Consider the following 117,765-nt stretch of genomic DNA (forward strand, 5'->3'; position numbering starts at 1 on the left):
AAAAAAATAATTCTTATCTTCTTATATAATACAGACGTTACTTCAAAAAAGAAGATGATTACGTCCTACGCGTCATGCATTTAGTCATGCATATTAACCAATGACTTAAATTCTGCCAAGTCACTGGTTTTCCTGGCTAGCTCAGGCAACCCATTCCATGCTCTAATAGCACTAGGGAAGAAGGAGTATTTGTACAAATTTGTCCTAGCATATGGGACGAGGAATGTGCCTTTATCTTTGTGTCTTTCAGAGTATTTTATTAAATTTTGTTTTTGTATTTGAAGATTATGGTTCAGTGTTTTATGCATAATTGCTACTTTACTTTTGAGCCTTCTGTCCTGAAGGCTTTCTAAATTTAGTGATTTTACTAAAGGTGTTACTCTAGTCAAATGTGAATATTCGTTTGTTATGAATCTCACTGCTCTATTTTGTGTCTGTTCTAGTTTCTTAATGTTTTCTTGACTTCTTTTTTTTTAAGGTGTTGACTTAGACGTTCGCGCAGGCGTTACTTAAGTTATCTCTAAAAAATGTTTTGTCGGTGGGTAGGGTTGTGAAAACTAACCTAATGCACATGTAGACACTAGGGAATATTTTCAAAAATTAGGCCTAAAGTTCATTATTATAGACGAATATAATAAAATAATAAAATTAAATATTTAATATATATGTGCTTATGTATTTAATTATGTCATGTATTTATGTAAGTGAGACGAACGTATGCCAAAGGCAATCTTTTTTGGTGAGCTAAAAGGTGGTCGACGTAACAGATGCGCCCCACGGAAACGCTTCAAAGACCAGCTCAGGCGTCAACTTTCCTTGTCTGACATAGAAGAGAGCACCTGGTTGCATGCGGCCTCAGAACGAGACAGCTGGAGGTCACTCACGAAGGCCGCGGGGATACACATTTGAGACCAAAAGAAAATCTGCTGCAGAGAATAAACGCAGACGGCGAAAAGAAAATGAGAATCGACCGCCTACAGTCAATGATTATGTTACCTTGGATGTAGCAAAATAAAAAATAAAAATGTATATTCATTAATAAATCGGGTAAACCCACAATTTGATTGTATGATATTAAAATACTAAAAAAAATAACAGAAAAAATATCTAATTAAATAAATAAATAATTTATATGATAAATATATACCGGTATATTTTTAAAAATTACATAATAAAATACAACTTAATTTAAAATGAGAAATAAAATTATAGTTAAAAGAGTGTTCGGTATTTAGTAATCTTAACAACCTCCATATGAAAATTCACAAACATACCTTAACACCATGCAATTGTCCGTAAATAAAGCAGCTATACTTTTTTGTCAGGCAATGCACGCATGCATTTCAACAAGAAAAACTGACATTAGAAATAACACCATACAAGCATAACAACAATATGATCCATACATACAAACTTAGCTCACGTCACTTAAAATTTTCAAAACGGTGCAACATAACATGATTTTTCTCTCTTTCTTTCTTTCTTTCTCTCTCTCTCATTCTTTGTCCCCTCTCTTTTTTTTATTTATGTGGGGGATTTGGCACAGAAGAACTAAATCAAATGACGAAGGCAACTCAGGAGGATACTTTCACTAAAAAAAAAACCTGCAGCCTTGAACAAAACAATGAACTTATGAAGAACACAACAGGATTAAACAAGTGGATGCGGACCAGCGAGTTTCAATGTAGGATGCCAGCAGGAAAAGGATTTCAAATCGGTTGTTTGGCGGTTTCAGGGGCAGAGGTCAACTCGATATTTTGCTGACCGGTGCTTGGTCAAGCTTAGCCGATGTGTATATATTGTTATGACTCTACAATGCACGCTGCCATTAGGTGTGAGACTGCGCACCATGAGGCACAGGACAGAGACATGAAATAAGAGCGAAAGTCAAAGATGGCTGATGTAAACAAGTGTACGCGTTGTTATTACTAAGAAGTGTAGTTATTATTCTAATGCGTAATTGTTATCCATTATTCTATTATTAAATTGCTGTTTTGATCTATCACTTTCGTTGAGGTTCTTTGGGCTCTCTGTCTGGTAAAAAAGATTGTACCCGGTACACTTTATTTCTCCCACACACAATCTCAGTCAGTTCCAATGACTTCTCCCACACACAATCTCAGTCAGTTCCAATGACTTCTCCCACACACAATCTCAAGTCAGTTCCAATGACTTCTCCCACACACAATCTCAAGTCAGTTCCAATGACTTCTCCCACACACAATCTCAGTCAGTTCCAATGACTTCTCCCACACACAATCTCAGTCAGTTCCAATGACTTCTCCCACACACAATTTCAGTCAGTTCCAATGACGTAACACATTATTTCCGAAGCACGGAGGAGGAGCCACGCTACACATGTTGAGACCAAGAACAACACCCTTAGCACACCTGGAGCAGAATCTTTGGAGACACTAGAAATATTATTACAAGAAATTTTGTCAAATACATCAGATACTGTAGAATTCGTTTCAAGTGATTTGCAAAAAAAAAAAAAACAACACTTTTAAAATAACCATCTTTTAGAACAATGACATGTTAAAAAAAATTTCCAACGGTCTTAGGAGATCCCTGAAAAATCGTCACTCGACCCCCCCAAGGGGGTCGCGATCCACAGGTTGAGAACCCCCTGATCTAGATAGATATTGGTTATAACTCTAAGGCAGGCAACTCAACGAAAGGTAGGAGGCAATACTAAACGATAAGCTATCACAGTTACAGACAGCGCTACCATTAACAGCGTCTCCGTTGAGTGACGGATCGCTTACTCTTCTCGACATGGTAGCCTATCTGTTCGTCTGTCTTGTTCAGCAGGCCAGATATCGGCTCATCAGTCTTGCTGTGTATGATACATAACGCCTCATCTTTCTTGTTCATCGATTCATCTGTCTTGCTCGATGGTACACATCAATTCGTCTGTCTTGCTCACAATGGCACCCATCTGTTTGATTTGTGTTCGTATTGTTGTAACTCTTGGGTAGGCACTCAACGTAAAGGCAGGCAACTCAGCACAGTTTAACAGGAAATAAAGACAGGTGTTTATTCACTAGGGTAAACACATAACATCCTTCAGCTTCCTCAGAGTCTTGCTACTTGACCAGTCCTTTAGACAGCAACCCGAATGTGGACCAACGACAGCCTTCCCCGCTTCGCTCCAGGTCCCTTCTACAACCTTCAGGCAGCACAAAAGCTGGCTTCTTAGTTTCCAAACATTCAGACTTTTCACAATCCCTGATGCACTGTTATTTTCTCTATCCTAGTGTCTTCCTGTTTACATTCACTTGTGCGTTAGTACGCACCTCAAGTACTGGTGCAAGGCAGGGTTACAACAGTATCGAGTCATGAAAAGCTCTTAGCAGCTCGCCGATATCTGGATTCACCTCAAAAAAGTATGTTTCCGGATCCTCCCCTTCATCAGCTAGAGCCTGCCCAAACCGTTTCAAGCGCCGCCATTCGAGCTCTACTTTTAGTTCTTTCAACTCCAACTCGTCTAGCCGTTTCATAGATGTCATTATCACATAAAATCCTACCTCCGTTGAGTCGCCCAATCCTACTTCGACACCAATTGTTGAAACTCTAAGGCAGGTTACTCAACGAAAGGTAAAAGATAATAATAAACGATGATTTATTAAAAGCTGTCAACAAATAGTTAGGCCTTGACTTCCACTATCAAGTCACAGGGAGTAATATCTTAAGCTAAGAGTCCTACTTAATACTAGAATAGACCGCCGACACACTTCCCAGTGTCGCTCCAGGTCTCCTAAACAGTTCATTAGTATCACATAGGACAGCACTTAGCCCCAGACTGTTCAGACTCTCATAACTTGCAGATCACTCCAGCAGGATCTACATCAGTCTTTCTTCCTGTATCAACATGTCTTCTCCTAATTGTCTTGAATGGTGCTCTGATGCGCATCATCAGAGTAGCGCGGGAGCGGAGTTACAACAATATCTTACGAAATAAAACACCATTGCTGGCACTTCATGTCCATGATAAATACATGGAACTATACTAGAGGAACACCAGCTTCGAGTTTTTTACAAAGCCAAAGAGAGTCGAAGTGCCGTCGCGCATCATTTTTGCGCATGGTGCAATGTGGAGAAATCCATGATGATGCCAAAGAAGAGATTTACTCCGTCAGTCCCTTGCAATGGGTGTAAAACTTTCGAACGCTCTATTTGATTAGATGTGTAAAAACTTCATCCATTTTCTGACTATCTGATATAATAGATACAATTTTCCCGAATAGGAGATCGTCACAAAAGTTATTTTTTTCGACCACCCTATAAAATGCCACATTTTTTCAAAAAAATAGAATCTAAATTCCGAAAATACAATCTTTCAGTGTTTCTGTGTTTGGTTTATTTACACTAAATCTGGATGAAGACCTGTCTACCGTTCCTCTAAATGCGTATTTGTTACGATATACTAAATTGCACGAAATAAAAATAAAAATAGGAGGCCTAATACAGTTTTGACACTCCAAGCTACGCATTTCTAATCGTTTTTTTTTTTTATCATTATTATCGAAAGGACTAGGATATAGACATACACGTCTCGTGGGAAACAAAGAAAAAGTTCATCTCGGTAATATTGTAGCCTAAATAAAATGACCAAAAAAACAAACAAACAAACTATAGCCTAATCTAAAATGAAATAGATCTAGAGCTAGATTTTTTTGGACGAATGATACAAAATAAGTATACATAATAAGTCATAGTCATATGAATCTGATAGATCTAAAACAAATACTGATAGTCATTCATTAATTAATTATTAGAATTACTTGACTACCAACTGGGTATTTTTATTGCCAAAATACAATGTATTTTATGTGCATTTATTAAAAACAACAACCAAAAATTAAGCGTTCGACGCAACTAGATCTAATATTAATAATATAGATTCTGGTTCTAGATCCAGAAAGCTACTTCTCTAATTCAGTTTACTAGTTTAATTCTAGTTAGATCTAGATGTCTAGACCAGTAGATCTAAATCTAGCCAGGGTTTTTGTTATGGAATAGATCTATAAACCTGCAGCCGCCTACTGATCACGATATGGCAGATACTATTGATGAGATACTCTCTCTACTTCTATATAATATAATATATATAGATCTACATCTAGATCTAGTAGATCACAGTAAAACTCAATGTGTACTTCCGACTTTAGCTCAACAAGTCTACTCCAAAGTATACTAGTAAAGTCACAAAGTGTAAAGGATCATTATATATTCAAATAAAAAAATTATAGGCCTAAATGAATCGAATAATCAGTCACTTATTTGACTAATCTAAATTGTTATTTTTTAAATGGCAAGTGTTATTGATGACTTCTGACTTGTACACGAGTTGCAGAGATTCTAGCTTTTATTTTGATGACATGTTACGATATATCAATGATATTTAGATAAACGCAAGTACCTAGAGGAACAGAGAGAAGGACCATTTAATATAAGGCAAAGAAGTAAGGTGTTTATAATCCATCAAACTCACAGAGGACTTGTGTCGGCATTTCATGCATTTACAGAAGCTACAAACTATGCTACAAAAATGATAGGCTTGTCTTTGATTCCTAAGACTTATGAGGAATGCTATGTTTCCAGAGGCTACTCAGCCCCAGCTGTGACCTACATATTATGCCACACTGAGCACAGGCATAACCATTGTCCACCTGTGGTAGAATCAGTTGTTTTTTTTTTGCCATCTACCCTCAGCAATTAATTTTCATTGGTGTATACCACACCTTTGTAAGTGACCTCCAGCTGTCTCGTTCTGAAGCTGTATGCAACCAGGTGCTCTCTTATTCTATTTCAGTTAAAGTAAGTTGGCGCCTAAGCATTTCTCTGGTACCTCTTTATGTGCATATGACATGTTAGGCAAATAGGTTTAGCCTATCGGAATGCCATTTCGGAAAGTATAGGTGCTTAAAATGAAACTCCAAATATCTGGACTTCCAGTTACCAAGAAAATGAGCTTAGGTTTCAAAGAGACGACACTGGCACTTCAGCTAAGACGATCAGTAAAATTAATAGCAACTTTAATTGCAGTCCACCAAACAAGATAAAAAAAACAACAAGTGTGGCTTCAATAGCATTGATGATATTTAGTTTACTTTTATCTCATTTACTAGTATTACTATTTCATTGACTATGGTTTTACTAGTTCCTGCAATTTGATGAAAAATAATAATTAAATTGTTAGCTTAATTTACTTAATATTTTTAAACTATGATTTTGTGTTCTGACTCTACTCTAAATAAATTATATTTTATTTTAAGAATGCAAAGTTGGAAATTCTGTTCTGATGAAAAAAAAATATTAAACTAAAGTAGATGTTTATGGTTCTTTTGTATTTATTTTTAAATTATTTATTCATTAAAAATTAATTGCTCATTAACATTTACTTGAAGTAAAGATCAAAAACACAAATTCAATACATTATCAGCTCTCAATTCACGCAGATCACAGCCCATCACTTAAATGTATTTACTGTCAATTCTACAGACTATTTATTTCAAAATGTTGCTTTAAATTGTTATATGACACAATCAAAGTACTGGTACCTCACATTGATGTAGAACTAAAGCAGCTGAAATAATGACAAATTTTCATTCACTAGCTTGTACTGTCATTTATTATCAGACGTGTTAAAACTAATGACCTGTATATATAATTGATTAAGCAGGAGCATCAACAAATCTTGAACAATAATTGTCTACAGAAAAACTTTATTCTTATCCAAACGATATACATTTACAATGTATTTTAACAAGTTAATTTATACAAATCTGTATGGCCTAAAGATTATGGTGTATTTTGATCATTGTGTGAATACCAAGTTTCATTATTACATGAAAATAGTGTACTCATTTTTTAAATATTCTGAAGTACAGGCATTATTCTGGGTAATAAAAATTAACAACTAATATGATACAATAAAATTGAAGCATTAGTCAAATAAAAAAAAAAAATTCACTCAAGATCTATGTGAACTCTATGCTTGAAAATAATCATTTTGAAATTAATTTAAAAAAAAAAAATTATGGTTCTTTAGTCAATGGAATGATAGCAGCAATTATTTAACAATTTCATGATTATCCATTAATCTCAATATACTTATGACTGCAAAATAATTCATAAAAGGTTTAGATACAACCATTTGAAATAATGATTATAATTTTTTTCTTAATTTGCTTAATTCAAATCTAATATAAACAAGATTTCCTCTGTCAAGAAACTTATGAGGGAACAACATGCATATTCTTCTCAGTAAGTTTTGCAAAGGGAATTAAGAATATATGATGTTGCTTTTTTTTGCCAACATTTTAAACCTTCGCACCAGGTTTTAGTTTTAAGGAGAATGCACCATATTTTATGTTTACTTTTGATAGATTCTTATTTTAATTTTAAAAAAGTAAAATTTCCCTTACATATCTTGCAATCTATGGGGCAGATGATATAAAGTTTATCAGTTTCTGTGCCCCATGGTTTATGAGGGTGTCATGTACCCAGCACAACAACCAACCACCTTTTGAAAAAAAATCCCATTTCAGACGTCACAATCTATAGGGTCATTTGATTCTTTGGCCAGTGCATCATGTGGCCAGCACAACAACCAACCATCTTTACTTTCCAAAACGAAAGTCAGCTACCCATTAGAGTTATGTGGACTCAGGGGCACCCAAAAATCTAAACAAAATTTTAATCTGAGTCTTCACAGAGATTCAAACCCATGACTTAACCATTCAGCCATGGATCCCCAAACTGCCTTTACTTATTCCTTACTATTGCCATGTATCCCTAGCCTTTTGAATTCTGAAATTGAAAATCCCAGTCTTAATCGAACCCAGGAACCCTCAGTTCAGAAGCCAAGTGCTTTACCACTCATTCACTGCACTCCCTATTGTTTTAATGGGGCTCAGATTAATAGTTTTCAAGTACAATATCAAACAGATTTAAAGAAATACTAAATCCAAACCTGTTGGCTGAATGACAGGATACACATAAATATGTATAGAGCTTACAGTATAATATATATATCTTAAATTAAAATTGGTCCAAGACTTTTATTTTGCAACATGATGGGATTTTCCTTTCTGGTGGTGCTATGCAGGAGTCCAAGAATCTCATCTTTTCTCATAACAGAAAGTTATCTAGTTATAAAAATAAATAAAAGGATTTAAAAAAAATAAAAATATGTGTGACATATGTGTTGACCATGCTAAACGTATACATATGTTATTAAGTATAATTATATAATTTTGCCATTCTAAAAATAGTCTGTACCTAAAAGGAGCTACTGCGTTAATGTGTAGACATGGCCCTGACCTTAATAGTTATGAATTATTACTAAAGGTGAAGGCAGATATTCAGTTAATTTGATGGACATTGCACTCATCTAAAAGCAACTATAACATATATTATGATTTACATTTTCATGGAAAACTAGTTTTTCAAAAATACAAGTACTTCAGCTTATGAGAAAAGTGCATAGGGAAAAATTGCAATGCCTTACCTTTAGAGGTGCAACCAATCATTGACTTGTCAGGAATGCATGCCTTTTTCTTCCATTTCCAAACATAACTGTAATTATACAATTAGGCATATTGGCTAATTTCTTTTGAAAACATTAAAATTAAAAAATAATATTAAATTGAATACATTGTTGTATCAAACATACAAATTATCAGACATAACTTTGCCTAATTTCATCTAACAGTTTATTGTAAAGGAATGGCCTGCACAACAGCCAAGTTATATTAGGCATTCTTGAAAGATGAATTTGCTTAAGAGTGTTATAAAAAAAAAACTAGAGAAAAATGTTAAATTCCATCCCAGATATTTGGATGTTGCTTGACCATGAAAATCACACTTCATAAAATATCTTTTAGATAACTAAAATACAAATTGTATAGTAGTACTTACAATAAATATTGAATGGATGCCAATATTATTAATGTCTGCCCAGAGAGTAGAAATAGTATAAGTATGATCCTTGAGCCATTCTGGTACATCATCAGAACTGGTTGGCATGGTTCTACTTGTTAATAACTGAAACATTACAAACATTTTTTTAAATTTATAATTTATCACAGACTAGAAAAGAAATGTTGCGAGGAAAAATACCAATGGTTAGAATACACCTGATGATACTTTTGTAGCCTTAAAATGCACCAAAACTTCATTCATTAAATCTGATAAGAAACATATATGTATCACACAAGTCAAAGTTGATCAGAGTGTCATAGCAAATAATTAACTAGATATGTGAGTTTTATATTAAAGTCCTAAATTTCAGGGGATAGATCCATAATTGACACCACATCATTTATTATTTCATGAACTCATGGGTCTGGGCATGGCATGGAAACTATTATTTAATGTATGGGGTGTAGGCGAGGCATGGATTATAAATTGTCTTGTATAGATTAAATTGGGTAAAACTTCCCGTCGAAGGTAACTTTTACTGATAGATCTGGATCAATTATAAATTTATGGGATCTAGGCCTGCATAAATTTTATCTTTTATTTATATATTTTATGTACATATATAACTAGTCTAGAATCTATAATTATATCTTAATAATATTTTGTTGTAGATGTCATATAATAGGATGGCTGCCTGGTCGTGCGGTTTGCACACTGGACTGTCGTTCGGACTTATCGATGGTCCCGGGTTCAAACCCTGCCCGCTCCCATCCCCCGCCGTCCTGCGGGAGGTTTGGACTAGGAAGTAATTATCTTCAACTCTGAAGGAACATCCGAAATAAGTAAAACATTTTACAAACAAAACAAACAAACAATATCTAAAATATTAAGTATAGATCAGTAGATTTAGAATTTTAGCTAGTAAATATTTGTATATTCCAAATCTAAACTGGATCTATATATTGTATATCTATCTAGAATTTAGATCTGTAGATTTAGTACTTTAGCTAGTAAAATACTTTTATATTCTAAATCTAAACTGGATCTAGATCTAATTATTCTAGAAGCTTAGATCTAGAAGACTAGTTGTCAAGATTTGACTACACTATGGCTAAGGCTAATGCACTAGCTAAGTAGGCCTACTAGATAGATCAAGAGACAGAGTACTAATAGACACTTGCCTTGTTGGGCCTCTCAAATCAGATACAGACTTTAGAGACAATTTAGGAAGGTGAATTTCAATCCAATTCCAACATCTACAAACTACAAGTTAGAGTCTAGCTAGAGATGCTAGATCTAGTCTAGAAGGCTGATCAATTAAAAATAAAATCAATCATTTCTAAAGTTTGTAAAATTATATTTTATAGATCTAATCTATCTATTTATAATATAGAAATCTATGTCTACTATAATATTTTAATATTTAAAATGATATGGCTGGTGATATTAATTATTTTAATTGAGACATTGACATACAAAGTAACAAAATAATTAGATCTTATACTAACTCATAGCTTATACTGTATTGTATTAAACCTTCCAGTTTACGTTCCACTATCTTGACTTGACTACACTGACTAAAAATGGCACTATCACGGTGACTATGATTATTTATAGATCTAGAATACTAGTCTAGATTATTATCTATGATGATGATGATTATCAACTGGTAGATCTATAAGTATAATCAGTATAAACTATAATCACTGCATTCGTTTCATTCACTGTCTGTATCAATAATAGTGTGATGTGAAAGTGAAGTCTAGATTTAGATCTAGATTAGATAGAATTGATACATTATAAATCTACTTTCTACTATAAAAAAGTATTATTATTATACTATAGATCTACAATCTACATCTACTAATATTAGTACAGGTACTAGCTAGATCTACAGGCCAGGCAATACAGCTATAGACTGGATAGATGATCGATAGATCTAGACGTAGACTAGATCTATAAACATTCATATTGATCTCATGTATGGTTTAGATCTAGAGAAAATAGAGTAAAAATCATGACTTTATTAGATCTATTGAGTTATTTTTTTTAAAATATCTTTAAATAGATCTAGAACCATAGTCTAAGACTGGGTGTTGTAGATCTATATTATTCTAGATATAAGAGATCTATAGATAAGTTCGGTTTTTAAAAAATGCGCATTCGAAATTTAAAATACCCAGATTTAAGTATTAATATACCCATATTGGTAGGTCCGCGTTAATCATTTATTAGATCTATTAAAGCATGTCTATATAAAAGATATTATTATTTAAAAATATATTATTATATAAAAGATATAGTTGTGAATATTTACTAAAAAAAATTAAAATAATGAATTTTTTTACTTTTGCCAATTAACACTCTGGCTGGCAAAAAGGATGACTCCTCAATACTATGAAAAGACAATAACTGCATGAGTTGGTTTGGAATTGTATTTTGTAAGACTAACTTAAAAAAAAATATCCTTCAAGAGAATAAACGAAAAAAGGTTTGTCAGAAGAAAAGCTGGCTTGAATACGCAAATAATGGACCAGCCTCTCTCTCTTGATATCTTGTTAAGAACATTGGTGACCGGGAAAAGTGGAGGATTTGGTTACGCGGGACAGATGATAATGATTTCATGTACATAAAAAAAAATCCAGATTTTGTGTAAAATACCCAAATGTGAAAGTACTGAAAACAGCTATTTTAATGGGGTGGCCTTAAAAAAATAACTTTTGTGACGATCCCTTATTCAGGAAAATTTTATAAATCACAAAACATTGTGAGAAAATGGATGAAGTTTTTAGAGATCTAATAAAATAAAGCGTAGGAAAGTTTTACTCTCATTGAAGGTCAGTCCAAGTGACTGGAGGAGTAAATTTCTTCTTTTGCATCCTCCTGAATTTCTCCATATTGCACCTTGCGCGAAAAAAGATGCGCGACGGCACTCCCCTAGTAAAAACTAGGAGCTGTTGTTCCATTAGTATAGTTCCATGATAAATACACCTGGTTTGATTCTGTCATCTAGTCTGCATATTGTTGTAACCCTGCCTTGCACCAGTGCTTGAGGTGCGCACTAGCGCACTAGTGAACGTAAACAGGAAGACACTAGAATGTAGAGAAGAACAGTGCATCAGGGATCGTGAAGAGACTGAATGTTTGGAAACTAAGAAGCCAGCTTTTGGTGCTGCCTGAAGGTTGTAGAAGGGACCTTGAGCGAAGCGGGGAAGGCTGTCGTTGGTCCACATTCGGGTTGCTGTCTAAAGGACTGGTAAATTAGTAGAAAGACTCTGAGGAAGCTGAAGGATGCTATGTGTTTGTACTAGTGAATAAACACCTGTCTTTATTTCCTGTTACACTGTGTTGTGTTGCCTGCCTTTACGTTCAGTGCCTACCCAAGAGTTACAACAATATGGTGAATAAGCATGGAATTCTGAGTTCTACTTTGTTAGATAGCTAGTTTAGTTAGTTGGGTTGCGCACTTTGTTAGATCGACAGTGAACGTACATTTATTAGTGACGACATAGACTTTGGGTTAGAGATTAGAATAGACTTTTAGAAATCAGTTACTGCTAGACTCTTGAGGGGTAATCATCGCTGTTAGTGACGGACTAGACTGTGGCCCATTCTGTATTAAACGTTATTGAATTTTCATCTTGAGTTAACTTAGTCATTGAGTCTGTGTTCCTGTTTAGTACCTGTTCATTCTTCAGGCGGATGTCATAATAAAGAAACTCGCAGTTGTAATACACTCAACAAGGTACGCACGCACTTAATATTGTAATAACTTAAGTGAGGTAACTCAACGAGGACATAGACGTTTATTTACATAGAGACATGACAAACACAAAGGGGCATCTGCCTTGAGCACAGCATCTCCATATTAGCTCTCTACTTGGGCGGAAATCGTTTGTCCCCTAATGTCAACATCCGACTTGTTTAGTCACAGATAGTGCGCACCTTCTTTCTGCACTATCTTGAATGGCGGTGCGCATGGCAAAGTCATAACAATATGATTTACCATCGTTAGAAATACTTCAACTACATTTGATTTACACATGCATCCGTTACAACTTTTACAGTACTATTATCCACTTTTTTGTTTAGTGCATCTCCTTGACTTATCTTGCTAAATGAGTTATTAAGAAGCTTTAAAAAGGTCATTTAAGTTTTACTTGTGCTCCATGCAGCTGATATACGTGCAAACATTTGTTTACATGTAAACATTCGATCAGCTGATGATTTACATGCAAACATTTCTACAAGATGGTGATATCAATGCAAACATTCTAACAGCTGGTGTTATATATGCAAACATTCAATCAGCTGATGATTTACATGCAAACATTTCTACAAGATGGTGATATCAATGCAAACATTCTACCAGCTGGTGTTATAAATGCAAACATTCAATCAGCTGATGATTTACATGCAAACATTTCTACAAGATGGTGATATCGATGCAAACATTCTACCAGGGCGCCTAGACTAGATCCAATAACATAGCATTACCCCAAATATTCAGTACACACCATAGCAAGAATAATAACTCCTTACTCTAGACATAATAACCGAAAACAATCACCAACACCCTACTCAGGCCAGGTCAGCTATCTTGTTAACTAGGCTGACCACTAGATACTCTATTATCCCCCCTTGAAAACCCTTTGCTAAAACCGTTCACAACTCAACTAATAAAACAAACACACACACGATCTCACATCTTACACACCCCTGCTCTTGACATCTACCAGCTGATGATTTACATGTAAATATTCTTCAAGCTGGTGATATAAATACAAACATTCAATCAGCTGATGATTTACATCCAAACATTCTACCAGCTGATGATTTACATACATACATTCTATCAGCTGATGATTTACATACATACATTCTATCAGCTGATGATTTACATGCAAATATTTGATCAGCTGATGATTTACATACATACATTCGATCAGCTGATGATTTACATGCAAACATTTGATCAGCTGATGATTTACATGCATACATTCTACCAGCTGACGATTTACATGCTAACATTCGATCAGCTGATGATTTACATGCAAACATTCTACCAGCTGATGATTTACATGCAAACATTCTACCAGCTGATGATTTACATGCAAACATTCTACCAGCTGATGATTTACATGCAAACATTCTACCAGCTGATGATTTACATGCAAACATTCTACCAGCTGATGATTTACATGCAAACATTCTACCAGCTGATGATTTACATGCAAACATTCTACCAGCTGATGATTTACATGCAAAAATTCGATCAGCTGATGATTTACATGCAGACATTCGATCAGCTGATGATTTACATGAAAACATTCGATCACTTGATGATTTACATGCGGATGGCTGCCTGGCCGTGCGATTTGCGCGCTGGACTGTCGTTCGGATTTATCGACGGTCGTGGGTTCAAATCCTGCCCGCTCCCATCTCCCGTCGTCCTGCGGGAGGTTTGGACTAGGAAGTGAACTATCTTCAACTCTGAAGGAACATCCGAAACATGTAAAACAAACATTTTACAAAGCTGATGATTTAAATACAAACATTCTACCAGCTGATGATTTACATGCAAACATTCTACCAGCTGATGATTTACATGCAAAAATTCGACCAGCTGATGATTTACATGAAAACATTCGATCACTTGATGATTTACATTCTACCAGCTGATGATTTACATGCAAAAATTCGATCAGCTGATGATTTACATGCAAACATTCTACCAGCTGATGATTTACATGCAAACATTCGATCAGCTGATGATTTACATGCAAACATTCGATCAGCTGATGATTTACATGCAAACGTTTGATCAGCTGAATCAGATGATTTACATGCAAATTATTCTACCAGCTGATTATTGTCAACAACTCTAAAGCTATTATCTTCATTAAAATGTCTGTTGGACATTAGGGCACCATGCAAATTTTATCGACCACCTTTCTCCATTCCTGTCTTTTACCTTGGATAGAGCCCTTTTCAATGGCAGGCCAGTCCATTTCTTTTATATTGCCTTCCCATCGCTTTCTCTGCCTGCCTTTTCTTCCTTCTCCTGGTAGTGTTTCCTGAAGGAGGGTCCTTTGCTAACAAGACCTTGTAATATGACCATAAGTTTTAGTTTGCGTTTTTTTTTTACAATAGTTAGCAGGTCATCGTGGGGTCCAATCGCTGTAGTAACCCTGTCTCTATCTCTTCGTTTGTGATGCGGAATTCTTCTATATAGTATCTCTTTCCAGTTGCTTAAATTGGATGCTCAATTTTACTGATGCTTGTTAAGGTAATTTGATCATGAGGATATAATTTTACTAAATTATTAAATTTTCACTACCTTTACTATTTTAACTGTGAATAGGATTTTTTGCTGCTGCCTCTCAGGTCATAATAAGTTGTTTTTTTATGTTGCTCATACACCTTTATGAGTTTGACATGCCTGATCTACAGTCTAATTCCGGGATTTCTAATTTTACAGTACACTCAAATAATTCTTACATAGGTTGGTACAGTGAGCTGTTTTGATTTTTAAGAGTTTTCATTGCTGGAGAGCTAAGCAAATGTTTACAAAGTAGAAAGTGATAGAATCAATCTAGATCTAGACTAGACATACATACATCTAGATTCTACATAGGCCCAGAGTATAACTAGACTCTGGATCTAGATCTATAGACCTACTAGTCTAGAGAGGCTCTTTTCTGCATCTAAAATCATGGATATTCGAATCTCAGTAACTGAGAATGTATTGACCAATATATTAGTTGTTCTTGAAAGGATTTTTAAGTGTATGAATATTCGACAATTAAACAAATGCTCATTGTAAGTTTAATTTTAATGAATAAGTTTGAATAACTGGAATAACTTGACTTAACTTAAGATCGTTAATCAAAACAAAAGATCTTGTTTCTAGATTAGATCTGGATCTCAATTACATGATTAGATCTACTACTACTACTACTACTAGTTACTAGATCTAGACACTAACTCTAGATCAGCAGTTCGAAGTTTTTATGATTTCCCTTTATGCAGCGACCGACCCCCAACTGTAACTCTAGCTAGTGACTCTACTAACTAAGATTATTTACTTACATAAGCATTATCATAACTGATAAGTAAATGTATGAAATTTTATTATGAAAAAAAATTGTTTCCTTATAATCAGATTATAGATAAGAAATTTTACCATTACAACTTGCAGTAAATCTTTTGTACATTCAACATGTTGCGTGCATATTGTTATAAACCTGATGGTGGCACAGATGGGGGTAGTGGTGTGAGTGTAGTCAGCCGACGCAAATTGCCCCAGGCCAGCGCTAGATGAGCGGTTAACCGTGACGAGTTACGACGGTCGGCCGAGATGAGTGTCAACATGATGGTTCGGGAAGGATCGACGTCATGAACAGAGCTCAGGAGCGTCACGAGAGTTGTAGTCATCTGACCACCTAGAAACATCGAGCAGCGTTCTGTCCGGTTCGAGAAGGCCAGTAGGGACCCTATATAAGAGCGTAGGTGTCGCAGTCAAGACGGTTCAGAAAAGGGGTTCATGACAGAAGGTTCACTACAGCACAGTTCAACGGTGTGGTTCTGTATGGAGCATTACGACGGTTCGTGCGGAATACTGTCAAGTACAGTTGAGACGACTGGCATCTTGATCTTGGTCTGCCATCGAGTCTGACACAACGAGCCTAGTGTGTGAAGTCGGTCCTGAACTGTTGAACCCATTGCAAGCCCGAAACGAGACAGAGAGGCCAGTGCAAGAGTTGATACGGCGGTACGGTGTTATCTGAGAGATATATTTGTACAGTTCACGTTTTGCCAATTGTACAGTATTGGCTGTTATTTATTCAACTATTAAAGTGTTACGTTACTTTGGAGCCCTGAGTTGTCAAGTTCTTTAAGTTGGTTGTGTATGGTGCAGTTTGCAGAGAGCCTGGATAGTGAGATTCGTAACAATATTATATATATATATGTGACAACTTGAAAAGGATTGCGATAATAAACTACATTTCTACAAAAATAATTTGTTCAAACAGTATGAAGTTTGAGCTTGTTTCTGTTTCCCTAAAAGTCATTCTTTGCTAAATCACAACGAATGTCATTTTCTGAATCAAGTCTACTTCTGCAATGATAACTAACAGGCTGGAAAGCCATGATTTTGAAAAAAATATAGATGGAAATGTATTTATAATGGTGCAACACAGACTAAATGAAATAGGATTGCAAACACTTGATACAGAATTGTGTAATTGAAACTTTTCTGTGATGGACTTCTGGCAATGGCGGACGGTGTTGAGTCAGGTAGATTTGGAAAGAACGACAAAATTTAGACCACAAGCATGCACGAATGTTCTTTCACATCATTTTTTATCCATCAGTCAGGTTCAAAGTCATTTTCCTTGTAGACAAAAGATAAGGTTGCAAACATTTATATTCATCCAATTTACTTTGCCAAAGCTGAAGTTACATTTCGAAGGATCAGATTTAAAAATTTTTTTTTACAAATTGAGGCATGTGGCATTTGATCCTTGCAGTGACGTTTTTCATTGCATCTTGCAATTCTTGGGAAGTGCTTTCATTACTTATATTTGTTGATGAATCATACAGTCATTTCTAATTACTTTTAATGGCCTATTTTGTAGCAAACATTATTAGCATATTTAGATGACCATCTGTGCAGGCACTACTTTTTTTTTATACCAAGAGAGAATTTAATCTTATCCAAAAATGAACCAGCTTTCTCATGCCATAGTAGTCGTTTCAACAGGTTTGCAAAAGAGAAACTCGTCAACTGCATAGGCGATTTGGCGTTGAACTGCTTGTAGTAAAACGTGAACCCTTGAAATAAAACATGCTGTAACAGATAATTTCATTTCTTAACTTTCTTTTATTGAGATCCATTTTTATGGGTTGCTACATATTGAAAATGTTACCTTCAATAACATCATGGTCTATAAAACAATGAATGGCGTATTGTTAACTATAAACAACAATGTTTTTTAATGTTGTACTGGCATGCGTAAATCTTTAACATAGAAAAGATATGATTGATTCCATTGCTTTACGTTGCATTGCACAATTATTGACATTAATTTTTTTTAAAATTAAATAATAGAATTTCATTAAGATCCAGATATATCTTTCTGGAATAGCATTGTTGTCAAGTATAAAAAAAACTATGCCGCGATTAAAATTTACACATTTGAATACACCAGGCAACCCCTAGCAAATTGTCATTCGACCCCCAAGGTAGTCACAACTGTCAGGTCTTAAGATTTTCATTAATAAATATTAAATTGTCCAAGTATTAAAAGTAATATTAATTTGCAATGTGCGTGTGTGTTATAATTTATTTATAATTTATTATTACTTTTATAAGTCCCAAGGATAAAAGCCCAACACCCAGTTGTACATAAACTAATAAACAATGTGTATGATGATTGAAATTAACTATAAATGTAATCCAGATGAGATTTATGCAAATGAAATGACATATGATTAATGGTAATGATAAATGAATACAAGTACATATAGCATGATATGGTTCAATTAAATACTTAAATAGTATTTTAAAGAAATAGTAATGACCTCATCAATATTCCATTTCAAGACAAAGATTCTGTAATCAGGTGCAGTGTACTTCATATGCAAATGTTGATGGTAACACAAGTAGATCTATCTTCTAGCCAAGATGAATGTTCACCAACAATGAAGATAACCAGAGTTCAGAGTAGCACCAAAACTCACAATGTAACACCAAGACTGAATGTAGAAATCTGAAATTTAAAATGAAATCTGAGACTCATAACCTGAAACCTCAGTCCTGAGACTTGACACCTGAGACCCTATAGAAAGACAAATTACAGATTCTTCTAATCTAATTACAAAATACGAATACGACAGAATCCATATTGAAATAACTTTACAATGTGAAATAAAACTCACCCTAAACAGGGGTCAAATAATCCTTCAAGAATATATACCAAGGCCAACACTAAGGCTATCCAATAACGAAGACACATGGAGAATTCAAGAACTTGAAAGATACAGCTTGGTTCTACAGAGCAAGATGGAGGGAATTTACCAAACGATGAAGAAGAAAAGTTTTGATGTCATATGAAAAATTATGAGGAAGCGACAAGGGGAGAACACTAATACTGCAAAACAAAATAAAGTAGCCAAAATGATGTCATCACCTATTGTTGAAAGCTGCGCTATTAGAATGTTAACATTTTTACTATACAACTAAAATAAATAAGACGCGACATTCCACCTCCTCAACAAACTGGTAATTTTGAAAAATTCCAATTATCTCAAAAACTGCAAGAAAATTCTCCAGAAAACCAAATAACAACTAAAATAAATAGCCCCAACAATGACCAACAGGTTGAGAACCCCTTGCTCTAGATCTAGGGGCCTATATAAAATACATTACTACGGTTGGAGATATAGTTAATTTAGTCTAGATCTTTAATGTAGAATTCTCCTCAGGCTCTAGCTAGATCTCGATGTAGAGTGTAAATAGATCTAGATCTAGTTAATTCTAGTTGTCAGAGACTAGTCTAGTCTCTTTCAGAGTGGTTGTGAGCTGTGAGAAATTTATATCCTTATCCTTTATATATCCTTATATCCATTGAAGGATGAAAGAGACAAAATAAAAGGGACTTAAAGACTGAACATCAGAATCAAAATGTGTCAGAACCGCTAATGCCTACCAAGACACCAGACCTTCCATACAGCATGGTTGGGTGTGATCTGTTTAACTTTGAGGGTAAAAAGTTTTAGTGAATAAATAAAATGTGAATTGTTTACTTATTGAAACATTGTATTGTCATATTTTTTCAAGGGTCTGTAAGTCGTGGCGTGATCAAGTGCGAAGAGAAAAATGCCGCAGAGAAAAATATTTCCCCAAGTTGAGATGGAATTCTTTTAAACACGAAGGAGATGTGAACAGCATCGAAGAAAGTTGGTGGAACAGCATTAGAGATTTTATAATGGTGAGACATTTCAATGAACATCATTATCTATAGTTTTTTTTCTTGATACAATGAATGTTGGTGGCAGGCACAACATGATTTGATACTACAGAATAAAGATCTCAGTTTCAGGCGTTCAGAGATGAGAACAATCTGATATTCTCTTTACTCAAAGATGGCTGAGAAGTGCAGTCTTGCATTTAAAAAAGTAGCAAAACATCATAAAGCAATTTTATGTTGTTGTTTTAAGCACTAATTATAAATCAAACCATTTTTAAAAAAATTTTTAATAGTAGTTAAGAGCTATGGAAATTCTATCCATGTCAGATTATTGTGTTTCTTGTTCATGTAAATGTTTTTTAAGATACTTGGATTCCCAGATTATCTTTTTGACAGTTAGAGCATATTCAGGAAGCCACCCGATTATCTGCTAAGTCTCATGAAGTGTCAATAACATTCTTAAGCCCTGTCATTTTCATTTGACTGGTACTATTAATGTGGTCTTTAGATATTGTCCTTGCAAGGATGGCTGCCTGGTCATGCGGTTTGCGCGCTGGACTGCCGTTTGGATTTATCGATGGTCCCGGGTTCAAACCCTGCCTGCTCCCATCCCCCATTGTCCTGCGGGAGGTTTGGACTAGGAAGTAAACTATCTTCAACTCTGAAGGAACATCAGAAAAATGTAAAACATTTTACAAACAAACATTTTACAAGTCCTGGTTTTTTGTTTTATACCTTAAAGATGATGGCATTCTAAAAAAATATAAATCATGCTTCAGATAGTGTTTTCATTTCTTTACTTTATCATGTGCACAATATTTTGCTTCTTTTATTGTATAAATGTAATTAAATTATTCTTGTAAGATAAACAATACATACAATATACATACATATTGTTTTGTAAGAAATAGACTTTTAAGAAAAATATATCTTAAAAAATAATCTTTTAACAGTATAAGGGTTAACCTACTTTGCCTGTCATTCTATTAAGGAAGCATAAACTTTTTCACAGCTTCATGCCCTTTGTCTTATTCTGCTGCTGCTGTGTTAACTCTCTCTCCTGATTGACGATACCATTGTTGATTCGACCCCATTCAACTAACTTTAATAATTTGTGTTATATAAAAAGGGCATAATTTACATTTACCAATGATAACATTTTCAGATTAATAGAAAACCATTATTGAAGGTTAACCCTAACAGGGTGCTGAAATATAAATGGGAAAAATTAATAATTCCTTCTGAATGCAGAAAATAATTAAGGAGAGATAGAGTTAAGGCATTCCAGAAAAAGATTAACTCTTGTTTTATGAATACAAATTTTTAGTCTGAGCTGCAGTCTTTTTTTTTTTTTTTTAAGTTTTTATAGTGTAGTTTTTAATTTTTCTTTAAATATAGTTTGATCCATGTATGTTCTATTTGATCGGATGTTAGGATAGTCCTGTGGAGCCAGCTTGCCTATTGATGTTCTGCACAGAGACATTATGGTGTTGTATGAACAGACTTCAGTCCCCTGGACAGAGTCTTCAGAGTCTTCTCAACATTGATCTGCCCTCATCATGCATCTTTCAGCTGGTTGTCACTGATGGAGTTGTAGGTATATAGGTTGATGGAGTTGTAGGTATATAGGTTGGTGGAGTTGTAGGTATATAGGTTGATGGAGTTGTAGGTATATAGGTTGATGGAGTTGTAGGTATATAGGTTGATGGTGTTGTAGGTATATAGGTTGATGGTGTTGTAGGTATTTAGGTTGGTGGAGTTGTAGGTATATAGGTTGGTGGAGTTGTAGGTATATAGGTTGATGGAGTTGTGGGTGTATAAGTTGGTGGAGTTGTAGGTATATAGGTTGGTGGAGTTGTAGGTATATAAGTTGGTGGAGTTGTAAGTATATAAGTTGGTGGAGTTGTAGGTATATAGGTTGATGGAGTTGTTAGGTTGATGGAGTTGTAGGTATATAGGTTGATGGAATTGTATGTATATAGGCTGGTTGAGTTCTAGGTATATAGGTTGATGGAGTTGTAGGTCTATAGGTTGGTGGAGTTGGAGTTATATAGGTTGGTGGAGTTGTAGGTCTATAGGCTGGTGGAGTTGTAGGTATATATGTTGATGGAGTTGTAGGTCTATAGGTTGGTGGAGTTCTAGGTATATAGGTTGATGGAGTTGTAGGTATATAGGTTGATGGAGTTGGAGTTATATAGGTTGATGGAGTTGGAGGTATGTAGGTTGGTGGAGTTGTAGGTATATAGGTTGATAGAGTTGTAGATATGTAGGTTGGTGGAGTTGTAGGTATATAGGCTGATGGAGTTGTAGGTATATAGGTTGATGGAGTTGTAGGTATATATGTTGATGGAGTTGTAGGTATATAGGTTGATGGAGTTGTAGGTATATAGGTTGATGGTGTTGTAGGTATTTAGGTTGGTGGAGTTGTAGGTATATAGGTTGGTGGAGTTGTAGGTATATAGGTTAATGGAGTTGTAGGTATATATGTTGATGGAGTTGTGGGTGTATAGGTTGGTGGAGTTGTAGGTATATAGGTTGATGGAGTTGTAGGTATATAGGTTGATGGAGTTGTAGGTATATAGGTTGGTGGAGTTGTAGGTATATATGTTGATGGAGTTGTAGGTATATAGGTTGATGGAGTTGTAGGTATATAGGTTGATGGTGTTGTAGGTATTTAGGTTGGTGGAGTTGTAGGTATATAGGTTAATGGAGTTGTAGGTATATATGTTGATGGAGTTGTGGGTGTATAGGTTGGTGGAGTTGTAGGTATATAGGTTGATGGAGTTGTAGGTATATAGGTTGATGGAGTTGTAGGTATATAAGTTGGTGGAGTTGTAGGTATATAGGTTGGTGGAGTTGTTAGGTTGATGGAGTTGTAGGTATATAGGTTGGTGGAGTTGTAGGTCTATAGGTTGGTGGAGTTGTAGGTATATAGGTTGATGGAGTTGTAGGTATATAGGTTGGTGGAGTTGTTAGGTTGATGGAGTTGTAGGTATATAGGTTGGTGGAGTTGTAGGTCTATAGGTTGGTGGAGTTGTAGGTATATAGGTTGATGGAGTTGTAGGTATATAGGTTGATGGAGTAGTAGGTATATAGGTTGATGGAGTTGTAGGTATATAGGTTGATGGAGTAGTAGGTATATAGGTTGATGGAGTTGTAGGTATATAGGTTGATGGAGTTGTAGGTATATAGGTTGATGGAGTTGTAGGTATATAGGTTGATGGAGTTGTTGGTATATATGTTGATGGAGTTGTAGGTATATAGGTTGATGGAGTTGTAGGTATATAGGTTGATGGAGTTGTAGGTATATAGGTTGGTGGAGTTGTAGGTTTATAGGTTGATGGAGTTGTAGGTATATAGGCTGATGGAGTTGTAGGTATATAGGTTGGTGTAGTTGTAGGTATATAGGTTGATGGAGTTGGAGGTACTGCTTGGAATGTTGCATCAAGACAGTGTCCAGTTCATTTCATGTTTTTTTTTTTTTGTTTTTTTTTTATTAAAAGAAAGAAGTTTGTTTTGTAAGTTTTAGTTGTTTCCCCATGAATGAAGATTATTACATTTTAACCCAAACCTCCTGTAAAACAGCAGTGGATGAGGGCAGACAGGGATTAAACTTCACACCACTGTCTTGATGGCCTGAAGTGCAAACCACACAGCAAAATAGTCATGATAAATATCATAAAGGAGATAGAAATTATGTTTGGCTAAAGTACTTCAATAATCTAATGAAGTAGTTAATGATTAAAATATGGAAATATAAATGTTACTTAAACCCTGGAAATGTAACCTTACAAGTTTTTACTGTTCCTTTTTACATAGTTCCCCCTGCATTGGCTTATAGTGTTAGTAAGCTTATAAAATACATTTTTATTGATGGCAGATTACGCGTCTGATTTGTTTCATCTTCACCACCACCTTCACCTATCCCTTAGTCTGTTGGGGCACCACACAAGATCTGTTTGACTGTCTTTCTCCATTCCTCTCTGTCTTTATAGCATTTCTTTCAATGGCAGGCCCGTCCATTCTTTTATGTTGTCCTCCCATCTCTTTCTCTGTCTGCCTCAGCTTCTCTTTCCTGGTACGGTTCCCTGAAGGAAGGTCTTTCAGTTTAAATGACAAGCCAAAAGTACTCCTGTATTAACACTACAGCAGTCCGAGCATGAATCCAGTCTTGTAAACTGTTTTTCTCTTTCACTGTAGTGTATTGAGTTTTAAAAATGAAATCTCCTTAAATTTCACAGGAACAGATCAAGACATGAAAACTGAGGAGATGGAAGAATACATATCAGCCATGTCTTTGTTAATGATTAGGAAATCAGCTGGTGCCAAGTTTCTTCAATTCTCTTCTTCACTTACTGATTGTAAACAGTTAGTCAAACATGCTCAAGGGAAACTACCAAGCTTGCCAATCTGTTTCCAAGGGTTAAATCAGAAAGAAGTGCTCCCATTGGTGAGTTACACCAGATGAATCAGTAAATCTTTTTTGATGCCATTTTTTCTTCATAATTGTTACGATGAAAGGCTACTACTCTTTGTTAACATTAACCTAATTATAAGACTGTTGTTGTTTTATTTTGAGTCTTTAAGATTTAAAAAGATTAGTATTAGAAAAGAAGTACAAAACATAATTGGTGAAGGCTTTTTTTAATGAGTGACCTAAGACTATTGATTTAAAAGATCTAAGTTTTCTTCAAAACCTAGAGGTCAATGAACAAAAAGACTGTTATTATGCCAGCTGAACTGCCAACTACCTTCCATTTTAATAAATGTTTATTAGAACTGGCAGGACGTAAGCCAGCACTTATGAGATATGTGAATCCTGCACACGAGTCTAATACAGACAAGTAAAATAAAAAAAAATACTTTTAAAAAAAAACAAGCTTATTACAGGTATTAAGTGTAATTGTATCAATTATTTTGAATCAATAATGTTTAATTAATTCATAATAGATCTAGACAAGCAATAATATATCTGTGCGATTGGAAATATTTTCACCAATATTTTTTGTTTAGCGCAGTTTCATGCTTTTAGCATGCCCAATGCACTATGGACCAATCACTTGTGTCCACCTTTTGTGGGGTATCTGGGAGAAGGTATTTGTGATGGTTTTTTAAAAAGCCATTTATAAAAGAAAAATGGTTTGACTTGAATTGGAACTCAAGGGCTCAAGCCTCTTCAAGCCAACTTACTAGCCACTGAGCCCGTCAAGCACTTATGGAAATAGGATTTTGTGCATATCTATTGTTAGATTCAGATTTTCAGGCAACAACCTAACAAGGCTTATATCCCCTTACCTAGTAGCATTTTTATATACCGGTACACCCCTTGACCCAAGAATGGCAAGAGGGAAAATAAGGTTTACAAGATTTGTACAAGACAGACAGAGCTGATATAAGCTTTTTAATTATTTTTAAGCCAGCATATATCATAGTTTAAGATGTACCTTTAACAAATGTGATGTACTTAACTTTTATGTATTATAGTTTAAATAGTAATATATTGTAAATGTTTTTCTGTAAAAGGTCAAAATGATCAATCTCTATTGCCCAATGAGTGGCATTAATCAAGAGACTAGTAATTCGTTTTACAAGCTGTTTAACAAGCCATTGATAGCTGGTGGATTTGTGAATGAAAAGATTCTTTCAGATCTCTCTGGTGTGCTACAAAGGTCAGTGAAAACTTTTGCATCTAGACTATGTTTTGTTTACTCATTCAATTTTCTACTTTTATTTTTCCTTCTGATATAAATGATCATATAAAGGGACATAAACGCTTGTTTTGTTTTAGATTTTTATTTATTTAAATTCTTTAGAGATGAAAAGGAACAAAAGTATCTGGGGGTTGTTTTGATTTAGTAATGTCTACAAATGAGAGTATGGCAATGACTTTTGTTTTTGGTCATAGCATATTAGAAATCTGTACAAGCTAATCTTTGAATACCTCAATATACATCTATATAACTGTATGCAGCTTAACTCTCTGAGCTTTCCAAAGGTTGTAACAAAGCTTAATATTTGGATGTATAAGTAGAATTTCTAAAAAAATAATATCCCTTATATCTTTAAGAAAAAATAAAGGATACAATCACATTTATTACATCCAACATCAATCCATTGCATTCGGGGTCTGCCTTTGGTTCTCCTGCCTTTTGGTTTTTGCCTGTATACGATTTTCGCTCCTCTGTTATCTGACATTCTTTCAAGGTGACCTGCCCAACGTAGTCTGTTCTTTTATTACAATAAACTGATATTATCAGATCTCAATTCTTTTAATGGCTTCCATCTTCTCTAGCATTGATTGACTTCACATCTAAAATACTTTTGAGTTTCAAAGACAATGGTTCATCTCATAGAAATGAGAAGAACGCCTGCTCGTTATTTTTGGTGGGAACAATGTCATACACACAGCAGTTCCCCCCCCCCCCCTTCCCTTTCTCAGACAGCCAATGTGTCCCAAGAAATGGTGGGTACTCATTACTGTTAGGGATCACTTGTGGTGCAGGTTTTGCCAGGGTGTAAGCTCTGTCTGCTGTAAGCTGCCTAAGTGTCACTGGCTCTTGATTTTTCTTCATTCAGGGTTGACTCCTGAAGCCTTTCCCATGTTTGTATGTAGCTGCAACAAGGCAGAGGTTTGAATTCAGAGCTGACCGGGGAAAGGGTGAAGGCAAGCTACTGGGGGCCATGTTGAATGTGAATGTAATTTGTGTCACATGCATATCATCTTTTTTATATAAGCTGAAATAAATTTGTTCCTTTCAGTACCGGTACCAATTTAAGATTAACACCAAAGCTAGTTTTATCTTTGATTTGTTTTATTCTCATTAGAAGAGCATACATCTCTAAATATGTTAAGTTGGCTCCCAAAGCAAAAGTTTTGTAATTAAGCATTTTTAAAAATTAAGTTCTTTCATTAAAATTAAGAATAGGCATTCTTTGCTTTTTTTCCTCTGTAGTTAATAGTGTGAAGGAAGTAAATTATAGTACAATAACAATAGTGCTGGAGCTGAGATTCATGAAAATAAAGCAGTGATAATTAAAGAGAGTTCTTGTAGCTATCTATTGCAATAATTTCCTTCTGTGACTCATTCCAGATCAGAAGAAGGATGCGCTGTACTGGGTTTTGTAATCTGTGGTGAAAGAGTTAAAGTTGCCTCTGTCCTTATACCGAGTGATGTCCAAGATGAGAAGCAAGTGGATGCCCTAATCAAACAACTTTCCGACTCAAAGTTCCCGCTGGAGAACAGCTTTGGCTTAATGTATGCCTGCGTTGGCCGAGGTGTCCATGTCTATACTGAGCACAACGTGGAGTCTAAAGTATTCAGGAAGTATTTTCCTAAGACCCCACTCTTGGGTATTTTTGGTAATGGTGAAATCGGAATGAGTTATCCACCTAAAGACTTTGATGATACGCCTCCCAAACTTTTGCACGCGTATACTACAATAATGTGCCTGGTGTGTTTAACATAATTAGTTGTTTCGCGTTCTGAAAATTGTTTTCTTAAAATTGTTCACTGATTCCTAATTATTAGGAAACTTTAAATGGATTAATTTAATATTTCAATGTGAGAATTCTGAACAAATGTGAACGTTCCTGAAGAAATAAAAGTAAGATATAAAATAAAACTTGGACCAATTCAAATTTATATTTAACATTATTAAAGGGGCATTTTGAAAGACCATTAGTCATGTGACCACGTGAGATTATAAAATAATTAATGAGGCACTGTGTTGATGACATTTAATTCAAGTGAAGTGTTCAACGCTAGATGATGAGAGCAAGTGATACGAATTATGAGAGATGCATCCATCGAGATAACCAAAGCATTTTTCTTCTTTACCGTTTTTGTTATTTTTGTATTTATGTGTTATAATATTGATGTTTTGTTTTAAATACCTCTTTGTACAACATGATTATAGAGAAGTGATTAGAACAGAAAACAAATATTTTACACTTCATATATTTATATAAAGCTTGAAATAAAAAAAATAAAAAGTAAAAAAAAATATATTGTTTTTGAGTCATAGTAAAGTAAAATTCCCCTTTCAGACCTTGCAATCCATAGGGCAGATGGTGGAAAGGCCATCTGTGACCCATGGTTAACAAGGGTGTTATGTGGACAGCACCCTGTAAAACCACTATTGCTACAGAAACGGCAAACTCGACACATAATGAGAACTATACATGCGGCGAGGGCGGCCAAACCAGTGACAGATCATTATGGAGACAGCTTGCCGCCCAATGCGCCGAACGGCGCGGGAGGACCTAAGTCTAAGTAAGTAAGTAAGTCACCATGAAGCCAAGTGCTTCACCACTTAGCCTTCTTTTGAGTCATAGGGCAAAGAAAAATAAACTGCGGAAAAGTACATTTTCTTTTCTTTTTTTTTTTCAACCAATTAACCATTCTTTGCTAGTATTTTTGTGTACAAATATTAATTGACTTAATCATCCAGACAAACCAATCACAAAGTAACGTTTAAATAAGATGCACTACATCGATGCATGGTTATCTCTAAAAGTTAATAATCTTCTTTGAAGTTGTCATTACACAAATGACTCAAACATGAAAGTAGGCCTATACAAGCGCTCAGTATCTGTAATAATGATTTCTAAATATTATAATTTAGTACATTTAGATATGGAACACTATTCAGATTCATAACAGAGAATACAAAGCAAGACAATTTTTCTTTGTTAACACTGTGATGGTCCCAGGTTCAAACCCTGCCCGCTGCCATTCCCCGTCATTCTGCTGGAGGTTTGGACTAGGAAGAAAACATCCAAAACATGTAAAATATTTTACAAAAGAAAACATTTTACAACATGGACATTATTATATTCACACATACTACAGGGTGGGGCATAAAGCTCTCCCACATTTGGATGGGGCACTCTATGGGGTGTAGCGGCAGTAGAGAGGTGGAATAGGTTTCATTCGTTAACCTACACTCTACCATTTTCAATCATTATAACATTTTTTCTTTCTTTTTCACGAGCCATCATGCAGTGGACAGGTGAAGATCGCGACTTTGTTTGAACCATATAATGAAGACAACCGATCTGTAATAGCGACGCTTTGCACTCAGTCGAAATGTAGTTGTACCAGACGAGTAAACAATTTTGAAAACCCATTAAATATGATTAAAACAAAACCTGTTTCTTTTTTTTTTTTAAGCTTTTCAAAAATATAAGCATTAATTTCTATGTAGCTGGGTTCTTTTGATAGGTTCGTTTGAAATGAGTGAGGACTTTATGCCCCACCATGCATAAGATAAATGTTCAAGTGGCTAGATAAAGAAAATATTTCTTTAGAAGTATGAAATAATCCATCAACATTTATTTATCGTCAACATAATTACATTGTTACACTGAAAACATTTTTACATTCCAATGACATCCCATACTTTAGTTACATCTTTTTTTTTTACTTCACACACATTTTCTAATTTCAAATAAAACCTAGAAAAACACAGGTCTTAATAAGTCAAGTCTAGCTTTCTGCACATTCTAACTATCACTTAATATCAGATTGCGGACAGTCTAGGATAGAATACTCCAACAAAACAGCTATGGTGATGAAAGCGGCATACAAGAGAAGCATAGAGATCCCTAAGAATCTACACATCTTCCAGCCTGACAACGCGATGCACATGACCACGGCAATCAACATGGCGAACAGCAGAAATATTGAGCAGATCAGACCTTTGCTGCTAACTTTATAGGGGGCGCCTTTGTTTACTGCACTGTAAAGTAACCACGGTACAGGAAGGCTGGATTTGGAAAAATCAAGATGTAGATTAAGGTTGAGAATCGCCTTAAGTTTAAACATTAGTTTTAATCCAGATCAATTGAAACAACCTATCCCGTTATATTTTACACATATAAATGTCTAAATAATTTTGCGTACATTACCTAAACCAGTGTAATGTATTAACCACACAAAGTAACCCTTTCTAGTGTTATGGGGTACAATAAAAGTGATCAGGCAGATGATGTAAAGGTCATCTGTTTCTGTGGCCCAAGGTTATTGAGCGTGTCGTGTGGTCAGGGTCAGCATAACCTCCAAATAATGTCAGGTACCCATTACAGCTGGGTGGACTCAGGGGTGCCCCAATCAGATGCCCGCGATTTAAAAATCACAATCTTCACCAGGATTCAAACCCGGCACTATCTAGTTTTGGAAGCGCCTGTGTTACGGTACAGTGACTTCCTATTAATATGTTATAGTCGGTTTCTGTTGACCCAAAGTGAAACTTACCCAATCCGGGAAGTGGGGCTATCTACGAAGATCTGATTTATGAATTTGTGAACATGCACTATTTACATTAGATTTTTACCAAATATTTAAATTTTTACTACCTTTACTATTTTAACTGTGAATAGACCTTGATTTTTAATGATATGACTGTATAGAATCTGGCCCTTGTTGTTTAGAGAGAGAGAGGGATCCTTAGGGGACTGCAGGCACGACATGGCCTAAATTGTGCCGATGTGCCTCAAATCAAAAATCAAATCAAAACTTACCCAACTGTTATATCGAAAAGATTGCTGCCCACTGAACTAGACAAGGCCATGTCACCAAAACCTTTTCTGGCCACAATGACGCTTGTGATGAGATCAGGAACACTGGTGCCAGCAGCCAGGACAGTCAGACCCATCACCTGGATACAGATAAAACTTATTAAGTTAAAAACAATGGTGCCAAAAAAATGTCTGTTTAGTGTAACCAGACCTAAGCTTGAAGTCGGAGATACAATTTATTGAATGTAATATTCCATGACAAGATTTCACATGGAATGAATGAAAGTGAGTGAGCAATATTAGAAGGTCTGAGAACAGTGGCGGAGCTAGGGATTAGGGGCTCGGGGGGAATTGACCTCTTTAGGGGCCCCCGCATTCTGGCATTCGACATCATGACAGAAGATAATGGCGTAATATTTAATGTAAAAACACATTTCGGACACTCATTTGGGGACCCGGGGGATTTTCATATTTGAACCTAGCTGCGCCACTGTCTGAGAGTTACAAGTCCCAGAAAGTGTCATAGAGTCGATAGGAAGTCAGCCGTGAAACGGATGAAGAAGTTAATAACTCTTAGTCAGAATTGTATTAGGCTAAATATCAAAGTTTGTCGCTGATGTGATTTGAAGTTTATAGTATCTTAACCTACAGTTAGAATTATTTATCAAGTCAGAATTGTATTAAATATCAAAGTTGGTCGCTGATGTGATTTGAAGTTTATAGTATCTTAACTTAGAATTATTTATCAAGTCAGAATTGTTTTAAATATCAAAGTTGGTCGCTGCTGTGATTTGAAGTTTATAGTATCTTAACCAACAGTTAGAATTATTTATCAAGTCAGAATTGTTTTAAATATCAAAGTTGGTTGCTGATGTGATTTGAAGTTTATAGTATCTTAACCTACAGTTAGAATTATTTATCAAGTCAGAATTGTTTTAAATATCAAAGTTGGTCTCTGATGTGATTTCAAGTTAATGTTATAGTTGTATGTATCTTAATCTACTGTTAATTTGTATTTGACATGATGTTGATTTTACGTTGGATATACACATGTATTCCTCATAATTGTGGACTATATCAAGCTGTTCTTATAATTATATGATTTATTTGTTCTTATGTTAGCTAATAGTTTTTGAATCCCATTTTTGTGTATACCGGTGTCTACATTTCGGAGAAAGCTGATGCAAAGAATTGTTTAATGTACACATATTACTAATATACCGTAAGTACACCACAAAGGAGAGAAATCGGTAAATTAAATATAGCGAACATAGGAACTGTCCTGACCAGGGTACGAACCATAAACCCTCCGATTCAGCAACTAACAACACAATACCAAGTGAATTCGACCATCCAGTTTCATCGGCTGCACTTGCCACCCCGAGGTCAATGCCATGGTCACATGACTCACACAGTCCCGACCCCAGCTCGCCCCCCTCCTTTATTTCGTTACGCAGTATTTAATTTATCCTTTTATCTCATAAAAATTTGGTCACTAGTGCTACCATTATATAGATAATATGTTACTGGCTTCCTTCATCTCGTAAAGCACTTTTGCATGAGAATGTGGAGCCTTAGTCTCGAGAGACATTCCCGTCCACATGTAACATTGTTTCATCACTTAGTTTCACACTTCTATATATTTTAAAGTACAGCATAGTATCGTATTGACTTTAAAATACCTTACATACAAATAAAGTCACCAATTCAATCATGGCTCAATCCTCCACAAGGGGACTAATTTAACGTATACCACCACATCTGTCAAGTAAGATTTCTTTCCTTTGTTCAATACCAAACCAAATAATTAATTGCCAATAGTTATTTAGTTAATTGGTTAGTTTTTTATATTGATATTTGTTTTGTCAGGTCCAAGAAATAATTGTCCAAAATTTCAACTCGATCCGAGATTGGGTGTGAAAGAAATAAGGTGAACAAACTTTTTACAAGACAGAGCTGAGCTAATATACGTTTTGTCAACTCACCTCATCTGGTATACCTATGGTAGCCCCAGACACGGTTGCCCACCACACCATGTTGTAAGAATAGAAAGCAATCCATACGATGCTGCCCGTGAATGTCCACACGAAGTAGATGCGCCTTTCCTGGGGGGAACAACGTTTGCGTTAGAAGTTCTATAAGTTATTCTGATTCAACAAGACCAAATCTTTGTCAGAAATTGTATTCTTTAAATTAAAAGTAGCTTAATCCTTTAGCTAACACAAGCCATAGTATTTCTTCTTCGTTCTCATTTTTATGTTGGAGTGTTCATATGACTAGACCAATGGCAATACATGAGATGAACTGCGCAGTGGTTTCCAAATCAGGGAGCTCTCCATATAGTTTTCTTTCTATTGGGGTGTTTTGGGGCCTGTGTCTTATACGGGCTTCTTGGTAAAGAGAGCAGTTTTGGAGGACATGGTCGGCATTCTCTGGCGACACTCCACATGGGCAGACCTCACTGGTTCCAAATTTGAGCTTCCGGTACATGTGCTGTCGCATTCTGTTGTGTCCGGTCCTAAGTCGAAATATTTAGCGTTAATGTTGTCGGGATAGCTTATAGTAAACGTCATCTTTCTTGTGATAACAATGTAACAAAACTCTGGTTTCGTAATAAGGAGAAACAACATACTGCTGACAGACCTACAAAAATGTGACGTGAAATCGGCTTAGTATTTTTTATTTATTTCTTACTAGCACAACCAATGCCTTAAAGCAGGGGTTCTCAACCTGTGGATCGCGACCCATTTAGAGGTCGATTGACGATTTGCCAGGGGTCGCCTAAGACCATCGAAAATATGGATTGTTTTTGTCTATTCTTCTACTGCTGTGTGGATGGGGGTCGCCGCAGAGTGGGGATTGTAAAAAGGGGTCGCCGAGCTTAAAAGGTTGAGAACCGCTGCGGCTTAAAGTATCTCCGAGGAAAAAAAAACTCATTTGGAACGTATTCAAAATTTTGTGACTTGTACGTTGCAAACGTTTTGTCTGGGTGTTACAGTTGTATAAATGATCTTATTATAAGAAGCATATATTACGGAATGGAGAACAACTGAAGCCACAACAAAAAAAAAAAATACAGACCTTCATCAACAGATGCCTGAGATCCTAAAAATACACTGGTATGACAAAGTAGAAAACACCAAACTGTGGGAGATGTGTGGACAGAAAAATATAGAGGCGCAGATCTTAGAGAGGAAGTGGAGATGGATTGGTCACACTCTTAGAAAAGATACCAGAAACAGAGCTAGGCAGGCCTTAGAGTGAAACCCCCAGGAAACAAGACGCAGAGGAAGACCAAAAAGAACATGGCGACGCAGTGTACTTGAAGAAGCAGAGAGGACCGGGAAGAGCTGGGACACCATCAAAAAGCTAGCAAGAGACCGTGGAGAGTGGCGTGTTTTTGTCGAGGCCCTATGTTCCGTGAGGAACTCAAAGGAGTGATGATGATATATTACAGAAGATTATTACGTGCTAAGTATATCCATGTGTTGGTACAGCTAGTCGTGTGTTATAGTGCCTCTATTTTTTTGTGTCTGGGTATTTTATTAGATAAAGTCTCAGTTGTATTTGTAATTTATCGTTTAATAATATCAAATATACAATGTCATGTTTCAACATTTCCTATGTTGCACGATCAAACAGTTAAATAGCCTACACCAGTGATGCCCAAAATACGGCCCGCGGGCCACATTCGGCCCGCGAAGTTGTTTCACCCGGCCCGCCGAAACGTCGGCATAAAGTGTAGAAAATCCCCTCCACCATTTCCAAAAAAAAAAAAAAAAAAAAATTGGGCCCTCATTTTTTTATCGAATGTACCATGACCTTTAATATTTCTGAATTGAGAAAAGTGACAGGATCTTTATTTATAGAACATTATGATAAGCCAACATGTTGGTTTATAAATAAATAAAATAAATTATAGCGCTACTTTCATGCTTATAGCATGCATAGATTTGTGGACCAGTTGGGGGGGGGGTATCTGGGAGAAGGTTTTTCCGTGCTGCCTTGAGTCTCTCAGTAAACACAACTCTGCCCGAGTCGGGTGTCGAACCTCGAGCCCCCTTCATAGGTGGCCAAAGCTAAGCTCACTTAGCCTCTCGACCACGCTTTCATGTTTAAAAAGAAAGTAAAGCTGTTTAAAAAACAACAACATATAAACGGCATTACGAAACAAATATGGCGGCATTCTTGATTTGAGCGGCGAATAAAAGATTGTTAAACTACGGGGACTAGATCCACGGATTACGAATCAAATAGTTTCAAGTTAATTTCATTTCGTTTTTTGTATCTTTTCGTTGATGTGGCCCGCGACACGAGTGTTGGAAATGAAAATGGCCCGCACGACGATTAAGGCATCACTGGCCTACACACAATGAGAACTGTAAATGCTATAAAGCATATTCTGTTTATTAGAAACTGTTGTATCATACTTACTGGTCGTCTGACGTCTGGTAAGCTGAGGGCCAAAGGGAAGACGATTGGCGCAAAAAAGAGATACATCAACCTCTTACTCAGAGTCGGTGGCCAGCTCAAGTCCAGTGGTACTTTCTCTTCAAATTCTTCCAACTAGAACAGGGGTCGTGGACATGCAAATGAAATAGAGTTCAGGAATAAATTACTGACAGACAATGAAGTTTGAGTGGGAGTGAGTGGCAGCTATGTTCAAGTCCACACAATTGAATTTTTTTTTTTTTTTTTTTTTTTTTTTAGACTTAAAAGGGTTTTAACTGATGGAATAAATGTAATAGGCTCTGTCAGTGCTTTTTATAAAAAAAAGTGCCGGTACTCAGTGACGGATTGCCTACCTTTTAACTACTAATAAATTAATAATTATAAAATACAAAAAAAAAGTAATATTTTTCTTCACATTGAAAAAGGTGTCGGTACGCGATACCGGGGGGGGGGGGGTACCGTCACAAAGAAAAGGACTGGGCTTTGTCTTGTAGTTGTATGACGGTTGTCTGTTTTCAACAAATTACTCAGAAATCTCTTGTACGGGCGTATTTAGCGGCGTTTAAAAACTACTAAGAACAAAACATAGCACAATAACAAGACTAAGGTCTAATGCATGAAGGCCACAGTCGAGTCCGTAATACGATGTTGTCACCTTGACGTTCTAACACCATCTGAATAATATTAACACCAACATGCTAAAACCCCACCATCCGTGACGTCATGAAATGCTACGTTCAAAGTCAGTCCACTATGGTGCGTCTCTATACTAAGTGACTAAGTGCCTAACATAAAGAGGTGGGTGTGAGGAGTCTTCATTGTATAAAGGGAGGCTCCTCTCAGACTGTTCTACGGGAGGAGACAAAAAAGAAACGATGTTTTACACTTCAAGTTTAAAGCTGCAACTAACTGGCCAAAGAAGAGTGTGCCTGTAAAGGGAGAGCACTAAATTGTGGAGTGGGGTATCATTTTCGAACGGTTCCATGGAGAAAATGAAGCAAAGCTGCTTTTTTTTCCTGAAGGGTTTCTATAATTCACGGGCCAGTGTGTGTGTGTGTGTGTGTTTGGGTATAAGCATTATAATGCAAGCCATTCCATTGGTCGATGGCAAAAAAAAAAAGGTTGTTAGTTAGGTTGTTATCTGCCTCATTTGTAGAACGACTATATTTCATTGCATCACTTTTTAATGGTGACTGTACAACCTTTTTCTGGCGAGGCATTGTTATCCATGTAGGCCTACAAGTAGCCTAAATGTGACATTTTCTTTGGTGGTAGAGAAACCAGCTTTCTTTGTCCCCATCTCTTTCCACATACTGTAGTGCGGTCCAGGGCTATCTTAAAACTTGTAGAAGTTACTTCAACAGAAAAGATAGACCTAATTACGCATTTCATGTATCATGCTTCTTAATCAGTAATCTAAAACTCTGCTATATCGTTGGTTTTTCTGGCTGATTCAGGCAACCCACTCCATGCTCTAATATGGAAAAAAGGAGCACGAATTTGTTCTAGTATATGAAATGTGCTGTTTTCTTTGTGTCTTTCGGAGTAGCCAAATGAAATGGAGTAAAATATACAGAGAATTGAAGCTGTTTTGTTTGTAAATGTTTTCTATGTTTCGGATGTTCCTTCAGAGTTGAAGATAATTTACTTCCTAGTCCAAACCTCCCCGCAGGACGACGGGGGATCGGATCGGGCAGGGTTTGAACCCGGGATCATCGATAATTCCGAACGATAGTCTAGCACGCAAACCGCACAACCAGGTGTGCAATATAATGTTAATTAATTGATTTAAAAGCTAGACTTTAAAATGAAACAAATCTGAAACATCGAACTGTGCTATAGATTAGACAATAAAATACAATTGGGAAATGAATATAACTCAATAAAATAACTGGATGATGGCTTTGTGTGTAGCCTAATAGTGTGGACAGGGGAGGTAATCTCGTATGGTGGCGGGATAACAAAGGGGCCAAAAAAAAATATTAAAAAATTGTAAAGGCATCCATACATTCTTTGTGACATTCATTATAACGCTAGACTTTGCGACATTCATTTTAAAGCTAGATTTTGCAACCAATAACAGTGAACAGAAATAGTGAAAGTAAGTTGTGGCTGTTAATTGTCCATTTAACAATTATTACACATAAATATGAAAGTTGCATGCCCCGCACAATTAATTACAGAGCATCCATACTTGTGTAATAAAGCTATACTACCAAATAATAATATGATAATTGATATATAAACTATAAAAAAAAATCTTTTTCATAGACTAAAAATAGACATAAAGAATTGCAGAAATGCAAGGATAGATTTTATCAGTGACAAATTATAAATAGCTCGCCTTTTTGGTGTATCCGGTACAGAAAATATAGGTGTTGATAGGTGTCTCAAGTCTTAAAGAAAGAAAGACAGTGTGTCTCAAGTCTTAAAGAAAGAAAGACAGTGTGTCTCAAGTCTTAAAGAAAGAAAGACAGTGTGTCTCAAGTCTTAAAGAAAGAAAGACAGTGTGTCTCAAGTCTTAAAGAAAGAAAGACAGTGTGTCTCAAGTCTTAAAGAAAGAAAGACAGTGTGTCTCAAGTCTTAAAGAAAGAAAGACAGTGTGTCTCAAGTCTTAAAGAAAGAAAGACAGTGTGCCTTAAGTCTTCAAGAAAGACAATTTGTCTTAAGCATTCAAGAAAGACAATTTGTTTTAAGTCTTCAAGAAAGACAGTGTGCCTTAAGTCTTCAAGAAAGACAATTTGTCTTAAGCATTCAAGAAAGACAATTTGTTTTAAGTCTTCAAGAAAGACAGTGTGCCTTAAGTCTTCAAGAAAGACAATTTGTCATAAGTCTTCAAGAAAGACAGTGTGCCTTAAGTCTTCAAGAAAGACAGTGTGCCTTAAGTCTTCAAGAAAGACAAATTGTCTTAAGTCTTCAAGAAAGACAGTGTGTCTTAAGTCTTCAAGAAAGACAGTGTGTCTTAAGTCTTCAAGAAAGACAGTGTGTCTTAAGTCGTCAAGAAAGACAGTGTGCCTTAAGTCTTCACAACTCTGCTCGTGTCTAATCACAATTAAAAATTCCTGGCTAACATCGAGGTTCGAGCGCAAGCCGTTAGTAGATATCAAATCTAGTCAAGCCACTCAGCCACACGTTATAAAAATTTGCAATTAATAATCATGCGATGGCACAAGATATCAAATATTGCAATAATCATGCGATGGAACACTTTAAATAATTTTGCAATTATCATGCGATGGAACATGCTATAAACTATTGCAATAATCATGCGATGGAACATCACATCAAACATTTCAATAACCATGCGAGGGGATATAATTTTTTTTTTAAATCAAGCAATTCTAGCAATAATCATAAGTCAGTTATACAAATTAACATACTGCGAATACAAGCTAATTTTACAATAGCTATTGTTCTAAAACAGCGGTTCTCAACCTTTTAAGCTCGGCGACCCCTTTTTACAATCCCTCACTCTGCCGCGACCCCCCCCCCTCACACACACACATACAGCAATATTTTCGATGGTCATAGGCGACCCCTGGCAAATCTTCACTCGACCCCCAAAGGGGTCGCGATCCACAGGTTGAGAACCCCTGTTCTAAAAGAACTGAACAACCGCACCCTATCACCGATATCCTGATACTCACGTCTGCAGCCTTTGTTTCTTCATTCGAGCCGTTATCGCCTGCTGCCTCAACAGTGTTGACTCGTTGCCGTGTGCACAGTCCTAGACACGCCTTGCACCTTTCCTCCAGACACACGTTCCATTTCATGAAGAGCCCGTAGCAGATGTAGCAGACAAAGAGCACCAGCGACTCCCACCACTGGATCTTCTCGTCCTTGAAGAACACGATCAGGATGATCAAGCACGTGGTATAGAAGGTCACGTCGCGGAACAGGGGCCACCAGGTCAAGGTCAGGAGCGTCTTGCTGCAAAGCGCGCACATGCCAATGACGAATAAGATGTTGAACACCGCGGAGCCGACGATGGTCCCGATGCCGACGTCGCTCTGAGATATGAACACGCCGATGAGGCTGGTGAAGAGCTCAGGGGCGGAGCCGCCTGCCGCCATAAAAGTGGCACCTGCCACATCCTCGGAGACCCCTAGTTTTTCAGTGATGACATCCAGGGAAGGAACAAAGAACTCGTCACACACAACGGCCAGGGCAACGAACATGTAGATCATGCCAAATATATGGAAGACAACCGCGCCCTGCTTGCGTTGCTCGTCCGTGAAAAGATCTGTTGGGTAGGAAGAGGAGCTACCGTTCTCACTCAAAAGTCGCCTCCCTGACCAAGAGGAGATGTGGACACCTCTCCGCCCAGCATCTACATGCTTAATGTAACTGTCAGAAGACATGGGAGAGGCGGTGAACTGTAGTAACTTGAAGCCGAAAACATAGAAGTAGCCAACGGAGAAGACGCCGAGAACGAAAACAAGTCTGCGGCCACGTGACCTGGGCGACAGGTACTTCGTTAGTTGAAAGCTCATAATTCATTTGCTGGTACTTTTGTCATTCTTATTTGATCCGTGACGTCAGATTTGGGCAAAAGTAATTAAATTGCCGTAAGAGATCTGATAACATAAACGCAAGTTTTAGCAACAATAAATTAAACAGATCTTTGATGATAACTTATACATTTAAAATGAAAAGTATTTAGACTACTAATAAAAGAGATATTGCTTTATTGTACTTAGCTCGAGCAGCCTTCCATCAGCTGAAGAACACCAGAGGGATCTAGGGAAAAAAGCACCACCACCAAGATCAGGCTCTTTAACACTATTGTTAAACCAATACTACTTTATGGAGCAGAGACCTGGAGAACCACAATGAAAAAAAATCCAGTTATTCATCAATACCTGCCTGAGGAGGATACTTATGATCCAGACAAGATCTCGAATGAGGAACTGTGGCAAAGAACAAAGCAGCAGCCCATTGAAGTAGATATCCTTCCGATACGCTGGAAATGGATAGATCACACCCTTCGCAAGCCTGCATCCAACATAACAAGGCAAGCCAAGCAGATGGGCCAGACATGGGGACAGTTTCTTTAAAAAAAAAAAAGATCAACTTGTAATGGGAAGTGGGCTAATAATGGGTGAAGGAATATGACCAGACAGACAGACAGACGGAGAGACTTGAAATAAACTATTAGTGAGAACGCGCTTAAAACTCAGCAAAAGCGGGGTAGGGGTAGGGTAATATAACTGGATGACAGAAAGCCGGAAAGGGAGAGAACTCTAATGAAAACTAGAAAGTAACATAATATATTATTCATGGTCCTTTTATATATCAATTTTTTTATTTCATAGTACACTCCCCATGATTTGTAAAATTAAAAAAAGATGATTACATCATCAAATCGAATGGGCCTCATTAAACAAACAACATTTAAACTGTCGCGTGCTATAGCCATTGTGTATTACGTAATTTGTATAGAAGAGATAGAGAATCACGTGGCTAAATGTTGTCAGTTTACGATTGGTGAATGGGGTCCATTGACGCTGTGTATCAATATAATAACTCAAACTATTGGCCATATACGGATTCGAATCTCTAGATAAAAACGCTTATTCAAATCAATGAATCTAAGCATTAATTTAAATCCTTAAATCAAAACACTGATTTAGATCACTAGATTCAAACGCTAATTCAAATCACTGAATAAAAATACTGATTCAAATGACTGGATCAAGACAAAAAAGCACAGATTCAAAATCACTGAATGGAAACGCTGATTCAAATCACTAGAAAATAAAAGATTTCACATTTCATTGAATTAAATAAATTTTCTTATCTTATATCTTATATAATACAGACGTTACTTCAAAAAAGAAGATGATTATATACTTCCTACGCGTCATGCATTCTTGTAATGTATGCTACCGTCCCTAAGAAAAATTAATTGAGCTTAGATTTTTTCATGTATTTTTAATTATTTGAATCAACGTCTTCAAATGGTTAACAAAAAATTAATTTAAAGAATACATTTATAGGGTGCTAGAAATAAACTCGTTTTTTAATCTAAAAAAAACCCAAACAAAACGTAATAGAATACGAGCCACAGGCTGGGTCTCACAAAAGTTCCAACAAGTCAGAAAAAAACAATATTTGTAAGTTTAATTCACAGACTGATTCTTGGTTAAAATCTTGAATCATTGGAAGGGCTACAACCGGGTCCCAAGTAGGACAGGGGATGATGAATAATTCTAAGGCATAATTTACTAATTGTGTGCCGTGCGTCGGAAGGGGTAATCCATTAAGAAAGTGCCAATTTATTGTGTCCGTATAGTGATTGGATTACTTCTGGCAGCTAAAGGTCAAAAGTCAATGGACGATCTCACTGTACTCTGCTGCGATCGTCTGATGATACACTGAGAAAGATCTATTGGTACCCGGGGGGGGGGGGGATGCAGTGTAGGGGCTTTGATTTCTGTAGTCCATAAAAGATTTTGTTGTTACCCAGCGCTTTGTTATGAAATAGAAAAGTATCACTATAATCTTGTAATGTGGATAGTACAAGATGTTGCAAACGTTTGAATGGTCATTAGAAGTTGACTCATTTAGATAGGCCTACCTAGGGTCAAGCATAACAAAACATGGAGGATCAATAAAAAGAGATAAAAACCCGTTTAATCTTAGCATCTTCTGCCTTATCTTATCTTATCTTATCTTATATAATACAGACGTTGCTTCAAAAAAAGAAGATGATTACGTCCTACGCGTCATGCATCCAGTCATGCATATTAACCAATGACTTAAATTCTGCCAAGTCACTGCCAAAAGCAAACTGGTCCACAAAATGAGATTTGACCATTACTAATTATAGTAATTTAATAAAACAACCCATTAAAAACTTGTCTACGAGTGGTCATTGAACAATGAAGTAACATCTTGTAAGACTTCAAAAAAAAATAATAAAAGTGCGTTGCCTTCAGAGATTTAAACAAATTTGGTAAAATTTGATTCATGCTGGTCTTCAGCTTATATTTAATTTAATTTAAAAAAGAATATAGGATATAACGAATTTCCAAGACCAAATAGAAGTGTTAGTTTTTATTTATGAAATTACAATGTATAGTTTTACTGAAAACGTTTGTCCTCAGTATGAAGCCCCCCACCACTTGATGCCCCGTGCGGCCCGCACCACCCTCACATTGCTAGCTACGCCACTGGATCATCATTCCAGTAATACATATTAATTGTTTTCTTTAATTGGGTATAAAATTACATTATTTTTTATTCTTCAACTCACTACAGTTAGCAATCAGTTTAAAAACAAAATGTTGATGAATTTGCAAAAAATGCATTACAAGTTAAGCATGGGGTCTACCGAAAACCAAAACCAGAAAACCTGGCAAGGGGTCTACAAGACAAAAAAAAGTTTGAGAACCACTGCTCTAGATCTAATAATAATAATAATAATAATCTTTATTATCCGTATGGAAATTTGTCTTACAATTTGTGCATTACACCAAACAAAAAACATTATAACTATAAGAAACCAAAGTGTACATTCACACCAGACTCACTCATAGTTTACATGTGACAAAGTCTATACCAGATTGTTCTTATTTAATCATATACTAATTAAATTTTGAACGTAAAAAACTAGGCCTACTTGTATCTTAAGACAAAATTGTAATGATGACTGAACATTACAGTAGGCTTACTAATTATAAAAATTGTATATAGATCTAGCACTGTTAACAAAGATATCGGTGATATGAGAACATTACATTTTTTTAAAATGCAAATAATAATAAACATTTTATTTATTATAAAGCGCGGGAAACAAAGTAAAGATTTTTTTTTTTAAATTATAGAAACTAAAAAAAAAAATAAGCTGGCTTGGCAGTGCGAGACAGTCACAGCTCTGCCGTGACCAGGATTCGAACCTGGGTTGTCGCGGCCACAACGCGAAGTACTAACCACTATACGATCACGGCCAGCGCGCCAGCTGTCGTATGAGTCGGCTGTAAACAAGATATTTCTAAGCCCCATTGAAAAAAAACAACAATAAAAATGTTTTTGATTTTATGTTTCTATTATAGATCTGTTTACTTAAATTTAACTGTAAAAATATAAGTAAAAACTTTTGTTTTTTTTTTAACCTATATAGGCCAAAAAAAAAAAAGATTGATCTAGGCATCTACCCTTGCCCTTTGTTTGGATTGGGGAAATTTTAAAAGCTATTTATAACTAACTCAGATCCCATTGATCTGTCTATGACTATGGATATAGATCAAGAAAGGGCCTAAAAAAAACTCAATATCTAGATGTATCGCCAATGTTGTTTGGGATATTGGGTGGGTGATTTAAAGAAAACTAAATATTATTTTATGCCCAAATATTTTGATATATTTATTCAAATGCTGAAATAGATCTAAACCCGTCAACTTTTTTTTTTTTTTTGTAAGTCAGCTAGACCTAGATTTAGTTTCGATTATATGTGAAGAAGGAAAAAAAACACCACATAGCTCTTCAGTAAAAAAAAACAAAAATAAGCCCAGACTCTAAAGCTATATTTGCTTTCTACAGAACCGTGGCACTGTGACACATTTCAAAACAAACACACACAGTCACAGAAGACTGAGAAGGTCATGTGCTTGTGTATAAATTGTAAAAATAAATAGGAGTCTGGAGCATAGCGTTTATAGATCTACAAATACAAATCTTTCTGCATCAGCTTGTTTGGACTATTCTAGGTATAGAGTCTTAGACTTAGTACTCTTAAATTCAAAAAATTGACTTGATCTACAATCTAGTATCTTAGAGTATCTACTGCAAATGAATGTTCGGATTTGATTAAAATTAAATAACACATGACATTAGCAGATACTGAGATACTCAGATAGCAAAAGCACTAAACTTAGTCTTAGACTTAGAGTTTAGAGACACTTCACTGTCTTCAGGACAGAAGAATAACAATAACATGTAATGTATGCTATGAGTATGACTATACAGTATAATATGACTAGATTGACACATGAAATGTGAACCCTTAATTTTGAAGTAACATCTGTATTATATTATATAAAATAAGAAGATGTAGATCTAGATTCTAGATCTAATTTTTCTAGACATTCAAGTGCTTTTTATGTAGATTGTAGATTTATAATATAGAGTCTAGGCTAGATCTAGATGTAGTAATACTAGTAAAGTAATAGTCAAGATCAAGATGTAGTTAGTCAAATCTAGTGCATTGTGTCCCAAACTGGCCAAACTGTGTTCTGTGGAACCCTAGTATTTGCATGGGCTGAATAGGTGTTCCATGAACTACTGGAATTATAATTAAGTAGGCCACCACGTGAATATCCTCTCTAAAATTGAGCAAAGTGTTCCACTAAATACTCAGAATGTGGCGAAGTTTTCCATTCACAAAAAGTTTGGGAAACACTGGCCTAGTGGCATTATTATAGTACCATACATCTAGTGAAAATTAATTATTGGCCTGGCATAAATTAGGCATAATTGATAGTAAACTGTGGCTTAGCCTTATCATGCCTTATGGGAGTTTTTGGCTAGGATGTAGATCTTGAATCTAGTAATTTGCAACATTCAGATCCACTAAAAGAATCTAGATCTAAATATTGCAAATTAAGCAAGGCAGTGATGGATAGGCAAATTTGTTTGTAGCCTTGGGTAGTTTAGCACATTAAGAGACACTCATAATGCAATCTCTTCTGGAATTCCATAGTGCCCTCAAACCGTGTGTAAATGTTTTATTTCTAGAAAAAGATTGTCATAAATAATAAGTTTTGCAGTAACACCATCACTGGCCTCCTCAATCTGCTGTCACTGGTTAGATCTTTGCATGAGATGTAGAGCAAACCGGAAATGCCTCTTTTGTTTGTTTTGTTTTTACATGTTTCAGCTGTGCCTTCAGAGTTGAGGGATAATCTACTTCCTAGTCTAAACCTCCCGCAGGACGATAGGGATGGCAGTGGGCATGGTGTGAACTCGGGAGATGACCAAAGATAAAGACAGTCCAGCATGCATACTGCATGACCTGGCAGCCATTTTTCTCTTAAAATCAAACCATTCAAATCTTTTTGTAGTTGTCATACCTTTAAAATTGTGCATTTCCAGTAGATCAATGTGCTGGTTTTGTGGAATTGCTTTATACTCCAGTGTTGTTTGACATCTATTTTGATTTTAATCTCTATTATATTTTGTCAGTCCATTCAACTAAGAAGTATTCTTAGATAAAAACTATATAAATGTATTTAAACTTTTTTAACTTAGAGAGAGGTGAAATTAGCTTCTACCGTAATATATGTGTGTGCTTTGATTTCTCGTTATTGTCGATCTCTCATTTGGATTCAAATCTTCCATTTATTTCGTGATGCTCTCTACATTTCATCCCCTGCAACTATGAAGTTATCTCTTATTGTCCTGCGGTAGTTATGGGTTAATTAGTTAATAGAAAATAATTTTCTTTCACCTTTCTAGAAAGACAAAATATGACTACGATAATAAAAAAGAAAATGTTTTCTGTTCAGTTGTCATTAAAGCATAAATAACTCATTAAATGTTAACAAAACTGAATTTTAAAACAATTTTTTTTTTTTAAAGGTGAGTAAAAAAAAATGTCAAAAGCCCAACTGAAAGTTAACATTGAAGAGCCTCGTTATGATCAGTCGACTTACTCTGGACGAGCCAAACATTTTTTCATCACAACAAACCCTCTGAATTTATTTGTTTCTGGGCAAGCTCTTGATGATGCAAAAGATATAGTTGAGCGCTACAGGTATTAAGATATAAGCTAGTTGATTTGAATTTGACTGAAGTAAAACTGTTGACAAATGTTATTGAAATGCAAGAAATTATACTGTTTAGCAGATATTAACTAAGAAACACAGAAGGAAAAAATGAGAACAATTATCTAATTTATATTTAGGTGAATAACAAGATTATCTTAAGTGATAAAATATCAAAATTTAATTTTCTCTTCTTCGCTAAGTGTGTGTTTTAAAGCTTTATTATTGCATCGAATTTCATCTTTAACAAATGTAAAAATTAAACTAATTTGCTTGCAGGAAAGGTGAACTTGTACCTGGTCTGACTGAAGATAAATTATGGCAGGCCAAGCATCTTTACGACTCAGCATTTCACCCAGACACCAAAGAAAAGATGATACTCATTGGGAGAATGTCAGCACAAGTCCCTATGAATATGACCATTACTGGTTGCATGATGACCTTTTATAAGTAAGTAAGGGCTTCAACTCACACGCTGTGTGTAGATACCATCTTCCGCTGGGAAGGAATTATTACAAAGATTTAAAATAATAGTTTCCTTTTTTTTTTTTTTTAAATGCAACTGAAATCATGAATAATGTCTTTGAAAATGTACACTTTACTGACTTAGCTAATTTTAATTGATTTGTTAGAAAAAAATATTAAAAAATAAACACGATTATTCTTGTCAAAACCCAACAATGCCATATAAATACACTCAATATTGGTTTAACTATTGAGGCATTCAATTTTGAGCTAAAATTGATTGATACATATCACATGGAGGTGTACCATATTGAAATAACTACCAAAATATATCATTTTGACTTAAAATTTGGACCTAATAAAGTGGCTCAGGGTTGTAAAATATATATTTCCAATTATCTATATAGATTTGATGTCTTTATTAAATTTTTTATTCTTCTTAAAAATATAGTAATAATTGAACATGCTTTCTTATTAAACCAGTCATGCGTAGAAAAAATATTTATTTTGTATCACACTTATGCTTAATGGCAAAAAGTTAAACCTTAGCAATTCAGAGTTAAAAAAATAAATCTAAGTATTCTATTTCAGGTCTACACCAGCTGTCATTTTCTGGCAGTGGTTTAACCAAACATTTAATGCAGTTGTGAATTATACAAATCGTAGCGGGGACTCTCCAATCTCTCCACAGTAAGATTTTGTTTTCACCTCTAGTTTTCTTTATAGCAAAATGTTTCATCAGTCGATTCAACCGAACAATTTTGATAACAATGGTACACCATAGATATCTTTCATTTTGTGTATTTCTCTGTTTAGGCGATTGGGCGTGTCCTATGTAATGGCCACGGGTGGCGCTATCACCACGGCGATGACACTCAACAACATGGTCCAAGTAAGGATTTCCATTTTTTTCTAAAAATCTTTGCCTTGCAAGACAACCAGGCATTCTGCATTGTAGGTCATGAAAAAAAAAAGCACGGTGAAAAATAATTCTTACACTCATAAATCTAAAAAAAAAAGTTTCCCTCAATACTAGTCAGCCACTACAAGAGGAAGTGAGCAATATTAAAGGAGTCATTTCAATGTGTTTCCTCATCATGTGTTTTGACCAATTTTTATTTCCCTACTTTCTTTTGTCGTACCTAAACAATACCGATTCTAAACAATCTTCACTTATATTGTTACATGATTTGTACATAAACGTGATTGTATTTAGAGTGAAATAATTGATTAGCTTGTTAATTGTTATTGATGAGATTTATATAATGTGATGTTTTTATGTTTTTTTTAGAAATTCCCTCCAATAATTGGTCGTTTCGTGCCATTTGCTGCAGTGGCAGCTGCTAACTGCATTAATATACCTTGCATGAGGAGCAGGTGAGTGTTTCCAAGTTAAGTTAGGTTAATTAGGACACAAGTTTAATTATTGACATACACATTTAAATCATTGAGTTCCTTTGCTATAATGTACAGTCTGTTTCCATTCAATTAAATTGATCAATTCAAATAGAATGATGTGCAGAGTAGTGTAATTGTGTCCTTTGTAATAACTAAGTTAAACACATACGCATTTAAATCATTTAGTTCCTTTGCTATTATGTACAGTCTGTTTCCATTCATTTAAATTGATCAATTCAAATAGAATGAGGTGCAGTGTAGTTGTGTCCTTTGTAATAACTAAGTTAAACAGAAAGCCCCAAGAATATAATTACATTATAAGATCTGCACAATAAGAATGGTGCTCCAGGCCTCACAAGTTATCCTCCCATCTGTCAAATCATTGATACTTCATTATCTGTCCTTTATCTGTTGTACCATTGGGGTACCAATTATTATCTGTTGACTATCTTTCTCTATTCCCTTCTGATGTTTGCCAAGATTAGTTTTTGATAGAAAGACCTATTCATTCCTCAGTGATGACCTTCCATTGCTTCTTTCCTCATCCTCCCTCTTCCATTTCCCTCAGAAAGGTCTTTGTGAGCCCTGAGGACCTCATAACATGGCCATACAGCCTTACCTTACAGTCGTCAGAAGGTCCTCATGTGGCCCATGCGGCCTCTAATACTGCACTTCACTATTCAAACATGGGAATTATTCTATGGAACTCATACATTGCAGCGCAAACAAAAGCATACTTTAATCCCATTCACAACATTTAGCACATTTAATATTTAAAAATGAAATTATCAGTTACTTTCTCCTACACAATGTTGTAATCTAAAAAATACAAATGAAATTAAATATTGTAGTAGTTGTTTTGAAAAGACATTCCGTAAAAGATGAACAGAATAGAGTGTTCCATTCAGTGGGGTAATGGACTGGAGTAAAGTATTAGTGATAAAATAAAGTACTATTTAGATGCAGAACATATACCTGTGTTGTATGTGCTTTCTCCAAAGGGAAATTACTCATGGGATACCTATTATGGATGAAAATGGCAACAGGCTTGGTGAATCAACCCGTGCTGCAACCAGTGCCATAACTCAAGTAGTTATATCAAGAGTCTTCATGGCCATGCCTGGAATGTGTAAGTCAAACATGAAGGTGAATTCACTCTGGAACGCTCCAGTAATTTTATAATCCAGCCTTCAGGGTTTTATGGCAGAATGACCTTGATATTGTTGACAAGATCCCTTGTCTGTATTGTTCATGCGTCACTAAATGTTGACCCAGTTTCTGAATTTATCTGTGTACTGTTGGTACTAACTTATCAGTGGCTAGTGAAGTAATCTAAAAATAGAGCAGTAATGATGCACTCCCCTCTCCTTGTGTCTGACCACTTCATCTGATGTAAATGTCTGCCATATAGTTTGATTTCATTGTGCCCCCAAACACATATGGCGGAAATTTTATAGCCAAGCTGTTTAATTATCTCACTCCTTAATTCTTGGAATCGAAGACATTGCCATTATTTGAAATTTATTTTTTAGCTCTTTGAAGTGACACACAGATTCATCTGACACACACATGCACTAGTCTGTTTTTGTTTAATGGATAAAACAAAATGGAATACATCTCAGACACATGCGTCTGTAACAGTAACACATTATTATTTTTAAAGAATTTTAGTCTATATAAAGGTGCTCTTAAAAAATGGGATTTGGGGGGAATTTATAATTTCTGTTTTGAAAATGAAGATTGAGATGGAATAAAGTAGAGATATTCAGAGATAGCCCAAACTTTGAGTAGAGATATTCAAATACAACAGAGATAGCCCGAACTTTGAGTAGAGATATTCAAATACAACAGAGATAGCCCAAACTTTGAGTAGAGATATTCAAATACAACAGAGATAGCCCAAACTTTGAGTAGAGATATTTAAATACAACAGAGATAGCCCAAACTTTGAGTAGAGATATTCAAATACAACAGAGATAGCCCAAACTTTGAGTAGAGATATTCAAATACAACAGAGATAGCCCAAACTTTGAGTAGAGATATTCAAATACAACAGAGATAGTCCAAACTTTTTGAGTAGAGATATTCAAATACAACAGAGATAGTCCAAACTTTTTGAGTAGAGATATTCAAATACAACAGAGATAGCCCAAACTTTTTTAGTAGAGATAATTTGAAAAGTTTGCATTTGGATTTGATATTCCAGGGTAAACACAGTTAAAATATCACAGTTGATATGTCACTAGAAACAAGTTTGTAATAATTGTTTGTGTCCCATTGTAACAAACATGTGTTAGCCAATCAAGTGGAACATTGGTCTGATTAATATAATTGCTCTGATTTCAGTAATACCTCCATTTATCATGAACAGCCTTGAAAAGAAATCATTCATGCAGAGAATGCCCTGGTTGAATGCCCCCATTCAAGTGACAATTATTGGTGCAATGTAAGTTTTACCTGCTTGAAGGACAAAGAACTAGATCTAGGTTAAAAAAACAAGGGTTCTCAGTACACATATATGTTGTGTACTCCATACATGACCACTACCAACAGAAAACTCTTACTTCTTGAAATATGCACTTAAATCTCTTACTCCTAAAAATAAAATTGTGCACTTAAATCTCTTACTCCAAGAAATATATTTGTGCACTTAAATCTCTTACTCCAAGAAATATTTTTGTGCACTTAAATCTCTTACTCCTAGAAATATATTTGTGCACTTAAATCTCTTACTCCTAGAAATATAATTGTGCACTTAAATCTCTTACTCGAAGAAATTTGTGCACTTAAATCTCTTACTCCAAGAAATATATTTGTGCACTTAAATCTCTTACTCCAAGAAATATATTTGTGCACTTAAATCTCTTACCCCTAGAAATACATTTGTGCATTTAAATCTCTTACTCCTAGAAATTTGTGAACTTTTTTTAAAAATCCTTTAACTGTAACTAAAATACAATTAAAAAAATTTTCAGTGGGGATATCCTAATGAGATGTTTAGCATAGCATTCTTGTCAACACTTGCATTGTTTCTCTGTTCCAGGCTTGTGTTTGCCACCCCCCTGTGCTGTGCTTTGTTTCCACAGAAAAGGTAGGTCAGTCTGACCTAGTTCTGTACACTGAACTGGTGCAGTGATATGTTACTTACTCTTGTTTATTATGTTTTCTGTGAGATTAGGGTCACATCTTTCCTTTTTTTGTTTCCTAAGATGAACATACTTTGTACTGATTTTATTTTATAGTTAAAGCTTAAGATACAATCAATCGTAAAGTTTGTATTTGCTAGGTCATCTTGTTATGTCCTTGGCTCTTTCTTCCGTTATTCTTTTCCAACTCTGAAATTTTGTTTTGTAATGTGATGCCCTGATTCGATGTTTTTGTATTCTTCAGCTCAATAGCAGTTGCCAACTTGGAACCTGAAGTTAGAAAGAAAATTGAAGCCTTGCCCAACCCTCCTTCTGTAGTTTATTTCAACAAGGGACTTTAAGTAGTCAGACATTTAGATGACAGATTAATTAGTTAGATTGATAGTTTAAAAGAGACACTTTACAACCCAGTGTCCAGTAGGACAGATCGAAATGTTTGTGTTGGATATTTTGTTTTAGAGCGACGCTTTTATCAACTAGTGTCCAGTAGGACTAGATAGAAAAAATTTGTGTTAATTACATTCCTACGACCTTTTTTGTTGTCGAGAGGAGCTTGTTGTCATCCCACCTCATGATGTTTTGAGTCGGCAGAGTTTTCATTAAGAAAACTCTGCAAGTCTAACAGCATTATATATGTCTGTGAAGGATTGTTTCTTGTCATGTTTGAGTTGTTGATTTTAAGACTTTGTATTTGTCATACATTTAGTTTGTTTTATATGTAAAAAAATATGTCAAATACAATTTACATCTCTATGTATTAAAAATGTTATGACAATATTCGTATATTAACATTTATTCAAAATGCGATAATAAATAGTCAAATTATGTCTTTTTGCTAACATATTTTTCTACCGGTTGTTTCTGAATAATTGGATGTATAAAAAGAATTTCGGATGAAATTTAATAATGATGAAACCTTCACTTATACAATGTGTAAGCTCTTGGTGTGTAACACTGATTTTAGTGTTGTAATTTTTAGGAGTTGTGTTCTAGACAACACAAACATGATCTGAAAATAGTTTTATTCAAATGATGTCTTTAAATGAAACTGCTATCTTATTAAGCAGTGTTTGTACAATAGCTTGTCTTGTTTGATGGACTTTTCTATTTATATAATCTGATTTACATACACAGTTTATTCAGTATTTTTTTTTTTTTTTTTTAAAACCAGGGTAGATAAAAAAAAAATCTGGAAATTTTTGTTTAGATCTGGGCTAATTGTTTTAGTCTTAACACATGAGACTAAAGGATGTTGAATTGTAAACTATTTTCATTTTGCACATATAAAATGCAAAACTCTCTGGATTATTACTATGTTAATTGCTTACTAATTAATTATTAATGTTTTAGGGTTGTAAGGTTGGTTTGTTAAATTTATGTGAATCTTTTTCATTTATTTTGTAGATTTTACTTTCAAACAATTCATAGCAAAAAAAAAAAAAATGATATTTAGGTAATACATTGAAGGTTGTTTTTTTTTTGAATGTATAACCATCGTGTTCTTGTAACAATGTAACTTGTTGATTTGTTTTTGTGTGTATGTATAACCATCATGTTCTTGTAACAATGTATTTTGTTGATTTGTTTTTGAGCAATCATGTGACACTGTCTTTCTTTAAGGCAATTCTTTATTAACATATGATGTGTGCAAAGATATTCAATTTTCGTGTGTGTGTGTGTGGATTGCTCAGGAATTTCCAGTTTCTGTGTTAAACTTAGTGATTCATTATGAATCTTGCTCATTGCCAGTAGGCTAGACATGAAGACAGTAAACTTTAATCTGATACTAACACATGAACTTTTTGATACATTTTACAGTGACTGGAGTTTAATCATAAGTTCAGATTTACTTGTTACAAATCCTTAGAGTCTGTGGGCAATGTTAAAAATACAAACACGATCTATTTGTTCGGACTGCTACAACATTGTATACAACTAATACATGATTTTATTTTTACTTCCTGTGGCCAATGTTTGTGTATACAACTAATATATGATTATTATTTTTATTTTGCTGTGGCCAATGTTTGTTGAATGAAAGCATCTATTTGATCATGTCTTATCAAATGACCGATGTTATGACCTGAGATTAATTGTTTTATTATCTTCAGAGATTTGGTTTCTACTTTTTAAAAACTGTATTCTGTTTTCCTAATCCTATATTTACATGTTGTTGAATTGTTTAAATTGGTTGAAGGAATGCCATGTGTTATTCATAGCTCTATTCAGAATGTAAAAGAGTCATCACTAATAAAGTATCATTTAAATTACTTATTTTATCTTTTTTTTTTTTTTTTTTTTTTACTATATATTTGTTGAGCAGGATCTCCAGAATTATTATTTTTTAATAGGCCTCCTTCTGTCATAGAACAACTATGGTTCATCTCGAACACTTTTTTATGTGTCTATGTATCCCTATTTCGGAGGGACACTCCCATCCACATATATAGCAGGTTAAGGTGTCTTTCACTTTGGTGGTAGAGGAGCCGGCCATTTTTCCAGAAATTAGAGCAGACAGATATTGTGATCTCCAGTAGTGAAGTTTATTTTACATGTTTGGGATGTTTGAAGACTATTAGGTCTTCTCCAAAACCTTGTGTAAGGCAGCAGGCAGGGTTTAACCTGGGACCATCAAGACACATATTCAGACATTTTTTACAGCTAAAACAAAAAAGTCATTACTGTAGCAATCTAGTTTTAAAAAGTAGTAAAAAAAACAACAACTAGACTCTTAGTTTTTAGTTTCAGAATCCTTGTTGTAAAGCCAATGTTAATAACTTCAGACTCAACCAGAAAAAATAAACAACAGATAAGAAAAACTTTATTACTTGTGTTCTAATTTAGGTTAAGTACAAATATCAAAGTCATGTGCTGATGGAGCTCTCATCTAATAAAGATAATTATCTTTACAGTAAGCTCCAATAGTGTGGACGGATCACATACAAGATAAATAAATAAATGTAATGATACAAAAAACAATAGTAAATATATTATACATGGTAATAATGTCAATACTATTTTGAAATAATCCAAGATGCAAGTAGCTTTCAATGTAAACAAGGTCTATTTCCAATGTCTGTCGAAGCTTTACAATCTAAAATTTTTGTCTAAGCTTTAAATAGTAAAATTTGTGTAACTTTTTCCCCTGTCAATCTTTGAGTCTATAGAAAAGCTTTAAAAAAATAAATAGGCCCAAGGACATTCATTTTATTTCTACTTAGCCCAGTTGGTAAAAAATAAAAAAACTGAAATTATATTAAGTAAGAAAAATGAATGGAACAAATGCAAGATATTGCATAAGACTTTTGAATCAATGCATCTAAAAGTGCACAATAAAAACACAGAAATGAGCCACCATAAATATTATAAATAACCTAACGAAGGAACCCTTAATTACTTCAGCAATATTGATTGTATCAATAACATAATGAGAGAGGACAAAATTAAAAAGATTAAAAAAAAATAATAATAATTTTATAATTTTGTAAATAAAACAAAACTCTAGAACTACTGTATTATTTGTGGATACAAATTTTAGCATATTAATCAGGCTTGTATACATTCGTCTTCATCAGGAAACTTGTTTTTGACTTCCGTGGCCAGGGCTCCACTGTCGCCATCACTGGTGTAATCTTTGACTGTATTTGGCTCTGGAATCTCTTTGAACTTTCTAAAGTCAAATAAAATTTTTTACAAATATAAAGTTAGTAGATCAACACAGAATGAAGCAAATCTACAAGTGAAGAGCTTACTGAATGAATCAATTGAAACCAGTATGGTTTAAAGCTTACTGAATAAACCAAGGCTACAAAATAAAAAACCTAGCTCAACAAACCCTGTTGAAAAGTTTCAGTCTGAGTCTATTAGTCTTCATCTCTTCGCTGCGTTTACTGTTGGCTTGTTTCTCCAAGACTTCAGGAAGTTTCTTGTACCGTCTGAGAGGAAACGAAGTCATTAGAGATAAAGTCAAGAAACAGCAGACTTGCAAAAAAAAAAAAAACTGAACACAGAGGTTAGCATGAATACTTTGTGAATAACAAGAACAATGTGGGTCGAACCATCAGATCACAATCACTTGTCTGTAACTACTTCATATTTAGTGTCATTCAATGAATTCTCAAAGCATTACATATAATTCATGAAAACTAAAATAAATATAATGTTTGACTTTGGTACTTGTTTCTTAATTCTAGTGGGCACAGCTGTTTTCAGTTAGTTGCTTTAGTAAAGTAAAAAGTAAAGTACCCACCCCCTTTCAGATCTATGGGGCAGTTGATGTAAAGGTCATCTGTTTCTTTGGCCAATTGTTAAGGAGCATGGTGTCATGTGGTGGCACATCGACCAACCATCTATACTTTCCCCAACTTAATTCAGGTACCCATTAGAGTTGGGTGGACACAGGGGTGTCCTTAAAATCCCGAATTAAAAAATCCCAGTGTTCACCAATATTTGAACCCGATACCTCTCAGTTCGGAAGCCAAGCGATTTACCACTCAGCCACCAAGATCCCTTGTTGCTATATTTTTTTTCAAATAATGTCTGCAATACCTCATGGATAGTAAGTTAAGTAAAGTTCCCCTTTCAGGCCTTGTGATTTATGGGGCAGCGGATGTAAAGGTCATCTGTTTCTGTGGCCTATGGTTAACGAGGGTGTCCTGTGGCCAGCACAACAACCAACCACCTTTACTCTTCCTCAACTAATGGAAGGTACCCATTAGAGCTGGGTGGACTCAGAGGCGCTCAAAGATCCCAAAATTAAAAAATCCCAGTCTTTACCAGGAAGCCAAGCGCTTTACCACTCAGCCACCACCCCTCCTCATGGACAGAAGATGAGGCTTTGATCTGTTCTAAAATATTTGATAATGATAATATATATTTTTACAAATGACAATCAATGTTTTATTTAGATTTTTCTTTTTTTAATTTAATTATTTTCTTTACTTTAACCTTGATTTTAAAAAATGTACAAAATTACTAAGCATTTTTTTTACAAAAGTGAAACTCCCTTTGCATAAAACTAAATTTCAAAACTGAAAATTGGATGTTATAAGTTTAACCCTTTTCAAGAAAAAGAACATATTCAGGGGAGAGAATACTATTCTTTAATCTAAACGAACAAAAGACAGATTGAAGCGATGAAACGCCATACTAAATAAAAATAAATTATATTGAAGAAAACTAAGAAACTGTCTCTTTTCTATCACAACACATCTCATGTTTATTTATTTCTCCTGTACATCATTTTGTTTTAAAGTAAAAAGAAAGCATAGTAATGCCTCTTCCTGAATGGAGTTTAAAAAAAGCTTAAAGAAAAAGTAACAAAAACTTGGATGGATCAATCATGAAACAAATCAAAAAAAGGGTGATATTTAGGCAAAAAGTTCTGACAAAAAATAAACTTACTTAGATGTCAATTCCTTCATCTCTTGTTTTGTCAATACTCTTCGCTTAGGTTGGAACAGATTATCTACAAGAGAGTCAGATGTTTTTGAAATTAGTACATTTAGGCACATAATTAGTAATATGTAAAATCAAAGGAACAATGTTTAACAAAATGAAATGATCCCAAGTGTAAGAGTACTTTATTGAACTACAGATTAACCTACCAATGTAAGGATGATCCCACGTGTGAGAGTACTTTTGTTTAACTAAGGATTAACCTACCACTGTAAGAATGATCCCATGTGTGAGAGTACTTTTGTTTAACTAAGGATTAACCTACCACTGTAAGAATGATCCCACGTGTGAGAGTACTTTTTGTTTAATAAGGATTAACCTACCACTGTAAGGATGATCCCATGTGTGAGAGTACTTTTTGTTTAATAAGGATTAACCTACCACTGTAAGGATGAGCAAATAGATTGGATGGTGCTCCTCGGTCTTGTTCTCCAAACAGTGCCTCTCTTTCCAGCCGCAAACATTCCTGGAAGTGTCTGTTTTCACGCGCCAGTGCTATACGCTTTTGTCTCTCTCGACATTTGGAAATAAAACTTTGCTTCTTGGACAAGAAACAATCCTAAGGAGATTTGAGAAATAGGAAATGTAAATAATTTAGTTCAAAGGTCAAATAGAAAGCCAGCCGTTCTAAATATTATTGATTCCATTAGGTTGATGTTTTACAAGAAAAAATCATCTCACAGAACAGCAATACATTTGTTTATGAATCTCAAAGTACAGGAAGCCTTTTATTTTTGTCAGCTCTCAGCTCACTTAGTAAGTCGAAGTCAGCTCACTTAAGCATAATCACATATTTGTTTAGGCCTCTGTTGGACACTTAATAATTCGCTACAGCCTAATTGGTCATGGTGGCTGAGTGGTTAAGTGCTTAGCTTCCGAACATGGGGTCCTAAGTTCAAATCTTGGTGAAAACTGGGATTTTTAGGGCACCCGTGAGTCCACCCAACTCTAATGGGTAGATGACCTTAGTTAGGGAAAATAAAGGCCGTTGGTTGTTTTGCTGGCCACATGACATGCTGCTCATTAACCGTTGGCCAAAGAAACAGATAACCATAACATCTGCCCTATAGATCGCAAGGTCTGAAAGGGGAACTTTACTTACAGCCTAATCACATACTTGTTAAAACCTCTGTTCGACATTTGTTTAAGTTAGTATCAAACTAGTTTTTAAGAGAATTATTTTATAATTAATTGTTTGTAGTTCTAATCTAATGTTGAGCTGATTATTGAGTTTGAAAAATCAAGTGCTAAAACAGAATTAAAGTGATATGTTGGGATGGCTTACCTGCAGTGATAAGACCTGTCCAGTTTTGTCAGAAGATGCTTGCATATCTTCCCCTATCTGTCTGTCCAGTATGTACTGCACTTTGTCTTTCAGTGGGTCAACCTCCCAATGGTTGATTTTACTGGCTAGTGGGTCATGTTGGACAACCTACAGACCATACAGGCAAGACCAAAAACAGAAGTGTCATAAAAAAATATCTGTATATAAAAAGATGTACACAAATATTGCAAAACAGGCTTTGGACTGGAACCCACAGGGGAAGGGAAAGGCTTGGAAACTAAAGCAAACAATGAAAAGATTAGTATGTAGAACAAGAGTTTGAAGCAAAGATGGCAGGATGGACATAGAGTGGAATGCCCAAAACAGAGTCGGGTGGTAATGACTGTTGACCTCGACGTTACAGGTGCATCCTTACAAATGCTTGTGATCAGAAAGATCTTTTTTTTTTCATATTTAAAAATATACATTTAAAACAGTGCCATTGTTTGTCCTATATATGTCTAAAAGCTATTTGTGTGTCAGTTCTATTTAGATTGTTGGTGGAGGTTGGGGTGGAGCATGTGATTCTTGGTGGTAAGTGCATGCTTTCAAATCTGGATGGTCTAGTGGTTTAATCACATGGCACTGTGTTGCTGCTACGCAGATTTGTTTAATTAGAAGATCCTTTGTTTGTACTATAGTCAGTTGCTGTCCCTTATTTCCCTACATTTTCTTCTAATTAAAAATTTGGTCCCCAGTAGCCGTTTAGAATAATTACTAGTTTTAATAGTTCTGCACTAGATTCTCACAATGACAATTATTGGTTCAATTTCTCTTGGAATTCAACCACAGCAGCTTCAGAACCATAACTTCTAATTAACATTACAATTAGAAATGAAATGTAACTTTAAAAAAAAATTCACCTAATTTAAATGCAGCCCAAAAATATCATTTTAATAGTAATTTCTTATTAGCGATTTTTCAAACAAAAAAAATCCAAGTCAAAATGGTGGGCTCTTCTAGTTAATGTGTACCCCAATAAATCAATGCCAAGTATAAACAAAATTTTTACCGCATTAGTTTGAAGCTTTTGTGAACATTGCTCTTTGGGGTCACAAATCCAAAATGTATAGGCTTAAGAAAAATTATTGTTTTGTCTTTTATTATTTAATACATTTGAACATTATTATTGAAAAAAATAATAATTGGATGATGATAACAATTTTATTCTCTCAATTTCTATATAAAAAAAAATATTTGAGAAGGAGTTTTCCTTGAATAATTAATTATTTAAACTTATCATTTTACATAAAAAAAAAGAGCTTAACATATAAGTCAGAGCTCACCTTTTCCCACAGCTTTCGGGGAATTCCCTCAGGATGATCTTTTGTCTCCCAAATAGAGATTTCACTTCTGGGTTTACCCACTAGTAAGTCTGGGTGGGGCTTGAGAGCTTGTGGGTTGTTAAAACCTGGTCTTTCCTTAAGAGGCTGAACCTTGGATTGGTACACAGGATGTTTAGATTTTGTTTCTTGTTGAGCTTCTTTACTCACAGGTATCTGCCATGCTATTCCTTTCTTAGGTAGAAACTCTGCAATGTACATAATTCTATATTATTTGTTTTACCCTGTTTAATGGATGACAATAACTTACAATAAATGGGTCACAAACGAGGAAATCCTAGGCTGAATTGGGTGTCGACCTCTCAGTGAGGTTGTGACAGAGCATCACAAGAGTTGCAAAGACATAGAAGCCAGTATGAGGAAAAGGCAAAAAGAGCGTCCTCGTAAAACTTGGCGCCACGCTTTCTTGGAGGACCTCAGAGCAGTGGACGCCAGGTGGGAGGAGGCTTCAGACATTGCCAGATCTTTGTGGAGACAGCTTGCGGCCCAATGCGTCGGATGGCGCAGGAGGATCTAAATCTAAGTAAGTAAGTAAATGGACGTTCCAAGATGGCTGGCTTTTCTAATAATAATAATAATAATAATAATAATAATAATTCAGCCACCATTCAGAGGGCGGTACTGCTGCAGACCTGCCACATCACCAGAAAATTCCTCAGTGGAAACTGTTAAAGGGACTACGATGAATTTTGTTTCTCTTTAGCGAAACTCGACCCTGGCAGCGCCAGAGAATGACTACTCGTTCATTTCTAACATAATAATAATAATAATCTTTATTGTCAGTAACTCTACTTACGTGGAGGTTCATTCTCTGACGCACTTTGACCTTGTTTCTTTCTCCTAGCATCTTGTTTGTTTATTCTGTGCGAGCCTCGAAGGTCCTGCCTGAAGGACTGTTTTGCTGGTGGATACTTATGGGAGTTAGGCTGGAAAGAAAACTCCTGCAAACTGTCAGAAGTCTCACATGACTGCCTGTCATCGTGGATAGAGCTGACATCATCAGAGAGTATTGTTCTGCTGCTTTCTTCGTCTGGAGACTCAAAAGATTTTTCACGAGGGAATGGTTTTGAAGATTTGGACTGAATATAATTTCTGGAATGTATGGCTGCTGCTACCTCAGCAGTGCTGCTTGAAGGCTGATGTTTTTTACTCTGTAGCTTCAGATCAACACGAGGAGAAAGTTTCAGCCTCGGAACAGGATGTTGTTGATACATCTTTAATAATGAAAACATATATATTAGTGCTTAAAATAAATCTTTTTCAAAGATTTATAATAATAATAATCTCTATTATCCATACCGGTAATGAATTTTGTCTTACAATTAGTACATGAGACCACAAAAAAAATCTCTATATAATTCTCTTCGTGGCCCAAACAAGCGGGGCACCACGATGAAAAAGTCATGGAAAGATAACTCTTTTATTTCTGCAAGTCGGACTAGAGTTACCCCATGTAACTTTCACAGTGACAGAGAGCGAGGCTCAGAAAAAAAGCCGCTCGTCGGTTCGTAATATATACTATATATAATAATTATAACTATAGAAAACAAAATATACATTCACACCAGATTCATTCTAAGGTTGCATGTGAAATGTTTATATCAGATAGTTGAGTTGTATTTAATGATTTGATTGACAGAGGAACAAAGGTTTAAATATATAATTATATTCCAAACATATACAAGATATATATGAACTTAGTACATTCATACCTGTTTGTGATTCCTCGTATATGGGGAGTAGAGTTGATGTGGCTTAGAGCTGTTGTAACTTTTGTCATTATTACATCCCTTTGAACTTTCACTTCCCAGATCAACATTGCTGTGGTTTCTCTGAAAGCACAGTTCATATGCTTCGTCCGGTGTCAAGTAGCCATCGCTGACAAGTTGAAACAACTTTCGCTGGTCATAATGAGCATGACGTCCTTTGTCTTTCCCCATTTCTTTTTGCTGAGCTTTAGATTTCTTGGGTTTGTCTGATTGTAGTCTTTTCATCTTTTCAGCATTCCAGCTCAACATATCAGTGCTGCTGTCCTTCACTGTGGTGCTTTCATTGGACAGCGGTGTAGTGTCCCCACTGTCCTTCCATTTTGGATTGGCTGATGGAATCTTTGAATCTGCGTTGTAGCTCAGGCTTGAATCTGATTTATCGGAGCTGGACAAAGAAATGTCTTCCAAGTGTCTGTCAAAAGTGTGGTTGCTTATCTTCCCTTGTTTTTTGGCTATCAACAAATGCTCAAGCTTTTTCAGCTTCTCCAGCTTCTGCTGCTTTCTCTGAGCCTCTTTTTCAGCATTTCTGCGCTGATTGGTGATGCGGTCTCTTAGTTTCATCATGTCTGGATCAATAAGATGCTGCTGTCTCGGCACTTTCTGCTTTAGCGATGATTCAGTTTTGCCGGGGGATTGCTCAAAACTGGCATCTTCAATAATTGAGAACAACCTTTCAGACACCCCATCTCCATTTTGTATATTTCCGTCTTTTTGGTTAGCTAATGAGGCTTTTTTGACTGAAGTTTTGGAGACAGGTTTGCTTTTAGAGCGGCCATGTCCAAGTTTTTCTAGTTCTTTTCTCTTCTTTTCCATTTCCATTTCACTTCTCTCTAGCCTCTGGATGCGATACTCTTCTCTCTCTCTCATGTATTTAGAGATCAGATGCCTGGCAGGATTCCTTAGGAGGTCAGCCACATCCTCTACTCTAGCGCTGTCTAATGTGCTGTCCACTGACTGATTAGCAGCCAGAAACTTCTCCCAAAGCCTGTCAATATCCTGGGGCATATGAAACTCTGTGTCTTGGGCCAATGCATGGGTCAACAGCTTAGCTCTTTGGCTGACTGGCTCATGGTCTAGCTCTGTATCCTGGCTATCTGTACTCATTCCATCCAGAGTTAATTCAACACCCCTACATATGAAACAGTGAATTCAATTAACATTGGTTTAAACAGAATCAGTACTTTACGACAAACTAAAGATTATTTTTGCATCTTTTTACATCATATTTCTACAGTAAACCTGTAAACTAGGAGACTATTGTAAATGTTTTTTTTTTGTTGAAGAGGTTTGATAAGTTTATAAGTTTCTGATGCGTCTTCAGAATTCAGAAACAAAGAATATTACATGCTAGCCCAAGCCTTCTGCAAGAAGGCATAGGGTCGAAGCAGGCAGAAATTTGAACTTTGAACAATCCTGATGACAGTCCCAATGACATGACCAGGCAGCAATCCTGATCTTACATTACCTTAGGTCCAAGTTAATTTGAATAGCCATCATTTTACTGGAAAAATTTCTTGAATGTTTATGTTTTAAATGTTTTTGGTGTTCCTTCAGAATTGAAGATTATTACATCCTAGCCCAAAGCTCCAGCAGGACAGTGATGGATGGCGGTGGGCAGGGTTCAAACCTGAGACCATCAAGGCCACAGTACAGGGGTGCATACCACATAACCAGGCATCCACCCAAAGTCTGCGAGAATTAAACTCTTTACAGGTCAAATAGAACCATCAAAACCTTTGGATTACTTGCATTGCAAATCCTACTCTGACAATTATCACTAAGAACCATTCGGTAGCTTGTTCAAATAATTATGTAAACATTAGACTTCAGAACTAATGGCTGGTATATTCTGTTTTACATTTTCTTTTTACATTAGACTCGGGAATAAATAGCTGGTCCATTTCTTTTTACATAGACTTTTAAAGGACTCAAAAAAACAGCATAGCTCTAATTAAAGGTTTTAATTTAGTTCTGTTTAAGGTAATAAGACAGCTGCATAAAACTAACATTAAAAAAGCTAAGAGTTTCAGTAGTCAAATACTTTACCTTCCAACAAATGCCTTTCCGCTCTCTTTCAGTCTTGATTGAAATTCACCTATTTCAGCGTGCTTTCTTGGTTGCGGTTCTTGGGATGTGCCCAAGGGTGAGGAGGATTTTGCCTCTCGGGCCCAGTTATCGGAGCTGACCGGTCCATGCCCGTGTTCTTGATGGTCATTTGGTGCCTCAACTGAAAGGTCTCTGTCATCCCAGGCTTGTCTCCTTCCCTGCCCTTGGATGAATGGCTTCTCTTTATCTTCCTTTGAAATGTAGCGTCTGCTTTCGGCAAGCTCCTCATCTCTCCGTGACCTTTCACGACTTTTGTCCCTGGCTAAAAAGGTTGGAGGCACAGGGATACTTCTGGTCGTTGGTCTGCTGTTCTGGGTCGAAAACGTATCATGGCTTGGTCTGCTTAACGCTGGAGGCTGAGCTAAAGATCCCTCTATTGTGCTGCCTAGGAGAGGAGAACGGCGTCCAATAGATTGTAAAAGTTCCGGAGATAGAGCCCGATGAAAGGCTTCAGAAATGCAAGGATCTCTGATTGATGAACTATTGACCTTTGAGGTTGAATCAGCTTGAGATCCATCTTGGGAGAACCTGCTCCTGTAAGACACATGTCTAGATTGGCCGCTGTTAAGTTCAAAGTCAAAATGTCTGCTTCTGTTTTTTCTCCTTTTTTCATCCAGTACTTCCGGCCTTTCCAACAGCAGACGTCTGCCAAGAGTTTCCCCAGTTCTGGCTTTAGAAGTATCCGTTTTATCAAATGTTGGACCCTGACCTCCCCTTATTATTTGGGGTTGACCTTGTCTGATGACAAATTCCTCTGGTGCTTGCAGCTGTTCAGTGTCCAGTTTTCTTGACCCAACAGCTCCAGAAACAGAGTTCTTCTCTTCAGCACCACTTGCTGCCTTTTGCTGCGTCTGCCTGTCACTTTGATTGGACACAGATCTGGTAAAGGAGGCTGCATCTGATTGGCTGCTTGCTCCTCTCTTGCCTTCAGACTCCTGCTCATCCTGTAAGTAAACGAAAGAAGTTGGTAGGAGGTGACAGCCAATAGTAATGAGCCATAAGAACTGCTCTCTAAAACATCTAGACATCTCAAAGAAATATTGGAATGAAAAAAAAATGAAAGTGGTTGTTCATTTATCATCATAATTCTCAAATCAGTTTTAAAAAGGATCTCATTTCAGACCTTGCAATTCATTGGGCATATTATTTAAAGGCCACCCTGTTTCTAGGACTGATTGTTAACAAGAGAAGACACCACGTAGCTAGCACAACAACCAACTGCCTTTACTTTTCCCTAACCAATGTCAGGTGGCAAAGGAGTTGAGTAGACCCAGGGAGGTCTTAAAATTGAAAAATTCAAAATCCCAGTCTTCACCCAGATTTGAATCCATCAGTTATAAAGCCAATCACTTTACCACCCAGCATTATGCACTCCATTAAAAAGGTAATAGAAAATATTTTGTGAAACAGTTTTTTAAAAAAGTATCTTTAATCCATTTTCCTGTTATTTGGCATCAAAGGGAAAAATCAGCTTTTGACTAATTCTGCTAGATTTCAAAAGCCTACACAAAATATAAGCAATCAAAAGAAAGAGATCTTACAGAGTTTGCCTTTTCTGGTATAGAAGCTAGAGTCTGAGTGGGCTGTGTAGTATCGTTAGATTTCCTGGTGCTGTATATACCAGCAGTCGTGGGAGGATCTGCTCTGCTCCCTAAGACTGATGCAGGAAGAAATGGTCCTTTAGCATCATCTGAACCTACATGAAAAACAATACATATAATTGATAAATCTTAAGATATAAAAACAACTAGAGAAAAAAAAACACATATATATATAATTATAGAATTTTAAAAAAAGATGATGTCAGGGGGGGAGGTATGGCGAGAGTGAATATGTTACGTTGATATATTGGTATGATAGTTATATACCCTTGTTTATGTACTCCCAGGTTTGAATGTGAATAGTCTTGCACGTGTTATGAACTGAATGATTTAGTCGTCCTTGAATGTGCGAGAGAGTGTGTTAGTCAGCGAGGTTCTGTCCCCTGGTCCAGGAAGGTTGCTTCCTGGACTGGTGGTTGTTTATTAACATGTATTATTTGTGCTCTAGTGGATATTAAAGTATTATTTGTTATTCATGGATCTGAAGTTAAAGTCTCACGGACGAACATATAGAATTCTAGATTCAGGGCTCTAACTCGGCATCTCATCTATGCATCCGGGTATTTAAAAGCTAGTTAAGGATAAACTTTCATGAATCAAGCGTGGTCGAGAGGCTAAGTGCGCTTGAACTTGGCTACCTAGAAGGGGGCTCGAGGTTCGACACCCGACTCGGGCAGAGTTGCGTTTACTGAGCGCCTAAAGGCAGCACGGAAAACCAACTCCTAGATACCCCATCCCCCCCACTGGTCCACAAATGAGATTGGACCAAAGCGCTCTGAGCATGCTATAAGCATGAAAGTAGCGCTATATAAAAGCTATAATAATAATATTTAGCATTAATTGTTCTTGATTGTAATTATTAAGTAAACCCCTAATGAGCCAAGTCAAGCAATAAAAAGGAACCCGACAGATGAGTATGAACAAATTAATAGTGATTGAGAATAAGGCTATATATAATTTTAATGAGAGGCTATTGGGGTGAGTCATTACATATTGTAACTTTTTAACTATAACTATCAGGCGTTTGCTTTGATTTTCAACTAGATACTGGACATATAAAAAAAATTGCTTTAACAGTACATTTTTAAATATCCTATTTTATAGAATGGTCAACAAAGGTGAAAGTGAAAAATGTGAACATTTTTTTTTAATTGATTTGTGATATTTAATGATTAAATCTTTCAGCATGTTTTTTTTTTATTTATTCCTTCATACTCTGTTTCAACCTAATACAAAATTTCTTTCAGTTTAAAATTTCTTTTCATGATTATTTAATTTGATCTATGAAATAATAGTTCACTACTCATTCACCCTTTAAATAAAGTCATATTTTTATATATATATGTTAAAAATTAGAAACTTGAAAATTTTGGTTTCTCCTGGAAAAGTTTTTTTTTTTTTTTCTGAAAACTGTGCATGGAAAGAATTAACGAAACAATGAATTTTGTATTGTATATAATGAAGTACAAACAACATGAAATAGATCACTAAACAATCCACTACATTTCCATGACACAGACTGCAAAACATTCTTCAGCTCAACTACAAAAAAAAAAGTTTGCAATACAAAGAAGAACTAAACCAAATGAACATGAATAAAAATGTGCTCATAGTCTATAAAATAAAAGTAAAAGTGTACCAAAGTGGCTGCTTTCAACTGTAGTGACACTATCAGCTACTGATACAGCATCACTTTCAGTGTAGTAGACTTGTTTGGACCCTGGAGGCCTAAATAAATATAAAAATATACTCTATAGTACCACTGGTTTAGTCGTAATACTAAAAAACATTGTTTACTAACTAATAAGAAACAACTGATAGGTTGGTTCCAACAACTTATTTAATAATTATAAAACTGGGAGACAGAGGAACGGTTTTTATGTAAAAATAGAAAGATGTTCCATAAACCATAATTACACAGCTTATTATCAACTCACTCTGTCTGTCTGGTAAAAGGTTTGAACACATTATTTCTCCCACACCCATTCACGGATCAAGTTGAAACTTTGCACAATTATCGTTTGGCGTAGACCATACTTAGATCAATAAAAAAAAATTAACCAATAAGTCATTTAATTACTGGTTATTAATTATGCTGTTCATAGTTGATACAAACAAAGGAAATAAATTCTTCAGTATTCACAGATAAGGTTAAATGTGTTGGGTTTTGTCCCCTTAAATAATTGTAGGCCTGCACATTATTTTTTCCACGCTCATTCTTAGATCAAGTTGAATTATTAATTGCACCTAACAAAACATGAATCTGTTTTAAAAAATTAACCAATTACTCAATTAATTATTGGTAGTTCATTATTTTGATTGATATTGAAAAGGGGAAAATAAACTTCTACATTCTTGAGAGAAAAATTGTAAGTGCGGAGTTCTTCCCCTTAGATAAGCTTTGTTTTTTTTTTAAAGAGTTAATATTTTGTTTGTTTTTTTGGTTTGGGATTCAAGTTTGAAAATCTTGTTTTTTAACTTTTGTGTAAACTTAGATTTACTTCCCTCTTCCTCTTAAAGTCTTATAAAGAAGAACATCACAGGACACAAACTAAAGAATTGAATGTAATGCTATTCTTAATCAGCTAAAATAATAAAATGGTTTAAGTCTAGTCTAGATGAATTTATGAATACAGGCTGATTAGGGTTTTTTAATAATGAAATCAACTAAGCAGGGCTTTTCCCTCAACAAGATTCTCAAAGCAAGAAGAAAATCCTGACATTTCAATTCAGCTTTTTTTTTTTTTTTTCAATGCTTCAATATAGCACATCTATAAGGCTTATAGCATACTCGGTGCGTTATAATCTCTTGTGGACCAAAAGGGGGGGACCGGGTATCTGGGAGGTTTCCATGCTGCATTTAGGCGCTCAGCAAACATAACCCTGCTTGCTCGAGTTGGGATTCAAACTTGAGCCCCTTTGTTAGGTCAAGCCATAGCCAAACAGTTTAGGTAGCTTTCTCTACTTCGACTGCCTGTTCTACATGATCAACATATCTTGAATATATAAAGAAGGACTCTTAAAAACCTGTATAAAACAATACTAGAAACAGACTTACTTATAAGGTCTGTATTTATCTTTCCATCTGCTTGAATTGCAGTCCGAGTCACTTGACACAGGGCTATTGTCTTGAGACTGATTGTTGTTCTTTTGTTGGCTCAGTAAGACTAGACAAGAAGCAAACATTATCAGAGTTAATTTATTTTGTTCCAATATAGTATGTACAGATTTGAAGCATTAATTTTTTTGTTCCATTATAGTATCTACAGATTTGAAGAGTTAAATTTTTTGTTCCATTATAGTATCTACAGATTTGAAAGATCTTGGCAGCTAATTAGACAAATTATTTTTTAAAAAAGACAAACTGTAATTACTAATGTATAACAAATATTTCTTTAAAAAGAAAAAAAATATATAGATATAACATTTTTATGTACTATTTCCACATAACCTTGATACATTTGAATTAAATTTGTATGTTTCACATCCGTAACACTGTGTAAAAAGGTTTCTAGATCTTGATAAAAAAACAAACTTTGCTGTCTTAAAGGCAAACTCTGATGGTTTTGACAATTTTTGATATAATATGTGTTTTGTTTTACAGATAATGAATATATTATTATTTTGTTAAAGTTAAAGTAATTTTCCTTTCGTTAGTATTCCTAAGGGTTCATGAGTTGACCAGTTTATTGTATGCATTTTATATTTCACTCTAGTAAACATTTATTACTCTTGTTACCCTGTTTTTTCAATCGATAGTGCATTTGTTTATTTGAAACTTTCCAGTGCCAAAAGCCATATTTTTAGCACTAAATAATAAATAGACTTCAAGTCTCCATAATAAGCAAGCACTCTCCCTGTCTACCTAACAATAAACTGCAACCAGAGACGAACCTGGGTGTGCTTCGGCGCCATCACTTCCTTCTCCAGCGCTGGGTCTACAAGTAAAATACAAAATGAAGTTAAATAACTCTGAACTATGTTTTAACATTCAGATAATAATGCAGAGCAGATATTACTATTGCAATACTTACAATGGCATAGAATTCTCATTGCTTTTCACATCAGCGGTATGTGCAGATACTCCGTGAGTACTATCCCCTCTATCTGGTTGACTGAGATGACATAGCAAGAGATAAAAGAATCATCTATAACAAAATATTTTAAGACCTTAAATCAGCGATAAATGAAGAAAAAGCATAGCTAAACTTACCAAGCACTGTTAGTTTGCAACTTTGAACCAGCATCTTCAAGGTTGAGGTTAGGATTGTGATCACCCAAGACTGGGTAGCACTGAATCACTTGCCGAGGAAGTCTAATATCACGACTTTCAAGAAAAGACTTCTCACATGCTGCTAACATTTGTTTGGAGGCAAACTGAGTCATATCATCCACACCAGACATTTTGGATGTAGGCTCACCAACAGAGACTTTACTTGAGCTCATGTCAGACAATTCCAGTTTTTTGCGAATCGCGCCCAATTCAAACATGCCTGCGTCATCGACATCGTTAGAAAATGAATAGCTGTTTTGTAAACTGAACGAATATTTGGATTTTAAATCTTTTGACGTCGCATCAGACAGGATGCCAGTCACATGATGATCGAGGTCTTCCTGGGACAGTATCCGCAAAACTTTTTCTGCTAGAGCTAAACTGTCTGGAGACTTGAGAGGAGGTCTGCACGAGGTCGTCTGCTTGCTTAGGTCTGTTGATATAAGGCTTGTATCTCTTCCATTAGCTACGTTTTGATTTGAGCGATAGAAGTCTATCCCGTTGTTCTCGGAATGGTCCTCCATTTTGTCACTGCTTCCTGAGGTATGAGCCTCATCACCATCAGAACTGTAGCCGTAGGGCTTCTGTCTTGGGGGCAATCCAGACACAGTCCTACTCTTAAATAGCACACTGGAAGGAACTATATCCCATAGTGGTTGGGGCTTCTCTGGAGTGGCAGTGGTGCTGGGGATGATTTCACAGTCTGACGATCTAGTGCTGTCTGCATCTGTTGGCAGGTGTTGTGGTCTTTGTTTAGATTCAGGGCCAAGTGTTCGCTGGAGACTGTCTTGTATTTCCTGTAAGTCACGTTGTAGCAAGTCATAATCAACAGCCATGGTGGCATGATTCTTAGAAACTTTGGAGTTAACTCCCTTTTCTAAATATTGACTTTGATTATCTTCTCCTGGTACATGAAGTCTACTATTTTGTTGTTTAATGCTATCTGTTTTAGCATAGAGCTCTTCCTTTCTAAAAGTTTTATTGAGGTCCTCTGATCCATATGCAGAGCCCTGTTTGTCTTTAACGAGGGGGTCAGTGGCTTCGGAAGTTACAGAGGAATCTAACGATGCATATGATTTAAGAGTGTACTGTGTGTTGCTTTCTGCGGTTTCAGAGATGTCACTCATGTCCCATAACAAATCAAGGGCAGGGACAGATTTGACTACAGCGGTACTGCTCATCTGTGGACTAAAGGACAGAGGAAACGATCCTCTCAAGCTCATTGGTTTGACGATACCATCATTGTTACTAGCAACACGTGGTGTAATATTTGAGTCAGACTCGGTACCGTATGGATTCCAATCATTGTCTGAAAGCCCAGCCGTGGACTCTGGATACTTGGCGTAGGAACCTTTGCTGATGGGAATAGTCTTGATTCCAGAGTCTGAGGATGTCTGGGAGTCATCACTGTCATCCAGTCGTCGCAGGGTTATAGCAGCACGACTTCCTGAGAGAAAGTCTAGAGACACTTCAGTGATGACATTACTGACCAGGTCATTGTTCTGACCTCCAGCTACATCAGTGTGGTTGTTATCAAAGTAATCAGCTGGAACTTCACTTAGTGTGGTCCCTATAAAAAAAAATTGTAAGATTCTGTTGTGAGCATGTAGGTACCACATACTTTCAAAATTACATTAGTATAAGTTGATCTAATAGACTTCACAACAATCATAAAGTAAAAGTTCCCCCTTTCAGACCTTGCGATCTATAGGGCAGATGATGTAAAGGTAATCTGTTTCTATGATCAATGGTTAATGAGGGTGTCATGTAGCCAGGACAACGGCCAACCCTCTTTAATTTCCCTAATTATTGTCAGGTACACATTTGAGTTAGGTGGACTCAGGGGTGTCCTAAAATCCTGAAATTAAAAATCCAAGTCTTCACTGAGATTTGAACCTGAGATCCCTTCAGTTTCCTAAGTGTTTTAACCCTCAGACACCATGCCCCATTAACAAACATTACAACACACATACACAAACTATTTGATGCTCTAGTGTGTTGTTGCCAACTAAAAGAATTAGCGCCATTAATTAAGTAAAAATTAGATTCTCAGGGCTAGCCTCTAGCATAGTTTTTGTCTGCTTTAACTATCAGAAATTAGTTTTAACTTCAACTTTGAATGAAATGTTGAGTGGCTTACATCTTCTTTAAAAAGTCCTGGGTGCAAATGTGCATCAATATTTTCAGACTAGTCAAGAGCAAATGTCTTTGTGACGGCGACAGGTGATTACATATGTCCAGCCTGTGACCGCAGGTGTGTATCAAAGATTGGCCTCTTTAGTCACACAAGAAGTTGCAAAGGGAAAAGATCTTCTCTCAAGATGTAAAATGCCACAGAGTCAAGAGCAAGTGGCTCTGACACATTGTTGAATCAGTTTTTGGTAAGTCTCTGACAAGAGCTTTTAATCTAAATGCAATACAGATTGCATTTCACTGAGCAAAAGAACATGTGCTTCCATCAAGTGCCTCTCAAAGAGTTAATGGCTGTCACAGCCTCACCAATCACCAAGGCTTCTGCATCTAGGCTGCAGATGTTACAAGACAGACTGAGGAGATTGACTGAGTCAGAGTTGGAAAATATTTAATATAGACTCTGTAGTCTTCTGATGCCAGCTTATCAGTTAAGGCAGGGGTTCTCAACCTGTGGGTCATGACCCACTTGGGGGTCGATTGACCATTTGCCAGGGGTCGCTTAAGACCATCGAAAAATGTGGATTGTTATTGCCTAATCTTCTATTGCTGTATGTGTGTGTCAAAGGGGGGGGTCGCGGCAGAGTGGGTGGTTGTAAAAAGGGGTCGCCGAGCTTAAAAGGTTGAGAACTGCTGAGTTAAGGTATAAAAAACAAAGGACTATGTAGGAAAGCATCATTGATCAATGCAATGTGTTGCAAATTTGTAGATGGCTATTAGAAATTGAATAACTTGCAAAACTGTTGCGAGTTCTTATTAAATTTTAACATCTTTAAGGAAGTTAAACATAAAGTTACTTAACCATCTGAGTCCTCAGATCTCCAGGCATCATCATAAAGTTGGGAATAAAAATCTGGCTCTCCCTGATCATCAGCACTAGTTGCCTTCAAGTTAATAAATGAAATGAAAGCTTATCATAAATAAAACAAAGGCATAGTAATTAGTTTGATACTAATTAGAATCTAGTTGTCATGCTGGTAGGGTTTGAGGTTGTATAGTAAAAGTAGTCCTAGTTCAAGTGATTCACACAATGATGTGAGTCCATATGAATGGAATTCAAAGATAAGATTAAAAATGGAAATTTGATTATTCTTAGTTAAACAGATTCTATTCAAATAACGAGCATTCATAAAAAATTATTTAAATATAATAATACAATGTACAGTAACGTGGAATCAATAAATCCACACTGAGAATACTTAAATAGAATTTACAACTGACTGCCTCGTTCTTTCCATCATGTCCTTTTATATCTTTCCTCTTTTCAGAGCTATAAAGACAATGGGTAGCTAAGGAAAGCTGGTATCTTATTTAATTCCAATGGAGTTATATGAGCTTTTTTTTTCTTAAAACAAAAATGGATTTCCAGATGATAATGTCACAGACCTACTGTTGTTATTAACACATGTAGGTCCTAGTTCATGACACTAGTAAATGTGTTTATCATTTTGAGCCATTAAATCTGAAAGCAGCTAAAACAAAATAAAACTATGTTATGCAATTCAAAGAGTCAGTTATCATGTGAATATACAGCAATTAGTCTTGAGAGTAAAATGTTTCAGCTTAGGATTTAGGACACTGATATTTCCTGTCTATGGCTCTACAGTTGTGCAACACAGAATCTCTTGCTAGACAATGCACTAGGGTTACTATGTAGAGTAAAGGAAAGATTTGCTACCATCAACTATCCATTATCAAATTGAAAGTGGTTAGAGCTAAAGAGAGAGATAGAGATCAAGAGAGATGTGGAGAGAAAGAGAAATAGAGAGAGATAGAGATAAAGAGAGGGATAGAGATAAAGAGAGAGACAGATAAAAAGAACAGCCAAAGCAATTAGGCACACACAGTATAATCCAAATTTAAAAAAAAATATATAATATAAATAAGCAACTTGTTGTAGTCAAAACTTACTTTATTGATATGAGACTTTTCCATATTGTCAATTAAAGATAATTAGACCATAGCCTGTCAATGCTTCTTTAATTAGTTTAATGATGCACTAAAATCAAAAGAAAACAAAAAAGTTATTATCTTATCTTATATAATACAGACGTTACTTCAAAAAAGAAGATGATTACATCCTATGCGTCATGCATTTAGTCATGCATATTAATGAATGACTTAAATTCTACCAAGTCACTGGCTTTCCTGGCTAGCTCAGGCAACCCATTCCATGCTCTAATAGCACTAGGGAAGAAGGAATATTTGTACAAATTTGTCCTAGCACATGGGATGAGGAATGTGCCTTTATCTTTGTGTCTTTCAGAGTATTTTATTAAATTTTGTTTTTGTATTTGAAGATTATGGTTCAGTGTTTTATGTATAATTGCTACTTTACTTTTGTGTCTTCTGTCCTGAAGGCTTTCTAAATTTAGTGATTTTACTAAAGGTGTTACTCTAGTCAAATGTGAATATTCAAATAGTCAAAAGTTCTTTTAGACGTACAAGATTTCTAGTCAAAGTTCAACCAAGTATAAAAAAAAGTCAGGCTAGCAATTATGCCTTTTTTTTTTTTAAATGAATGCAAAATTTCTTTTACATTTCATAGAAACATGATGTAATATCACATTTTTAGGGGCAGAATTTGTCTCCATATAGGTGCCCCCCCCCACCCCCCAGCATTTTTTTGACCTTGTTCTAGTGTGCTTATTAAAGCTGGCATTGTCAGTGCTTTAAAATATTTTTTTTCTCGTTTATAGACTATATAGATGTTTTTAATTTTTTAAAAAACTTTATCTACAATACTTCCCCTTTGCTAAACATCTGGAATTTCTTTCTTTCAACGTGTTTTTACTGAGAAAGATGTTTTTAAAGGGTGGGGGATTACAAAAAGATTCTAATTTATTTAGCCTGATGTTCCAGATGGTAATAATATAGAATTTTATAATGAGCTCATGACAATCATTTTATGGGTTTTAAATGTGTTATATGAAAAGTTTTGTGAAAATGTGAATAAATATATATGTTTTTTTACTTTGCCAAAGTCTTTGGATCATACTAGATCTAGAATCTAGATCTATCTAGTAGATCTAGATTCTAGAAATCTAGATCTAGAGTCTATATTATAATTATATATTTAGCTTTAGTGTAGAGCTATTGACTTGTGTCCACAGTAAATCACTTTTCATTTTCTGATCTATATAAATATAGGTATAGATGTCTATACTCTATACTATAGTAGAATATAGAAGAATTATAGATCTAGATTTGGTTTGTAAATTAAATTGTAATAGATCTAATAAATATTAAATAAATAATATTTAATTATTTTAATAATTATGATTTAAATATAATAATAGATCTACTTCTACTAATCTTAGATCTAGATGATAGATCTAGTCTCTAATATTAATAGACACTAAGACTAATACTAGATATATATTATTGTATTATTATAATACTCACTGATAAGTCATAAGTCATGATAATTTAAATAAAACATAACTTGTTTGAACTTGTTACTTGATCAAGACAGTTTCAAGTTTGATCAGTTTGAGTTTGTTGGAGTCAGAATTCATTCAGATTAACTTCAACTGATCAAATGTTTTAATTAATTAATCTAGATTTAGATTAGATCTACTACAAGGTTACCTTTGGTAGATATAGATCTATATGATTTCTAGATCTAGTTTCTGCATAATTCCTCTCTCACCCTAGAATATCTAGACTGGACACTGGACTACAAATTCAAAATAAACAAACATTTTTTTCTATAAATAGAGTAGAACCGGAAACGTCTTTTGTACTTTTCATATTTCATTGAATCGGTTAAAAAATATCGAATTTTAATAAAATAATTTAAAAACTAGAATATGCCCTAATGGTGGGCTATTGGAATGCCTAGGATGTAAGCCTAATAAATCTTAGTCTAAACTAAAGTTAAAGCATATTGAAAGTAAAACTCATTGTCCAATCCACATATCTATTCCTCACGCTCTGTTGGTGGTAGACTATAGGAAAATAAAGAATCAAACTGCTTTACAATGTTTGATCGTCTTTATGGTACATGACCAGTAAAAACATTTTTTTTTTTACTATTCATCCTTCACCTTCATATATTGCTTAGTCTGCTTAACCGTTGGGGCATCACACGTGATATGTCGACCTCCTTTTTCCTTGAATGATAGGCCCCCGTCCATTCTTTAATGTTATCTTCCAATCGCTTTCTCGGTCTGCCTCTTCTTCCTTTACCTGTTAATGTTCATTGTTCTTTGAGAGCCCCCGAGGACCTTGTGATAAGACCAAACAGTTTAAACTTGCGATTTTTAAAAAGTGGTCAGCATAAGGTCATCGTGGGGGTCCAATACCCACTGTGATCCTGTAACGAGTGTAACGTCAATCTCCTCATTTGTAATGCGGTATTTGTAGGTTATACTTAGTAATTCTATTCTATTCAGTTAGTTAGCGTCCGAGATTCGCAAGAATATACAAGAATGTGGACATGACCAAGAAGCACGTCAGTCTGATTTTAATGCCGAGAGCTACGATTTTGCCTTTCCAGAGACAAAACATCAGCGTAACTACTGTACTATAAAAGTATAGATAAAAATTCACACACGAGACACATACACACTCACAACCAGCGCTTTATGAATTTGACTTCAATGTATTCCTCGATGACGACAGCTGATCTTGTAACACTCAGACCGAAAGTGGGATAAACGAGTTTTTAAATCTTTCTGTTTTAGTCCTATTCTAATATACATGCCTAACGGCTGTCTGGAAACGCTTCAAAGACCAGCTTAGGCGTCAACTTTCCTTGGCTGACATAGAAGAGAGCACCTGGCTGCAGGCGGCCTCAGAACGAGACAGCTGGTTACGGGATACACATTTGAGACCAAAAGAAAATCCGCTACCGAGGACAAACGCAGACGGCGAAAAGAAAATATAATCGACCACCTGCGGACAATGTTGATATAAGCCATAGACTTAGATCTTATATATTATACTATAAGTCTATGTTATAAGCTTTCTAAAAAAAAACAACTGCAGACTCTAGATCAGTGGTTCCCAAACTTTTTTATCTCGTAGACCCCTTGCCATGTTTTCTGCTTTTCGGTAGACCCCCTGCCAGTGGCGTAGCAAGGTACCCGTGGGTCCGGGTTAAAGAACATCTTGGTGGGCTCGGGTTCAAGAACATCTTGGTGGGTCCCCCTCCAGCCAATAAGGCAAATTTAGTGTGTGACAAAAATGAGTAATTTAAATACAAAGACATTCTAATGTAAAGATCGTACCTTTTTTTAAAAAAAATAAGTTATTTGAATGGATGGTTTTGAGGTCATACGATGAGAATGTATGGGCATTGGCATCATATTGGTTTCAAAATCAACCACCGCAAGAAAACAAAGAAACAAACTTCGAATGGATGGTTTTGAGGTCATACGATGAGAATGTATGGGCATTGGCATCGTACTGGTTTCAAAATCAACCACCGCTGGAATCCGCTATCGGAATAATTTAATTAGGCACTCGCTGAACCTCCAAGAAAACATTTAACATGTATATTTCATTTAGTATGGTGATTCAACCCAGGACTTGTGTGACAGGCGCGAGCTTAATGGGAGATGGCATAAACACGGCTTGGTGTTGGACCGAATTGATGTTGGAAATCAAGTGCCAGTGCTTCTTGTGACTGAATTAGAGACAGTATTATAAGTGCACATTCTTAAAAGCACGGGATAAAACGATATTATTAATTAATATCTATTCGTTTTAAGACACATTAGGAAGTAATATGTAAGCGTGTAGTTTAAATATTGGACTATTAGTGTTAAGTTAAATTTTAATTTAGGTGATGGCCAGATGTATACGACGTAACCACTGCTTGCTACACAAGTAAATATCACACCAGTACTGCGAGAACTATAGGACGTAACCACTGCTTGCTACACAAGTAAATATCACACCAGTACTGCGAGAACTATAGGACGTAACCACTGCCTTCTACACAAGTAAATATCACTCCAGTACTGCGAGGACTATAGGACGTAACCACTGCCTGCTACACAAGCAAATATCACACCAGTACTGCTAGGACTATAGGACATAACCACTGCCTGCTACACAAGTAAATATCACACTAGTGCTCCGGGTTTAAGAACATCTTGATGGGCTCCTCTCCAGCCAATAAGACAAATTTAGTGTGTGACAAAAAATGAGTAAACTAAATGTAAAGACATTCCAATGTAAAGATCGTACCTTTTTCTTAAAAAAAGTAATTATGTCATAACGTTTGATTCAGTTAGGACTGCATATAAGTAATAGTGTCTTAACAGAGTTAAACTACTCAAAAGTGTTTTTACTGGAATCACCAAAACACACTGGAAATGTTGTCTTTTTTGCACGTCTATTATCCGTTGCTATGGATATTATGTTTTATGTAGGAATTTGTTGTTCTATGATGTAATCATCAAACATTAAAAATTAATTAATCAATTAATTAATTTGCCTTATGTATCATTGTAAACGTTTTCGCAAAGCGCAGTTTCTCGTGTATTTCTTGATCTTTCACTTGTGGCTCAAATATTGGATATACAGAACTGTTTTCACTAACAGGAGAAGGGGCGAAGGTGAGTTACTGGCAACTAAGCCAGTAACTTTGAGCAGGAAGGGCTCATTAGCCTTGACTTGCTGCCCACCTAGCAGAAGGAAAACTGAATTCAAACCTCTGCTGCGTGCAACTTTACCCAAACACTGGAAACATTTCTTGGGTCAACCCTGTTAAAAATAAGGAGCCGGCGACCCTTAAGCATTTTGAAGCACACAGCACTACATTCTGTCAGAGCCTGTGACACCGCTGATCCAAAACACTGAATGTATGTCGTTTACAAAGAATTACAAAAGAAGCCTTTAATTTTATAACTCATACCACCAATGTGCCATTGATTTGTATTGTTGCTTAAAGAAATTGTTTTAATATCAGATGTAGGTTTGTGTAAAACAGTTTTTACAACTACAACGGCTGATAAAATCAATGTGTTTTCCGGTTTTTGCTATAAGTAAAGAGATATTGTAAGTCGCCTACAAACCATCATCTTCTCTATATGATGTCGAAGAGGGATTTTGTGGGTCTATTCTGAACTTTATCTTTGAGTTTTTGAAAGTTTTTCAAACCTTTATCTATTTTGTCAGGGTGGCATCGTCTCAAACGATCCTCCAGCGTAATTGGTTTCATATCGTCATAAAACCGCTTATTTGACAAGGAAAGAATGAATCCCAATTTTAAACAATCAACGCTGTACAGTCTTTCTTTTTGTTAAACATTAGTTACATGTAGACAAAATTAAGCTAGTGAAATAAGTATTGAAATTAAATGCTATAATTTTTAGTTTGAATAGCATGATACATATTTAAAGGATTAACTAAGGTACAAATCATAGAATAGTTTAGTAAATAATTACATTAGCGGGATGTGAAAATTAAAGTCGCAACATGATTAAATGAAATTTATTATCGTAGACCCCCGTAGACATCTCATAGACCCCCAATTTATTTTTTCACTTTCGTAGACCCCTTGGAAGTCTTCGTAGACCCCTGGGGGTCTATATAGACCACTTTGGGAATCACTGCTCTAGATCTTGAATTCTAGATCTATATAAATGTGGGTATTTTTGAAACGCGTAATCTAGATATAATAAAGAAACAGAAATGAGCGGAACCAATATGGCTGCGTCCTTATGTCATCATATGTTCAACAAGACTTGATTAGAAATACTAGAATCTAGATTTAGAAAATAATTTAGATTCTGATAGCAGATAGACTGTCTAGATCTAGTCTAGTCAGGGTCTAGATCTTAAGTCTAAATCTTAGACCTATCTAGACAGGTAGATCTATACTATATTTAGAGCTAGAGTAATTTATAATTTTATTTATTCTGGACATGTCCGATGTCGTGTCAGAGTAGTCAGTAGAGTAAGAGTAGTGACTAGTGTGTTTTAATTTAGTGTTGTGAGAGAGAGACACAGCCTCCTGTTTAGTAACACTAACAGTTTTCTCTACTCAACTCTACTGGCTGTTAACTTAGTGTTATTATATGAAATGATGAATCTGTACAACTACAACTGAACTCTCGCTGTTTTTCAAACTCAAAGTAGTCAAAGTTTTTGTGTTTATAAATTACGACTTTATTTTTATATTTAATATGAATTATGATGTGTGTGTTCGTTTTCCAATGATTCTGACCCAATTTCCTTCCATTTACTATCATTTAGCTGTCTTTTTATGTAAGAAAAAAGAATTTCAAATTTGTAAGTCATGTTTTTTCCTTGTTACCTGGATGACTTTACCGTTAGTGGCGTTAGGCTTACTACCTCTTCCTAGTCCTCGACATACGGCTACGGCCTCGGGTTAAGACTTTACTAGATCTATTCTATATTTTTTGGTTGGCTAAGTCTATTCTAACTAATGAGCCTGCAAACATGGTGATTGTGTATTCTTCTGTTTTTGGAGCTTATTTATTTGATTCATAAGCCAAGTTGTTTGATTCCATACAAAAAAAACAACTAATAGGGACAATATAGGGTGTTAATTAAATTACGATTTTCTTACCAAAATTCCAAACAACCAGTTTTGGACATCAATATTTATGATCTTATATATAGATCTATATATATTATATAATATAATTTAATATATAATATTATATTTGTTTTTTTGTTGTAGTTGTATTATAAATTATAGAGAATAAAAGTGGGCTTGATACATTGAATGAAGTTAAATGCCTAGATCTAGACCCACTAGTGGCTCTAGATAGATCTACTGATCTAGATTTATATAGAGAGAATATAGAGGATTAAGCTATTTAAAAGCAAGAATGGCCATCCTAGCCTGTACTAAACTATACTACAAGAGATCATCTGTATTAGAAATTTATTTAATGAATAAACAAAAAAAACACAAACGTTTAACACACATCTAATCATTCAAACATAAAATAAGTCTAGAAGTCACTATCCCAGACAAATGGCCTCTTTGACCTTAAATATAATAACAGATATAGGTTAGGGGTACAAAGATAAGTAGCTAGCAGCTAGAGTCTTGTACAAGTAGTAAGTAGATAAATATTAAGCTAGGATAGGGACTAGATCTAGATTCTAGACTAGACTTGGCTTTTTAAAGACAAGTTAATCATACTTATATTGACTAGATCTAGAGAGTAAAAGAGATCTTTCTAATGACAACCCTTTCTTCATTCTCCCCCCACTGTACCTTGAAGGATGACTTTTGACAGTGAGTCATTTCCTACAATATGACCTGCCTCTCTTGATAGGCAAAAGAACTGATTCACTTACTTTCTTCACAACTAAAGTAACTTATGAAGCACATGAATACAAGATAAACATTATGTTCCAACATTATGGTCTAGGAAATGAAGCTTTTCTGGTCCAGTACATCAGTGGATCTAGGATTTTATAATAAATACACAGTGAATCAATAAATCGTTTAGAATCAGTGTTTCCCAAACTGGGTTTCGTGGAACCCTTGCGTTCCGCGAGGCCTCTTTAGGTGTTCCACAAACTACTGGAATTATGAACTAGTAGGTCACTGCAGGAATTAATCTCTCTTAAAAAAAAAATAAGCTTAGAAGTGCTCTCCTTAATACTCAGAATGTGTGAAGTGTTTAGTTAAGGAATAAGTTTTGGAATAACTGGTTTAGAATAGTAAGTCTCCCACAATTATTCTTTTTTTTTTTTAACTCTGAGGTTCCTCAATGAAATCTTTTATTTTTAATATGCATTATGATATCATTCATAAGATCATTAGCACTTCTTCCATGCAGGCATAACTATTTGATTGATAGAAAACTAATGCATTTTATCACTACATTTTATGCTCCTTTTGCTCATTAAAAAATATCTTCATATTACTAAACTTGCATGTGCAGTCTGAGATGACCTGCAGAGGCTCTGTCAAGTTCCTCCAGCTGTGGTCAAGAGTTGCCAGTGCTAGACTGTCTTCCCACTACTATGTCTCAGGAACATTGCACAGCGCCCACCCTCTAGTATGCTGCAGATATAAATCAAAGAAGTCGAGTGACTCGCTCTCCTCAGTTATTCAGCCAATAGCTGTTCAACCCGCAGCTAAGAATGCAGACGACATTGATATTGGAGAAGAATTGACTGGAGCCATTAGGAAGGGTTAGGAATTATGCCTTTCTTAAAGTGGTTAAATTTTTTATTTTTGTTTTAGTAAATATTAAATATAAGTTTGTTTCTTAATTCATATTTGTTGAGAATGCACACACCTTTTTTAAGTAGTTACCAGAATCTAGGTGTCTATGTCACAACTGTGGTACTCACACATATTATGCAATATATGTCATAAACTTAACAAAATAAAGAGTTGTGGTTGAGGGATCAAGCTGCTTTATTGACTTGTTGCGTATCAGATGTTTCTTCAGGAAGAAATAATATTTTGTCCTGTTGAGATTTGTAATTCAGCTTTATGAGTCCATTCACTGCTAATAGATAGAAACAATGAAACTAATATTTAGCCACAGAAACTGTTCTAAAGTTCATTTTTATAATCACCTGCTAAATTTTACATGGAATTCTATTTTACTTGTACTAATAAGAAAAATCTATCAGAGATTTAAAAAAAAGATATAAGGAGGTGAATATTTCAAATTTTTAAATATATTTTACAGAGAATATGTTAAAACTGTTGATGCAGTTTCACAGTCGAGAGGAAGTAAAAAAGTTAGCACAAAGTTATGGATTGGATCGTGAGTATTTTAAAATGAGTTAGCGGAAAATCAGACAAGGGCGTTCAGCCTGATAATATTGATCTATTTTTAAGTTCAACACTTAATAACACTTTAAAATATTTATTCATCTGATAAAAAAAAAAAGAATGCTAGTACAGTGTGACCCACAGAAAAGTATCAGACCTTTGTTATGTTGGATATACAATCTCATGTTTTGTTAATTCAAGTAGATTTGTAACTTAATATAAGACACTATGCTAGAAAAAAAAAAAGTAAGCTACTTTTCGATTGGTCATTTAGTCCCCATAATATTGTGGACATTTTGAATTACTTAATTGTTTTATATTTGTTTCTGCAGACAGTTTGTTCCATAAAGCTTTCTTAAGTTTTAGAAACTTTTGTATCAAATCCGAACAGTTACCTGTTGACCTTCACATTGTGTTCAGTGATATACTCCAGGGCTCGGGTAAGTCTCGGGAATATACTTCAAAGTAAGGTCAGGCTGTCCTACTTTAAGACAAGTGACGGGGCCTTTATGTTAAATAAACAACATCTTTATTATGGGAAGCACCTCTATACAATTAAAAAAAGATTTTAGATATATTGTAGAATTTTAGGTTTATTAGGTGTTATCGTTTGTTTACTGTTGCTTTGCATTCAACACCAAGCATGTTGATCCTTGGTTTTTTTTTTTTAGACATGAACTCTTCCATCTCCTGTAATGCTGATAAGATCTAAAACTAGATATTTATAAAATGGATTTTGAAGCCCTGTCATTACAAAATTATTTCAATGGTAAACGACAGGACACTTTTGAATCTATTTTTCTGCCTTACAAAAATAAAAGTTTCAGGACATATGCTCATTACACTAATATAGTTTACTGCTCTGGCAAAATCAATATATACAATGACTCATCTACTGGACTGGTCCCATGCTCAGGCTTGTGAATATTCATATTGTACCAGGATTATGTGCTATATACTTTGTACATTTAATTTTTTTCTTCTACGGTTAGGGCTGGATTGATCATTTTATTTCATTGATTCTAATTGTTGATTACTATTGCAGCTCTTCCATGCTAAAGTTAATTTTATTACCTATAGGTCACGTCGATGACATCTTCCCATACTTCCTCAAACACAGTTATGAAGTATTTCCTCACTTAGAATCAATGGAAGACCTAAAGAAAATCAGTGATCTTCGTTATCCTGCCAATTGGTAATACTAAGATAATTCTGTGCCCATTTGCTTACTGTATGTCTAGGAAACTTTATATATATATATATATTACAGCTCTTTTTTCAAAAAGCTTGTTAAAAGTCTTTGTATATGTCAGGTATCCTGAAGCACGTTCTATACAGAGAAAGTTTATCTTTCATGCTGGTCCAACCAACAGCGGGAAAACTTACCATGCCTTAGAGAGATTCATCAAGGCTGAGTCTGGTGTCTACTGCGGCCCGCTCAAACTTTTGGCCTCGGAAGTATTCTACAAATGTAACGAGGCTGTGAGTATTAGGTTCATATGTTGACAAGAGCTCTTTTTTGAGTCGTGATCTTATATCCAGTGGCGTAGCTAGGAATTCGCCATCGTTAGGGGGCATGGGGGGGGGTCTTGACCTCTTTTGGGGTCCCTGCATTTTGCGGGATATTTAATGAAAAAAAACACTCATTTGGGGGCACTCCTCAAGTGGGGGCCTGGGGAAATTTTCAAATTCTCCCCCACCCAAGCTACGCCTCTTTTTTTAGCTTTGGTTAATTCTCAAGTGCTTATATCTAGATAATATTGCTGTATCTCTTAGTGGATCTAGTCTACTTTTAAGTCTTTTTGTTTCTTAGTATCAGTACGTTATTTTCTTGTTTTTAAAACCCTTTACTAGGTTAGCCCATTAAACATTTTAACATTAAATGTATTTGAAGACTCTTACATTTTTATATATTTTATTCATATCACTTGCTCTTGATCTATCAGGGAACGCCTTGCGATTTGGTGACAGGGGAAGAAAGAAGATATGCTCATGAAGACCAGACATCATCAGCCCATGTGGCATGCACCGTGGAAATGGCCAGTTTAGCCACACCTTGTAGGTTGAAAATAGTTTCATAGTAGCAGATGAGACTTTGGCTATGCCATTATTGTTGATTGTTTAAGGAACTAAATATATGTTGTTGTGTTTTGTCCAGATGATGTAGCCGTTATAGATGAGATTCAAATGATCAAAGACCAGCAGAGAGGGTGGGCCTGGACTAGGGCAGTCCTTGGTTTATATGCCAAAGAGATTCACGTGTGTGGTGAAGCTTCAACTATAGATCTAATCAAAGAATTGGCTTTGTCAACAGGGGAGGAAGTGGAGGTACGATAGGTAGCACTCACACCTCTTCTTAACTCACATGCCTCCTTTTTTGACTTGTATATTCTGTAGTATTACCAACAGAAAGACTATTGACTATCTTATGTTTCTAGGTGCGTAAATACAAAAGACTGACAAATTTAACATTCCTGGATTATTCAGTTGGTGAGTAAAAAAATTTTTTTATTATTTTTTTTTAGTTATGTATGAAAATCAAGCCACCGTTGTCCTGGTCTGCCTTTGAGGTGCCTGCCTTTTGTTTTTAACTGCATTCAACTTTTAAGTCTGAGCTTACATTTCCTTCTTCTTCATTCTAGGAAAATTTGAAAACATCCGGCCTGGTGATTGCGTAGTCTGCTTTAGTAAGAATGACATCTACTATGTGACCCGACAGCTGGAGCTACTCAACAAAGAATGTGCAGTAATTTATGGCTCTCTCCCACCATGTAAGTTTCTCATCCAATCCTTCTTGGCACTACCAAGTGGAGATAACAAGTTTTATGGGATATTTGCAGAGATGTTCATATTTATGATATATTGTAATTCAAACTTTCGAAAAGATTTTTCCATGCTTCTTTTTCTCCAGATGTTGAACCAAACTTTCTTTAAAATGTTAAATTCTTTAAATTATTTTTTTTTACATTTGGGAAGTTATACTAAAAGAGAAAAGACCAAAGATAACTTAATAACTAAACTTCAATCTTTAAAAATAGGCTAGTGCCAACATTTGTTTATTGAATTGCACTATGTAAATATAATTATTATGTTTTACATTAAAAGAGTTTAATCATTGAATTTCGCAAAATTGACTTTTGTATATACCCATTATTCAATGTGTCAGGCTACTATAGTTCTTGTCTACAGCTTTGTATGCTGATGTAGACTACATTACACTCCAGTCTGACATTTTTATCTACTATCCCCTAGCAACTTACATGCTCTTTATGTGTTGTATATTTCCAGCCACAAAATTAGCTCAGTCTTCCAAATTTAATGACGTCAATAGCTCCTGTAAAGTAATGGTGGCCACTGACGCTATAGGCATGGGTTTAAACCTGTAAGTATATTACTAAAATATGCTTTTCACATTGTATACTGTTTCCCTGCTGGATAAGGGACATAACTGACACATGTAGACTGTCAACAGATTGTATGGAATGTAGTTAGGGTTCTTGGTGTGTACTGTGTCAATGTTGGATTAAATTCTAAATTACAAATTATTGCTTCAGTACTAGACATTTGTTAGAAATTGCTTTCAACTTTGTTTCTTTATTTCTTGAAAAAAAAACCCAGTAATTTCATTTGCATATTGTTTTAAATTAGTAGACTGTTCCCATTGAAAACTCCAAGCCCAAAGTTTCTTTTCTATAAGACTATGTCCAGCTCTATATGTGAGTTTTGTATTTATTCCTCTAGCTGACATAAAAAAAGAAAGAAAAATTGTGTTAAATCATTCCCCTTTACATTAAGAGACATTTTTGGATGATGGTGGTGTATTATGACACTTTATATTATTAGAATAAATAGCCGATGGAAGTATTTAAGTAAGCTATCAAAGGCAGGTTCATCTATGGAACAACCAGATAGACCTGTTAACTACCTCACCCTAAGGTCAATGTTAGTCAACAATCACAAAGAGGAGTGGCTCAACCAATGGGCATCAGGAAACACAGGCAGAGCCATGTACAAAGAAATGACTACGCCTAACAAACTGGACAGTATTAACTTCCTCCCCCGCAAAGAACAATCTACAATCTTCCAACTAAGAACAGGACACACACCACTATTAAATTACCACCTGAACAAAATAAACTCCACACAACTACCCCTTTGCAGACATTGCGCCCACCCCTTTGAAACCGTAAACCATATCCTCTTTGAATGCCCCTCCCTAATCCATCTTAGGCAGACCCTACTACCACTCCAGCCAAACATAACCAACACCCTGTACGGCAGCGCTGAACAACTGAAGAAAACAGCACACTTTTTTTTCCTTGGCACAGTTTGCAAAAGAGCTCACAGCTCAGCAGCAATAAAGCTGGCTAGAAGAAGAAGAAGAAGTATTTAAGTAAGAAGTAATGTATTCACAATTTTAAAAAAAGTAATTGTGTGCATTATGACGTGTTTGATATAAAATGAGCATGACCCATACATTTTATTGGTTGTATGTTTAAGAAAGGTTAGAGGGTGAACAATGTATAATAAATTTATAAAAAATATTTATGTTGTAAAATGTTCAACTTTGTAGCAGCCTATAAAATAAGACTAAAAAAAAAAGCTTTAAAATTTCGAAATAATTTGTAGCTAATCTTTAACATTAGAAATTAAAAGCATATATTTGTCAGAATGGATCCTAAATCCCATTTTGTATACTGAGAACCTTCAAAGGTCTTATTTGTGGTTAGTGGGCCTCATGCGCCACTTTCACAAACTAGTGGTTGAAGGTCTCCTGTGGCCTACCCCAACAACAGTCCGTACTTATAATGTCCCTTGTTTGTTCAACAGAGCCATCAAACGTATTGTCTTCTATTCTGTAATGAAGCCCATGCTGAATGAGAAGGGGGAGAAGGAGATGGATCTCATCTCAACATCCCAAGCTCTACAAATAGCTGGTAGGGCTGGACGCTACAACACCGCTTACGAGAATGGAGAGGTCACCACGTTTTACACCAAGGATTTGAAAATATTGAAAGATATAGTCAACCAACCTATCGAGTCCATTAAAGTGAGTAGCAGGTTTGGGTAAATGGTTTTGTCTTTGGGTGAAGTCTAGGTAAAAGGCTATATCTTTTGGTGCATTGTGCACTATATCTGTGCACGTTAACTTAATTTGAAGAATAGTTTTAGTTTACCTACTGGTGTTAAATATTTTGTGAAATAAAAGATTTAAAGGCAGAAAAATTGTCACATCAAATCTGTTTTTGATAAAAAAAATTGTTATATTTATGCTACTCTTTATGTTCCAGCAAGGTGGCTTACACCCAACAGCTGATCAGATTGAACTGTTTGCATTTCATCTTCCTAAAGCAACATTATCTAATCTCATCGTAAGTAACACTAGTTTTGCTTGTTATAGCCACATTAGCTTGGTAAATAATACTTTCATATATATTGTATCTACAACCTCTTTGCAAACATCATCACAACCTCTTTGAAAGTAATACTTGTCATTTGTTATTCTCTGAGTTAATTACAGTGGATTTGTGTTGTTTTTTTTGTGCTAACTTGTTTTCAAGAGACAAAATGATAAATTAAAATAAATTGTCCATTCGTATTTGAGAATAAGGGCTGTCTAGTCCAATCGATTGACAAAACAGTAATAGAAAATGATTTGATATCTGTGGGCCAGTAACAACACATGTAGACTGAAGAGTTATTCTTTTTATATTGTATGTGTTTTAAAAATAGACAATAAATGTTTCTTTGCAGGAAATCTTTGAGCAAATCTGTGCACTAGACAGTACCACCTACTTTATGTGCAAAATGGAGGACTTCAAGTTTCTCGCAGATATGATAGAGCACGTCCCGTTGCCTCTGCGTGTCCGCTACGTGTTTTGTTGTGCTCCCATCTCGGTCAAGCAGCCATTTTCTTGCACCATGTTTTTACAGGTCAGTGATGCTTCTAAGTATTATAAATAACTTTGACCCATTTGTCTCTGTATTACCTTTTCTTATTATTCACAGTACAGGCATTCCTTCAAAAGAGAAGATATTACAATATTGCTAGTGTGTTTAATACAACTTATTGTATTATTATATTACTAGTGTGTTTATAGAACTTGTTGTATTATTATATTATTAGTGATATTAATAGAAATTATTTTATTATTATATTACTAGTGTGTTTATTAGAACTAATTGTAAAATCTATTGATTCAAGTTAAATAAATAGCTAATTGTAAAAGACTTTCATGTTTTCAACTTTTGGTAAGCCAAGAAATAGTTAAATGAAAAAATGCACAAAGCTTGAACATCATGCAGAAGATATTTATCAGAAGAAATTTATCTTCTTTTTTAAAAAAAATATATAGAATGAAATAACAAACAGAAATTAAAAAATATTTTTACAAACCCTGTCTTTTATTAAGTATTGAATTTTAAGGCCATTGCTTGTAATGCTATTGTTTTTTATTACTAATAGTATTGTAATAGCATACTTGAATAATATCACATGACTATTTTAGTTTGCCAGGCGTTTCAGTCGCAGTGAGCCCCTGACGCTGGATTGGTTGTGTCAAAGAATTGGCTGGCCAATGAAACCTGCTGGTAACTTGGCAGACTTGATGCATCTTGAGAGCGTCTTTGATGTTTTGGATTTGTATCTGTGGCTTAGGTAGGTCAAGAAAAGTCATGGCTTTAAAAAGGTTTACAGGGCTCTTAGGGCTATTAATAGCTATCCTAGTATCAGGGCCGGTCTCAGGTAATTGGAGGCCTTAGGCAAGGTGAATTTGGTGGCCCCTGAATTATTAAGCAAATAATAATAATAAGCATTAAGAAAATTATAATTACCCATTTCATAACATAAGTAGTCTAACATATATCTAAACATTTGTCAATAAACCTTGAGCTAGCTATAGTAGAGTAGAGCTTAGTTAATAGACGTAGTTCTCTGCTATATTTGAGATTTGATACAAGTTTTGCAATGCTTTTAGTCCAGAGAGGCCCCCACCAATTGGAGGCCCTAGGCCGCTGCCTGGTTTGCCTATGTTTAAGGGCGGCCGCCTTGCTATTATTCAGTTTTTGTGAGCAGCAGAATACTTTATTACTTCGAGAAACAAAATCTTGTTGCCATAATCCTGTTTCTTCTTCTGATTCATCTTCTTAACAAAAACCTTGTATTCTGGTATTTATCTGCTGTCAGCTCCACTTAGGAGCAATTAACACCCCATCTGTTTAGGGTGCACAGCACAAGTCACCTTGTCTATAAAGGGACTGTCTAGTCTCTAGCTAAACAAAGTCTAAGACACTCTGCTAATATTATTATTGATTTATTATTAAAATTTGTCTAACAATTGCGCATTAATCCTGTCATAAGAACACAAAGTTTATATCTGTTTATACTTCAGTTTCACTTAAAGCATGGCTGTTTGTTTTTCTGATCAGTCTCTGGTATCTTTTCTAGGGTGGTAGAATGTTGAAATCAAGTCTACACATCATCTTCACTGTCTATAATATGTCTAGTTTGTTGGTCACTTGTGTTTTTACTTTGCACAGAAAAAATTTTTCTAACATAAATTATGTTGACAGCATACTTGATTCAACAAAGGGGAAGTAATTTGTTTTGTGACATTTTGATACTTTGAGTTTTTCTCCCTGCCAAACTGTTCATGTCATAACATTTCTTTTTCCCCATTTATGACATAGCTAGAGATGTGGAAACAACTTTGTCAATTTGCACATTTTTCTTCATGATTTTTCATTGACTTGCAGCTATAGATTTCAAGACATGTTCCCTGACCCAGTAATGGTGAGAGTTCTCCAGACAGAGCTGGATCAAATCATACAGATTGGAGTCAGAAACATAGTCCAGTTGGTTAAGAACCAGCAGAACGGCAGCCAGGAGATGGTAGACAGTGAGGATAACTTTGTCATGAAGACGAGGAACATGAAGCTGTCACACAAGAGACCATTGGACTATGACTTGCAGAAAGCCAAGGAAATACAAAGTTCAGAGAACAAGGTGATCTATTTTGTATGTAGCTGAGTTTAGAATAAGACAAAATTAAGTACAGAATGATAAATACAGTCTGATATTGGTTAATCCACGATTAATATAGACTGAGTTTAGTCAATACACCATCAATACAGTCTGATATTGGTTAATCCACTATTAATATAGACGTGAGTTTAGTCAATACACCATAAATACAGTCTGATATTGGTTAATCCACGATTAATATAGACGTGAGTTTAGTCAATACACCATAAATACAGACTGATGCTATTCATGTAAGAATTAAAGATAAGCTACACTTGTTTCTGTGGCTAGCAGTATACAAGAGTAATGTGAAGTCAGTCGAGTGACTCTTCTCTCTAACTGAACCAACTGATATCAGTACACAAGTTATCATTTCTTTTGGATTCTTGCACCAAATACACATTTTTAAAAAGAATTTCTTTTTTAAATTTAATTTTGTTTTTTTTTTTTTGTTTTTTTTTAAATCCACCATCACAAAATTTAGAGCACATTTCATTGTTGTAAGAAAGATTTTGCCAAATTTTAAGAAAGACTTTGATTTTTAATTCATATTTAAAAAAAAAAAAAAACTCAATGCTTATAGTGAATAATTTTCTTAGCAAGCTCTAGTCTACTCTGTCTAATAGACAAATGTTTTGATAAAGAGATTGGGCCCGGGGAGGACTAATTTAATGTTTCATTTTTTTTTGTTTTGTTTAGGCTGCTGTGAGGAAATTATCACAAAAACTATTAGACAGCGGTGAATTAAGCTCTGAGACTCTGGAGAAGCTGCGGAAAGAATGGCTGCAGGAAGTGAAACAAAGTGGACAGATGACGGAAGACGATGAGAAATAAAAACAAAACAGTCCCAGCTTACAAAAGAATATTTGATCTAAAAGTGTGTGCACATCAAACCTTCTACACTCAGCTGTTACTGACCTATGAGAACTATGAACAACACTTTGATCTTAGCCAGGGAGTTCTCGTTGTATGATCACTCACTAGCCAGGGAGCTCTCATTGTATGATCACTCACTACCCTGGGTAATAATGAGGTTGATGTTATGTTTAAAATGACCTTTAAACAATTTCACCTTTAATGTTTCACAATGGACACTTCGTTGCCTTTTTGTCAGAGAAAGTAGGTATGTATATAGAAAAACAACCTTGTAGTCAAGAGACTGAAGTCTTAGCGCTTCAATATGGAGAGAGAATCTCAAACTGGAATGTTGGTACCATTTCATTTGAAGTTTGATAGTACCTGGAGCTTTAGTCTAACAACATGTACTGCATGGGGAAGGTCATTGTATGGAGCAGTCCTTTCTCCTTTTGACTCCCAGTGGAGCATAGGGGCACATCATTCTGGGCCATTCCTCTCACTTGGGTCCATCCATCCTGCCATCTTTGTTTCTTGGTCTACCAAATCTCCTTCATGTTTGTTTTTGTCTTCTGGTTATTCTGTTCCGATGTGGGTTCCTCTCACTTGGGTCCATCCGTCCTGCCATCTTTGTTTCTTGGTCTACCAAATCTCCTTCATGTTTGTTTTTGTCTTCTGGTTATTCTGTTCCGATGTGGGTTCCTCTCACTTGGGTCCATCCATCCTGCCATCTTTGTTTCTTGGTCTACCAAATCTCTTCCATGTTTGTTTCTATCTTCTGGTCATTCTGTTCCCGTGTGGGTTCCTCTCACTTGGGTCCATCCATCATGCCATCTTTGTTTCTTGGTCTAGCAAATCTCCTCCATGTTTGTTTTTGTCTTCTGGTCATTCTGTTCCCGTGTGGGTTCCTCTCACTTGGGTCCATCCATCATGCCATCTTTGTTTCTTGGTCTAGCAAATCTCCTCCATGTTTGTTTTTGTCTTCTGGTCATTCTGTTCCCGTGTGGGTTCCTCTCACTTGGGTCCATCCATCCTGCCATATTTGCTTCTTGGTCTACCAATGTCCTCCCTACCAATGTCCTCCCTACCAATGTCCTCCCTACCAATGTCCTCCATGTTTGTTTCGGTCTTCCGGTCATTCTCTTCTTGTGTGGGTTCCTCTCCAGACCTAATACGACAGTAACAATACTGTGATCTTGAGCTAAGGTCTTGTGAACTGTATTCATTGACTCTATGCACTGAGGTTGTGTACTGTGTCTGTAGTACTGTACTGCACAACTAAACACAAAACAAAGTGATAATGTATAATAAATGTATGATAAGTAATGTATATACAAATAACATTGAATTAGTATTCAATACAGATTTCTTGTTTTATAAACTTAACTACAATAAAACTTGTCAGAGGTTTTTTTTTTGTTTTTTTTTACATAGCTTATAACAAGCCTGTCTGTCTGGTAAAAAGTTTGTGCTCGTTATTTCTCCCACACCCAATCTCGGATTAAGCTGAAAATTGGCACACAATTTTTTCTTTTATCTGATAGCACAAGAATCAATAAAAAAAAATTGGTTAATACACTATTGGTAATTATTTTTTTTTTATCTCGGGCAAGGGAAAGAAATCCTACTTAAAAGGTGGGGTGATATAAGTTGAATTAGTCCCCTTGAGGACTTCTGAGCCCTGAGTGAACATTTGTATGCATTTAAATACAATCGTGTAAACATTTACCAATATATCTCGACTCATGACACTGATCCCTCCCCCTTTCACAACTGGCCCAGAAGAGTGATAGGATCATATAACATTGAGAAAGCTAAACAAAATCAATTGGTAAAAATATTTCTAATTGCATAGATTTATTATGTCTAGGTCTATCATACATATAATTACATGACTAACTCAAAACTAACTGATACAATTACACTTAATATAATCTTTGTTTTAAAAAAAAAACAGAATAGTACAAAGCATTTTTCTTTATTAAACCTAATGATTCCTTATGGAATGGCAGACAGGAAATCAAACATTTCATGAACAACTCACTTAGCTCAAGGGTGCCTCTTTGTGTTCTATTGGAAGTTACAGTTTGTTCAATGGTATTGTGGTTTGTACAAAATGACAGGATGTCTGTCCACAAGGCTGGATGGCTGACTGGTTGAATGATATGCACTCTGGACTCCGTATGATGGCCATGATGGGTCTCGGTTTCTTCTTCTAGCCGGCTTCATGCTGCTGAGCTGCGAGCTCTTTTGCAGACTGCACCAAGGAAAAAATAGTGTGCTGTTTTCTTCAGGTGTTCAGCACTGCCGTTCAGGGTGTTGGTTATGTTGGGCTGTAGTGGTAGTAAGGTCTGCCTAAAGTGGCTTCATAAGGATGGGCTCAGTGTCTACCTAGGGGGTTAGGTGTATGGGATTTACTTTGTGGTCATTTAAAAGTGTTATATCCTGTTCTTAGTTGAAAGCAAACTGTAGATTGCTCTTTGAGAGGGAGGAAGTTATTACTGTCCAGTTTGTTTGGCATGGTCATTGCTTTGTACACAGCTCAGCATGTCCAAGCTTGAATTGTAAGATAGTTACAGAGAGTGAGGTAATGATTCTCACCAACACAAGAAACAAACTGCATAGAATTTTTTTAAAAAATGTGTATGTCCAGTATCTTAGCACCATCTACGATTACCAACAACACTAGTGACTTATGGTAAATTCCTGACAACAACACTCAGAAGATGTTAGTCTTTAGCCATCCGTGTTTTGTCATAACCCCCGCGCATCTAGCATTTCACAACTTCTATCAACCAATACAGGGGTTCTCAACCTGTGGGTCGCGACCCCCTTGGCGGTCGAATGACGATTTGCCTGGGGTCGCCTAAGACCATCGAAAATTGTCTACTCTTCTATTGCTGTATGTGTGTGTGTGTAGGGGGGGGGGGTCGCGGCAGAGTGGTGGATTGTAAAAAGGGGTCGCCGAGCTTAAAAGGTTGAGAACCGCTGAACTAATACCTGCTCTACAACGTAATACAAAGCAATAAGTCCCTGCTAGAAGAAATACACGAGGTAACTAGCACAGCCACAATGGACCGTGAATGAGGCAACAGAACAGACAACTAACATGGTACTGGAGTCTCAAAGATACAATGCTATCATTTTTTTTTTATTCTACTGTTACTTTTTAATAGGAAACCTAAGAATTTGCGCTATTTAAGTTTAGCTTTATCATCATAGAAATCCTTGGGCCTTAGACCTCTTTTCTTTGCCTCTTTTTTTTTGGGCTTTATATGCCTCTTTTATGGGCCCTCTTGCCTCTTTTGTGGGCTTTTTTTTAAACACACACACACACACATTCTACTGTTACTTACAAACAAGAGTAAAGAGTAGAACGCTTGAAGAAACGTTCAGCCCTCTCCAGTGGGTTACTCCGTCACAGTTTTATAAACAAACGCAATCTACTTAGCCTTGAACGGTCAGCAAACCCTAACCCTAGCTTACATAGCCCACCGGTATAGATTTACATGTATTTCTTCGGAGAGTGTTGCGTCACAAGGACAGACCACTCTATTCCAGTAGTTACTTTCTAGTAACTAATATAGTAAAGTAAAGTTCCCCTTGTGGTCTATAGGGTAGATGATGTAAAGGTCATCTGTTTCGTTGCCTACGGTTACCAAGGGTGTCATGTGGCCAAGCACAACGACCAACCGCCTTTACTTTTCCTCAACTAATGTCAGGTACCTATTAGAGCTGGGTGGACTCAGAGGCGCCCGAAGATCCCGAAATTAAAAATCCCAGGATTCGAACCCCGGTCCCCGGTTCGGAAGCCAAGCGCTTTACCGCTCAGCCACTTCGCCTCATATACGCAGCCGTAAATTCATGCCGTGGTCTTGTTTGTATTGAAGAGGGATCATTTCCTTTTGTGACGTGAAATACAAAAAAAAAATGCGGGCCACTGCCATTGAATCGCACTTTTAAAAAAATGGGTAAAGATATGTATACATACAATGTGCTTTATTAGTTGTTTTAAAATTAAAACAAACGTATTCTATTAAATGTTAGTTGCTGATAGATTAGACGACACAAAAAAATAGTAATAGGCCTACATATTTGTACAACATTAATTTTAATAATGAACAAAACTCTGCTTATAATGGTTACCGAAGAATACACAATAATTATCTTTGTTAATAGATCTAGTCTCCTTTACATTTAGGCCTATACTATACTAATTTTTGTAAGTTCTGAAAAAAAAAAAGGCCTTTATAGTTTATTTTAAAACAAAACGGTTCGATTAAAGAACAATAACCAAACAAAAAGTGGCAGCTGCATCTAAATTTTGTAAGACACTTCTTCTTCTTGAAACTGTCAGGTAGAGTTGAGCCTTCGGCTCTTGGAACTCCAGGCCAGCAAAAGTGAACAAGAGCTCCCTTTCACCGGCCTGAATGGGAACAGTGTACACTGTTCTGTCTGGCGGGGTGTCAGACCCACGGCCATAGACAGCATGCACCGGGACCCCTGCCATTTTCCTTTTCTATACCAGGCTAACCGTGCAGGACACGCCATTTATGTAACGGCCCCTTGAGGAACGGCGCCTGGATTGTGACAAGGATGGCTGCCTGGTCGTGCGGTTTGCTGGACTGTCGTTCAGATTTATCGATGGTCCAGGGTTCAAACCCTGCCCGCTCCCATCCCCCGTCGTCCTGCGGGAGGTTTGGACTAGGAAGTAATTATCTTCAACTCTGAAGGAACATCCGAAACATGTAAAACATTTTACAAACATTTTTACAAGGTTGTGGGAGCTTTTTTACAACTCCGCACAGTGCAATGAGGATGCTCTCGCACTCCTTTGGCACCCCCACGGGAGTCTTGTTTTGCTACCCTTTAGCCTAATCGTTTCCTCTTACGATCGTTTCCACCCGGGCGTCACTATGAGGCAGGGTAGCATCCCCGGGATAAGACACAAAACAGGATGAAACCAGATTGGCAATAACTCTTCAAGTTTAGAGACCTAAACAGACGGACGACACAAAACCAATAGCGGTTTTTCGCCGCTAACAAAATATTTCATTTCACACGAGATAAATATATCGGAATTGTATTAACTTTAGAATGATCTATTTAAACTAAATTACACCATGTTCCATGATTACACTACATACCTGATTAATATGTAAGTTTGATACGTGACAGAACGAAAAAGAATCGCTGAACCTGGTCTTTGTTTACTATCATGACTTAATAATATAACAACACTAGTGTGTTTAAAATATTCTATGTAGGCTTCACTAGCTAATTTAGATTTAACCACTCATTCTAACAAAAACATTTGGCTATCAAATACATTTAAGTAGGCATATTTGGCATTTAAACAAAACAAAAAATGCCAGTTTTTTTGGACACTCAAAGTCAAATATAAAGACATAAATAATAAAACTATTCATAAAATAGATTTTTTTCTGTCCTTTAATTTAGTAAACAGGAGTTTGATACAACAGTTAAAGCAAATTTTGTGTTTGATACGGCGCATAAATATTTCATTGCTGCTGTAACTGAGTTAAACATTGAGCTAAACCTTCAAGTTATCTTATAATTACAGATGTTCTTTTCTTTCAGTGCAGAAGATGATTACATCCCAAGCGTATCAGTTAATGTAAACCCAACTCTGTCTGGGAATAATCGAATTAAAAAAATAAAACAAACAAACAAAGACTCCTCTCGCGCTTTTTAACACTATACCATCAATTTCGACCAATTTGTATTCAAGTTTTTATAAGATGTTAACTTCACTTAGATCTAGCTGAATAAACCGAGACAAAGTATTGACATCTTTCAATTGCGACAAACTTGTTTTCAAATGTAACACGATGGTCTAGTGTGCCTCTTGAACGCGTCAAGTATCATTGAACAGATGGTCTAAGTAACGAAATGAAAAGAAAAGTCAATAGTTGGCTAATACAGCTTTACAAGTGCTATCAACAATAGTATACCTTCTCTCTTGATGAAGTGATGCCAACTTTTGTTGCATTGATGCCAACTTTTGTTGCAGTGATGCCAACTTTTGTTGCAGTGATGCCAACGTGAACGTTTGTAAGAAGGATAATAGTTAATCCAAATTGAAAAGGTCAAGATGTACTGTAGTCACCACTGGATCCGGAAAAATGTCAAGAGGCTTAATTCAATGTTCTATTCTCATTGTATCTAGATTTCAAGTCCACATCTAGATATCAATTTAAAAAATGAAAAGCAATTTTTTTGGGGGGATAAGCTATAAGCCCCCATGTTGACTTATTAAACGAATTACAAAATATACATTGATTTTTTTAAATTGATTTAAAAAACAGTGTTAATAAAAAGACCTTACATTTCAATAAAGTATTCGAATGCCAGTATTTGTCATTGGATCAGACATTTTTCTCTGATTTAATGCAGGATAACACTACCCTATAGCTACTTAACATTGTAGTGCCATAGATGATTTAGACCAACAAATAAAGCTATAATCTATCGATAGATCTAATACTATATTAGAAATCAATCACCCCGATGTCTAACTCCAGTTCAATTAATTCACTCACATGGAGTGCTATCCTGCCAGACGAGTTCATAGTTTATTTTGCTTTTTGGTTCGGTGTCGTGGCCTCCAATTGCTTGACAGCCCTTGGCATGCTGTCCAACCTTATTAACATCACCGTGTTTGTGAAACTAGGGCTGAAAGAGAGGGTCAACTTCAGCCTGTTCTGGCTGTCCACTACGGACCTGGTACTGGCTGTGTTCCACGCAGCAATGACTAGGGGCTTTATCGGAGACGCAGAACTAGGACCGATAAGTGTGGACGGCACAGCATTCATCAATTTTCTCTGGATAATAAAAGCTTTATGTAAAGACCTTTCGTCAGGCCTGACCATGTTTATCTCTATAGAAAGATGCTTATGTGTCATAAGACCAATACATTTTAACTCGTCCTTTATTGCCAGACACGGCAAACTGATCGTTACAGTCATTCTAGTATTTTTTATTACCTATTATTCGCCTCTTGTCTTTTCTTTTAGTTTTGTTAAAGACACCAACTCGACACTATTTTATGAAACCTGGACAGATTTCTACATCGAGTATGACAGGTTTAATTACTACTTCTTGGGTTTTTTCCTGTGCGTGTTCGCGCCCTTTCTTGTTCTCGTCTGCTCGGTATTAATGTTTAGAGGATTGCAACAGTCATCAAGAGTTCGCAGAGCGCTCGCTATTGAAGGCCAAATTGACCATTCTCACTCGGGCAGTGTCATGACTACAAAAGAAAGGCGAGTGGTCAAAATGGTCTTTGTACTTGCTATTTTATACATGATAACTTCTTTCCCACTGATAGCGGCCTTAGTGATATATGATTACTTTGATACATTTTATTCCGAGGCTAATTTGATCGAAACAAGAAATCTGATTTTATTAACGGAGATGGTAACGTTTTACATAGGGACTTCGTATGGCTCCTTCAGTATCTTAGTCTATTATTACTTCAATGCTAATTTCCGAACTCAATTTCACATCATTTTTAGTTTCACACTATTTAAAATGAGACAGGAAAAAAGCTTGTGTACCAGCCGATCGGTCACTTGATTTAATCGAGACCTTTTGCTAAAGAAGGCCTCCATTCTGACTTGCGACGTCGCAACCCGTGGGCAGTGGAGACAATCAACTCGTTGCCACGTCGTACACACCTATGACGTGTCAATAATCTATTGGTCTAGACTGTCCACAGGTTGCAACGTAGCAGGTCCGTGTTCAGGCCCTGTATGACAATTGGTCTCGATCTGACCCATTAAATGAGGTGGCCTAAAAGTTTTCTCACAAGTTTAATTTCAAGTATTTTTTATATGAAAGCTTATTTAATTAAGCAACTTTAAATTTAATTAATAAACTCAAGTATTGGTACTACAGTCTGACTTCGGTATGTTTTTTTTTTTTACTCAAATTTATAGGCAAATTTTAATTAATTTCTTTTTTTTATTCTTTAAGAAATTATAACGGTCAAACTAGAGTTGTCCCCAGTGTGGCCAACGAGCTGATAATTCTTTTTTTCAACGATATACACCAACTGTTACATTTCTAGGAAAATCGTTAGAGCCGATCTTGAGATCAGCGTCCAGGTTTCTCTGCACGCACACACACACCCCAGGAAGTTCTAACTTGAATAGAGATATTGTAAAAACAACTAAGAAAATGCAACATACACAAACTAACCCACAGAGGCAGAGGTACTGTTTATTGCGTCCTACAAGACATTGTCACTTTAAAAAATACAAACAATAGTAGTATTCATTTTTTTGTGTACCTAACTAGAGACAATCTTTTACCCACACATTACCTCCTGTGGTGACTCTAAAATGTTTTCAGACTAGGGTGACATCCTGCTAAAGAGACAAATCCTCGAATGTGAAGTACACAATGAAACGGGATAATGGGATAAGATGGTCTGCCTTTCTCTCGGAAGTTGTCCACTTGCCCTAAATGTAGCATGTTCTTCTTTCTCTTGTGTAATACTGCAACAGTGTGACAGGTTCTCCTTAGACCTGTCCTATATGTGGCACATTCTTTATTTAGTGTACCAATAGCAGTTTCTCTTTATACTTGTCCTAAATGTGCCCATTCCCCCTTTACGTATGTAAATGTAGCAGTTTTCTCTTTAAACTTGCCTAAATGTGCCCATTCCCACCTTTACGTATGTAAATGTAGCAGTTTATCTTTAAACTTGCCTAAATGTGCCCATTCCCACCTTTACGTATGTAAATGTAGCAGTTTTCTCTTTAAACTTGCCTAAATGTGCCCATTCCCACCTTTACGTATGTAAATGTAGCAGTTTCTCTTTAAACTTGCCTAAATGTGCCCATTCCCACCTTTACGTATGTAAATGTAGCAGTTTTCTCTTTATACTTGTCCTAAATGTGCCCATTCCCCCTTTACGTATGTAAATGTAGCAGTTTTCTCTTTAAACTTGTCCTAAATGTGCCCATTCCCCCTTTACGTATGTAAATGTAGCAGTTTCTCTTTAAACTTGCCTTAATGTACACATTCCCCCCATTACGTATGTACATGTAGCAGTTTCTCTTTAAACTTGCCTAAATGTGCCCATTCCCCCCTTTACGTATGTAAATGTAGCAGTTTTCTCTTTAAACTTGTCCTAAATGTGCCCATTCCCCCTTTACGTATGTAAATGTAGCAGTTTCTCTTTATACTTGTCCTAAATGTGCCCATTCCCCCTTTACGTATGTAAATGTAGCAGTTTTCTCTTTAAACTTGTCCTAAATGTGCCCATTCCCCCCCTTTACGTATGTAAATGTAGCAGTTTCTCTTTATACTTGTCCTAAATGTGCCCATTCCCCCTTTACGTATGTAAATGTAGCAGTTTCTCTTTATACTTGTCCTAAATGTGCCCATTCCCCCCTTTACGTATGTAAATGTAGCAGTTTTCTCTTTAAACTTGTCCTAAATGTGCCCATTCCCCCTTTACGTATGTAAATGTAGCAGTTTCTCTTTATACTTGTCCTAAATGTGCCCATTCCCCCCTTTACGTATGTAAATGTAGCAGTTTTTCTCTTTATGCACGCGAGTCATAGAGCTGAGAGCAGATTTGAACAAACTGACAGGTGAAGTAAACGCTAGACCTAGCAATGTGAGTGTGATAGATCATTCTGCACCACTATTGAAACGTAAACGTCTCAAGGCTGATCTACAGGTTACATTTAATTGAAGAAAGAACCAAGCCGATGAACAAAGCAGCAACATAATTAAATTTGTAGTTAACATTTTAAGATTTCAAACACAATAATTTGTATTTGTTCATGTATGTACAATGTGTTGTTTTTAGTGAGAAAGTTTATTCTTAGTTTGATGCCCCCTCACCACTTGATGCCCCATGCGGCCCGCACCACCCGCACATTGCTAGCTACGCCACTGGTCACTTCTATCCAAGAGATATTAGCGCATGGAACGGGGTTGCCCGAATCTCATCTTCTTCTTATATGATACAGACGTTACTTCAAAAAAAGAAGATAATTACGTCCTTGGATCAGTCATGGAAAAGCAATGACTTATCAGATTCTATTACACTGACACTTGATTACGCTTAGGACATCATTACCGTTTGTTATGAAGGAACGTCTTTAATTTATAAGATATGAACTCTATTGTGACCATTTGCGTTGATTGGTTATCATATTTTGTTCTGTTTTATAAATAGCAAAGAAGGGAGATAACTCAGGAAAAAAAATGTCATAAGGAAGACATTATTTGAAGTACATATTTAAGAGTGTATTTCATTCAATTAAAAAAAATAAAATTATATGAACTTTTTCTGTCTGTTTGGTACACATTTTGTACAAGTTATTTCTCCCAATTCCCATTCTTGGATCAAGTTGAAACTTTGTAGAAATATTCATTGTCCAGAGCAACCCACGAATCAACCAAATAATCAGAAGTTATCTTGTCAATTAGTTGTCACAATTCTATAGGTAGATACCAGCCTATGGGACATAAACCTTCTGAAGAATCGTCGCCTAAAAATGTGAAACTAACAATAGATAATTATAAACCTGATTTCATGAGTACATGTCTAGTGCAGTGGCTAGCGTGTCGTCCTTCCATCAAGGAGGCTTGTTCCCTCGAGCTCATATTCAAGTCGAGTAACTTAATCTAGTACGGACCTTCTTTCAAATCTTATCTTATCTCATATAATACAGACGTTTTTTCAAAAAAGAAGATGATTACATCCTACGCGTATTAACCAATGACTTAAATTCTGCCAAGACACTGGTTTTCCTGGCTAGCTCAGGCAACCCATTCCATGCTCTAATAGCACTAGGGAAGAAGGAGCTTTTGTACAAATTTGTCCTAGCATATGGAACGAGGAATGGTCTCCTTCAGTCGTGAAGCGGCTATGGATCATCTCATAGAAATGAGGTGAATGCCTGGGCATTAGCTGTGGTCGGAACGATGTAGTCCACACATCAGTAACCCCCCCTCCTTCCACGCTGCTGATGTATCCAAAGGAACGACAAGTGTCGATACAGTTTGGGATCAGCGGCGTTTCAGGCTCTGCCAGTGTGTAGCTCTGAGTGCAGGTTGCGCCGAACAAAAATAAAAATAGTAAAAATAGTTCCAATCGCACACATTAAGTCTAGATCTATTAAAATATTAATTACAAGTTCGACTCAAAATAATTGAAAAAATTGCACTTAATATAAGTTTTTTTTTTTAAAGTTATTTCTTATATTTGTTCTATCTATAAACATATCAATTGTTGATTGCCTGTATTCTCAGTACAATGCCTGCACAATACCATTAATTAATGTGTATTACATTACTAATTACATCCTAGACACCACACGAGAAGCCAACACCTCACAAAACACCTGAGATGAACTCCTATTAAAAAATCAGAGCAGGATGGACTCAATCCTCCCCTAGTGCTCTGGCAAGAAACAGGGCCGTTCGGCGTAATGCCTCGTTGCTACCATACAAGTCGAGTGACTGCTCAGACACGTCCCCCCTTAGCCCTCGGAGCTGGGGGACACTCGTACAAGACGCGCGACACTGTTTCGACGCTCTCTCCACAGTGACGGCATCGGGAGTCAAAGTTCGGACGGAACAGGGCAAAATATGCCCCAATAGGACAGTGTTCCGTCCTGCACTGCGCAATAATTGTCTGCTCTGACTTCATCATCCGCCACCACGGAGAGTCGCGATCTGGGTGACGCATGTGCTGCCAGACACTACGTGCTCTATCGGATTCCTGCCAGGACTTGAACCACTTCTCATGAATGAGTGCTCGGATTTTTGCCGTTGCACTTGTCACAAGGGCACTACACCCCAAAACAATACCAACACACCAAAGACAGGGCCGGTCTTAGGCCACAGCAACCTATGAGGTTGCAGTGGGCCCCGCACTTTCATAGGCCCCGCGCGATGCGAATTCTAGGTGTAAATTATTAAACTATTTTAACTTATCATGAAAGGGTTCCTGGAATTCTCCTGAAATGATAAAATTTAAGAAAATGAAAATGAAAATCTCCTGAAATTATTAAAATCTTCTGAAAACTCATGCAAATCTTAAAACAAAGTTGTCATTTAAGGGTGTCATTCAATATGGAAAACACCAATCCTACTCGCGATTAAAAGAAATCGGCTTTCATTCTACAAATATGCAGTAATAAGCCGAATTTTAACCAAAACAAGAAGTTCAAATGCTTAATTTGCTTCAATAGTCACTGGCATACAAATATAGTTCTAAATCTATCTAATAGCTACAAAAGTTTTAATGTAAATTGTAAATAAATTAAACACGCGACGAGAATATATAAAATTAACAATATGTTACTATCCAGTGAACGATTTGTCTGTGAACAATTTGTCCGTGCCGTGAACGAATAGTTGCGTGAACGATTTGTCGCGTGAACGATTTGTCGTGAACCAACTGTCGGTGAACAAGTTGTCGGTGAACAAGTTGTCTGTGAGCGAATAGTCCGTGAGCGAATAGTCGCGTGAACGAATTGTCGGGTGAACGAAATGTCTGGTGAACGAATAGTCGCGTGAACGAAAAGTCGTGAACGAATTGTCGTGCCCCCCCCCCCCCCCCCCCCCGCAACCTGTAGGACCGGCCCTGACCACAGACACAATGACACACCAACACAGACACAATAGCAACAGTCAACACATAAACAATGGTAACATAACGTTGCAAAGAAAAAAAAGATCAACCAGTAGGCCTACTAAGAACCACTGCAATGCATAATTTGAGATCTACTGTTTTTTATCAGACAACGTAACATGCTTGGCGAAACACTGTATACTCAGTGTACTTTTTGTATTAGTCTACTTAATTATTTTCTTGACTTTGTCCAGTATGGCATTGATATTTATAAAAGTTCTTCGGTACGTGACGTTTTGGCGCCGCCGTTTTGGCACCGCCGTTTTGGCGACGGGACGTTTCGGCGCGAGCCGTTTTGGCGACGGGACGTTTTGGCGCTAGCCGTTTTGGCGACGGGACGTTTTGGCGCGAGATATCATTTGACGATAATTTAATAATCACGTAGCTTTTATAACAATGTTTATTTCACTCTACCATAATATTGTATGTATAGTATGAATTCTAACACCGTTCAGCGAATTGTTTTTTTTTTTAAATTTTAAAGGTTTTGCTTATTTCATGAATATAGGTCTATAACAAGTCAGATTCCTGAATGGTAATGACATGCTATATGTGAGTTCTGCTAATCGCACTGGATGACATTTTTGGATTTCTTTCCAAAAGATTTTTTTTTATTTGACATTAGTGTAATATACGAACTAGCTAAGTGTCACACTTTAATATAACAAAAACCATGTTAACATCTAAAGCTCTATTACGCTGAATGACGACAATAACTCCACACACATAGTAAAGATCAAGACACGGAATGTGGTCAGTACAAACTCTAACGTGAAAGATATATTTTGAGAAATTGGGTAGGGGTGGTTTGGGTGACACATCTCGCATTGACGCAGGTAGAATTAAACAAATGAAGACAAGACCAGCACCGAGCACTGGTCGTTGGCGTCATGCGTCTGGCGATCATCTCCTTGGGAATGGTCATTACATGTGACACCTATCCCGGCCCCTCTCTTCTGCTCACATTTCACTCCTTGTATATACTCTTTCCTCCACCCCTCCCCTCTCTCACGCGATTTTTGTTTTTAATTTTAAAGTAATATCTTTAAAAACTTTTTTGAAAATAAAAGTGCGCCTCTTAATAAACACACATACATAAGCCAAAATGTTTATTAAAGAAAATGATGTGAAAAACAAACACACATTTATATTAATACGTGAAAAATATGTCTTAACACAAACACTCATGCAAAACATAGATATGAATAATTCTTTTAAAAGAAATAATACAATAAACGTTCATAATGTATTTCGCGCCAAAACGTCCCGTCACCAAAACGGCTCGCGCCAAAACGTCCTGCTTCGAAGTTCTTGTAGCTGGTTTTAATGCGAAAGTTAAATTTTGAAATTATCTGACAACTCTGGGAATAATAGAATACGAAACTAATAATAAGACTTGTCTTCGAGTTGAAAGATTGGTGAGGAATGCAGTATTTCCCAAAACTAAACAACAAAGAATCGCTATAATTGGCAGTCCTCGCTTTTAAACATCAGGCGATCAGGTTTGACCAATCAGAAATCAGCTTTAAATAAGTCTTTAAGTTTGCTTATACTCTATACTCTAAGATAAAATATTGAACTCTTTCAATGGAAATAAACCCACTCTCAGGAGATATAAGATAAGTCTAGTATGTCACGTGATCACAGAAAGCATAGTTCGACAGGTGGCGCTCACTAATTAGAACAGCCTTACAAGTGCTGTTCACATTCGTGGGGCTTCTCTTTTTGGTTGGGGTGATGTCATTGCCAGCGTTTGAATTATTTGTTCGTATGACTCTAACAAGACAGCACATCGAGGACATAGGTCAAGTTGTATTTACCAAAGTAGCTACTGGTTCCAGACAATGTCAAGATTCTTAGATCAATGTGAAGTTCTCATTGTACCGAGTCTACATCTTGATCTCAATTGTTGAAAGCTAGGGATGCCGAAACTGAAAAGCCATTCTATAGGGAATTAGGGGTAGACCCATTGTCGACTTATCAAACGTCGTATTATTATACATTGATTTTTTTTATTGATTTTTAATACGATGTTAAAGAAAGGATTTTGTATTTAAATTACGCCATTATTTGTCAAATTGTCCAAAAAAATTTTTTTTTATCTAATGAGGGTTACTTTACTCTATAGCTATTAAACTCCGTGCTGCTATAGACAAACAGGAGGTTGAACTTACCTGTGGATCTGTAGATTTAAAACCGTAGAGAATAGGAAACTTAAGGCGCCCTATCAAATGTCAAACTCCAGCTCTGTAAATTCCATCGACTGGAGTGATATCTTACCGGACGAGTTCATATTTTATTTTGCTTTTTGGTTCGGTGTCGTGGCCTCCAATTGCTTGACAGCCCTTGGCATGCTGTCCAACCTTATTAACATCACCGTGTTTGTGAAACTAGGGCTGAAAGAGAGGGTCAACTTCACCCTGTTCTGGCTGTCCACTACGGACCTGGTACTGGCTGTCTTTCACGCAGCAATGACTAGGGGCTTTATCGGAGACGCAGAACTAGGACCGATAAGTGTGGACGGCACAGCATTTATCAATTTTCTCTGGATAATAAAAGCTTTATGTAAAGACCTTTCGTCAGGCCTGACCATGTTTATCTCTATAGAAAGATGCTTATGTGTCATTAGACCAATACATTTTCATTCGTCCTTTATCGCCAGACACGGCAAACTGATCGTGACAGTTATTGTTGTAATTTTTGTTGCTTATTATTCGCCTCTTGTCTTTTCTTTTAGTTTTGTTAAAGACACCAACTCGACAATATTTTATGAAACCTGGACAGATTTCTACATCGAGTATGACAGGTTTAATTACTACTTCTTGGGTTTTTTCCTGTGCGTGTTCGCGCCCTTTCTTGTTCTCGTCTGCTCGGTATTAATGTTTAGAGGGCTGCAACAATCATCAAGAGTTCGCAGACAGTTCGCTCTTCTAGACCAAACTGGCAACTCTCGCTCGGGAAGTCTCCTAGCAACTAAAGAAAGGCGAGTGGTCAAAATGGTCTTTGTGCTTACAATTTTATACATGATAACTTCTTTCCCACTGGTAGCGTCCTTAGTGATATATGATTACTTTGATACATTTTATTCCGAAGCTAATATAATCAAAACTAAAAATCTGATTTTATTAACGGAAATGGTAATTTTTTATATAGAAACTTCGTATGGCTCCTTCAGTATATTAGTCTATTATTATTTTAATACCAGTTTCCGAACTCAATTTCATGTTATTTTTAGTTTCATAATATTTAAAATCAGACAGAAATGAAAGGCAGTTACCGCATGCGGCCCATTTCAAGATGCGGACTAAAATCTGATAATTGTAATTTCTTTTATTAGCAAAATGTAATAAAATACTTCTAATATCATCGAAGTTAAAGTTTTTACAAAGCTTATATTAACTAGCCTTGTCTGTCTGTCTGTCTGTCTGGTGAAAAGTTGAAAATGTTTTTCTCTCATTTCCTATTCTCGGATCAAGTTAAAACTTTGCACAATTATTCATTGAACCTTGCAAGACATGAATCAGTCAAAGTGACCCAATTAGTTAATTAATTATTGGTCGTTAATTATTTTGTTTGATATCGAAATAAGAGGAATAAATGCTGCTTGATGAGAGATGTAGATGTATATATGGATTTAATCCCCTTATTACGGCTTGACTTGCTTTTTCTCCCACTTCCCATTCTCGGATCAAGTTGAAATTTTTCATAATTATTCACACTCGATGACAATACACGAATCAATCAAGAAAAAAAAAACCCAATTAGTTAATCATTTTAGTATTAATTAATTAATTTTCTTTTATATAGCAGAAAGCTAAACTGTTGATATGGTGCGCAAAGGTGCACGCGTTCAATATAATAAAGTATCATTCTCCGCCATGACACTAATGGTTGTTGTTTGTTTATTGCTGACTGTGAACCTAGATCATAATTAACATGGTGGCAGCGGTATATTAATGATCAGAGGTAATCATTAATCAGTATATAAAGGTTAATTGTTTGCATTAATAAATAGACAACAATTCAAGGCTACGCCGTGCAATGGCAGCTAGAAATTTCCTTCCTGTACCCGAGCCGCTCGAGGTAGAAGGAAATATGGCCGCTAATTGGCAAAAGTTTCACCGGAGCTGGCGAAACTATGAGTTGGCCATTAAATTGTCGGAAGAATCAGAGGAGGTCAGAGTGGCCACCTTTCTAACAATTATAGGAACAAAAGCGATGGACATATATGATGGTCTTGAAATTGAGAAGGGAAAAGAAAGAAAGATGGAAGAAATAGTGAACAAATTTGAAAGTTTTTGCATTGGAAAAACGAATGAAACTTATGAGCGCTATGTGTTCAATACGCGTGAACAGCAAGAAGGCGAGGACATTGAAAAGTACATAACAAATCTGAGAAGACTTGCAAAAACGTGTAGTTTTGAACGCCTGGAAGATAGCTTGATTAGAGACAGAGTAGTTCTTGGTATTAGACATGAATGCCTCAAAATGAAATTGCTACAAGATAGTAGTCTCACATTGGAAAGGTGCAGAGATATTTGCAGAGCATACGAGACCGCCAACAAACAGTTGAGACAAATACAAGCCGACCCTCCAATCATTGAGAAAGTATCAACACCTTCAAGAACAAACATTCAGAAAGGTAAATGCAGGTATTGTGGAAGGATTCACGAATACATTAAAGAAAAGTGCCCTGCATGGGGTAAAATGTGCCTAGCATGCAAGGGGAGACATCATTTTGCTGTGATGTGCAAAAAGAAAATTCAGCAGGTGTCAGATGATATGTCTAACGATGAAAGACAGCTACAGTCGGACACAAGAGATGATGTCATGATGGTAAAAAATGAATGGGTGATGTCTTTGGAGAACCACAAAACGAAAAGGATGACAGCAGTTATGACAGTAAATGGTCACCGTGTAAGGTTTCAAATGGATAGTGGAGCTGATGTAAATACCATCCAGGAAAAATACGTAAATAAGAATCAGATAGAAAAGGCAACGCAAAGATTACTAATGTGGAATAAGACTGAAATGAGACCCATAGGGAAAGCCACTCTAACGACGAGAAATGAGAAAACTAACGAAACATTTGAGGTGGAATATATAGTTGTACCAAATAATCTAGCATGCCTTCTAGGTCATGAAACTTTAACAAGAATGAAGTTAATCAAAGTCAATAAAGATAGGTTCATAGCATCAGTAGTGAATAACCAAGAAGAAGACTATAGTCCAAAGTTTACTGGTGATTTGGGTGACTTAGGAGAAGTGTCTTTAAAGATTGATAGCAGCATTAAGCCCAAGGTTCTGCCGTGTAGAAAGATCCCTATTGCTTTACAAGAAAGAGTTAAGGAGGAGTTAAAGACCCTAGTGCAGAGAGGAATCATAGAACCAGTGATAGAGCCTACAGATTGGGTGAGTCAGATGGCAATTGTGGAAAAAGCTAATGGAAAAATTAGGATCTGCATAGATCCACAAGCCCTGAATAAAGTTTTACTAAGGGAATTCTATAATCTTGCTACTTTAGATGACATATTGGCAGATTTGAACGATGCCAAAATATTCAGCAAATTGGATGTGCAAGAAGCTTTCTGGCATGTCAGACTAGACACAGCGTCATCTAATTTGACAGCAATGATAACCCCTTTTGGTAGATACAAATGGAAACGATTACCATTTGGACTGAAAGTGAGTTCAGAAATTTTTCAGAGACGATTAAATCTAGCACTAGAAGGACTGAAAGGCTGTTTCAATTACGTTGATGATATTATAGTGGTAGGAAGAGGAAGAACGAAAGAAGAAGCACTCAGAAATCATGATATTAACCTAAGAGAGTTGATGAAGAGATGTCAAGAAAAGAAGATTAAACTGAACCATGAAAAGTCTGTTTTTAGAACAGCTGAGATTAATTTTTTGGGTCATATTATTACAGAAGCAGGAATAAAACCAGACCCGAACAAAGTATCTGCGATTTTGAGTTTGAATGCTCCAAAAGATATTTCATCAGTCCGAAGATTCTGTGGCATGGTTCAATATCTTGCAAGATTTGTTCCAGATTTGTCGACAGATTTACAGCCCATAACAGAGTTGATCAGAAAGAACACACCATTTGTTTGGTCTGATCAATGCACACGAGCTTTCAACAAGATAAAACAGAAAATATCGACTCATGGCACATTGATATATTTTGACCCTAACAAAGAGCTTACATTACAAGCAGATAGTAGCCAAAATGAGTTAGGAGCAGCGTTATTACAAGATGGCAGTCCAATAGCATATGCTTCTAGATCATTAACTGATACTCAGAAAAGATGGGCACAGATTGAAAAAGAATTGTTAGCAGTGGTTGTTGGTTTGGAACGTTTTGACCAGTATACGTATGGCAGGACAGTTATAGTTCAGAATGACCATAAACCACTGGAAAACATCCTTCAAAAACCACTCAGTTCTGCTCCGAGAAGGCTACAAAGTCTAATGATGCGTCTTTATCGTTACGATATCCAGTTTCAATATGTCAAAGGCAAAAATTTGTTCATAGCTGATACTTTGAGTAGAGACCCATCAGAGGAAAAGAGTGATATCCCTGATGTTTGTGTCAATACAGTCGGACTGGCAATACCAGATGCAGTGCTGGAGAAAGTCAGAATCGAGACAGAGAAAGATAGAACAATACAAACACTTATTCAGTATATCCTAAATGGATGGCCAGACAAACATAATAGTTTACCTGAACTCAAACAATATTTTTCACTAAGAGACATGTTAACATACGAAGACGGACTCCTGTTGAAAGGAGAACAAATAATCATACCGATATCACTTCGCAAGGAAATAGAAGAAAAACTCCAAGCATCACATCTGGGAGTAGACTCAATGAAAAGAAGAGCAAAAGAAACAGTTTTCTGGCCTGGATTATCAGCTCGAATACAGGAAATAGCCAATTCATGTTACATTTGTCAGAAAAATAAACCAGCAAACCAGAGAGAAGAATTAATACATCACGAAATAGGTTCTAATCCGTGGGACAAGATTGGAATTGATTTATTTCAAATGTGTGACCAACAATATCTAGCCATAGTGGACTATTATTCCAATTTCATAGAGGTAGAAAACATGCAGTTGACAACAACACACGCAATTATAAAGAAACTGAAAGTTTTATTTGCAACATATGGGGTGCCCAAAGTTTGTATATCTGATAGCGGACCTCAGTTCACATCGGAATATTTTTCCAAATTTATGATGGAATGGGGAGTGACTCATTTGAAATCTTCTCCAGGACACCATCAATCCAATGGAAAAGCTGAGTCAGCAGTTAAAATTTTGAAGAACATAATGAAGAAATCTAGAGAATCAAAGTCAGATGCTTATGAAGCTCTTCTGGAATTTAGAAATACTCCAAGGCAAGACACAAATCTAAGCCCAGTTCAGATGTTTTTTGGTCGGATGACTCGAACACTGATACCAAACAAAAGGAGTAACATTAAGATTTCCACATGTCAAGAGAACATTATGAGAAGGAAAGAAAAACGTCAGATGAGTGTAAAAACATCTTATGATAAGAGGTCAAGAAATTTAAGTCAGCTGAAAACTGGACAGATGGTCTATTTCCAATCTCCTAATGACCCTACATGGAGACGTGGAAGAATCCAGTCTCAAGTCAATCAGAGAGCTTACATTATTCGAGGTGACAATGGTGCAGTGTACCAAAGAAACAGAGTGCATATTAACCCGAACAGAGAAACAGAAGAAGATATATTTCCCGATACTGATAACAACATACAGGACAATAGAACTCAGGATCAACACGTTCGCCACTCATCAACCTATCATTCCCTGCGACCAAGGGATCAGTTGAAGAAACCGACAAGATTCAATGACTATGTGTCTTAATGAACTATTGAATGTTGATTTTTAAATGTGATATGTTTCATATTGATTGAAGCGTATACATGTATGTTACGTTTAGTTGTTTATGTTGTTGTTGTTTTATTTTTTTTCTATGATACTCCCCGAAATGTTTTATTTATTTTTTTTTTTTTAAAGAAAAGGGGATGTTGATATGGTGCGCAAAGGTGCACGCGTTCAATATAATAAAGTATCATTCTCCGCCATGACACTAATGGTTGTTGTTTGTTTATTGCTGACTGTGAACCTAGATCATAATTAACATAAACCCTGTACTTTTCAGTAAATGGCAGTAAGCTTGTTTTTAAAAAGTATATATTTTTTTTCTATTGCTTGTTTTTAATTTTTTTTTATTTCATCACTGAAGAGCTGAAGATCAGACGACGGGAGTGTTCATTGAATTCTTTGAAACGTCTTAAATGTTAAATCCAGTGATTATATAAATCTAAATACATTATCATTTGCATTAATCGTAGACCTAGACTGCTATAGGCCATATAAAAAAAGATTAGTGGTACAAAAGGGAAAGATTGAAGACTATTTTAAACTTCACAACTCACTATCAACTCAAAAATTGATAAGTTAAACAGAAGTCACAGAACGAAAGAAAACTGGCAGACGAGCATGGCCATAGATTTAGAGATACAATAAATATCAAGAACTACGTTATAGTATGGAGTTGTCAACTCTGAAGGAACATCCGAAACATGTCAAACAAACAAAACAGTTCTGCCAGTCAGTACTGTGTACCACGTGACCCACTCCGTCATGGGTCTCGTCTCTGGTGACTAGATATTTCTATCACAATTTAATAAGAAAAACAAACCGTGCACGTAAAGAGACAAAAAGTCAAGCATGTAATAATGTAAAAAACCAAGCATGTAATAATGTAAAAAACCAAGCATGTAATAATGTAAAAAACCAAGCATGTAATAATGTAAAAAACCAAGCATGTAATAATGTAAAAAACCAAGCATGTAATAGTGTAAAAAACCAAGCATGTAATAATGTAAAAAACCAAGCATGTAATAATGTAAAAAAACCAAGCATGTAATAATGTAAAAAAAAACAAGCATGTAATAATGTAAAAAACCAAGCATGTAATAATGTAAAAAACCAAGCATGTAATAATGTAAAAAACCAAGCATGTAATAATGTAAAAAACCAAGCATTAATAAAGTAAAAACCAAGCATTAATAAAGTAATAACCAAGCATTAATAAAGTAAAAACTAAGCATTAATAAAGTAATAACCAAGCATTAATAAAGTAATAACCAAGCATTAATAAAGTAAAAACCAAGCATTAATAAAGTAAAAACTAAGCATTAATAAAGTAAAAACCAAAGCAAATAAAGTAAAAACCAAGCATGTAATGAAGTAAAAACCAAGCATGTAATAAAGTAAAAACCGAGCATGTAATAAAGTAAAAGAAAAGATCATTTTTATTGATCCAATCAAATGGAAATTCAGTTTGACAACAATTGACAACCTCAGCGTAACAACTGTACAATAACAATATAGATGCAAATACGAACAACATTCACACACGAAACACATACACACTCACAACCAGGGCTTTATGAATTAGACTTCTATGAACTTCTCGATGACGACAGATGACCTTGTAACACTGACCGAAAGTGGGATGAAGGAGTTTTTAAATCTTTCTGTTTTAGTCCTAATGGAAAGGAATAAAGTAAGTTTGCAAGTGACACAGAATCTAAAAGCCACTGGAAAAAAAACAACTTTTCTTTCTTCTGAACAAGGCAATATTATATCATATTATATTATAATAAAAGGCGCTGAAAATTTAAATTTATGTCTATAAAAAAAAAGAAACTTTTTTAACAAATCGGGTAAACCCGTTTTCACAGTATTTTATATTTGATATGAATATGTCGGCTAAACGGGTAAACCCATTTCCACATTTTACTTTAATGAAAAAAATCTATTTTAAAAAAATGAGGGGAACATTCGCCATGTTAGACATATTAGTTCCATAGTAGTCTTTGAGAAAGTTAGTAGATTTCAGAGGAGTACCTAGAGTGGGGAGAGTGAGGGGCAGAATTGGAAAATTTTCCTGGCCCCCCACTTGAGGGGTCCCTAAATGAGAATTTTTTTTTTACATTACATAAAAATATTTCGCAAAATGCAAGGGCCCCCGAAGAGCAGATGCGCCCAAATTATGGCTAATACCATTTCTTTGCCAATGACTCACAGTTATACGATTCCTCAGTACCATCAGAGGTGTCGCATCCGGCAGAGAAAATCAGTAGTACCGTTGCAAGGGTGAGCAATTGGATGGTTGAGAATATATGAACGAAGACAAGACAGAAATAATTAAGATTGGCACTCGGAACAACGTCTCAAAAGTCGAAAGCACAGATTCTCTTTTTATCACGAACTGCCATGTAGTGCGGAATCTTGCAGTTTTCTTCGACTCAACACTATCTTTCGACCCACACATAAGTCAGCTCTGCAAGGGTCTTTATCTGCAGCTCCGCAGATTAGGCCAGATCCGGCCATATTTAACAACAGAGTCAAACCTAGCTGTGGCTTTCATACTCTCCCGCCTTGACTACTGCAACGCCGTGCTAGCAGGTATACACGATGACAAAATAGCCAAACTGCAACATATACAGAACAACGCCGCACGAATAGTCCTTAGAAAAACAAGACAAGATTCTGCTGCTAAGCTCTTGCGCACGCTTCATAGGCTTCCTGTGAAAGCGAGAATCGATTACAAGGTCGCCACACTTTGTCATCAGTGTATATATAACAATGAGATGCCCTTGTACCTTAGCGAACTGTTCACTCCATATGTCCCCCAGATAGCCCTGCGCTCAATGGACTCAACACTTCTAGTGGTGCCACGTTTCTCCCTCAAAAGCTACGGTCTGCGGGCTTTTTCAGTGCACGGCCCAAAGGTTTGGAACTCACTCCCCATTGATCTCAGACAGACAACATGCTACACTACATTCAAGAAGAACATTAAGACCTACCTTTTTAAAACTTTTTAAGATTAGTTTATCATTTTAGCTCTCGTGTTTGTGTTTGTAATGTTATTACAGCGCCTTGGGCCTACATTTTGTTTGTTAACACCGCTTTATAAATAAATTATTATTAATTTCCTAGCTAAGCCACTGGTAGATTTTAACTAATAAATCAAAGAGCAGACTTTGCTGTACCACTAACGAACCGAATGTTGAATTTTCAACATTTACGACAATGAAAATGTGTGCCACGATGGGCCAAGATTTAGTATTAATTAGTTAATTAATTAAGTAAAATTATTTCTTTCTTACATTGATCCAAACTGACCATAGTCCTAATTTTTAATGGTCATCATGTTGGCTGGGTTTTTTTTAAGGTTCAGACGATACACACAAATAAAAACGTCTGGCTAAAAGATAAGATTAAAAATTTGTTAAACCTCACCAGGCCGAAATGGAGGCAACCAGCAGACAGTTGAAAACAAATTTCTTTGCTGGAATACAGTTTGATCGGATATTGTTGTCTTTACAGACTCCCAATCCACTCTGCAAGCTACAGCAGCACCTCCTCCAGCCCAAGAGAGTTGAAAACATTAATCATGATACTCCACCAGATCAGTGGCGTAGCTAGGGTGGGGGAGGAAGTTGGAGAATTTGATAATCTCCCCGAGACCCCACTTGTGTGTGTGTGGGGGGGGACCCTTCAAATAAGTGTTTGAAATTGTTTTCTACATTAAATATTTAAATATTACGCAAAATGCAGGGCCACCCAAAGATGTCAAGCCCCAAATGATGGTAAAGTCCTAGCTACGCCACTGCACCAGATGATGTCAATGTCAGGTGGGTTTCGTCGCTTAGGTAGGGTATGATATTATGGTCCCGTATCCCCAGCCTGAATAGAGTAACACAAGAACCTAAAGGTAATAGCATGTAAAATACAGACATTGAATACCAGTTATTCAACTGAACATTTAGTGAATAACAACAGCTGTCAACAGGAACAATATTTAATTATAATCAATTGTAATTTTCAAACATATTTACATATACATCAATATCATTGAAGTTAGCATTTGATTAATAATTAGTCTAGTATCACACCAACAAGTTTCCGTAACACACCTTCACGCTCACACCTCAACAACAATAGTTACTGCACAACTCCAAGGGCGGAAAGACGACACACTTTCTCATAGCCCAAAGCCTAACACCCAGAAACGACAAGAAAACCTAGATCTAGCGATGCCGCTACAAGAAAGAACTTTTTCAATAGCGACACCCGTACCGAAAGATCAGCTTACTTAATAAAACTATGTAGTTACGTACCCTTACAAGGGGGAACCAACAAAACCAGCTACCTAGCTCACAAAAGAAGCTCTCTCTCTCTCTCTCTCGCGGGAACTAAGGATGACGTAAACACACACACACACACACTATTCTAGACAACAAAACGCACTTAAAAGAAACTACTTCCCATACGCTAAAACACCAATATTAAATGCAAAGAAAACTTCACGCGCGCACGACAGTCAAGAGTAAACATCACACTCACATTACAGTGGATGCCTGGACACATCATGGCAAATGAAAAGGGAGATAAACCACCAAAGGCGGGGGTCATCTATGGAACAACCAGATAGACCTTTTAAGTACCACATGCTTGTTTGTTGTTTTTGTTTTTTCCTTTATTTCATGCTTGTTTTTTCTTTCTTTTTTACATGTAGCTTATTTCTTTGACACCAATTCTAATTCAGTTGTCTGCAACATATATTCTGAATCAGTTGTCTGCAACATCTATTCTAATTCAGTTGTCTGCAACATCTATTCTGAATCAGTTGTCTGCAACATCTATTCTGAATCAGTTGTCTGCAACATCTATCCTTGAATGACAATCGTAGTAAAAAAAAAGTAACAGACAACGGAAAAACTTTGTATCGTTCTAATTATGGTATGTTAAGTTAGAAAAGCAAAAAATAAACAAACAAAAAAAAATCTATATTCTTAGGCTACCAAAAAAAAAACAAAAGTATACCGCACTAGTTCCTAAAGAGTCGCGACTCACAGGTTAAGAATCGCTGTCGTATATAACTAGATCGGACTATTATAAATGTCTGAATGATTCTAGATGTAGGCTATTTGTTTTCAAGTCAGTTGGTTTTTCAAAACATTTTTGTTGTTCTTGTGTCTAAGCACATTTCTTTCAGCATATTTGTCACGGGTGAATGTCTTTATGTGTGCATAATCTATTTTTACAGATATATGTCGGTTGGAACGCATGCGCGAATGACCGGAAGTGTGTTAGTTATCAGACGAGAGACCAGCGTGTGATATGTGCCATGAAGTCGAATAAAGTTTCTGTGTTTTGGTCGAGCTGTAAAGTGTTTGACGTAATTACAGCTGAACCCAGGGACTGTAGGGACAACTAGACTTGGTGAGAAACTATGATGACCTACATATTTTGCCACATCTAGGACAAGCGTAATCATTGTCATTGTGGTCGATTAAAATTTTCGCCGTCTGATCTGTCCTCGGAGGCGGATTTTTTTTTGGTCTCAAATATATATCCCGCGGCCTTTATGAGTAGCCTGCAGCTGTCTCTTTCTGAGGCCGCATGCACCAGGTGCTCTCTTCTATGTCAGCTAAGGCAAGTTCCCACCTGCTCTGAGGACCTGCTTGCGATTTTCTTGATGAGTCCCAATCTCTATGACTGACTCCTAAAATCCGTCTCAGCCATCTTTGTTGAGCCACATTTAGTTATTTTCAATTTCACTGCACTTTATTAATGGTGTAGAATATTTGTGTTTCACAAATAACAAACTAGTGTTTAAGAGGGAAGATATATTAGGAACCCCATTTATTACGTAAACTCAAAATCCCCTTGGCTGCGCTGGGGCAAGTGATGGTTTAGTATTATAATCTCACCTAAAATTCTCCTGGCTACGCCCATGATGTGTATACTAGATCTAGATCGAAGCGTTGTTTAAAAATAAGTCACATGATATCTAATTTGAAAAAAAAACTAACAATGACTATCTTCCGGTTTAGACAGGAATAAATCTAGACAGCCCACGCATGCGCTACGCATAAAAAAAAAATCATCCAATCGATGGAGTTGATTTAAAAAAGATGTGCTCTATCTACGTACTTGGTAAGCCACGTCATCAACTTTGTGGGCAAAGTAGGGTTCCACGACAATTCGTTCACTGACATTTCGTTCACCGACAAATCGTTCACGACTTTTCGTTCACGCGACTATTCGTTCACCAGACATTTCGTTCATCCGACAATTCGTTCACGCGACTATTCGCTCACGCGACTATTCGTTCACGCGACATATCGCTCACGGACTATTCGCTCACAGACAACTTGTTCACCGACAACTTGTTCACCGACAGTTGGTTCACGACAAATCGTTCACGCGACAAATCGTTCACGCGACTATTCGTTCACGGCACGGACAAATTGTTCACAGACAAATCGTTCACTGGATAGTAACATATTGTTAATATTATATATTCTCGTCGCGTGTTTAATTTTTTTACATTAAAACTTTTGTAGCTATTATTTCCAAATGCAAAAACAATTCTATAGAGATCAGGTCTAATCCGAGTTTATTTAATTTCGTTGTTGTTGTTGTTGTTAATATTTTGTTAATGAGGACAGAATGTGATAAAAATTATACTTAAAATAAAAATAAATAAATAAATAAGAGATCTTACAAGCTAGATGAAAAATTTAAACGGGCCCTCACTTTACTATAGGTAACATTTTTACTTTCACCTTTAATATACCTTTACACCCCCCCCCTCTTTTTTTTCATCTACCGGGAATTTACCCATTCATCTGGATACTCTAGTTA

At 36.0% G+C, this 117,765-nt stretch overlaps 5 protein-coding genes, 1 long non-coding RNA gene and 1 other non-coding gene across 12 annotated transcripts; 3 read left to right on the forward strand and 4 right to left on the reverse strand.

Annotated features, from left to right (window-relative positions):
• Positions 1 to 6,884: 6,884 nt before the first annotated feature.
• Positions 6,885 to 9,584, reverse strand: LOC129922153 (uncharacterized). Its single transcript, XR_008774134.1, has 3 exons — positions 8,929 to 9,584; positions 8,519 to 8,586; positions 6,885 to 8,156 (listed from the first exon to the last, which is right to left on the reverse strand). It is a non-coding gene; the product is annotated as an uncharacterized LOC129922153 (long non-coding RNA).
• A 2,463-nt stretch (positions 9,585 to 12,047) lies between these two features.
• LOC106062683 (F-box only protein 22-like) lies at positions 12,048 to 27,516 on the forward strand. 4 transcript variants are annotated; one of them, XM_056006489.1, is made up of 6 exons: positions 12,048 to 12,187; positions 19,778 to 19,928; positions 21,342 to 21,504; positions 24,149 to 24,357; positions 25,431 to 25,576; positions 26,999 to 27,516. In XM_056006489.1, the coding sequence occupies exons 2-6, from the start codon at positions 19,926 to 19,928 to the stop codon at positions 27,372 to 27,374; spliced, it is 897 nt and encodes a 298-aa protein (XP_055862464.1). In that variant the 5' UTR covers positions 12,048 to 12,187; positions 19,778 to 19,925; the 3' UTR covers positions 27,375 to 27,516. The 4 variants fall into 4 exon arrangements, with proteins under 4 accessions (XP_055862464.1, XP_055862532.1, XP_055862395.1 ...); XM_056006557.1 differs by lacking the exon at positions 12,048 to 12,187 and adding an exon at positions 12,479 to 12,676; XM_056006420.1 differs by lacking the exon at positions 12,048 to 12,187 and adding an exon at positions 15,092 to 15,220.
• A 1,605-nt stretch (positions 27,517 to 29,121) lies between these two features.
• On the reverse strand, positions 29,122 to 39,449 carry LOC106062691 (sodium/potassium/calcium exchanger Nckx30C-like). Its single transcript, XM_013221002.2, has 5 exons — positions 38,526 to 39,449; positions 34,861 to 34,992; positions 32,412 to 32,531; positions 30,430 to 30,566; positions 29,122 to 29,675 (listed from the first exon to the last, which is right to left on the reverse strand). The coding sequence occupies exons 1-5, from the start codon at positions 39,369 to 39,371 to the stop codon at positions 29,420 to 29,422; spliced, it is 1,491 nt and encodes a 496-aa protein (XP_013076456.2). The 5' UTR covers positions 39,372 to 39,449; the 3' UTR covers positions 29,122 to 29,419.
• Positions 39,450 to 42,758: 3,309 nt separating this feature from the next.
• Trnah-gug (transfer RNA histidin (anticodon GUG)) lies at positions 42,759 to 42,830 on the reverse strand. The gene has a single exon. It is a non-coding gene; the product is annotated as a tRNA-His (tRNA).
• A 287-nt stretch (positions 42,831 to 43,117) lies between these two features.
• On the forward strand, positions 43,118 to 52,923 carry LOC106062682 (sideroflexin-1-like). Of its 2 annotated transcripts, none has more exons than XM_056006712.1 (10): positions 43,118 to 43,190; positions 45,460 to 45,634; positions 45,924 to 46,094; positions 46,701 to 46,799; positions 46,926 to 47,001; positions 47,401 to 47,486; positions 48,509 to 48,636; positions 49,854 to 49,953; positions 50,551 to 50,598; positions 50,898 to 52,923. In XM_056006712.1, exons 2-10 carry the CDS (start codon positions 45,474 to 45,476, stop codon positions 50,992 to 50,994), a joined length of 966 nt encoding a protein of 321 aa, XP_055862687.1. In that variant the 5' UTR covers positions 43,118 to 43,190; positions 45,460 to 45,473; the 3' UTR covers positions 50,995 to 52,923. The 2 variants fall into 2 exon arrangements, with proteins under 2 accessions (XP_055862687.1, XP_055862618.1); XM_056006643.1 differs by lacking the exon at positions 43,118 to 43,190 and adding an exon at positions 43,400 to 43,589.
• Positions 52,924 to 53,452: 529 nt separating this feature from the next.
• LOC106062681 (uncharacterized) lies at positions 53,453 to 74,438 on the reverse strand. 2 transcript variants are annotated; one of them, XM_013220982.2, is made up of 18 exons: positions 74,308 to 74,438; positions 72,628 to 72,715; positions 71,519 to 71,600; positions 68,467 to 70,096; positions 68,288 to 68,368; positions 68,148 to 68,191; positions 67,312 to 67,420; positions 65,893 to 65,981; positions 64,194 to 64,348; positions 62,593 to 63,596; positions 60,490 to 61,675; positions 59,574 to 59,991; positions 58,721 to 58,965; positions 57,396 to 57,542; positions 56,492 to 56,669; positions 56,057 to 56,120; positions 54,489 to 54,588; positions 53,453 to 54,323 (listed from the first exon to the last, which is right to left on the reverse strand). In XM_013220982.2, exons 2-18 carry the CDS (start codon positions 72,649 to 72,651, stop codon positions 54,273 to 54,275), a joined length of 5,607 nt encoding a protein of 1,868 aa, XP_013076436.2. In that variant the 5' UTR covers positions 72,652 to 72,715; positions 74,308 to 74,438; the 3' UTR covers positions 53,453 to 54,272. The 2 variants fall into 2 exon arrangements, with proteins under 2 accessions (XP_013076436.2, XP_013076437.2); XM_013220983.2 differs by lacking the exon at positions 74,308 to 74,438 and adding an exon at positions 74,122 to 74,264.
• A 3,928-nt stretch (positions 74,439 to 78,366) lies between these two features.
• Positions 78,367 to 91,737, forward strand: LOC106062680 (ATP-dependent RNA helicase SUPV3L1, mitochondrial-like). Its single transcript, XM_056005854.1, has 17 exons — positions 78,367 to 78,540; positions 80,601 to 80,853; positions 81,363 to 81,440; positions 81,781 to 81,888; positions 82,529 to 82,643; positions 82,762 to 82,930; positions 83,395 to 83,506; positions 83,607 to 83,776; positions 83,887 to 83,938; positions 84,091 to 84,219; positions 84,737 to 84,830; positions 86,279 to 86,498; positions 86,740 to 86,820; positions 87,203 to 87,382; positions 87,958 to 88,106; positions 89,204 to 89,453; positions 90,171 to 91,737. The coding sequence occupies exons 2-17, from the start codon at positions 80,607 to 80,609 to the stop codon at positions 90,303 to 90,305; spliced, it is 2,289 nt and encodes a 762-aa protein (XP_055861829.1). The 5' UTR covers positions 78,367 to 78,540; positions 80,601 to 80,606; the 3' UTR covers positions 90,306 to 91,737.
• Positions 91,738 to 117,765: the final 26,028 nt, after the last annotated feature.

This window comes from Biomphalaria glabrata, chromosome 1 (genome assembly GCF_947242115.1).
Source record: "Biomphalaria glabrata chromosome 1, xgBioGlab47.1, whole genome shotgun sequence".
NCBI classification, from domain to species: domain Eukaryota; kingdom Metazoa; phylum Mollusca; class Gastropoda; family Planorbidae; genus Biomphalaria; species Biomphalaria glabrata.

Bases quoted from the DNA above. Each gene is read 5' to 3' on its own strand.
- LOC106062680 (XM_056005854.1), top strand. From the start codon at position 80,607: ATGACCTGCAGAGGCTCTGTCAAGTTCCTCCAGCTGTGGTCAAGAGTT. The intron at 84,831-86,278 runs GTAAGTATATTA...TTTGTTCAACAG, and splicing joins ATAGGCATGGGTTTAAACCT to AGCCATCAAACGTATTGTCT. The intron at 88,107-89,203 runs GTAGGTCAAGAA...ATTGACTTGCAG, and splicing joins GATTTGTATCTGTGGCTTAG to CTATAGATTTCAAGACATGT.
- LOC106062683 (XM_013220988.2), top strand. From the start codon at position 15,647: ATGGATATTCGAATCTCAGTAACTGAGAATGTATTGACCAATATATTA. The intron at 21,505-24,148 runs GTATATAGGTTG...TAAATTTCACAG, and splicing joins TGTCACTGATGGAGTTGTAG to GAACAGATCAAGACATGAAA. The intron at 24,358-25,430 runs GTGAGTTACACC...TTTCTGTAAAAG, and splicing joins AGAAAGAAGTGCTCCCATTG to GTCAAAATGATCAATCTCTA.
- LOC106062681 (XM_013220982.2), bottom strand. From the start codon at position 72,651: ATGGAAAAGTCTCATATCAATAAA. The intron at 68,192-68,287 runs GTAAGTATTGCA...TTTTACTTGTAG, and splicing joins AATGAGAATTCTATGCCATT to ACCCAGCGCTGGAGAAGGAA. The intron at 63,597-64,193 runs GTAAGATCTCTT...GTTTACTTACAG, and splicing joins TACCAGAAAAGGCAAACTCT to GATGAGCAGGAGTCTGAAGG.
- LOC106062682 (XM_056006712.1), top strand. From the start codon at position 45,474: ATGTCAAAAGCCCAACTGAAAGTTAACATTGAAGAGCCTCGTTATGAT. The intron at 45,635-45,923 runs GTATTAAGATAT...ATTTGCTTGCAG, and splicing joins GATATAGTTGAGCGCTACAG to GAAAGGTGAACTTGTACCTG. The intron at 50,599-50,897 runs GTAGGTCAGTCT...TGTATTCTTCAG, and splicing joins GCTTTGTTTCCACAGAAAAG to CTCAATAGCAGTTGCCAACT.
- LOC106062691 (XM_013221002.2), bottom strand. From the start codon at position 39,371: ATGAGCTTTCAACTAACGAAGTACCTGTCGCCCAGGTCACGTGGCCGC. The intron at 30,567-32,411 runs GTGAGTTGACAA...ATCTGTATCCAG, and splicing joins CCATAGGTATACCAGATGAG to GTGATGGGTCTGACTGTCCT. The intron at 29,676-30,429 runs GTAAGTTTTGAT...TTCCAAATCCAG, and splicing joins CTTTTCGATATAACAGTTGG to CCTTCCTGTACCGTGGTTAC.